The 144,179-nt window shown below is 42.7% G+C and overlaps 1 protein-coding gene across 1 annotated transcript; it reads right to left on the bottom strand.

Moving 5' to 3' along the window:
• Window positions 1-4,209: 4,209 nt before the first annotated feature.
• LOC132830920 (integrin beta-3-like) lies at window positions 4,210-99,084 on the bottom strand. Its single transcript, XM_060848870.1, has 15 exons — window positions 98,961-99,084; window positions 71,005-71,090; window positions 64,889-65,087; window positions 58,620-58,872; window positions 52,357-52,519; window positions 47,145-47,306; window positions 45,073-45,168; window positions 41,931-42,020; window positions 41,179-41,313; window positions 34,408-34,840; window positions 19,689-19,908; window positions 15,073-15,173; window positions 13,897-14,016; window positions 10,705-10,871; window positions 4,210-9,760 (listed from the first exon to the last, which is right to left on the bottom strand). Exons 1-15 carry the CDS (start codon window positions 99,028-99,030, stop codon window positions 9,689-9,691), a joined length of 2,367 nt encoding a protein of 788 aa, XP_060704853.1. The 5' UTR covers window positions 99,031-99,084; the 3' UTR covers window positions 4,210-9,688.
• Between the last annotated feature and the right edge of the window lie 45,095 nt (window positions 99,085-144,179).

Raw genomic sequence — 144,179 nt, forward strand, 5'->3', positions numbered from 1 at the left:
AGCAACATGCAAATGGCTCCACATCAACAGACACACGTGGACTCAGATAGAGTCATAGAGATGTACAGCATGGAAACAAACCCTTCGGTCCAACCCGTCCATGCTGACCAGATATCCCAACCCAATCTAGTCCCACTTCCCACCACCCGGGCCATATCCCCCCAAACCTTTCCTAGCCATATATCCAATCAAATGCCTCTGAAATGTTGCAATTGTACCAGCCTCCACCACATCCTCTGGCAGCTCATTCCATACACGTACCACCCTTTGCGTGAAAAAGTTGCTCCTTAGGTCTCTTTTATGTCATTCCCCTCTCACCCTAAACGTATGCCCTCTAGTTCTGGACTCCCCGACCCCATGGAAAAGACTTTGTCTATTTATCCTATCCATGCCCCTCATAATTTTGTAAAACTCTATAAGGTCACCCCTCAGCCTCCAACACTCCAGGGAAAAATGCCCCAACCTGTTCAGCCTCTCCCTATAGCTCAAATCCTCCAATCCTGGCAACATCCTTGTAAATCTTTTCTTAACCCTTTCACATTTCATAACATCTTCCTGATAGGAAGGAGACCAGAATTGCATGCAATATTCCAACAATGGCCTAACCAATGTCTTGTACAGCCGCAACGTGACCTCCCAACTCCTGTACTCAATACTCTGACCAATAAAGGAAAGCATACCAAACACCTTCTTCACTATCCTATCTACCTGTGACTCCACTTTCAAGGAGCTATGAACCTGCACTCCAAGGTCTCTTTGTTCAGCAACACTCCCTGCGACCTTACCATTAAGTGTATAAGTCCTGCTAAGATTTGCTTTCCCAAAATGCACTCTATCTGCCACTTCTCAGCCCATTGACCCATCTGGTCCAGATCCTGTTTTAATCTGAGGTAACCTTCTTTGCTGTCCACTACACCTTCAATTTTGGTGTCATCTGCAAACTTATGAACTGTACCTCTTATGCTCGCATCCAAATCATTTATGTAAATGACAAAACGTAGAGGGCCCAGCACCAATCTTTGTGGCACTCCACTGGTCACAGGCCTCCAGTCTGAAAAGCAACTCACCACCACCACCCTCTGTCTTCTACCTTTGAGCCAGTTCTGTATCCAAATGGCTAGTTCTCCCTGTATTCCATGAGATCTAACCTTGCTAATCAATCTCCCATGGGGAACCTTGTTGAATGCCTGAGTGAAGTCCATAGCTTAAACAAATACATGTGATTGATTAAATCTATGCTTTATGTGTGAAACTACTTAATGTAAACGATAAATTATTGTGCAGTTCTCTTTCTGAACTTGAAACAATGATTAATTAAATAAAATAAAATGGTTGGGCAGGCAATGCCTTATGGCTGCAGCATGTGGGAGATGCTGGAGGCCTGTGTGATCTATGGTGACTGTTTTTCATTGAAGTTTGCATCACTAATAGACAGGGTGGTTAAAAAGGCTCTTAGCACACTTGTCTTCATTGCTTTGAGTATAGGAGTAAGGAGGTCATGTTGACGTTGACAAGGACATTAGTGAGAGTGGTGCTGGAAAAGCACAGTAGGTCAGGCAGCATCCAAGGAGCAGGAAAATCGACGTTTCGGGCAAAAACCCTTCATCATGAAGTGCTTTTGCTCAAAACGTTGATTTTCCGGGTCCTCGGATGCTGCCTCACCTGCTGTGCTTTTCCAGCACCACTCTGATCTAAACTCTGGTTTCCAGCATCTGCAGTCCTCACTTTTGCCTAAGGACATTGGTGAGGCCTCTTCTGGAGTACTTTGTACAGTTCTATTCGCCCAATTATAGGAAGGACATTATTAAGCTTGACAGGATTCAGATGAGATTTACCAGGATATTGCTGGGCATGGAAGGTTTGAGTTTTAAAGAAAGGCTGGATAGTCTGGGACATTTTTCACTGGAGCATAGGAAGTTGAGAAGTGACCTTATAGAAATTTATAAAGTCATGAGGAGTAGAGATAGAGTTAAAGGTAGTTGTCTCTTCTCTCGGATGTGGAATTTCAAGATGTGGGGAGCACATTTTTAAGGTGAGAGAAGAGACATTTGAAAAAAGACATGGGGGCAGATTTTTTTACACAGAGTATGGTTTGTGTGTGGAATGAACTTCTGAGGAAGTATTGGATTTTGGCACATTTACAACATTTAAAAGAAATTTGGATAGATACATGAATAGGAAAGGTTTGGAGGGAAATGGGCTAGGAGCAGGCAGATGGGACTAGCTTAGTTTGGAATTATGTTTGGCATGGATTGGTTGGATCAAAGGGTGTGTTTCCAAGCTGTATAAGCTGTTATCTTGGTGGAGAATATAATTGAATGATAGAGAGGAAATTAAAATAATAGTGGGATGTTTCATGGAGGAAAGTTTTTTATTTGTGAATGGGATGTGGACATTGCTGATTTCCCTGGAGAAGGTGGTGGTGTGCTCCCTTCTTGAACTGCTACACCTTGGACTGGAACTAGACTCATGAACTGCTAGAATGGGAGTATCAGGATTTTGACCGAGTGATACTGAAGGAACAGCAATATGTTTCCAAGTCAGGATGGTGAGTGCGTTGGAGGGGAGCTTGCAAGTGGTAGTGTTACCAAGTATCTGCTATGCTATCCTTGTTCTTTTAGACGGAAGTGGTTTTAGACTTGGAAGGGTTGCTGTGTTAGGATTTTTGGTGAATTTCTGCAGTGCATCTTGTAAATGGTACACTCTGCTGTTATTGAGTATTGGTGGTGGAGGAAGTGAATGTTCGAGAATGTGATACCAATCAAGGGGGTTGTTTTATCCTGGAAGATGTCAGTCTTCTTGAGTGTTGGAGCTTCATTCATCTAGATAAGGGGGGAATTTTTCTTCACACTCCTGACTTATGGTTTGTAGATGGTGGACAGACTTTGGGAAGTCGGGAAGTGAGTTGCTTCCTGCAGAATTCATAGCTTCTGATCTGCTGTAGTAGCAACAGTATTTATCTGACTAGTCCAGTTCAGTTTCTGGTCAATGGTAATCCTCAGGATGTTGATAGTGGGGGACTCAGTGATAGTGATGCCATTGAATGTTGAGAAAAATGGTTATATTCTCTCTTTATGACAGTGCGTGGCATGAATGTTGCTTGCCACTTGTCAGCCCAAGTCTAAATATTATTTAGGTCTTGAAATATTTGGACAAGGAGTGCTTCAGTACTTGAGGAGTCACAAATGGTGCTGAACATTGTCCAATCATCGGTGAACATCCCATTTCTGACGTTATGATTGAAGGGAGATCGTTAATGAGGAGTCTGAAGATAGTTGGACTGAGAGCATTACCCCGAAGCTGATATGACTGACCTCCAACAATCAAAACCATCTTTCATTATGCCAAGTATGGTTCCAATCAGTGGCGAGATATCCATTTCCTAATTGCCATTGACTCTAATTTTGCTCAGGCTTGTTGATACCGCACTCGGTCAAATACAACCTTGATTTGGAATTTTTTACCCAAAAGAAGGACAAATGAGCAACAAATGGGAACATCTCCATCTGCAGTTTCCCCTTCAAGTCACACATTCTTTTAATCTCAAACTGCATTGCTGTTCTTTCTATTGCTGGATTAAAACCCTGGATCGCAAATCCTTACAATGTTGGGATTGTACCTTAGATGAATTGCAGTGCACACATTCTATGAAATAGTTGGATACTTGATATGCACATTTTTATCCTTTTATGGAATGTTGATATTACTGGAAAAGATAATATATATCATCCTTGAGAAAGTAGTGGTGGGCCTCTGGAATTGCTGCAGTGCTGCCATTATTCTTCGGCCTATTTTCCTTCCTTATATGTATGTTCTCGACAGGAGCAGTCATGGATGAAATGTGTATAGCAGTGGTTAAGTAGTTGTGTAACACAAGAAATGTAATACATTTGGGTTAGGGTTGTCATAATAGTATGTCAGCCTGAATCATGTATAAAGTGGATTGAAATGTTTGAGGAGAGTAGAGATTCTGTCTGATCTACATTAATGACGGGAGGAAGAGCTGTAAATTGTTACTTTTGCTTTATTTCAGTGTCAAAATACTGCTGCATTTTATCATTCAAAACGAAATAGGTTCATTTGTGTAATCTGAGAATCCTACATTAGTGTGGGATGATCACAAGGTCCTGTCACTGAACACACACTGCTTGAGTAGTTTCCGGTTGGTAGAATTGTGTACTTCACATAGCTCACACTTGTGTCGAGATGTTATAAAATTAGTATTTTTATTTCATAAGTCTTAATGTATTAATAATATCTGTTTGAAAGCAGTGGATAATTATACTTCTTATAATTCTTATACTTGACAACACTTTTGTAAAATTCAGAAACCAAAGGCTTTTCAGACACAGGTCTCCTTCCCAGCAGAGAACAAAACTGCCTTAACCATTATCACAGAAAGGCCTCATTCCACAGATCAATAAGAATCTATTTAGAAGAAAAACCCCCATCTCACTCTAACTTCCGGACTGAGACACAGTTAGGAGAGGAAGCACTGACTAGGTTTGACCAGCCATGCTGTAATTCCAATATGAGGGAAAATCCTCTGACTTATTCATTTCTCGACAGGGGGCAGTGGTAGAACGGAAGGTGAGTGATGCTGTGGGGGCTGGATTGGTGTGGAGGTGTGTTGGGGAGAGAGATCAGTGGTAGAGTGGGAGTGGGTTTAGAGGGATGGTGTACGGGGGAGGCTGGGTGGAAAAAGGTAATGGGGTGGGAAGAAAAAGTGAGGAGTACTGATTGGAGAATTGGCGTAGGAAGCAAATTCCCTTTCCTGATATCCCAATCACTTTCCCATTCAGCAGAACTCCTGGAACAGTCTTAATTGTGTTTTTAACCTGTTTGTTTAGTGACAGTATAAGAAATGAGCTCGATGATGACCCTTACCCTATTCCTGGCATTGCTAGCTCTGCTTGGAGGTTACATAGTCTGTATGAATGGAATATGATTGGAGTACCTCAATCCCCAGCAGGTAGGTACAGAGTGTCTGGAATTCACCTTGAACTGTTACTCATTCATTTCCGGTGTCATGATTCAGTATGATGCATGTTTACGTAGGGTTACAATTCTGAAGCAGCAGCGAATGCAAGACAGAGCACTTTTGTGTGTTAAAGGTGACCTGGGAATGATTGATAATCACACTAAACGCCAGACTACACATAGTGTTCTGGACTGGAAACTTGTTAAAGATTTACTGATATTTACAAATGTATAAAAATCTAAAGCACTGATGTTATTGTTTAACCCACGTTTGCCACAAATTTGCTGAGACCAAAAAAAAAACTGCAGATGCTGGAATCCAAAGTAGACAGGCAGGAGGATGCAAGAACACAGTGAGCCAGGCAGCATCAGGAGGTGGAGAAGTCGACGTTTTGGATGTAACCCTTCTCCAGGACTGGGGGTGGGTGTAAGAGGAACTTCAGATAAAGGGGGTGACAGGAGCAGGGTAGTGAAGTGGGGATAGATGAAGACAGGTGGAAAGTATGACCTGGTTGGACAGATTTGCTGAGGGCTAATGCTTAAAGATGGATTAATATTCTGAAATGAAACCTCCTGCAGTAACCAGAGTTGATCAAGAAGTGCTATCAATTCACACAAAGTGAGTTGTGAAATGAGAATCCTGCCCTTCCAGAGGAAGCCAGTGTTCACAGGCTTCTCTCTCATTCTCTCTCCTTTTTTTTAGCCCACACTGTTTGCCCTCTCAGGTGGACAGAGCAGGTTCCATGGCATTGTTTCAGTGGAAGTTTTCTCCAGTCTCCGAGTCAATATCGGTTTTCAACCAACTTTGCAAAAACAGATTCTCTAGGTCATTACCATAGGTCTACTTGTGGGATAATGTTTAACAGACATTGTCTACCCCATTTCCTACATTACAACAGAGACCACACTTTCAAAAAGCACTACTTTGCCTGTAAAAAAACATCTCAGTGGGTGATGAAAGGAGCTGTGGAAGTGGGTTCTCTTCCCTCTATGACACAGAACTCAGTTTTGTGGCCAGCCAGGTGCCTGTTTCTCACTGTGTTAGAGAGTGGCTATCCCACTCCCATAACTTGGCACACGCCACCCAGTGCCAATGGTCAGCCAATGGTCGAGTGTCCTTACTAAGTTACTGGCACCTCAATTGTGGTGCATTGAGGACAAATGGCATGTCACCCAAGGCCCTGGGTAGGCAAATTCTGCTCAGTTGTCTTTCTATCTTTTACTCCATAGTAATCCTTCTTTGTGTCCTTGCAAGAGATGGTCCAATCAGTGACTTTGGTACTTGTGTTTCTGACTTTCATACAGTACTAACTTGAGGGGGACATAGTGTCCTAGCCAGCAGGGCAAACAGGCTACACACCCTAGAATCAGTCTGTCTGGAACTCCAAGAGAGCTGAATGACTGAGTGGGACATCACCCACATTCTGAATCACCAAACCCAAATGTGCTACCTGTTTCCTAATCCACACCTGACTGATATTTTGTTACGCCATCAGCATACAGTTAAATTTATCATTTATTAAATGCAAAATTTCCCCAATTCCAGTCACCACACAACGAAAGCAATAGAAGAAAAAACATGCGTTATAGAATAGAACCCATCTCCAACAAAGAGATAATTAAACAAAGGTTAACCTGTGCCAATTTCAAAATCTTGTGGAGTCAGTTTTCATAGCTGCTCCTAATCCAAGTTTATCTGGAGAAAATCTGAAGCCTTCCTCTTTTGTTTTTCCTAGCTCCTAACCAGAACAAGAATCATCTCAAAACATCTCCCTACTGCTTCCAACCAAATAGATGCTGACTCATAATTGGCTTGATTGTGTTTCAAAGTATCTTGACTTAAGATATCTACAAAAAATGTTAACAAAAAGTTAATTTGTGTGGCTCCCTTCTATCTGGGAATTAGCATACTTCATGGACATTGAATTTTCTCAGTTAATAGAAGGTTATTGGAATTGAGACAATTCAGTTCAATGTCTAGCCTCTTGGTGGTGTATCATACAAAGGTAATGGAAATGTTGACTAAGCTTCACAATTAAATCCTATCAGCATTTTGGCAATAGCCCAGATATTGGGCAAATAAAATCACTGATGATAGACAGTCTTGAGAATTATAGGTCATTGATTCCTCTCAGGTGTATTACAATCCTCCCAACTGTTGTCTCAAATACCCATGCATTCTGTCACAAAATCTGACTTTCTGATGAAGCTCCAGCAAATCTGCATTGGAATAAGTTAACTTCTGTTACTATGGGCAGTCTATTTCATCGACGGACTATTCGCACACTCACTTGTTCATTGAAATGATGGTTGGGATATTACTAGCAAGCCAGGAATCTTGACGTTGAGAGCGACCGTAATCTGACGACTGTGTGGATGTATGGTGGCTATTTTACTGGCACCGGCCAATCCTGTTGCTATATCTCCAGCCAATTAATCATGCTGTCCACTCTTCAGAACTGGCAGCCAATCAAAGTCAGCACTGGGTAATGCTGCTGACAGAGGTGGCCTGGGCAGAGGGAAAAGTCTACCCCTTTGTCATTGTGCCCTGGAAGGGTGGGTCAAAAGGCAAGCTGTCAGGCCCAGGCAGGCAGATACCAGCAACTGGAGGAGCACCTCTCCAGCAATGATATTAGGGCCATGAAAGGCAATCACCAGAGAGTTCCTCCATGGAGCAGCCAGGAGATTCCCAACCCCCAACCCCATCTCATATCTCTATGAAGCTACTAGGAGGATGCTTAGGAGGCCAGAGTTCTCTCCCTCAGCCTCTCCTCCTATAGAGATCCCTGTCAAAAGCCATATCCTTGACTGAATTGTCATTCACCTAAGCCCTCCTACTGTATCACACCATCTTATCTATCATTAGCTCAGTGTCCATATTGTGCGTTTACACTTCAAAGGCCCTACATAAGCCCAACCTGACATTGTAGGTTAGTTGTCAGGGGGTACTTCTGTCAGCAGAGAAGTGTTTAAACTTTGGAATGAATTGTCAGGTTGTGGCTTCTAAGGTTGGGAATGATGATTAGAAGCTATTCTGTATTGTGCTAACAGTCAATAATGTTCATTGTGTGAGGTTAGAAAATAGTCAATAAAATGAACTGGTTTTCCTTCACTATGAGAAGATAAATATATACATATGAGGTACTTCAACAGTATTTAAACTAAAAATTCAATAAACAAGAATGAAAACAACACTACCACAGGATGTATAACTTAATCATATTTCTTTCTGGCTTCAGTCTCAAGCTGTTTGTGCAGCAATCTATACAGATTTAAAGAGCAGAGTGTTCTGCGATGTAAATCAGGACTGGGAACGCTGGTCGATTTCCCCATCTTCTCCCTCCTTTCCCACCTTCATTACTCTGAACTCAGTGAATCAGTTGAACATCACACCATACAGTCTGCAGCGCTCAGTTCCATTGATTTCTGAGCCACTGAAGGTTATAGTTGAGGGTTGGTTAGCTTATTTGGCCGGATTGTAATGCAGAGTAGTCTATGTGCCAACAGAACTATGGCAACTTTATCTTGATGTAAATTGGACAGGGTTTATAGAGTTACTGAGCCACATTCCCAGGATAGAGTTGGGAAGCAGGATCAAGTGACATTGTTGAGTTGCTGTGCAGTATATGTACCCACAGCAGTCAAATGTGCAGCTTCTGTTGTGTCTGTAAGGACATGTTCAATTGAATTGGAGTCAGTTTACAGATTACGCTGCCTCCAAAGATGATTCACCAGTTTCTCCTTTCCTTTCCTCTAACTCTGTATACTTCTATCAACTGATCAAACACACCCAGACAGCATCAATTGAAACCCAATCTTGCCCACTTCCAGCGGGAACAATGGGATTACAGTCAGTATGGGACCTTTCCCCTGTTTCCTAAACTCAGGACTGTTGAGGCCCAATTATGATGCTCCAACCCTGGTCAAAGGTTACAGGAGAAAGTGAGAAAATGGGGTTGAAAAACTCATCAGCCATGATTGAATGGCCCTGCAGACTCAATGGGCCAAATGGCCTAATTTCTGCTCCAATGTCTTATGGTCTTATCTGCAAAGCAGCATTTAAAGCTGGCAGTTTTGGATTGAATTATATAGTACATGAAGCAACCCAATTAGTCCCATAAGACCCGCAAAATTATCCCTTCAAATATTTAACTGATTCACCTTTGAAATTTACTGTTGAATTTACATCTATCAACTTTTAAGCCAGCATGTTTCAAATCATAATAATTGCTCACGTAAAAAAACAATTTTCTTTATCTCTGCCTTGGTCCTTGGACAATGACTTCAAAATTCTGTCCTTTGGTTACAGAACTACCAGTCAGAGAAATTGGTTTGTCTTATTTGCTCTATCAATACCCTTTGTGAAGGTGTACATGCTGCAGTGTACTGACCTATTGTGATCTTCAGAAAGACTGTTCAGATATCAGAAATCTTCACTGTGGCAGGTTCAAACACCTACTGATGAAATACACTAGTGCCACCTAACTGTGTCTCAGTGCCGTTTCTAGGTCGAGTGACCCACTATTGAGGGAAGGTAGGCTTTACAGAGTGAAGTTGTGCCTGTGTCCAGCGCGACATTGGCTAGTGAAAGGAAAGCCATTTCATTCAGAAATAAAACGCTAAGCCCCTTGGTTTTTGTGCCCCATGCAGCCCATTTGAAGCTCTCCTTGCTGTGGGTTGTGTAACCCTCTCCATGCTGATGCTCCCCTCAGTCTGTGTTGCCGGTGTAGGTGAAATTTGTGAAGGTTGTCGTTGGTCCTTGGTACAGTGGGTTGTTGTCCTGAAAGGAAACACAATGTAAACATGGTGAAACTGATCTTGCTCAGTGAGTACATTTACAGAATATGTAGCCCAGTTACACTGTAAGTGCAGTACCTGTCTGAGGGGATCATTGCAGTGAGACAGTGATAGGGGTATACAGCCACATAAAGATCAGTATAATACAGCTTTACACAAAGTAGTCGCACAGCACTAAAACCCATTGATGAACTTCAGAACTATTCAGAACATGTTTTTAAATTTACAAAATACAGTGTCATTTAAATAACATCAACTATGACCATTATTTGCACACTGGCTAATGGGCAAGGTGTATCCTGTTTGACCACATTTATAGAATTCAGTTTCCCAATAGTGCACTGCTACGAGTGAGCAGGTCTCAGGCTAGGCCTTGATGCCTGACAGTGGATGTGGCAACAGTGGCAAGTTTGGTCCTTACAGCACAGGCAGTGGCTACATTGAAAAGGTATGCCCCGTGTGAACTCATGGCAGTGGCGATGCTGGTGGAGGTAAGAGTGGCAACTCCTCCAGTAGCAGCCGCGGCATGGTAAAGTGCAGTTGTAGCAGTGTTGTCGGTTTAGCAGCAGGGAGTCTAGGTGTTAGGTGGAGGAACCTGGATCCAGGCTCAGGGCTGAGCTAAAAGCAAGAGCTATTCCAAAGTCCACCTAACTTTATTTTTATAAGACTGTAAGATGAACTTTAATGTTTTATTTCTATGGCTTTATATTCTGTGTTTTTGTTTGTTTTCTGTTTTAAGATGGTGCCGGACAGTGGTGACACTAAACAACACTTTGCAGTGTATTTGTAATAAATACACTTGACAATAAATTAAAACAAATCAGTGTGCCTTCTCCTATCAGTCTATGAGGGACACGTGTCAAACTACATGTGGTGTGCGGGACTCAATTGTATACGGAGGTGTGTGTGTGTGCGCGTGTGTCTTACCGTATTCCACTTTGCGTTGGCTCTTTCTGCCTCAAACTTAGCAAACTCTCGCTTATCGTGGACGGTGACCAGCAACTTCCACATCAATAGAGCCACCAAACCACACAACAGGATAGCGCCCATCAAACACAGGATAATCAGCAGGATATTCACTGGTGGGGGGCACTCTGCAAGGGTAGAATAGGAAAACATGTTGCATTGATGTAGCAACTTGGAAAGTGGTCTTCCTCCTCCTCAGTATTAGATAAAAGATGAAATGAAGTAGAAAATAGCAAAAGGGAGCAGCAATGGGAGCTGATAAAATTAGCAACATTAAAAACACCCCAAAAACAACAACATTAAGGATTTTAGAAAAAGAGAGAGGATGTATCAAACTGTTTTCACATCAATTCTAAGGGTGAAACTAAACTTGGCAAAAAAAAAATACATGCATTTTCTGGTTTGTTCCCATTGGGACCGAAACTGGAGAAAACGCACTTCAGAAAGAAAACAGCAGGCAAGTAGGGCACACAGTGGTTGGACTTTAGTTGTCATAGAAATGCAGTGGAAACTATTAACCATTCATTTTAATTAACCAACTAAATTCAAACTGGACAAATCTTTCAGACAAAATGCCTTGACTTCATGTCTCTTTCTGACAAATGTTTAAGAAGCTAATATGGGGAGATGAGCTAAAAACACATGGGATTAGGATGAGGTTCAACAGAGACATGGCTCAGTTAAGGTTCAGGATTGAATGCTTAATATCCCTTGTTACCAAATATCCAGGAATGAAAGGCAGATGCAACAGCATCAGTTTACGATATATTTTTAAATGGAAAGGATTTGTGATCTGGTTTTGGGACTGAATCTTGAGTTAAAGAGAGGGGAAATTATTACATTCATTGAATCCCTACTATGTGGAAACAGGCCATTTGGCCCAACAAGTCCACATTGACCCTCCAAAGTGTATCCCACCCAGACCCATTCCCCAACCCTATCACTTCACATTTCCCCTGACTAATGTACCAAACCTACATATCCCTGAACACTATGAGCAATTTAGCATGGCCAAATCACCTAACCGGCACATTTTTGGACTGTGGGAGGAAACTGGAGCACCTGGAGGAAACCCATGCAGACAGGGGGAGAATGTGCAAACTCCACACAGACAATGCCCAAGACTGGAATTAAACCCAAGTCCCTGGCACTGAGGTAGCAGTGTAGACCACTGAGTCACCGCACTACCCAGCAAATTGGGGCCCCTTTTCAGGGACTCCATTTGTGCATGTTAATAAAGCTGGCATGTTGCCACTGCCTGCTGCCACTCAAACACAAAACTAACATCGAGGGCTCGTACAGGATCATTGATGAATTTTAAGAAGTGTCAAAAAATGAGGATTTAAATGAGCAAATGTGACAAACATTCAGATGAGATCTTGATTATACTCATTTGTGGCTGGATTTTATGCAGGCCTCACACCCCCAAAACAAGATATGTTGTTCACAGTGAGATGAGATAATAAAATAGCCCTTCACCATCCCCCTCCAACCCAAGGTCTATAATGTAGTAAATGGGCAGATACTGAAGTCGGCAGGCTCCCTGCTAGTTTTAATTAATAATTAATGGCAGATTGAGCTTGTTACTAAGGCAGTTGATCCAAGTATTATTGGAAAGAAGGTGAGGGGAGGGGAAGCTGGACATGCATTAGGGGCACAACTGGATTACATGTAACCCCTCAAAGATGTTACCCTCAATTTGTTCCTCCCTGCCTAGCTTCCAAAACCAACAACTCACTCTCCCAACCTCCCTCTCAAGACTGCCCATTCCTCCCTGTCCAAGATTCTGGACTTTCCTCACCCCGGAATCTAAATCCCCTTGTTTACTCAGCAGCACTCACTACCGATGCTAGCCAATCAGTGTGGTTAGCATCTCTTGGCAGCAGAACTTCCTCCTATGAGAGGGTAGAAGTGATAATCTTGGCTGAATTATATCACTCGCTGAATTGTATTGCCATGAAATGGTCTTGTTAAGCATCAGTTGGAGCAACATCAACTTGGAAGGGCGATTAAGCAATGTGTTGTTATAATGGGCAAAATGACAGAGCAGATTTTCAAATTGAGGCCTGGTAATAAAACTGCCCAGATTACAGTCCTGTTTATGTCATTGTTGATTTGCAATGTCAGTTTCACAAAGGGATGACAAGTTGAAAATCTGCTCAGATATATAACTACACAGCTAACTTTGCGCACCATTACTTCCAACCCCAACCACTATCCTCATGTCATCTCCATTTCATTTCCCACAAATATGAATCTAAGCCCGGTGGTTACTAACCTCCTCTGAATGGAGGTTTTACCTTCTTTTGAAACCTTTATTTTGAACTATCTACCTTATATTTTGCTTTGTTCATGGGATGTCATCCTAATTTGAAAGGCTAACATTTGTTGTCCATTCTTAATTTCCTTTGTGAAGATGGTGCTGAGCTGAATCTTGGAACTCCATGTGGTGCAAGTACAGCCATAGCACTGTTAAAGTGAAAGATTTTGACCTAGTGACAATGATAGGGCAGCAATCAGGATGATAACTTGGAGGAGAACTTTCAGATGGTTTAGTTTCTATGAATTCATTGTGACACAGGTCCTGGTTTTGGAAGGTGCTGTTAAAGGTAGCTTGGTAAGTTCCTGCAGTGGAAAGAATAAATGTTTAAAGTTGTGGATCAAGTGGATTGTTTTATGATGGATAATGCTGAGTTTCTTGAGGGTTGTTGGAGCAGCACTCATCCAGACATGTGTAGGATATTGTATCACACTCCTGACTTGTGCCTTATAGTTAGTAGACAGGCTTAGGGAGTCAGGAGGGGAGTTACCTGTTGCAGCATTCCTAGCCTCTGACCTGCTCTTGGAACCTTCGTGTTTATGTGGCAAGTCCAGTTCAGTTTCTGGTCATTCGTAACCTCCACTGTGCTGTTTTTGTGGATAGTAATGGCATTGAACATCAAGGGGAGATAGTTAGATTCTCTCTTGTTGGAACTGGTCATTGCCTAGAGCTTGTGTGAAGTGAATGTCGCTCTCCTTAACCTTCACTGATGTAAAATTATGATTTTTACAAGACATTGCATTTGTATTGATTAACATGAAAATTGAAAAAAGAAACAAAATAATCACATACAGAGGAATTGAGCTAATACAAGGAATAACTGTTTGTCAAACCTGGTTCTTCAATAACTGACAGAATCGATTTTCCATTTGACTCTTCATGATAACGGAACCGAACAACACAGCCATTCTCGTCCTTATAGGTACAGATGATACCATCTGTAGTTTCTGTATCTACAGAGAGATGGACAGGACAATAATCAAGTGTGATTGAATGAAATGGAAAGATAACCAAATTCCTAATTGACCATTGCAGCAGCGTATCACAATCACCTTGCAGCCAGGTCTCAGAGTGAATAGAACCCCTGACACTCCTATTTATATCTGTCAGCTAGGGCTCCCTGGCTGACCTCGTTACAATCACTTCACTGCACAATCCCCTAGTAACAACGCCCATAACAAACCAGTTAGACAAAGGAGAGCTAGTGGCCATTGTCTTTTTGGATTTTCTGTAAGCCTTTGACAAAGTGCCTCACAAGAAACTGCTAAGTTAGTGGAGGACACTGTGACTAGGGTGGATTTACTGGGGAATGCTGTGGTTGGGGAAGGGCTTACTAGAGGACACTGACTGGAAAGGATTTACTGAAGGAGACTGTGCCTAAGGAGGGTTATTGGAGGAGAATGTGACTGGGGAGGGCTTTCTGGAAGCAAAAACAAAAATTTCTAGAAAAGCTCTGCAGGTCTGGGAGCAGTGGTGAACATATATCAGAGTTAATGTTTCAGGTCAACATTAACTCTGATTTCTCTTCAGAGGTGCTGCTAGACCTGCTGGGTTTCCCAGCAACTTTTGCTTTTGTTTTTGATTTGCAGCATCTGTCGTTTGTTTGGTTTTTGTTGAGGATTTATTAGAGGACACTATTACTTGGCAAGAGTTTATTGGAGACAGTGAGGTCTGCAGATGCTGGAGATCAGAGTTGAGTGTTTTGCTGGAAAAGTACAGCAGATCAGGCAGCATCCGAGAAGCAGGAAAATCGACGTTTAGGGCCGGAGCCCTTCATCAGGAATTTATTGGAGTTTATTGGAGGAGACTGTGACTGGGAAGGGTTACTGGAGGACACTATGACTGGGGAGGGTCTACTGGAGGACACTGTGATTGGGGAAGGGTTTACTGGGTGACATTATGCCTTTAGGAAAGGTTTATTGGGTGATGTTGTTCCACCAGTGCTCTAGTCTGAGTGTGTAGGCAGGAATGCTAGTCATCTAATCTGACAGGTCACTTTGGAAACTTACCCAACGTCCTCACTCTTCGGATCTCATCCCTGCATACCTTGTCACACGTGCCATTCTCCATCAATTTCCCAGTCTCAAACACTTTACACTCGACACAGCTCCTGCGAAAGAAGGAAGGAACAAGGTGCAAACAAAATTAAGACTTCTATGAAACATTATTTGGTTTTGAAGCAAATTAATCTCAAGTTTTTCTTCTCCTGGTCCTCACTAATGATGGCATTCATTAGATTTGAAATCTGAAAATCAACAGGTTAAAGGACATTGCAAGCAAACCTATTCCTGTTTTGACCCATCAGTGTTCACTTTGAAGTTTGTTTTCTCTTCAAATGAGCTTCTCAGTTAGTTTTTTTGGTTATTTAGTTTTTTTTTGTTCAATCTTCCTTCAAAGGAAGATTTGCATTTCTGAAGTGCCGTTGCAATTTTAGGACATCCCAAAGCAACAAAGTACTCCTGAAATGTCCAAATTGTTGTAATATAAGAAATAAGGCAGCTAGCGTGCTTATGGTAAATTCCCCCAAACAGTAAAGAGATCATAAAAGGTGGAGCAGGAAAAGGCCTCAGAGTCTGCCATCCCAATTCATGAGGTCATAGCTGATCTTTTTATAATCTCCATATTACCTTTCCACCTAGCCTCCCAATAACCTTTCACCTTCTCGCTCATCAAGAATCTATCAACCACTGCCTTAAAATATTTAAGTACTCTACTTCCATCATCTTAAGGAAGAGATTTCCAAAGGTTGGTAATCCAAAATGGAGGAGGTAATCCAAGACAGAGGATGGGAAAAATTTCTGGCTGTAACAGCTGCTCCTTTTTTGAGGTATTTTAGGTGCTGGAGGTGATTTCCTCAAATTCCAGGAGCAACAATTACTGTTTTATATGCTGTTGCACTGTTTTAGAACTTTGGAAAAAAAAGTCAAAACAACAGTAGTTTTAAAAGGGAGAAGAACAGACAAAGGAAGCACATGGTGAGGTCAGTGCAGGAGAGAGAAAGAGAGAGAACCTGCACAGTTACTACCTTTGCTGTTTTGAATTCATGTATCACTGGACATTGGAGTGCATCTGGGAAAATTAACAAACAGTGAAATTCAAAACTAATCTTGGAGGAACCTGTTTGGGTGAAATGAAGTGGTAGAGGGTGGTACAATTGCAACATTTAAGAGGCATTTAGATGGGTATATGATTAGGAAGGGTTTGGAGGGATATGGGTCGGGTGCTGGTAGGTGGGACTAGATTGGGTTGGGATATCTGGTCACCATGGCCGGGTTGAACCGAAGGATCTGTTTCCATGCTGTACATCTCTATGAGTGCTTTAAATAGACAGTCACTTATTTTGAAACTGTGACTCTGTTCTAGATTTCCCTGTGCAACAGAACATACTCTCCACATCCACATGATCAAGACTCCTCCGAATATTGTACATTTTAAACAAGTGACCTTTTACTCTTCTTCATTCTGGATTAGTGGTGCTGGAAGAGCACAGCAGTTCAGGCAGCATCCGAGGAGTAGTAAAATGGACGCTTCGGGCAAAAGCCCTTCATCAGGAATAAAGGCAGAAAACCTGAAGGGTGGATAGATAAGCTAGAGGAGGGTGGGGGTGGGGAGAAAGTAGCATAAAGTACAATAGGTGAATGGGGGAGGGGATGAAGGTGATAGGTCAGGGAGGAGGGTGGAGTGGATAGGTGGAAAAGAAGATAGGCAGGTAGGACAAGTCAAGGGAACAGTGCTGAGCTGGAAGTCTGGAACTGCGGTGAGGTGGGGGAAGGGGAAATGAGGAAACTGTTGAAGTCCGCATTGATGTCCTGGGGTTGAAGTGTTCCGAGGCGGAAGATGAGGCGTTCTTCCTCCAGGCGTCTGGTGGTGAGGGAGCGGCGGTGAAGGATGCCCAGGACCTCCATGTCCTCGGCACAGTGGGAGGGGATGTTGAAATGTTGGGCCACAGGGCGGTGTGGTTGATTGGTGTGGGTGTCCCGGAGATGTTCCCTAAAGCGCTCTGCTAGGAGGTGTCCAGTCTCCCCAATGTAGAGGAGACCGCATTGGGAGCAACAGATACAATAAATGATATTGGTGGCTGTGCAGGTAAAACTTTGATGAATGTGGAAGGCTCCTTTAGGGCCCTCAATGGAGGTGAGGGAGGAGGTGAGGGCGCAGGTTTTGCAATTCCTGCAGTGGCAGGGGAAGGTGCCAGGATGGGAAGGTGGGTTGTAGGGGTGTGTGGACCTGACCAGGTAGTCACGGAGGGAACGGTCTTTGCGGAAGGCAGAAAGGAGTGGGGAGGGAAATATATCCCTGGTGGTGGTGACACTTTTTGGAGATGGCGGAAATGTCGGTGGATGATTTGGTTTATGCGAAGGTTTGTAGGGTGGAAAGTGAGCACCAGGGGCGTCTGTCCTTGTTACGGTTGAAGGGGTAGGGTCTGAGGACGGAGGTGCGGGATGTGGACGAGATGCGTTGGAGGGCATCTTTAACCACGTGGGAAGGGAAATTAAGGTCTCTAAAGAAGGAGACCATCTGGTGTGTTCTGTGGTGGAACTGGTCCTCCTGGGAGCAGATACGGCAGAGGTAGAGGAATTGGGAATGTGGGATGGCATTTTTGCAAGAGGTAGGGTCGGAAGAGGTGTAATCCAGGTAGCTGTAGGAGTTGGTGGGTTTGTAAAAAATGTCAGTGTCAAGTCGGTCGTCATTAATAGAGATGGAGAGGTCCAGGAAGGGGAGGGAGGTGTCAGAGATGGTAAATTTTAGGTCAGGGTGGAATATATTGGTGAAGTTGATGAATTGCTCAACCTCCTTGCGGGAGCACGAGGTGGCACTAATGCAGTCATCAATGTATCGGAGGAAGAGGTGAGGAGTGGTGCCAGTGTAATTACGGAAGATCGACTGTTCTACATAGCTAACAAAGAGACAGGCATAGCTGGGGCCCATATTTGTGCCCATGGTCTGGAGGAAGTGGGAGGATTCGAAGGAGAATTGTGAGGACCAGTTTGGCCAAACGAATGAGTGTGTTGGTGGAAGGGTACTGTTGGGGATGTCGGGAGAGGAAAAAACGGAGGGCTTGGAGGCTCTGGTCATGGCGGATGGAGGTGAAGAAGGATTGGATATCCATGGTGAAGATGAGGCGTTGGGGGCCGGGGAAACGGAAGTCTTGGAGAAGGTGGAGGGTGTGGGTGGTGGCTCGAACATATGTGGGGAGTTCCTGGACTGGGGGGATAGGACAGTGTTGAGGTAGGTAGAGATGAGTTCAGTGGGGTAGGAGCATGCTGAGACAATGAGTCAGCCAGGGTGGTCAGACTTGTGGATCTTGGGAAGGAGGTAGAACCGGGCAGTGCGGGGTTCCCGGACGATGAGGTTGGAAGCTGTGGGTGGGAGATCTCCTGAGGTGATGAGGTTCTGTATGGTCTGGGAGATGATGGTTTGGTGATGGGGGGTGGGGTCATGGTCGAGGGGCGGTAGGAAGAGGTGTCTTTGAGTTGGCATTTGGCTTCAGTGGTGTAGAGGTCAGTGCGCCAGACTACCACTGTGTCCCTTTTATCTGCTGGCTTGATGGTGAGGTTGGGATTGGAGGGCTGCACGTTGTGAGGGTGAGAGGTTGGAGTGGGGGTAGACAGGTTGAGTTGGTTAATGTCCCGGCAGCAGTTGGAAATGAAGAGGTCGAGGCCTGGTAATAGGCCAGCACGTGGTGTCCAGGTGGATGCAGTGTGTTGGAGGTGGGCGAAGGGGTCCTCGGGAGGTTGACGGGAGTCCTGATTGTGTATGTAAGCTTGGAGGCAGTGGAAGAATTCTTCGACGTCACGGCGTGTATTAAATTAATTGATGCGTGGACGGAGAGGGATGAAGATGAGTCCTTTGCTGAGGACTGATCGTTCGTCCTCAGTGAGGGGGATGTCTGGAGGGATGGTGAAAACTCGGCAGGGCTCTTACTCTTCTTCCCCCCATTAGATGTGAGCCTAGCCGATCCAATCTTTCCACATCAGACAGCTCATTGATTCTAGGTATTAGTCTGATAAACTGTTTCTAACATATTTACATTCTTCCTTACATAAGGAGACCAATATTATACATAATACTTTAGATGTGGTCTCTCAGATGCCCTCAACATTAGCCAATTTGATTCAATATAATAATTACATCATTTATTTTAATGTTGTTGACGAGACATAAATATTGGCTCAGGGCATCCAATTCCCCGTATTCTTCTTCAAACTGGTGGCATGAAATCTTTTACAAACACCAAAGAGGGCAAATACAGTTTCAATTTGGAGACAGCCTCCCCTGACAAATGTAGCTCTCTCTCTGTGTTGTGCAGGAAGGTTAGCTGAGATGTTGAGTTCAGGTTTCTGTAATGATATTTAAACTTGTGGGCTCAGAGATGAGTGTTACCACTTAGCCACAGCGAATAGAAGCCTCTGGATCAAATATCAATCTTCCTTCCAATCGCCTCAACCAAGATGGGCAAATTCCCCATTCTCCCCTTCAGGATGAACTCAGAGTGTGAATGGCAGTCAAGCCTGTAATTGGAAAGTGGAATGCAGTGGAATATGGAAAAAACTGCACCAATTTCACTGCCTTTCTTCCAAGCTGCTTGATGAGCTGTGGGAGTAATGGGGAAATCTGGACTCACCTTTTGAAGGAGCAGGCATCTGGGCAGGTGGGGCATTTTTCACACTGGTCTCCGAATGCTCCACCAGTGCAAATACACTTCCCACATTCGCAGTGACCTCGCCCGTTGCAGATCAGCCCAAAAGCGGGCACACAGTCGTCAGTCTTAATGGTGCAGTTGCAGTAACTGTCGGTCCAATCTGGAAAACACTTGCACTCTCCGCACTCACACCTGCCGTTCCCTGTGGTGAATGAAGAATGACAGTGAGGGTCAGAGCCACAGACATTGTAGAAGTAACATAGACTTTCAAAAGGCATGTAACATGGTGGCACACAAAAGGTTCATGCACGGGGAAAGGGCTCATGGATTTTTCAAAATATGTATGCATCGATAGAGGATCGGTGAACACATTGGAAGCACAATGCTGTAGAATCATTGAGAGAGATTGATGATTGCGATTGTTCAGTGACTTAGTTACGTTTGTCCCATGTGGGTACCAGGATGAAAGAAAATGACAGAAGTGGGGTATTGGTCATTTCCCATTTAGCAAATCCCTTTACTCTTTCTTTGATTTTCTCATCCTCTCCTGCAGTCTTGTTATATTCTCTTTTTTCAATTTCCTGAATTCTTTTGATCTTTTGTTTTCTCTCACATTCTCCTATTCTCCCTGGAGTCTTTTTCTTTCTCCCCCCATCTTGTACTTTCTCTTTCAACAAATGGACTGTTATAGACCACTTCCCATATTCTGTTTCCATGTACGCTTGATGGTTTTTCTCCCACATCCTTTATATTATTGAAAGAGAGTGCGGATAAATTGAGCCAATCTCAATCTCCGTATGTGACTTGCCAACTGCTGAAAGGATTGGTGTTGAGGCCTCAGCTACTCATAATTCATGTCAACAACTTCTAAATGTTGAGTTTGATGAATATTCTTACAATCAAGGAACACACAGTGTGCCATATAGGTGCAGCAAACAATTCCTATTGGCCTTCATCTTTTTTTCTATTCAGGTTGAGGGCATCACTGGCTAGGTCAGCATTTATTGCCCATCCCTAATTGCCCAGAGGGCAATTAAGAGTCAACCACATTACTGTGGGTCTGGAGTCACACATAGGGCAGACTAGGAAAGGATTCGAGTTTCCATCCCTAAGGGGCATTAGTGAACCATCATTAGACTCCTGATGCCAGACTTTTATTGAATTCAAATTCCACCATCTGCTGTGATGGGATTCAAACTCAAATCCCAGAACATCACCTGGTTCTCTGAATTAACAATCCAGCGACAATACCACTCGGCCATCATCTCCCCAATGCAATGTGATAATAGCACAAGAGCAAAGCAGTCTTGTTACAATTAAGCTGAGGTTTGGTGAGACCACACCTGGAATACTGTATGCAGTTTTGTGTGGTCTTCATTCTGTATTTAAGGAAGCAGTACAATGAAGGTTCGACAGACTGGTGCCTGGCCTGAGACATTTTCCTATGATGAGAGGCTGAAGAAATTTGACCTATATCTGGAGTTTAGAAGAATGGGAGGTGATCTTATTAAGACATTGAAGATCCAGATGGGCCTTGAAAATGCTCTCCCTGGCTGGGGAATACCGGAACTTGGAGGCATAGTCCCAGTATAAGCATCTGATCAGTTAGGACTGAAATGTGGAGAAATTACTTCACTCTAATGTTTGTGACAATTTGGAATTCTGTACCACTAAAGGATTGTGGTTCTCCTTTGTTAAATATATTTAAAGCTGTCATAGACCAGACTTTTGATTTCACAGGGAATTGAGAGATGTAGGAATGGACACAAATGTGGATTTGAAGCTCAAGGTCAGCCATGTTCGTACTGAGGAGTAGAGCAGGACCAAATTATACACTCCTGCTTCTATTTTTGACATTCCTTTGCTCTTATTGCCTACAAACAATGCTAATCTGGCACTCACCTTCCACATCCCATGGGCCACCACGCTACGCCCTATCCTCTTTCAATAATATAAAGGACATGCTGGAGAAAAAGCACCAAATATATGAGGAAACAGAGCATGGGAAGTGGCATAGAACAGTGCATTAGTTGGAAGAGAAAGAACAAGATGGAGGAAATAATCAGGAACGAAAAGGAAGAGGGAGAAAGAAAGAGACAGCAGGCAGAATGGGAACATCCGAGAAAACAAGGTCAAAAGAATTCTGGAATATGAAAACGAGAGTGAATGAAGGAAAGAGAACAGGGAATTGCTAGATGAGAAATGACCAATACCTACTTCTCTCATTTTTTTTACCATACTGGTAACCACATGGGACAAACATTACAGGGTTACAGATCAATCACAGTCATCAATCTCTATCAATGAGTCTACAACAAACCTAATCATGAGGGAGGAACGTTTAGAACCAGCAGACCAAAGCCACAACACAGTCCTGACAAGACCACCTTACAAATTGTTCATATTCAGTATTGTTAAACTTTACTTTCCAGAATAAATTTATTTAAAGGAAAAGAGTAAAAGGTCGATAGTAGGTCAGACAGCATCCGAGGAGCAGGAAAATCAATGGTTCTCATGAAGGGCTTTTGCCCGAAACATCGATTTTCCTGCTCCTCAGATGCTGCCTGACCAGCTGTGCTTTTCCAACACCACACTCTCGACTCTAATCTCCAGCATCAGCAGTCCTCATTTTCGCCTGAATTATAGAGAGGCCATTCATAGCCATTCTTCAATATCCCATTTAAACTAATATTCTGTTCTAATATACACAGTTAAAAAGGCATCTTATTTCTCTTATTGTTCACTTGCTTGTAGATAGCTATGCAGGGTTGCATATGGGGTCGGTTAGCTCATTTAGCTGGACAGCTTGTGTGAAATGTAAGTAATACCAACTGTGCAGGTTCAATTTTTATACTGGCTAAGGTTAGCATGAAGGACCGTGCTGTATGACTCCCCTTCTCAACCTCTCCCCTAATCTGAGGCATGGTGACCTCAATTTAAACCCCCATCAGTCATCTCTCTCTAATGAGAGAGCAGCTCTATGGTCTGCTGGGACTATGTTGACTATACATGACTTGTGGACAACCCTGTGAACTGTCAACCCACCCTCCTTCCTAATCTAAGAATGTAGTGTGATTTGCAACTATTTAACTTGGGTGTTGCTAACTCTCAACACTTGTCAGACTGTGGTTAAGTTCTCTGGGTTTGGGGAAATGGGCTGTGTCTCCATGGAGAGGAAGTGTACACTCAGTAGTGGGTGAATCATAACCTATTGAGTAAACACAAAGATCGTTTCACTGTGTTATTCAACTGGATTAACCAAACAAGAACAGGAAATTCAATATTAGTTGGTTTTTCTGGCCTACAACCTTTGTTTTTCTTGTCCTTTTATTCTGATCAGTTTCCATAAAACTTACCTTTCCTATCCAGTTCTGATTGCAATCTCTACCCAAAACATTGACTGGCTTCTCAACACCTCCCATCTTTTTCCCAAGCCTTTTTCTTCCTTGCCCCTCATTTGCCCACCTGCTTTTCATTCCTCTCCAGATTCTTGTCTGGCAAACAGCTATTGTTGTTCAGAATATTCTGTTTCAGATTTTTTTGCTGAATTTCTAATTGTCACAGGCACTTATTAATTGGATGGGCACCATCAGACAATGGGCTTGAAACTTCTTGCCACATGCTTTGGGTCTCTTTATGAACAATGTGTGCTCATTAAAATGGCCCTTTAGTACGGTTTGGAGATGCAAGCCAATGGACTCTGGACAGGTACAGGACAGGACTGGACCTGGGTGTCTTCAAATCCCCTAAGTTTTGAGATTTAGGCTGTGAGAGAACAGGCTGGAACTTTTATTTCCATAACTCTCATGACGACAAGCTAGACAGATCTAGACAATGCTCTGCAAGCATCATGAGACGTCATTAATGCATAAAACAATGATGTCATTTCTGAATTAGATTGATGTTTCTGTTGATTTTGTTTGATTAATATCAATGTAAGGTAAATAGTTCTGAGAAAATTATTGTGGTGAATTTATAACATTTCTAAAAATTGAAATAAATGTATTCTCTTGCAGTGTTATTATTTGATATAATTTTTATATATTTGCATGTCCAGTATTGATTAATAATTTACTTACATTTTGTAGCAAATTTTATAAATTGTTAGCATTTAGTGCTGAAAAATCAGTGTAGTATTTACAGTTTCCATAAATTCTGTTAAGAAAGAACTGGTATTAATAATCCAGAGGAGAAAGTGAGAACTGCAGATGCATGAGGGGAGAATGCTGAGGTTTTCCTGATGCTGGGGGTTTTCCTGATGAAGGGCTCTTGCCCAAAATGTCAATTCTCCTGCTCCTCAGATGCTTCCTGACCTGCTGTGCTTTTCCAGCACCACACTCTCGACATTAATACGCCAGAGGCCCAGGTTAATGTTCTGGGGAAAGTGGATCCAAATCCCATGTAGCAGCTGGTAAATTGAAGTCAGTCATCTTGACTTAAAAGTTAGGCTCAGTTATGGTGACAATTATTGTCAATTGTTGTAAAAACCCATTTTGTTTGCTAATGTCCTTTAGTGATGGACATTGCTGCTATCCTCAGAAGTTCTGAAGAGAGTCATATTAGACTCAAAATATTAATTCTATTTCTCTCTCCACAGATACTGCCAGACCTGCTGAGTTTCTCCAGTTATTTTTTTGGTTTTTTGTTTGTTTTGGTATAACTTAAATGTGACTCAAGAGCCACAACGTGGTTGGCTCTTCCCAGTTGTGTTGAACTGTTGAAGTTGACCATATGGTCGGCATTCTGCCATGGACACCGTACTGCTCTCTGAAATGACTAAGGCAAACACTTAGTTCAAGGGCCATTACAGGTTGGTGACAAATGCTGACCTCAACAGTGAGGCCAATATCTCATGAAAAAAATAAAGAGAAAGAGAGGTGCAATAGAGTCACAGAGTCCTACAGCACAGAGGCAGGCCCTTTGGCCCAAGCTGGTACCCCTTAATACTAATGAGTTATTTTGTGGCAGCTCATGTGAATGGGCCAACAGATGGTCTGTACTGGCCTTCTGCCCTGCCTTGTGTGTTTTACGGGCAAAAATGTTTGAGAATCAATATCTTAATTTTAGCATTTAAAATAATTTTTTAAAAATTGAGTAAATCTTGTGGCAGAGTGCAGTACTAGGGGCTACAGTCTTAAAATTATAGCCAATTTACTCAGGAGGGAAAAGAGGACACACGTTTTCACACAAAGGGTTTTGAAAATTTGGAACTCCTCTGCCAAAGAAGGTTGTAGACACGGTGGAGTTAATTGAACTGTTAAAACAGAGATAGACAGATTTCTTTAAGTGATTGGTATTAAGAACAAAGGAGGGCTGAGGTACAGATCAGTTACAGTCTGGCTGAATATTGGAACAGGCCCAAGGGGCAGAATAGCTTTATCTCTTGCTACTATGATGGCATTAAGAAATAGAACAGGAGATAAAGAGAAGGCCATTCAGCCCCTCAAGTCTTTTCTGTCATTGAAACAAATCTTTGACCACTGCACAACCACATTCATTATTGTGTTATTTAACTCTATCTCTTTTAAGACCATTCCAAAGACACAGCACTCTCTAATAAAGAAAATTCTCTTCACATTTGTCTTCAATTGGCAAACTTGTATTTTGAAACTGTAATCCCATACTCCTTCAAGAGGAACCATCCTCTCCACCTCTGTCCTGCCAAAATCACTCAGGATTTTTTATGTTTCAATTAAGTCACTTTTCCTTTTCCAAACTTCAGAAGATACAAGCCCAGCCTGTAGGATATGGCACTTATACAAATACTGAAATCTGGATTCCTAGTAACATGGTGGCTCAGTGGTTAACACTGCTGCCTTGTAGTGCCTTGGACCCAGGTTCAATTCCAGCCTCTATCTGTGAGGTGTTTGTACATTCTCCCAGTTTCTGCATGGGTTTCCTCCCACAATCCAAAGATATGCAGTTTAGGTGAATTGGCCATGCTAAATTTCCCATAGTGTTCAGGGACGTATTAGTTAGAGGTAATAGAGTAGGGGAATGGATTTAGGAGGGATACTCTTCAGAGGGTTGGTGTGGACTTGTTGGGCTGAAGGGCCTGTTTCACACTATAGGGATTTGATTGCACAAGCCCACCTGCCAAATCTGCACTTATTTTAAGTTTTAAAAACTTTTTGCTATCTCCCATTTTGACAATAAATAACATGAGCACCACTGTGGTGCTTGTGCTGTTATTTGCCTGGTCTAGCCTACACGTGGCTCAAGAACCACAATGAGGTTGATTTTTCCTACTCTCGTTGTAATATTGAAGTTGGCCATGTGATCTGCAGTTGAGAGTGTGGTGCTGAAAAAGCACAGCAGGTCAGGCAGCATCCGAAGGGCAGAAGAATTGATGTTTCGGGCAAAAGCCTTTCATCAGGAATGAGGCTTATGAATCAAGGGAGTGGGGAGATAAATGGGAGGGGGTGGGTAGGGCTGGGGAAAAGATAGCTGAGAGTGCGATAGGTGGATGAAGGTGGGGTTAATGGTGATAGGCCAGAGCAGAGGGTGAAGCGGATAGGTGGGAAGGAGGATGGACATGTAGGACAGGTTGTGAGGATGGTGCCAAGTTGGAAGGTTGGATCTGGGATAAGGTGAGGGGAGGGAAAATGAGGAAACTGGTGAAATCGACATTGATCCCATGTGGTTGGAGGGTCCCAAGGTGGAAGATGAGGTGTTCTTCCTCCAGACATTGGTGGTTAGGGTTTGGTGATGGAGGAGGCCCAGCATGGCCTTGGCGAAGAGGAAGGGAGAGTTGAAGTGTTCAGCCACAGGGTGGTGGGGTTGGTTGGTGTGGGTGTTCAGAGATGTTCTCTGAAGCTCTCTGCGAGTAGGCGTCTTGTCTTCCCAATGTACAGGAGACCACATCAGGAGCAATGGATACAGTAAATGACAAGCGTGGAAGTGCAGGTAAAACTCTGGATGTGGAAGGCTCTTTTGGGGCCTTGGATGGAGGTGAGCGGAGAGGTGTGGGCGCAGGTCTTGCAATTCCTGTGGTGGTGGGGAAGGTGCTGGGAAGGGAGGGTGGGTTAGTGGGGGAATGGGGAGGGTGGGGCAGGCATGGACCTGACAAAGGAGTCGCGGAAGGAATGGTCTTTATGGGACGCTGATTGGGGTGGGGAGAGAAATGTATCTGTGGTGATAGGATCCGTTTGTAGGTGGTGGAAATGGCAGAAGATGACATATACGGAAGTTGATGGGGTGGAAGCTGAGGACCAGGAGGATTCTGTCAATGTGATCAACAGCCTGTTCTGGACACTGAACTGTTCTCTGAAATGGTTAAGGCATGCACTCAGTTCAAGGGTGATTACTGGTCAGTGACAAATGCTGACCTTGACAGTGACATTCACATCTCATAAACAAATAGAGAGACAGAGGTACCCATTAATACTAATGAGTTATTTTAGTGGTAGCTCATGTTAGCAGACTAAGAGATGGTTTGTTGTGGCCTTTAGCCCTGCCTGAGTGTTTTACTGCCATAAATGTTTGAGAATCTTCACTTCTTCTCTAGAATTGGAGCTCAATTTGTTTTTTATCTAGAATTTACAGTGCAAACAGGTTCACACCAGTTGCTCTGTGCGGATGTTTATGCTTCTCAAAAATATTTCTCTTCCATTTTTGATCTAGCATCACCATCTGTTATTTTCTCCATCATGAGGTTACTTAACTTCCCTTTATACCAAATGGGTTGATATTCTGTTTCACTCTGTTCTCACACATATGTGTGCTCCTCAATCCTGATAGGGTGGAATGACTAAACAGAGGGGAAAAAGCACACAACTCACAGAGTTTTAAAAAAGAACTCTTAAAAATAGCACTGGCTAAACTTTATTTTGTAAGTCACAATGTGTTAAATGTTGATTCATCTTCCAAGAATTTTAGACTGGAATTGCCTCCAGCCAATAGATATACGGGTTGTGGTATGAGAGGCATGGTTCACTTCAGGGAAATTCTCATTTTTCTAATTCATTTTGATGCCAGACATTTGGCCCTGGATAAACAGAACATCAATGGGTAGACTTTGCAGAGTCTGTGCCAACTGTAGATGAATTAATTCTCAGGCCAGTCTGAGTGCCTGCCCCATTAAAGTTACTTTCCTCCCATATGACATATTGTGGAGAAGGCTGGAGACCTAATTTTATGAATGAGGATGTTACAATGACTATACAAATCTTTTGATCAGTACAGCATCTATCAACATATCAGACTGTACTTAGACATACAGGCTTGTCTCATGCACGTATTTTTGCTATTTACAGATGTCAAAATCCTGGAACTTTAGTCTGGTCCACTGGACTGCAATGGTTCATAAAGTAACTCACCACCAATCTCAAGGGCAACTAGGGATGGGTAACCACGTGTTGACTGAGCCAGCAATGCCAACATCTCGTGGAAGAATAAAGAAAAAAAAATGAAGCACATAATCTCTCCTCAAAGGGGCACATTTAAGTTTTGAAAGGCTTAGCACCCCTGACTTCAAATGTGGTTCTAACAAAATAAAAGCAAAGTATGCTGGACGCTGGAGAGCAGGAACAAACCCAGAAAATGCTGGGGAATTTCAGCTAAGTCTGACAGAATCTGTGGAGAGAGAAATAGAGTTAACCCTTTGAGTTTGAAGAAAAATCATACCAGATTCTGTCAAAGTTGCTGAGCTTCTCCAAACATTCTGGGTCACTTAGATCATGGTAATATCACCTGCTGTTTTCTTGGTCCTATTGTTTAAAAGGAACATCCAGTTGAGATTTACTAGATGATGTCAGGGGTGAAAGGCTATAACTGTGGAAAGAGTTGAGGAAGTTTGATTGTCTCTTGTAAGCAGCAGCATTTAAGGGAAGATTTGATTGGGCCGGTGGTGTTTAAAATCTCGTAGGCTTTAGATAGACTAAATAAAGAGGAATTGGCTGACAGGCCAGTAACTAGAGATCATAGATTAAAGGTAATAGATGAAAGGACCAAGAAGACCATGAGGAAAAGAAAAGGTGTCAATTTGGAACCGGATAGCATGTTGGAAACAGATTCAATCATAACCTTCAAGAGGGAATTGGATATACACTTGAAGGAAAAAAGAAATGCAGGGAGAGGAGGTGGTAGAGTAGGACTAAGTGCTTGCTCTTTGGAAGAGCTGGTACCAATCTGAATGGTCTTTTTTTTTAAATGCACTCCCCAGATGTGGGAAATGTGGCTTGGCATTTGTGGTGGTGGTTAGCTGCCTCCCAAAATCACTACAGCCTATTTGTTGTGGACAGACTTACAATGTTGTTAGGGAGACAGCTCCAGGGTTTTGACCCAGCGACAATGAAATCAGGATGGAATATGGTTTGGAAAGGGACCTGCAAGTGATAGTGTTTGCATGTATCTGCTGTCCTCGTCCTTCTTATCCTTATGCAGTGGTTGTGGGTTTGGAAGGTGCTGTCTCTTGTTGGAGATGGGTTTTGCCTGGCACTTGTGCAGACCAAGTGTTACTTGCCATTTGCCAGCCCAAACCTGGATATTGTACAGATCTTGCTGCATTTGGACATGGACTAATTCAGTAACTGAGTTGTTGCAAACATTGCTGAACATTGTGCAATCATCAAAGAACATTCCCATTTCTGGCTAGTAATGGAGCAGCTGAAGACATTGAGGAACACCTGCAGAGTGGAGATAATTGACCTCCAGCAACCACAGTCATCTTCCTTTGTGCCAGGGTGTGACTCTCTGCTGTACTGTTCTATGATATATCTCTTTGTGAACTAAATTAAGAGATCAATCACAAAATGAGGACTATGTATAGTCCTGGCATAGGATTTCTGAGTCCCAGACTGTAGATGGTGAACGTGGGTTCTGAGCTTCAATAGTCAGGTGTTTCAACTTTGAATTACATTGATCCCAAAGAGACCATACTCACTTCTTTCTGAAGGAGAATGGTACAGAGAGTGATCTGAGTCATCAGTTGTTGTTGAGCTAACCTGCAACATTGGGTTTACCTCAATAGATGGACTGCAGTAGTTCAAGAAAATAACTCACCACTGTATTCTCAATTGAGGATGGGCAATAAATGCTGGTCTAGTTATCAGTGCTCAAATCCCACATAAGAATAAATTTTAACAATATTTTACAGGTGGACATTGGATGAGAATTTTGAATGGAAAGTTGCGCCTGAGAATTTCTTTTCTCTGAGTTTAGATAGTTGGGTTAAATGACAACATCTCAAAAATGAATGAGGGCTCTAACCCAGAAAGTGGGAAACATGGAGCTCAGTCAAGATCTGAATGGGATCTTTGCTAGGAATTTCTTTGGTTTGACCTGGGTTCCGGTATGGTTACTGGCGTTTTTGGGGCAAAGTTGTACCTCCATTTTGATGGGGTCAGAGGAACAAATGGAGGCTGTATACCTGACATCTAAAAACTGGATGCTTCCTGAAAGTATGAGCTTCAAAAGTTAAACCAACATGATTTATTTGCATCATTAAAGATGGGGCACTGTATTTTGCTGAATATTGTGAAACACTACAATAAACGGCGAACTGCAGGATATCAGAAATTTGAAATCTAAACAGAAATTGCTGGAGGAAGTCAGCAGTTTTGAAGAAAGATCATCAGATTCAAAGTTAAATCTGTTTCTGTCTCCACAGATGTTGCCAGACCTGCTGAGATTCTCCACTAATTTCTGTCTCTGATTGTGAAACACTAATTGTTTGTGGTCCATAACTAACGTCATTTGATATGGAAGGTTAAGCTTTCGTGTTGTTCGTGGGATCAAATGGGGCAATATCAATAAATTCCACTGTGAGGTGTGTAACTTGTTTCATTATACTCTGGCCAGATGTAATGTTCCAGCTCAGTAGGAATGACAATTAGAAAGGTGTTTATAGCTCGATCTGATGCTGTATCTTTCTACACACCACATATTTACAAGAGTGTGACTGAAATTGTTTCGAAGTTATATTTCTATAGGAATTGTGTAATATTTCCAAATCAAGGGTAGATTTTTCTTAAAGACCATATGTTTTTGAGCCATTCTACGTTCAGTCTTGATCAGGAATTACAGGCTGAAAAAGTAATTCACCCACGGATGAAATATTGCTAACTTAGCAAAGCATGGTTACATGTGCATTGAGAATCTACTTACTGTACCTGAGATGTTGCAACATTGCAATGGAAGAGGTGTTGACAGGAAAGGATTGCACAAAATATTAGCATTGGGACTACAGTGGTCCATTGCAGTTCGGTGTCAATATATTACAACAGACATACAGCAATGAAAGAGGTCATTTGGTCCAACTAACCTATGCTGGTGTTTATACTCCACCTGAGCCTTTTCATATTTATCCTCGTGTAAATCCACTGTATTAACCTTCCATTCCTTTCTTCAGAGGGTATCTAGATTCCCCTCAAATGTACCTATATTATTCCCTTCAGTGATTCCCCCCCCCCCGGAACCTTTGTACTGTGATGTTCTCTTGGGCAAAGAAGTTTTTTTGAATTCCTCATCAGTGTTTGTTGGGGACAAAAACCAAAGTTGCTGGAAAAGCTCAGTAGGTTTGGCAGCATCTGTGAGGAGAAATCAAAGTTAACGTTTCAGATCTTGAGGATGGGTCACCAAACCCATTTTGACTTCTCTTCACAGAAGCTGCTAGACCTGCTGAGCTTTTCCAGCAATTTCTGTTTTTGTTTGTGATTCACAGCATCCACAGTTCTTTTGGAGTTTGCTGGGGCTTTGTGATGTAGAGTGAGACCAACAGTGTGGATTCAATTCCCACACCAGCTGAGGTTACCATGATCATTCTCAATTTCATTCTCAATCGTTCCCCTCACCTGAGATGTGGTGACCCTCTGGTTAAATCCACCTTTAATCATCTCTCTGTAATGCGTGAGGCCCCTTTTGGAGGACTATCTCATGATAACATTCTCTAATTGTACTTTCCCCACAAGATGAAACACTGGCTCTGGATGCACTCTAAAATGATGTAAGCTTTTGATAAAGACATTTATTAGGTCACCCCTCTGCCTTGTTTTCACAAAAGAGCAGAATTTTAACCTGCCAATCTTTTCCTGATAATGTAAAGTCTTGCAAGTTTTCTCTGTAAAATGCAAGTTGGGATAAGACATTATCTTGTGACAAAGGCAACAGCCATAGTATCCAATACAGGAACTGAACCTATGATCTTGGTAATATTTATCATTGTGCTTAAACCAATTAAGCTAAACAGCTTCCAGCGCAGGAAGAATATTTGGGATAAGTCCATGAGGGACAACAAGATTAGTCAGTTAGGTAGCTCCAGGAAGGAGTGAAGAATGGAAAGCAATTAGCAGATACAGAATTTTGAGCACGTAATTTCCTAGTCTGGTATTTCCTAAGTATTTATAATTTAGATGTGTTAAAGTCTACAACAGCTAGTCATGATGTTAGGCTGGAGCAACAAAAACTGTTTTCTTAACAAATATCACTCTAGCAAGATCTTAGGGAGCTGATTGTACTGAAAAAGTTGTTTAATTGGAAGCGAAACAAGGAACAGAGGGTGTTGAGATGAGCAGAGGGACGTAGGCCTGAATATGGGTGGCTTAGTTAATTTGACAGACAACATTTTCTCTGTCATGTTACGTAAAGGATGTGGCTTGTGTGAAAAATATCTTCTGGGCAAACATTTTGGTTTATTGCTCAATATAAAAACACAGATTGTGATGAGATGAATCATCACATCATGAAGAAACGATAACATGACAAAGTGGAAGACAAGAAGAAAGCAGAGCCAGCCGTCTGCTCAAACATTCAATGATCGGTACCTCAGCTTAACTCAGCTACCTTTGTCCTTTATTTGATAATACCCTTACCTGACCAGAGATCTATAAATCTCAGTCTTCAAAGTTCCAATTATACCATCACTTTTTGAAGGAGAGTTCTGCATTTCCACCACCCTTTGTGCCAACAGGAGCTTTCAGTTATTGGTCCTCTTTGATCTACCTCTACCTTTAAGCTTTTTCTTGATTCCTCAGTTGTTTTTTTCTCTCTCTGATGTAATGCAGCAGTTCATGAAAGCAGCTCATCTCTGCCTTCTTAAGAAGAATTAGGGATGAGCAATAAATGCTGGCCCAGGCAGCGATGCCCATATCCCATGAATTAATACATTTTCAAAAAGGCGCCTTTCTGGCACTGCTTGTGAGTTGATGATCGACAGTGTGCTCTCTCCCTAAATTCCACTCTCAGGTCTTCCTCAAAATCTGACTGGCTGCAGATTAAAAAGATTCAAGTGAAACTCTGTCGTTACACCTAGCAGGTTGTCTGCATTTCCATCTTCCCCCAGCTTTTATAAATATCTGGGGCCTGCCTGATTCATGCCATTGAGCTTGTCTTATGATATGCCCGAATAAAACCAGAATGAAATAAACACAAGGCATGAATGGTGTTTCAACTAAAATTCAGCTATTTGCAATCGTCTCATTTGAAGATGGCTATAGCTGTTAAACCTGTGTAAAATTAATGATCAAACATGTCAGACCAAATAAATAAAATGTAAACAAAAACTGAAATTGCTGGAAAAGCTTAGCAGGTCTGGCAGCATCTGTGGATAGAAATCAGAGTTAATATTTTGGGTGCAGTGATCCTTCCTCAAAAATAAAATGGAATTCATTTATATAGCCCTTTTCATGACCACTGGATCTTCCAAAAGACTTTACAACCAACTAAATACTTGTTAGGGTCTAGAAAGAGGCCATTGAGCCCATTCTGTCAGTGGTGGATCTCTAAATAAACATTTCTCTCTTTATCAGTCTCCTGTGTTCACCCAGTACTTCTGCACACTTTTCCTTTACAGAAAACAATTTAATTCCCTAATGAATATTTTCAACTGAACCTGCCTCCATCACACCCCTTGGTATTCCAAGTCTGGTCACTTGTTTTTGTTCCTTTTGCCAATTACTTTCAATCTGTCATCTCTCATTCTCGGTGTGGTCATGAATAAGGAACAGTTTTTCACTATTTGCTCTACACGGACAGATCTTGAATACCTCTATCAAATCTCTCTTCAGCCTATGTTTCTGTAAGGAGAACCAATCTAACTTCCCCAGTCTTATCTTCATAATGGTTGTAATGGAATAATGTATAAATTGTGGCATGCAATTTGCATGCAGCAAGATGCTTTTAAGATATTACTCATTTAAGCCCTGTTTCGAGAATTTGACTCCAAATCACTAATTTATAATTACTGATAAATGTCCTGAGATGACTTAACTGGATGGACATTGAAAGGATGTTTCCTCTTATGGGTGAATATAGAACTAGGGGTCAAAGGTTAAGAATAAGGTTAAAAACAGAGATAAGGAAAAAAAATCTCAGAGGGTTGTGAATCTTTGGAATTTCCTTCTTCAAAAGGCAGTGGATACTGAATCTTTAAATATTTTTAAGGCAGTGGTATATAGGTTCTTGATTATTCAGAGGATGGGGAAAGATTAATTGGGCTGATTCAGGAATGTAGAGTTGAGGTGATAATCAGATCAGCCACAACCTTATTGAATGACAGAGGAGACTCGAAGGCCAAGCAGCTTACTATTGTACATGTTTGACTTTGTACATGTTTGAGCCAAAGTCTTTGTGAGGATGTATCAAATAAAGGAATACTGTGGGAATCCAGGGGAGGCAGTGACGGGCACCTCTTACTCACTGGTGATGGACAAGTGTTAAGACTATTGATCGACATTTTCAAGTAGTAGTGGATTTTGCAACTCACCTGAGCACAGCTCGCCCTTGAAGCGTCCACAAGAAAAGTCATCGCATTCACAGAACTTGCCGGATATGATCCCAAAGTCGCTGTTGTGGCAGATGCACTGTCCACAGAAGCAATCCCCCCGGTTACTGCAAATGGGCCCGCCTCCCTCTGGGGTGCAGGAGGCCTCTTCAGTCACTGAAAAGTCACTGTCTGTGCACTCACAGGATGGTCCAAGGCGGCCTGGGAGACACTTGCACACTCCACACTCGTAGGTCCCATTGCCATTAGAGCACCGAGTGCTGTTTTCTACAGCGTCTTTCTCACACTCACAGTTACAGTTGAAATCAACTGTCACCTCCAGGGAATCCCGAAACAGAATGGGTTTCACCGTAAAGGTCTTCACTTTTTCACCGACTGGGCACTCCCTGGCTTCCAATTTCACCGTGAAATTAACCTGCGGACAAGGAAAGAATTTCTATTTTTACAAAGCTAAAGATACTTTGAAGTGCTGTACATCTTTCTTAAAACACTGTCACTGCAATAAGAAAGGTAAATTTGGTAATCAACTTATGCCATTATTCCACCAACGACAAGTTGAATGACCAGAATGATCTTTGGTGGAGTGGATTCAAGGAAGAATGTTGGCCAGGTCAGAAGAAGAATACAAGTTTTAAAGTCTATCTGAATTCATTGTGTCATAATTCATAGGCCACTATTACTCCATACGTAATAATTATTGCACTTGGGTTGATAAAGACAGCTAATAAAGGGCTGCTGTCTCAATACAGAGAGATGACTGGCAGCAGTTTAAACTGAGGGTCACTATACCTCAGCTAAGAGGAGAGGTTGACAATAAGTGACTTATATGGAGTTTGAACTTGTGCTGTGGGCATCAGTCTTTGTATTAGCTGTCATTATTTGACTCACACTTTGGGGGAAACACCAATCTGACAAGATCATTTTGACACAATCACAAAGAATGCTGCAGAAACTCAGCAGGTCTGGTAGCATCTGTGGAGAGAAAAGCATTTTGTACCTGGTATGACTCTTCTTCTGAACTTCTGACCTCAGTGCTGAGTTCGTACAAACACCAATTTCACTAGAACAAGGGTCACATCCCACACTGTAGGTGTTACAATTTTTAGAGAAGGCATAAAAGCTCATGAAATGTGGATACGGTTTGTGAAACTGTCAAACTATCATGTTAATTAAATCTGGATAAAAGCAAATTACTGCGGATGCTGGAATCTGAAACCAAAAGAGAAATGCTGGAAAATCTCAGCAGGTCTGGCAGCATCTGTAAGGAGAGAAAAGAGCTGACGTTTCGAGTCTAACTGACCCTTTATCAAAGGGTCTTTCCTCACAGATGCTGCCAGACCTGCTGAGATTTTCCAGCATTTCTCTTTTGGTATGTTATTTAAATCCCTGTCCTTTAAAAATTGAACAACGTGTGCCTGTGTCTACAAATTGAAATAACTGCTTATGGTTTGAGTAAAGGTTTATAATAGAGCCCTGTCATTATAGCACTGCTAATGCTTAACTGTTTCTGCAGTTTATGTGATAACTTATCATTAACGCAGTGAGGGGAATGTCATTGGAGTGGAAAGCAATAAAACTCCTAGCCATGTCACCATCCCTCTGCACTGGTCTCTAGTGCTAGTACACAGTTCCTTGTATTCTTAGAAGAGCGAGGTGCAATTGATTCCCTTCCCTTCCACAACAAGGATAGAGTCCATCTGGTCCTTGATCAAAGGGACCTGGTGCCTGATCAAGAACGTTGATGTCAAGACTGATAGCCAACTCCTGCACTTGCTTCCAAATCCCTTGCACCCTCTCCTCATGATCCCTACCCCTGCAAATCCAACCTCCACAAAAACCACTTCCCTTTCTCCTGGATCCTTGAAATCTGGGTTTTCTCTCTCAGCCTCCTGCCAAGCACAGGTATTACCAGAATCTGATTGGTTAGAAGCTGCTATCAGGAGAGATTTTCACCTCTTGGGACCTAATTCCAGACAATGGTATACTGCTGCCCAACTGGCAGAACATCCAAAGGGTCTTTCTCAGCACACACAGTTGGGTCTATCACTGGGTTTGCAGCTGGTAGGCATGGCATTGCATTACAGGCATGGCATGGTCCATGCCAACAACAACAACAACAATCTCTGATATTCCTTCCCTATCCATCTTCATGTACCATCTTCTTCAGAAGATTTCTGAAATCCTACCTGACCATTCTTTCACTCATGTCTACCATCTCCAGTATAAAAATAGTTCTTGATTCCTTTAAGGGGATTCCTTTAGGAGTGGCACGGTGGTACAGTAGTTAGCACTGCTGCCTCACAAAGCCAGGGACCCGGGCTCTATTCCAGCTTCGGGTGATTGTGTGGAGTTAGCACATCCTCCCTATGTCTGTGCGGGTTTCCTCTGGGTGCTCCGGTTTTGTCCCGCAGTCTAGAGGTGTGCAGGTTAAGTGAATTGACCGTGCTAAATTGCCCATATAGTGTTCAGGGATGTGTAGGTTAGGTGCATTAGTCAGGGATAAATATAAGGTCAGGGGAATGGATTTGGGTGGGTTACTCTTCGGCGTATAAGTGTGGATTTGTTGGGCCGAAGGTCCTGTTTCCACACTGTAGGGATTCTATAAATTCTTGATGAGAGCAAAATGGAGAAAAGGAATAGGATACTGATAGTTTCAAGGAAGCTTGCATTTAGCTTAAATACTGACATGGACATGTTGAGCCCAGTGCTTTGTTTGGAGTACCAGTCATTAGTCCATTAGGTTCAAAAAGAATTTGGAACATGAAGTGTTAAGATATTTTGTTAATCTTGAAGGAATTAAAAAACGTCAGAACTTCCTGTTGCCTTTTAATCAATTTTAATTAATCACTTCGGCTTAGGCCCTGGGATACTTTTTAATTAGACTCGCCTTTGCAGTTTGGGAAGTTCTGTAATTACAATCTGACTAATTCTTTATTACATAAAAGGAATTTAAAACTTAATTGCAATTATTATTGAAGGAATGTGATGTAGTAATTGATGCTGCACATAAGGTAAGATTGAGGGAAGAGCTTCTTCAGAACCAGCTCCTTAGACACATGGTGACTGTGGTTTCCATGGCATCTATTGCTGAGGTCAATCAGTAATATCCACAACAGGCTTCGGTGCTCAAAACCATGTGGGCCCTGATGTTCAGCAGTAAGTTGGTCCCTAGCTGTTCTTATGAACTGTCGCAAATGGGTTAAAATATAAGGTAGATTAGACACTGACAAGGAATTTATGTCACAAGACATTTCTCATTTACACCTTTGGCAATGTGCAGTCTGAAATGCTCACACAGGGACATGTGCCACAAGGGTGATGTGGATGGGGTAAAATCTTTCTCTCTTTAACATGATGATGTAAAACTATTTAATTATGTTCTATCATTGGATAAACATATAGATGATAATGGAATGGTATTGGTTAGATGGGCTTCAGATTGGTATCACAGGTCAGCATAATTTCAAGGGCCAAAGGGCCTGTACTGCGCTGTGATGGTCTATGTTCGAACTGAATTCTGACTGTTGTATCCAGGTTATAGTACTAGCTCTTTAAACCATCATCTTGGAGTACCATTAGATGCTGTCTCATTAGAGAGAGATGATATGTGGCAGTTTAACCCAAGGGTCACCACACCTCAGGCGAAGGGAGATGTTGAGAAGGAAGTATTTCAGGGTAATCTTAGATGGAACAAGAATTGAACCCTTGGTTTTGTTAACACTCAAGAACCGCACCAGTCTCCTCTCCCTTACCATTTTTCACCCTGTTGGCATGTAATTATCTAGTTTTCCATTAATACAATAACTTCAACTGTACTATACTATAGCAAGTTCTGCATTCTCACTACTCGCTAGGTGACAATGCTTCTACTGAATTTCTTATTGGATTATTGTATATTGATGTCCTCTAGGCTTAAACTTCCAAACAAGTGGGAATATCTCTGCTGCTTCTACCTATCAAAACATAGAACATAGAACATTACAGCGTAGTGCAGGCCCTTACTACTCTCTGAGTAAAGAAACTACCTTTGACATCTGTCCTATAGCTATCACCCCTCAATTTAAAGCTATGCCCCCTCATGCTCGCCGTCACCATTCTTGGAAAAAGGCTCTCCCTGTCCACCCTATTTAACCCTCTGATTATTTATATGTCTCTATTAAGTCACCTCTCAACTTTCTTCTCTCTAACGAAAACAACCTCAAGTCCCTCAGCCTTTCCTCATAAGATCTTCCGTCTATACCAGGCAACATCCTAGTAAATCTCCTCTGCCCCCTTTCCAAAGCTTCCACATTCTTCTTATAATGTGGTGACCACAACTGTACACAATACTCCAAGTGTGGCCGTACCAGAGTTTTGGACAGCTGTAGCATAACCTCATGGTTCTGGAACTCGATCCCTCTATTAATAAAAGCTAAAACACTGCATGCCTTCTTAACAACCCTGTCAAAATCTTTCATTCTTTGAGGAGCTTCTAATAATGTCACCTCTCGGACTGAGCAGAGAACACGATGATAGGTGAGGTGAGGTGAGAGAGATGGGAGAAAGAGAAGAGAAGGAGGCGGGAGGGGAAAACTTCAAGGAGAGACAGGAATGAGGAGGAGGTGAGGAGGTCAGGAATGATGGGAAAGCAGGAGATTGGGTTGAGGTGGGAGAAGGAGAAAAAGACAGTAGGGGAACTGTGATGATGCTGTGACTTCAAGAAGTGTATTTTGTCTGGTTTCTTTTGAGAGATTGAATGAGAGGTATCGAGCAGTCTAAGGTAACATAAACAGCATGTGAGGGGTTGGGATTTTTTTAAAAAAGTTGGAACAGTAAAAACAGCATGACTGGGTGTGGCCAGTTCTTGAAAACCAGGATTTCTAGCTTTTTTTAAGCTTTGAAATTGTACAGAAGTTGCTGGAGTTTTGAAGAAGCAGAAGTAGAAGATATTCTTCTCTTCTCTCAGTTACTGCATTAGTCAGGGATAAATATAAGGTCAGGGGAATGGATTTGGGTGGGTTACTCTTCGGCGTATAAGTGTGGATTTGTTGGGCCGAAGGTCCTGTTTCCACACTGTAGGGATTCTATAAATTCTTGATGAGAGCAAAATGGAGAAAGGAATGGGGTTTCTCTTCCTACTGCAGGCGTTGCATGTGGGAAAATCTGATTTCTGAATTTCAAATTTTGTCTTGGGGCCTGTTTATGGAATGTTACCATACTGTAACATTTAATTAGTAATAGTTACTATATCTATTAATCTGTTAAGATTGCTAACAGAGTTAAGTAATTCCAAGTTCCTCTTTCTTTTGTTATATTTTAACTATAGTGTTTGAGTAAATTGTGTTTTGCTTAACATTGAGTAGTTTGACCCGTCAAATTGCTTCTGGAACACAGCATTTTGCAGGTGCCTTTAAAGTAAGAAGAAAGTTAGTGTCTAGACTACCTTCTTAAAATATTTTCAAGGAGTTTTGTCTGGTCCACAACAGGGTGAGATAGGATACGAAGGAGTGTTCAGTATTGAGGAATCGGAATAGGATGACTTAATAGCTGACACACTGATTTTTACTTTATTCAATGTGAAAACCAGAACCAAATTCACTGCTGCAATCCTCATCAACTTGCTGATCTGTACGTAGAAGGCCAAAGGAACACTGCGTACAAGTGTGTCATGCTATGAGCCTGACTGACAATCCTGAATTGATTGACAGCAAAGTTTTCACACATTCAGGATTATTCAGCAGATGTTGTCCATTTTGACGAAACACAAAAATTGTTGAAACTGCACTGTCTATAGCAAAGCTTCTGCCACTCAGGAATTCCTAATGAAGAGTTTATACCCGAACTGTCAACTCTCCTGTTCCTTGGATGCTGCCTGACCAGCTGTGGTTTTCCAATGCCACACTTTTCAATTCGCATCACCAGCATCTGCAGTCCTCACTTTCTCCTAACATTATATTTTGTCAACGTGGCTCCTGAGCTTCACTTGAGGTGATGAGTTACAATGTAAAGGGCAGGAAAATATAGTGGGTAGGGCTGTGTGGTGGTATGAGTTGGCACTAATTTGGCATTGGGGCTACAAAGGGCTGGGATGGCGAGTACTATAGCGTAGGTTAGCATGAGAGTAATGAGATGTCATGTGCATGGGGAAAGGGGCATTAGAGGTAGAGATGCTATTGGGGATGGGTAGAGGAACATGGGTTGACTGAATTGACACAGGTCAGCACAGATGGGATGTGGGCATTGTGTGTGGGGGAGGTGAGGATGTAGAGGTCAAGGGGTGGAGCAATGCTTTGGATTTCACTCTTTTTTTTTCCATTGTGCTGCAGTTTAGTGCCAGCAGGGAGGCATGCCTTGTGGCCAGGTTCATCCATAGCCAGTGGCACCTTCTCACATTCACACTGTCCATCTCCTAGGATGCTCCAACACTGTGAAATAAACATCCAGCTTTCTGGAAAAGCCTTTCCAGGGTTGGGTTTGCAGGATCAGGAAATGTATGGTCTCAGTGGTCCTAACCTGGCACTGAAAATTGGAGTCAAAGCTCACCTCAAAGAGCACAGTTACAAAGGTCTGCAGTGATTGCACAAGAACTAGAACCCCACAGAACAAATCTCAGAATGTTGCTTTGGGATTCTGAGTGTTGCAGTGCCGACAATACAATATTTCTGATCCAAAACTAGCTTTGCTGTGTTGCGATGGGCATTGACTAAGTGCTTGTTACCATGCTACAGGCTGGTGTTTAGCTCTGCTCAGTGGGCTGCCTTTTGCTCTACTTACTGTGTCTCCAATCTTCAGCCCGGAGCAGACTCGCTGTCCTGGGAAAAATCCATTATCCCCACAGTGAGCATCGAAGGTTACTGACAGTTCCTTTGGCAGATCCAAAACTTCCATTTCTACAATGGAGCGGATTCTCTGAAGATAAGGAAGAGCACGGACATTAGCTTAAAGCCTAGTTTTGTTCTTGCTTGTTCTGCTGTCCTGGGCCTATCAATGTCTGATCTGCAGTTCCTTGGACTAATATTCCTTTATCAACGGTTTCCCTCACCTCTCAGTTCCTGACCTGTGGATCTTTAATTTATAATTTCCAGTTATATATGAGCTTGTTCTATTTTCCACTGGTTTATCTCTCTTTCCTCTTTTGAACATGGATGAGACATCCCTCAGCCTGCATTCCTTGGTGGCATTTCCAAACAGTATTGGAGAATTCTACCAGGTATCTCCTTCCCGACCTCCTTTAATAAAGTAAAAAGTGAGGTCTGCAGATGCTGGAGATCAGAGCTGAAAATGTGTTGCTGGTTAAAGCACAGCAGGTTAGGCAGCATCCTTGGATGCTGCCTAACCTGCTGTGCTTTAACCAGCAACACATTTTCAGCTCCGACCTCCTTTAATAATCCAGAATTCATGTCATTTGGGATGGAGCTCCTTGGGAGAAGGAGCAGGAGCATTTGCAGGAGCCTGAATCATTGCTCCTCAGGTAAATGACAATGTTGATTCTAACAATTACCTCTGCAAGCTGTGTTCAACCTTACCTGATAGGCATCAATGATGATTTCTAGGACATTGCTGGAGTCCCTGGAAATAGTCCCAACTGTAGAACCAGGAAGCATTTTAGTATAACTCTGTGGAGTAAGCAAGATTACACAACATAAAGCTTCATTCATCTGAAAGCTTCAAAATATCCCCTCACATTGACAATCAAGTCTGTTATCAATTGATTTCACTGTCAACCCAACCTGTTACTCCATTTCAAGCTCATCCCTTGTATTGATCCATTCCCTAATTCCAGCTTGTTGTCAGTGACTTTGTACAGGCACTAATGTGAACATCACGCACTTCTGAAAGTAAGGATTTTTCCCAGAAATTGTTTGTGACTGAAGTTGAAGTATGGCTTTAACAATTTGTTACCATTGCTGTATGTATCAGCCTCCTCGTTTTGTGGAAACTGACAGACAGAAGCCCAGAAATGAAGTTCAACTGAAGAGGCAACAAATCTATACCGCTTTTACTTAATTAATGCATATTTGTCAAAGTTCATTGTATGCCTAATACTTTTGTTATCCCTAAATTGACTGCTTGTCCTAACTGGGCTTATCCCCATACCTTCTTTTAATGAAGGGTACAATATTCACAATTCTCTGGTCCTCTGGCATCATGACTGTTTTTGAGGAGAATTGAGAAGGTGGTAGTGAGTTGCCTTCTTGGTATGCTATAGTTCCATGTACAGTGGGTCAACCCACAGTGCTGTTATGGAGAGATTTTGAGAGATTTTGACACTGATGATATTTCCAACCAAGATGGTGAGTGGCTTGGACAGAAATTTGCAAATGGGGATGTTTCTGCTGTTGTAGAGTTAGAAGGTGCTTCCCAGGGGTGTTGGTCAATAACTAACATTGTTTTTATTACAGAAACAGAAATTGCTGCAGAAACTCAGCAGTTCTGGCAGCCTCAGTAGGAAGAAAGCAGAGCAATGTTTCAAGTCAAGTGACTCTTCACCTGATGAAGAGCCACCAGACCTGAAACGTTATCTCTTATCACAGATACTGCCAGACCTACAGAGTTTCTCCAGCAATTTCTGTTTTTATTTTAGATATCTGGAATCTATAGTTCTTTGTTTTATTGTATTGTTTCGATACCTGTCACCCAATGCTTCAACTATCTTCTCTTCCACTATGACATTACCAACAAAAAAGATACTGTCATAGAGAGATGTAGAGTGTCCATTTAGTGTCTCAGCTGTGCTCTTTGTACTGACTTCCTTATTAATCCCCATTCCTCATCCCATTTTGGCTAGGCATTATGTTAATTTGCTGCGATTATGACCTTTTTCACTTCCCTTTACTATCTATTTTTATTAAGTCAAATATCTCCAATTTCACAGACAGCACTGTGATACTCATTCGTAATGTGAAGGCAGATGCAAATTGCTCATTCAATAACTTTTAGTCAAAAAATAAACGGGAAGCAAGGGAGTGGGCTGGTGCATGGGAGACCCTACGGAGTGGGCTGGTACTTTGGGAGAGATCAGAGAATAGGCTGGGGAAAGGGAGACCCGGGAGTTGGCTGGTATGTTGGAAGACCCCAAGGAGTGGGCTAGTAGGTGGGGGAGGGGGGTGCAGCAAGTGAATTGGTATGAGAGACTTCAGGGAATAGGCTAGTACATGAAGGAGGGGGGTGCAGCAAGTGAGTTGGTATGAGAGACCCCAGGGGATGGGCTAGTACGTGGGGGAGGGGGTGCAAGGAGTGGACTGGTTCATGGGAGACCCTAGGCAGTGGACTGGTACAGGGGGTAGCCCAAGGAATGGGCGGATAATTCTCGGCTGTGAATAATAGATTGTGAAGGAGCATGAATGAAGTGGAAAATAATAGATTAGATTAGATTCCCTACAGTATGGAAACAGGACCTTCGGCCCAACAAGTCCACACCAACCCTCTGAAGAGGAACCCACCCAGACCCATTCCCCACATTAACCCCTGAGGCAATTTAGCATGGCCAATTCACCTGACCTGCACATCTTTGGACTGTAGGAGGAAATCAGAGCACCTGGAGGAAAGCCACGCAGACACGGGGAGAATGTGCAAATTCCACGCAGACAGTCACCTGAGGCTGGAATCGAACCCAGGTCCCTGGCGCTGTGAGGTAGCTGTGCTAACCACTGAGCCACCGTGCTGCCCAATCTAAAAAGTAATTACTTGGTCTTTTAATCATGGTAGATTGGATGCCACCAATCTTTCTACTGAAGCTCCTTATACTAAGTGGGTAAAGCTGGTAACAAATTATTTCAACCAAGACAAGCTCATTCTTATTTCTGGGTTTCTGGGCTTATTACAACATACATACTAGCTAGTTACACTACATCTAAGATACATGATTGTCTGCCAAAGACATCAGAGTCAATGTAAGAGTACGCTGTTAACATATACTGGACAATCTGCTAACTATACTCTCTGATGAACACATGGAGAAATCTGTGCAACTCTAGTTAAGCCCGCCCAGGTAAGTTCCTTTAGATGGATGAAGATTATCTTGTGATGTCAGTTAATTCTTTCAGGTACCTAGTGCCTTATACAATACGTGGGAATACTCCTATCTGCAAGCTCCTCCCCAAGCTGTATACCATCCTGGCCTGGAAGTATATCATCATTCACTGTCACTCTCTCAAAATCTTGCAACTGCCTTTCTAACAACACCGTGGGTGTACCCACACACTGACTGTGGTAGTTCAGGATGGGGCTCTGTACCACATCCTCAATGGCAATTAGCTCTGGGTAATCAATAGTGGCCAAACAAGTGACATTCCCAGCTCTGAAGCGTCATTCCCTGGATTGATTTCTTGCATGTCTGTGTTACACACAGATCTACACAGAACAATAGAGTTATAGAGAACATAACTAGCCAACAATGATTACATTCTTTGAGAGAATGAAAATGAGCACAGGATAAACCAACAGAAAGAGACTAAACAGGGTTTGTGTTTAGATGAGATGATCAGTTGAGATTTAGAATTCAGTGCAGGAGCGACCTCCAGTTCAGGTTTCCCTGTCTATCCTCTGGGACAGAAAAGGACGCTGTGAACCCATGAGCAGAACTGACAATGTCATTTGGAAGCTGCATCGGCCTTTGGGGTGTCACTTTTTCTTTTCATGAGGATCTTACACTTTTCTAAAGCTTACCCTGTATATCTCAGTGACCGTACCAGTGACTGCAAAGATCAGAAAGATGTTATTCTCCGTGAGTTTTTCAGCCAGCATAGCAAGTGATGGGTAATCCTGAAACATGAAACATATGAAGATGAGTTTTGTTTGCAGATACTTAAAGTAAAACCCCTCTCTTAAGCCCTGGCTCAGTTTTAATATCTGTTGCAGGAGCGTACTGTACCTTTAAGAGAGAGAGAAAGTTGTTTTGCAGTGAAAGCTTGCAGGCACCTGTCATGTGACTGACTAGCAGCCTCAGACTGCACTGGAAAATTGAAAATATGTAATATTTGGCTGGAAAACAAATGCCTGTGTTTTGGTGCTTTGTTTACAACCATTTTAATTTAACTAATCAGTTTAAATTCTGCCTCAGGATACTAAAACTCAATCGATTTTGAATTTACTGTTTTGTCAACATTTGAACCAATGAGATGATCTGATGTTAGGGGTATAAAGAAGCAGACACTTTGAAAGTTAGCCAGTGAGAATACCTGCCATTTAGAGAGAGACTGCCATTCAAAATACTCTCTATCAAAGGTACCTTTTTCATATGAAATATCTTTCCAGTAAAAGCCAGAAGACAACCCAGGGAAATCTTCAGCCAAAAGAAGGAAGACACCGAAGATGACAGCCGCTGTCTGGTTTTGAAATTAAGTTGTTGGAATTTTAATATAGGTGGCTATTGAAACAGTATATTGTTATAGAGTCGGAGGCAGATAACAAGCAGTTAAGAGAAAGGAGGCTTAGAGTTGTAAATAGTTGTTGTTCAATGGTCACTTTTAGAGTTAAGGAATAAATTGATATCTTTTCTTTAAATAGTGGAATTTGAGCTTTTCTGGGTGTTTGCTTTATTTAACAGAGGGATTCACCGCTGTGTTGTAACATATCTCACAGTAGGATCTTAAGAGATTGGAAAGCTGATTGTCACAGTTTATCAGTGAGATGCTATTCACCATGATCCCATTTCTCCCCTCACACTCATGTCATTAATTCTGGGCAGTCCATCCTCATAACTTATGGCATGCCACTCTGACTGGGAAGTGAGAAAATTGTTACCTGATTGTATGATTTGTGACCGTTAAATAAACAGGGTGAAATTTGTTTCTTTTTCAATGTTTGGACACCAGCAAACTCTTCAAAACAGTGCCATACAAAATTATGAAGGGAATAGATAAGATAGAAGCAGGGAGGTTGTTACCACTGGTGGGTGAAGCTAGAACTAGAGGGCAGAGCTTCAAAAATAAGGGAAAGCAGATTTAAGACTGAGTTGGGGAGGAACTTCTTCGCCCAAAAGGTTATGAGCCTGTGAAATTCCCTGCAGTTGAGTAGCAGTTGAGGCTACTTCGCTGAATGTTTTTAAGGCAAATACAGACTTTTGAACAGTAAAGGAATTAAGTGTTATGGTAAACGGGCAGGTAGGTAGAGCTGAGTCCATGAAAAGATCAGCCATAATCTTATCGAATGGCAGAGCAGCTCAATGGGCCAGATAGTTTACTCCTTGTTCTTATGTCTAGCTGGGGCCTCAGTTTAACATTGTGTTTAAGAGGCATTAGCTACAAGAATGCAGCACTCCCTCAACATTGTACCGGCATTTGTTTTAACCACAGCCTTCTGATTCAGAGTAAAACATCCTCCTGAGTCTTGCCTGACGATTGTGTTGTGTCATGAAACTTTTATTACAATTTCATGACAGTTGGTGGAAAGGACAGCTAACACCCTGCAGAATGAACTGGACAATGTTTGGCTATCTGATAGAGTTGGGAGGGTCTCAATAGCAGATGTAGATTGAGAAAGTGAATACTTGATGACTGTAGACCAGTGCTATTGGGAGACTGGTGGCTGTGAGAGTGGGATAGGCTGGAGAGAGTAGTAGACTGGGAGATCTCAAAATGGATGAATGCCCTTCAGAAATCAAGTGCATGTATCTAGAATTTTCAACCAGTGCTTCAGACAGCTGAAATGCAATGCATGGTGGGAAGTTGATGGAGCCAGCAGCCTTTAAACATTCCGCGCCATCACCCCACTAGAACTATATTGCTTTCTGAACGTACCAGGATAGTGGAGGCATTGTACTCATTGTTCAGATTCATGTGGCAATGCCCATCATTAGGCTGGGTGATACCAGCCAGCCTGCCGTCCAGTGCGAAATGTGAGCCAGCATCAGTAACAAAGACCAACATGTGTGTGGCCTCCTGACGCCAACCGATGTCATCCTGAAGCAAACAAAAGATTCATTAGAAGCGTTCACATGCCTCCCAGCAACTAACCCCCCCCCCCCACCCCCCCCCGACACACACACACGCGTAACAAAATATGGCAAACATTCCAAAAAATCACAGAAAAAGTATTACTGCATCCATTGAATCTCTGATGGAACTTGGATGTCTCACACTTAGTGACATTGCTACTGGTTGAAAAATAATTAATAGCAATTATTTAAGGGTAACAGTGTAACCTCATATTGTCAATGCTATCATGCAGTCATGGACTACATTGAAGGCATATCTACTGTCTGTGTAGATGTTAATCCTTTGTCCTTACCTAATTGCAGGGCGGCAGTTAATACTTTTAGTTTGACTACCTGTGCACAATGACATCCTTCTATCCTTTTTTCTATCAAATTAACCACAGCCCACCCTGTCCAGGCCTCACCATCATAATACCTCTGTACTCCACCTATAAACATTAATTTCACATCTGGTCCCTCTGATGGCTCTTCCTTAACTCAACCCTGTCTCTTCTCTTCCAGCTCCATGAAGGGGATACAATCATGTGTTTCTCCTTCCTGATTCACATAGTTTGCTGGGTTCTCTCTCTGATCTTTAACCACTTTCATGTACTTGTCTCCTGACAACAGTGTGGCTTCCCATTTAGCTTGCCGCCTCTCAGTTTGCCAGCTTCCAATAATTGGACTATACTGTGTGGAGAGTGTTTTATCACCGTCCGCAGCTGTGTCAAGGGGAAGGAATCCTTAGCGCACAGGTAGCACACTGAATGGCTCGAACACATGACTGTTATCTCATCATGATGAGATCCATTTTAGCTGAATAATGTCCCACAGGCTGGAACTTGTCTGTGTAACACTACTGCAGACTGATTGCCATTGCTTTCACTACAAAAGAGGTGAAAGGGATTTCTCAGGTCAGGGAGCCCTAGTGCTGGTGCGGTGGCCAGTGTCTGTTTGATTTTTTCACAGGCTATCTCCTTTCAGCTTTCTCTGAGCTAGCCTACCCCACTTTGGTAAGGTTTTGTAAGGGCCTTTTGTAAGTGTAATTTCTACAAAATTCCTGCAGTAAATTAACAGTCCTAAAATTTGTTTTACCCTTCAACAGGAGCTGTTCTTTTTCAATATTGTAGTTTTCCTTTCCCGTGGAATGCTACAGCTGCCTTGTGTTACTATCCATTTCCATTGGCAACTGGCTGGAGATTACTCTGTGTCTGTTAAAATCCTTGTCCTGGCATGCCTTCATGTTAGAACCATAAGTTCTCACATTTCTTAATGGGATGGTTCTTGGCAAAGTGCCCATCTTTATTGCACACAAAACACACTTCCCCCAACTCCCTGTTCATCTGTGTTCCCTGTAACAATTGCTGCTAGCTTCTTAATGTTCCCTTGGTTCACTTCTGCTCAAACTCCTTAATTTGTGATTTTTTATCCTCCAGTTCTCTATCCACAGATTACTTCTCCCAGTAGCAGTAAAATAACATCATACATGGATTAAAATTTCTAAAAATGTATCCATCCATCCATGTCAGGTAGAATGGGTTAATTAGTATTCTACTATGGAAAAAATGGAGAGGGATATAAACTCTTGCATGTAATTACATCTGTTGGTCCTCCTCCTGCAAAATAAGTGTTACATTTTAGGAAAAAGTCCACCTCCTTTGTTAAATTTATCTTTCCTATTTCCTTTATCAGCTTCCTCAGATTTTAGAACATACAACATAGAACAAAGAACCTTACAGCAGTGGAACAGGCCCTTCGGCCCTCCAAGCCTTCACCAATCCAGATCCTTTATCTAAACCTGTCGATATTTTCTAAGTTGAAAATGTGTTGCTGGAAAAGCGCAGCAGGTCAGGCAGCATCCAAGGAACAGGAAATTCGACGTTTCGGGCATAAGCCCTTCATCAGGAAGGCTTATGCCCGAAACGTCGAATTTCCTGTTCCTTGGATGCTGCCTGACCTGCTGCGCTTTTCCAGCAACACATTTTCAGCTCTGATACTACAGCATCTGCGGACCTCACTTTCTCCTCGATATTTTCTAAGTGTCTGTATCCCTTTGCTCCCTGCCCATTCATGTATCTGTCTAGATACATCTTAAATTACGCTATCATGCCCGAGTCTATCACCTCTGCTGGCAAAGCATTGCATGCACCCATCACCCTCTGTGTAAAGAACTTTCCACGTATATCTTCCCTAAACGTTTCTCCCTTACTTTGGACTCATGACCCTCAGTAATTGAGTTTCCCACTCTGGGGAAAAGCTTCTTGCTATCCACCCAGTCTATACCTTTCATGATCTTTTAGACCTCAGTCAAGTCCCCACTCAACCTCCATCTTTGTAATGAAAATAATCCTACTCAACCTCTCTTCATAGCTAGCACCCTCCATACCATCCTGATGAATCTCTTCTGCACCCTGTCCAAAGCATCCGCATCCTTTTGGTAATGTAGCAACCAGAACTGTATGCAGTATTCCAAATATGGCCGAACTAAAGTCTTATACAACTGTAACATGACCTGCCAACTTTTCTACTCAATACCTCGTCCTAAGAAGGAAAGCATGCCATATACCTTCTTGACCACTCTATTGACCTGTGTTGCCGTCTTCAGGAAACAATGGATCTGAACAACCAGATCTCTTTGTACATCCATTTTCCCAGGACTTTTCCATTTACTGTATAGTTCACTCTTGAATTGGATCTTCCAAAATGCATCACCTCACATATGCCTGGATTGAACTCGATCTGCCATTTCTCTGCCCATCTCTCTAATATATCTATATTCTGCTGTGTTCTCTGACAGTCCCCTTCACTATCTGCTACTCCACGAATCTTGGTGTCATCTGCAAACTTGCTAATCAGGCAAATGATACCTTCCTCCAAATCTTTTATATATATCACAAACAACAGTGATCCCAGCATGGATCCCTACGGAACACCACTGGTCACAGGTCTCCATTTTGAGAAACTCCCTTTCACTACTACTGTCTGACCTGTTGCCCAGCCAGTTCTCTATCCATTCAGCTAGTACACCCTGGACCACATGCGATTTCACCTTCTCAATCATCCTACCATGGGGAACCTAATCAAATGCCTTACTGAAGTCCATGTTTACAGCTTTTCAGTAGTACACAGTACAGCAGAGTACAGGCCCTTCTGCTCACCATGTTGTGCCGAGCATTTATCGTAATCTAAGATCAACCATTCCAACACAGTCCTCAATTTACTACCATCTGTGTGCTTGTTCAGCAATCAATTAAATGTGCTTCATGTCTATGACTCTACGGCTGGCACTCCACTGCTGGCAGTGCATTCCACACACCCACCAATCTTGATGTAAAGAACCTATCTCTGACATCTCCCCCACACCTTCCTCCAATCACCTTAAAATTATGACCTCTCATGACAGCCATTTCTGCCCTGGGGAAAAATCTCTGGCTATCTATTCTATCTATGCCTCTCATTACCTTGTACATATATGTCAAGTCACCTCTCTTCCTTCTTCTCTCCAGTGTAAAAAGCCCTAGCTCACTCAACCTCTCTTCATAACACAAGCCCTCCAATCCAGGCAGCATACTGGTAAATCTCCTCTGCACCCTCTCGAAAGAATCTACATCCTTCCTATAATGAGGCGACCTGATAACACAGCATTCTATATGTGGTCTAATCAGTGTTTTATAGAGCTGCAACAAAACCTCGCAGCTCTTAAACTCAATCCCCCTGTTAATGAAAGCCAAAACACCATCTGCCTTCTTAACAACCCTATCAACTTGGGTGGCAACTTTAAGAGATCTATGGATGTGGACCCCAAAATCCCGCTGTTCCTCCACACTACCAAGAATCCTGTCTTTAACCCTGTATTCAGTATTCAAATTGGACTTTCCAAAATGAATCACTTTGCATTTATCCTTCTGGATGGAAGTGGTCATTGGTTTGGAAGGTGCTGTCTAAGGATTTTTGATGAATTTCTGCAGTGCATCTTGTACATACTGAGCATTGACGGATGCTTGTGGATGTGGTGCCAATCAAGTGGACTATTTTGTCTGGATAGTGTCAAGCCTTCAGAGTGCTGTTGGAACTCCACTCAACAAGGAAAATGGGAACTATTCCATTACACTCCTGACTTGTGCCTTATAGATGGTGGACAGTCTTTCAGGAGTCAGCAGGTAAGTTACTCCCTGCAGTATTCCTAGCCTCTGACCTGCTCTTATCATCACTGTGTTTATGTGGTGAGTCCAGTTGAGTTTGTGGTCAATCATAACCCCCAGGATGTTGATCATGGGAAAATCAGTGATGGCAACATCATTGAATGTCAAGGGGTGGTTAGATTGTTGCTTATTGGAGATGGTTATTGCCTGGCCTTTGAGTGGTGCAATTGTTAATTTCCACTCATCAATCCAAGCCTGAATATTGTCCAGATCGTTTTGCATTTGAATGTGAACTGCTTCAGTATCTAAGGAATCACAAATGTGCTGAACATTGTCCAATCATTGGCAAACAACTCCAGTTCTGACCTTATGATGGAGGAAAGGCCATTGATGAAGCATCTGAAGATGATTGGGCCTAGGACACTACACTGAGGAACTCTTGCGCAGAGATGGAGAGGAGAAATGGAATCTGAGAGACTCATGTTGTCCATATAGCTAATATAGTGGCAAAACTTATTGTCTACACTGGTACTGCTGATATTCAGGAATGCGAAAACTCAGGCAGAGGAGGTACATATCGTTTGAGCCAGTGATGGATAAATGACAGCCCAAACTGGTTAGAGTAATGGCCTGCTTTTGCTTTTTAATTTCTTTCTTCTCCACATGGTGATAATCTTCATTAGGAAGCTGAGTGTACCAAGCCAGAGAGGAGTTTGTAAATTGGTTGATGCCCTGGCCATAAAAGTGGCATCCGGATTAGGATAGAGGCTGGTTTATGCAGGGACTGAGAGAAGAAGTATGACTGGGAGTGCTTTGAGGTGCAGGAGCTTCCTTCTGATGACCCACATTAGCTGAAGCTTTGGTGGGTGATGGGCAAGGTCTACCTTTACTCACCGTGCACACTGTAGCCTGGAGTATGGCATCCATCCCCCCTTCTGGTGTGTCGCGATTTCGAGAGACCTGCTGTTTAATTACTTCCTCATTAAACTTCTCCACTTCTTCCGTCAGTTTGAGTGCATTTATAAATCCAAAGACAGGTCTACACGAGGTGCTAAGTCTTAAAAATGAAATCATAAAAATGTCAATGAACATTAGTCTTGTGCTTAGAATCATACTACATAAATGCCAGACAATGTCACCAATAACAGACACTCTAACCACTGCCCCTTGACATTCAACAGTGTTACAATCACTGAATCCCCCACTGTCAACATCCTTGGGGATACCATTGACCAGAAACTCAACTGGACTCACCACACAAACACAGTGGATACAAGACCAGATCAGAGACTAAAGATACTGCGGCGAGTAATTCACCTTCTGACATCACAAAGCCTGTCCACCATCTACAAGACACAAGTCAGGAATGTGATGAAATATTCCCCACGAGCCTGGATGGGTGAGCTCCAACAACACTCAAGAAGCTTGACACCATCCAGAACAAAGCAACTTGTTTGATTGGTACCACATCTACAAACATTCAGTCCCTCCCCCATTGGCGCTCAGTAGCAGCAGTGTGTACTATCCACAAGATGCACTGCAGAAATTCACCAAAGATCGTTAGACAGCATCTTCCAAACCCATAACGACTTCCACCTAGAAGGACAAGCGCAGCAGGTACTTGGGAACACCACCACCTGCAGGTTCCCCTCCAAGCCACTCACCACCCTGACTTGGAAATATACCGCCATTCCTTCACAGTCGTTGGGCCAAAATCCTGGAATTCCTTTCCTAATGGCATTGTGGTTCAACTGACAGCAAGTGCACTGCAGCAATTCAAGAAGGCAGTTCACCACTACCTTCTCAAGGGCAAATAGGGATGTGCTATCAATGCTGGCCAGCCAGCGACACCGAAGTCCCACAAATGAATTTTTAAAAAAAGAGGCGATTCAGCATTTGGGCTGACTCCCTGAAAGAGCCATCTAATTAGTCCCATATCTCCAATCATTTCCTGTCATCCTGTAATGAAATATCTACATCTAATCCTGTTTGGAAGTTACAGTTGAATCAGAAATTCCCACCCTTTCAAGGAAGTACATTCCAGACCAAAGTAACTTGTTGGTTGAAAAAAATCTTCATTTCCTCAGATTCTTCTGACAATCATTTTAACTCTGTGTACTGCTTTTCAATCAAACTATCAGGTTCTTCACTCGCTCCTTCATCAAATAGTCATAATTATGGATTGAATGTATTCTACATGTTAAATCTCCAAATTGCTTTCTCTGTTCCAAGGACAGTGATCCCAGTTTCTTTAATCTCTTGTGAAGTCCCTCTCATGATGGTTCTCATCCGTGCTGAGGCCTATTATGGTGGAGGGCTGACAATTTCTGTTTCAATTTGAATATTCAGATTTCTCATGCCAAATGCAATATGGGCTTCACTTTGGACTATTACATGATGTCTTATTAAGCCTGTCTGATTACTGATCCTTATGCAGTGCTTGGCTGCATGATCTTGTGGGTAGAGCTAATGAGTCAAGAGACTAACTGCCAAGGCTCAGAAAATTCTAGAGAAAATCCTAGCTATGACAACTTGGATGTTGAAAGTTCAAAGTTCCATGATGTTTGAGTCATGTAAATAAACTTCAAACTATTTCTATATATCTTGGAGGTTGATACAGCATCTCAATCAAAACATTTACAGTGAGGCTTGATTTATAGAACACAGAACATAGAAAAGTACAGCACAGAACAGGCCCTTAGGCCCACGATATTGTGCTGAGACTTAACCTAATGTAAAATATAATAACTTAACCTACGCACCCCTCAACTTACTGTTATCCATGTGCATGTCCGGCAGTCGCTTAAATGTCCCCAATGACTTCGTTTCCACCACCACAGCTGGCAATACTTTCCATGCATTCACAATTCTCTGCGTAAAGAACCTACCTCTGATGCCTCCTTTATACCTTCCTCCTAATATCTTCAAACTATGACTTCTCGTACCAGTCAATCCTGCCCTGAGGAATAGTCTCTGGCTATTGACTCTGATCTATTCCTCTCACTATTTTGTACACCTCGATCAGGTTTCCTCTCTTCCTCCTTCTCTCCAGAGGGAAAAGCCCGAGCTTATTCAACCTTTCTTCATAAGGCAAGCCCTCCAGTTCAGGCAGCATCTCCAAAGCCTCTGTATCTTTCCTATAGTAGGACGACCAGAATTGGATACAATATTCCAAGTGTGGTCTCACAGGGACTTGTACAGCTGTAGCAAAACCTCGCAGCTTTTAAACGAAATCCCCTGTTAATGAAAGCCAAAACACCATTTGATTTCTTAACAACCCTATCCACTTGCACGGTACCCAATGAGTCATGGCATAAAAATATAATATACAAACAAATTATTATTGCTGATAGTGAAGAGCCATCGATTAGCAAAAGTTGGGTGGTCATATCATTTAATAAGACTGTCACAATCAATATGAAGCTATTGTGTACAAACCAAAATATTGCAAATGCTGGAAAGTTGAAATAAAAGCAGAAAATGCCAGAAACATAAAGTTCTGATGAAAGATCATTGGCCTGAAGCATTAACTCTGTTTTTCTCACCACAGAGGCTGCTAAATCTGCTGGTTTTCTCCAGCACTTTATTTTTGTTGAAGCTATTGTACATGTTCAGTAATACACTGGAAAAGGACAGTAAAATCCTGTACACTCACTGGTAGTACTAGTTTACTGCTGTATTAGATTAGATTCCCTATATTGTGGAAACAGGCCCTCTGGCCCAACCAGTCCACACTGACCCTCTGAAGAGTAACCCATCAAGATCCAGTTCCCTCTGACTAATGCACCTAACACTATGGACAATTTAGCTAACCTGCACATCTTTGTGTCTGTGGGAGGAAACCCACACAGACAAGGGGAGAATGTGCAAACTCCACACAGACAGTCACCCGAGGCTGGAATCAAACCCGGGACCCTGGTGCTGTGAGGCAGTAGTGCTAACCACTGAGCCACCATGCCACCCCACTATTGAGTAGTCTTCCTGTGAAAGATTATGGATGGATTGGAGAGGGTTCAGACAAAGTGAACAAAAATGGTGCTGGGACCAGTGGCTCAATAATAAAAGAACTTGATCTAAACTTGAGCTTGGGTGCACAAGTAAAATTAAGTCTGCTTTCTAAAATCATAACCTTTATTTTTATTTTGCAATGTAAATTTCCAGAAATAAGGGAAGTCTTGCAATTATAAAAATGTAGACAGAATATGCTGGGGAGAGAAACAGACTTAATGTTTTGAGTCTGTATGACTTCTTTAGAACTATAGGGGGCTGAAAAATCATGGGATGGGAAGAAGTACACATGGAACAAATGGTGAGGGTTACCAGAGTGACAGATAAAGGGAGTGCAAATAGTGGTAAAGGAGTTATTGAGATGTAAAATAGGTATTAATGCTAGGTGTGAAAACAAGCAAATGGGTTAGCTCCACTCAGATAAAAACCACGAAGACACAATGTGACATTGTGGGTGTTTTAATCAAATGGAGGACAATATTCTGAGCTTGTCAAACTCAACACTGAGTCCTAAGTGAAGTGATCCAGCAGAAAATGAAGTGTTTGTGTTGCAGCAGAACCAAATCAGAGTTGTTACTACATGTTCAAGGTGCTTAATTGATGTGGCAAGCAACTGGAAGTTCAGGATCATCGATATGGACACAGTGGAGCTGTTTTGTAAAGTAGTCATTCAGTCTTTGTATGGTCTCCCACATGTAAAGGGGAATGCACTTTGAGCTGCAAATGCAGTAGATAAGATTGAAAGATGTTCAACTAAGTTGCTGTTTCACCGAGAAAATGTACTTGGGGCCTTGGAAACTGAAGAGTGAGAAGGTAAAAGAGAAACTGTTACCTGCCATGGTTGCATGGGAAGGTCCCATGGGAGTTGGTGGTGGGGGAGGTGAGGAAGTGTTAAGAATGATACAAGGGGTGGACCAGGGTGTCATGCAGGGAATGTTCCCTGTACACTGTGAACAGTTTAGGGGAGGGTAAGATAGTTTTGGGGCTGGCAAGCTGATAGAAGTGGCTAGAGATGGCATTACAACCTCAAAGCAACTTTTCAAAGTAGTCACCATTGTAGAACAGGGGACCCAGTTTCTAATTAGTGCAGTGAATGCTTCCACATGCAACAAAATGATCATGATCAGATAACTGTTACTTTTCAGTGTTGTTAATTGAGGGATAATTTTTGGCCAGGATAATGAAGATATTATCTTGGTTCTCTCTGAAGTAGCCCTTAAGATTCTTTTCATCTCACACTTGAAGGAGCCGTGGTTTAAAATGTCATCTAAATAATGGCACCATCAACAATGCAGTCCTCCCAACTCCTGTACTCAATATTCTGACAAATAAAAGAAAGCATACCAAACTCATTCTTCATTATTATCTTATCTCCCTGCTACTCCACTTTCAAGGAGCTATGAACCTGCACTCCAAGGTCGCTTTGTTCAGCAACACTCTCTAGGATCTTACCATTAAGTGTATAAGTCCTGCTAAGATTTGCTTTCCCAAAATGTAGCACTTTGCATTTATCTGAATTAAACTCCATCTGCTATTTCTCAGCCCAGTGGCCTATTTGTTCAAGATCTTGTTGGAATCTGAGGTAACCCTCTTCGCTGTCCGCTACACCTCCAATTTTGGTGTCATCTACAAACTTACTAACTGTACCTCATATACATCTAACTGTACCTCTTATAGGTTTAAGGTGAGAGGGGAAATCTTTAAAAGGGACTTAAAGGGCAATGTTTTTATACAATGGGAGCTGCCAGAGGAAGTGGTGGAGGTGGGCACAGTTACAACATGTGGGTGGCACGGTGGCACAGTAGTTAGCACAGTGGTTCAATTCCCACCTCAGGCGACTGACTGTGTGGAGTTTGCACGTTCTCCCCGTGTCTGCGTGGGGTTCCTCCGGGTGCTCCGGTTTCCTCCCACAGTCCAAAGATGTGCGGGTCAGGTGAATTGGCCATGCTAAATTGCCCGTAGTTTTAGGTAAGGGGTAATGTAGGGTATGGGTGGGTTGCGCTTCGGCGGGTCGGTGTGGACTTGTTGGGCCGAAGGGCCTGTTTCCACACTGTAAGTAATCTAATCTAATCTAAATTTAAAACCATTAGATTCGATTCCCTAAAGTATGGAAACAGGCCATTTGGCCTAACAAATCCACACTGACCCTCCGAACAGTAACCCACTCAGACCCATTTCCCTCTGATACCTAGCACTATGGGCAATTTAGCATGGCCAATTCACCTGACTTGCATATCTTTGGACTGTGGGAGGAAACTAGAGCATCCAGAGAAAACCCATGCAGAAATGGGGAGAATGTGCAAACACCACGCAGACAGTTGCCTGAGGCTGGAATTGAACACAGGTCCCTTGTGCTGCAAGACAGCAGTGCTAACCACTGAGCCACCGTGCTGCCCATAAACACATACCCTGCAAGCTTGAACCTGCAACTTTTAAACCCCAGTGACGAACCTGGTCAGTGTGGGGATTGAGCCCATGACCATGGTGTTATTAGCACCATCTAGATAGGTATGTAAAGTTTTAAAAAATTTATTTGCTGGATGACACTTGCCAGACAGCATTTATTGCTCATTCCTAATTGCACAGAGGGCATTTAAGGGTCAACTGCATTGCTATGTGTCAGAAGTTACATGCCAGCCAGACTAGGTAATGATGGCAATTTCCTTCCCTAAAGGGCATTAATGAACCAAATGGTTTATCCAACAACCGACAATGGATCCATGGTCATCATAAAATTCTCAATTCCAGATATCTATTGAATTCAAATTCTATCAACTGCCATGGCAGGATTCAAACCCAGGTCCCCAGAACGTTATCTGGATCTCTGAATTAATAGCCCAAAGATAATATTACTTGGCCATCAACTCCCCGCATAGGAATAATAAGGGCCAAATGCTGGCAAATGGGACTAGATTAATTTCGAACATCTGGTCAGAATGGACAAGTTGGATGGAAGGGTCTGTTTCTGTGCTATACAACTTTAAGACTCTATTAATTGTTACTATTAGTATTAGCACCAGTCTGCGACACCGTCTACAAGGATTTCTCAAGTGTTGGGAGCATTGAGAACCATTACCTACACACTTTGTGCCATTTTCAATGGTATTAGTGAAGATGATGAATATAAACATGAGTCTTTCTTTGCTTACTGAAGGCAGGGGTTTTCGATTTCTGCTTCTGAGGTCATGTAAATATATGGAGAGACTGGCTTGTCGACAAAAGCTCCAAAGCCCAGCTGCAGGTTGCTGGTGACTTCAGCCATTTCTTTAGCCACCCTTGTGCCAAGTTCCTGAATGGTTTTCAAGTCGTCTTTCATAGAGAATGAGAGATCCATTAAGTAGTAAATGTCCACAGGATAGTCCTCCACTTGACGAACCTGGACTGTGAATGATGTGGATTCTCCTGTGGGAAGTGAGAAAACAGAAACTTATAGAAAACATCCTGAATCCCGGATCAGTGGCAAGAAACATTTCTCTTCTTCAGAATTAGTCACTTACTATGTGGTATTCAAAATTCTACAGGGCTCGACATGATAGGTGTAAGAAGAATTTGGGAGTTGGAGGGAGGTCCAGAATCATGGGATGCAGTCTCAGATTATGATAGACATTCTTACAGAGACTACAAGAAGGACTTGAATGCTAGGCCTCAGTCCTTCATGAGGCTTTGTCTGCAAGTCCATTTCACATCATCAAGGCACTCCTGTGTATTAACACTTTCAGCCCTTTTTGCCCTCCCTCCCCACCATCCCAACCTCCCTTGTTCAGTGGTGCTCATTCCTTTGAGGGCCTTTGTCAGCTGGATATCCCAGCAGCCAACACTGGGAAAGTCTGAGGGATTACTAGCCCTGGGATTCCAGCACCATTAAAGACACCACTGCAAAAGGATAAAGATATTTTGGGTGGCTGGCAAAAATCTGGCAGCCAGCATACACTGACGGAAGGCATAGCATTGTCCATGTTATTGTAAAGGAGATGCAGTATATAGTGTAGAGGACTTACAACAAACACACAAAGCATCGGTGAGACCTCATATTTTCATTTTATAAGGGACTAAGGTGAAGTGGAAGTTGGATTGCGAAATAATAATTACCAGGAGAGTTTTCCAACTTGAAAATTAAGTGCAATTTTTTCTTTGTTATGCCTGACAATGTTGATTTTAGAAACAATGAGAGAGAGAATCAGCGATTGAATGGCACTGAGAGTGTTTTGAGAAAGGAAAGTCTGTTTATTGACAACCCTCTGATGGGTAAAAACAAGGACTGCAGATGCAGGAAACCAGAGTCTAGATTAAAGTGGTGCTGGAAAAGCACAGCAGGTCAGGCAACATCCGAGAAGCAGGAAAATCGATGTTTCAGGCAAAAGCCCTTCATCAGCCCTTCCTTTCAACCTAACCCTCTGATTGGTTGAGCTGCAGATTATTAGAAGTTATTAGAGTTAGGACAGCAGTGAGAGAAACTTCTAGAGTCTACGAACCAAAAGCATCCATCTCTCCTTCTCTCTTGATGAGGAAAAATATGGAAATGCATTAAAGTTTAAAAGAAAGAATTCTAACATGATTTAGGTCTACTTGATTAAATGTTGAATTGAAGGGGAAAAAAATTACAAAAGACTGTGAGAGATAATTTAAACTATTACTGAAATCTGAACGTGAGATCTTTGGAACTTTATCCTGTCAATAGTCTTTCCCATTGGTCTGTGTAAACCTGTTTCTCTTCCATCTTTCTGAATTGTGAACCCACATGTGTATTTGGTTGGGGAGCTTAGAACTTGGGGACACAGATCAAAAAAAGATTAACTTGAGTAGGATTCATTTTCAGAGAGTGGTTATTATGTAGAATTCTCCTTGTCAGAGAGTGGTACTGGATTGATCATTCAAATATATTCAAGGTTGAGTTATACTGATTTTTGTCTGACAAAGGAATCAAGGGTTACAGGAGAGCTGACAGAAAAGTGAAGTTAAAATCCCAAGCAGATCAACTAATCTTCTATTATTGAATATGGACTAGAAACAAGGGACAAATGGTTTTCTCCTATGGAAGTCACATGGGGTCTAGGCTGTACTAGCTAGATGGATAGAGAATTGGCTGGGCAACAGGAGACAGAGTAGTAGTGGAAGAGAGTTTCTCAAAATGGAGACCTGTGATCAGTAGTGTTCCACAGGGATCCAGGATGGGACCACTGCTGTTTATGATATAGATAAATGATTTGAAGGAAGGTATAGGTGGTTTGATTAGCAAGTTTGATGATGACAGTAAGATTGGTGAAGTAGTAGACAGTGAAGGGGAGTTGGGCAGAGAAATGGCAGATGGAGTTAAATTCATGCAAATGAGAGGTGATGCATTTTGGAAGATCAAATTCAAGCGTGAACTATACAGTAGATGGAAAAGTCCAGGGAAAATTGATGTACAGAGAGATCTGGGTGTTCAGGTCCATTGTTCCCTGAAGGTGGCAAAGCAGGTCAACAGAGTGGTCAAGAAGGCACACGGCATGTATTGAATACAAGACTTGGCAGGTCATGTTACACTTGTATAAGGCTTTGGTTTGACTACATTTGGAATTCTGCGTACAGTTCTGGTTGCCACATTACCAAAAGGATGTGGATGCTTTGGAGGAGGTGCAGAGGAAGTTCACCAGTATGTTGAGTGGTATGGTGGGCACTAACTATGAAGAGAGGTTGAGTAGATTAGGATTATTTTCATTAGAAAGACAGGTTGAGGGGGACCTGACTGAGGTCTACAAAATCATGAGCAGTATAGACAGGGTCAATAGCAAGAAGCTTTTTCCCAAGAGTGGGGTCTCAGTTACCAGGGGTCATAAGTTCAAAGTGAGAGGGGAAATGTTTAGGGGAGATGTGTGTGAAGTTCCTTATGCAGAGGGTGGTGGGTAGCCTGCTACGCGTTAACAACAGAGGTGGTAGAGGCGGACATAATAGCGCCATTTAAGATGTATTTATACAGATACATGAATGGCAGGGAGCAAAGTGACACAGATCCTTAGAAAATAGGTGACAGGTTTAGATAGAGGATCTGGATCGGTGCAGGCTTGGAGGGCCTAAGGGCCTGTTCCGGTGCTGTCATTTTCTTTGCTCTTTGTTATGTATTGTACACATTACATTTCGAATGGGCTACAGCATGTCTAGCATTACAAGTGTCTACACTTCAGTAGTACTTATTTTATTATCAAGAACATCAGGATGAACTTTATTCTGGCCTCCAAATTATTTATCTATATCATAAACAACAGTGGTCCCAGCATGAATCCCTGTGGAACACTACTGGTCACAGGTTTCCATTTTGAGAAAATCCCTTCCACTACTACTCTCAGTCTCCTGTTGCCCAATCTGGGCGGCATGGTGGCTCACAGCACCAGAGACCCAGGTTCAGTTCCTGCCTCAGGTGACTGACTGTTTGCACATTCCCCTTGTGTCTGTGTGGGTTTCCTCCCACAATCCAAAGATGAGAAGTGGCCGATGGAGTTTAATTGAGATAACTGCGAAGTGCTGCATTTTGGGAAAGCAAATCTTAGCAGGACTTATACACTTAATGGTAAAGTCCTAGGGAGTGTTGCTGAACAAAGCAACCTTGGAGTGCAGGTTCAGAGCTCCTTGAAAGTGGAGTCGCAGGTAGATAGGATAGTGAAAAAGGCGTTTGGTATGCTTTCCTTTATTGATCAGATTATTGAGTATCGGAGTTGGGAGGTCATGCTGCAGCTGTACAGGACATTGGTTAGGCCACTGTTGGAATATTGTGTGCAATTCTGGTCTCCTTACTATTGGAAAGATGTTGTGAAACTTAAAAGAGTTCAAAAAGGAATTACAAGGATGTTGCTAGGGTTGGAGGACTGGAGCTTTAGGGAGAAGCTGAACAGGCTTGGGCTGTTTTCCCTGGAGTGTCGGAGGCTGAGGGGTGACCTTATAGAGGTTTACAAAATTATGAGGGGCATGGATCGGGTAAATAGGCAAAGTCTTTTCCCTAGGGTTGGGGAGTCCAGAACTAGAGGGCATAGGTTTAGGGTGAGAGGGGAAAGATCTAAAAGAGACCTAAAGGGCAATGTTTTCACACAGAGGGGGTACGTGTATAGAATGAGCTGCCAGAGGAAGTGGTGGAGGCTGGTACAATTGCAACATTTAAGAGGCATTTGGATGGGTATATGAATAGGAAGGGTTTGGAGGGATATGGGCCGGGTGCTGGCAGGTGGGACTAGATTGGGTTGGGATATCTGGTCAGCATGGACGAGTTGAACCGAAGGGTCTGTTTCCATGCTGTACATCTCTATGACTCTATATGCTGGTTAGGTGAATTGACCATGCTAAATTGCCCATAGTGTTCAGTACATTAGTCAGGGGTAAATATAGGGTAGGGGAATAGGTCTGGGTGAGATTACTTTTCACTGGGTCAGTGTGGACTTATTGGGCCAAAGGACCTGTTTCCATATTGTAGGGAATCTAATTTCATTTACAAAGGGAAGCAAATAAAAGAAAGGTAACTAGAATATAGTTAGTTTAATGTCATTATTGAAAAAAAATGTTAGAGCCTATTACAAAAGATGTAATAAAAGACCATTTAGAAATAAATTGCATGATCAAACAAAGTCAATGAAGCTTCATGAAGGGAAATCAAGCCTGACAAATTTATTAGCATTATCTGAGGAGCTAACAAGGCAGATAGATAAAGGGAAAGCAGTAGAAAGCAGTATTTAGATTTTCAGAAGGCACATTAGATGAATTAAGAAGGTAAGTACCCATGGTACGCAGGTAGTATATTAGTGTGGATAGAGGATTGGCTAACTAATAGAAGACAGATTTGGGATAAAGAGGGCATTTTCAGATGGTAACCTGTAACTAGTGTAGTGCCACAGGGGTCAGTGCTGGAACAATAATTATTTACAATATATATCAATGACACTGATGTGGCAAGTGAATGTACTATAGTCAACTCAAAAATATATGGGAAAGCAAGTGTTGTTGATGATGCAAAGAGTCTGCAGAGGGACTTGGACAGGTAAAGCAAGTGCACAAAAACTTGGAAACAGATGAAATTCAATGTGGGGAAATGTGAGGTTTTGCACTTTGGCAGGAAGAATAGAGGAGCTGAATATTATTTAATTTGAGAAAGATTGCTGAAAGGTGTAGTACAGAGGGATTTGGAAGTCTCGTCATAATTTGCAAGTAAAGTGGGTAATAGGGAGAGCAAATAGAAAGTTGGCCTTTATTTTAAAGGGAATGAGAAATAGAAGCAGAGAGGCTTTGCTAAAGCTATTCAAGGCACACAATTGACCACAGCTGGAATACTGTGAACAGTTTTGGGCCTTTATCTAAGGAAAGATATATTGATATTGGAGGCAATCTATAGAAGGTTCATTAGGCTAATATCCAATTTGGAGGGACTGTCTTATGAAGATAGTATGATTAGATTGGGCCTGTTCTCAGTTAAATTTAGAAAAATGAGAAATTACTTTATTAAAACATACAAGATAAATAGGTAGATGTGAAGAGGTTCTTTTCCCTTGGGGAAGAGTCTCGGTCCTGAGGGTATAATTCCAGAATAAGGGGTCACGTATTTAAGACAGAGAGGAGGAGGGATTTCTTCTCTGAGAGAATTGTACATCGATGGAATTATTCATCATAGAATGCTGTAGAGAGTTTGTCATTAAGTATATTAAAAATGGAGATAGACAGATTTTCAATCGCTAAGGGATTCTAGGGTTACAGAGAAAAGACAGGAAAGTGGAATTGAGAATTATCACATCAGCCATGATCACATTGAATGGCAGAGTAGGTTTGTTGGGTAGAATGCTCTTATATCTTATGATTCTGAGGTAGTAAAAGGTACTAAATTAAAACATGTTCTTTCTTCCATAGAAATATAGATAATAGGAGCAGGAGTCGACCGTTCAGCTCCTCATGGCTGATCATAAACCTTGCTACCCTTTCTGACTGTCTTCCCATATCCCTTAATCCCTTTAGCCACAAGAGCTATGTCTACCTCCTTCTTAAAAAACACATGATAGTCTGGCATCAACCACTTTCTGTGGCAATGAATTCCACAGGGTCATCACATTGAGTCTTTCTCCATTTGGGCAGTAAAATGTCACTTCAGCCACTGCCTCAGAGTTTCCATCCAAATTGGTCTGCATTGCTGTAGCTTAAGGGAGAACTCAAACTCGCTCCCACTTTATCCAGGAAGACAAACATTGACTTACCAATGGTAAATTTGATCGCAGGAGTTACTGATTCCATTAGAAATATAAGTTGCAGTGATCAAGCCACTAAGGAAAGTTCAGGGATTGCTTGCGAAGGTGGAGATGCATGACTTAGGGGAGGTTCTCACAACCCTTGCCCACAGAGGGGAGAAATGGACATGAGAATAGAGACAAAAATGTGCAGGAAACATGAGATGTAGCTCTTGTGTGGTCCATACCTCTACGCAGGCTGAGGCTGATCTTTTGAGGAGAAAATTGCACAATCGCCTCCGGATTGTCACTTGACCCTTTGCTGCTGAGGGGCAAGTTCTTCTCAATTCGGAAATAACTCTGGGGATACTCGGTCGCATTCTCTGCGCAACCTTTCTGGATTAAATTCTCTTTGAGGTCACACCGTGAAGAGCTGCTCCCAAAGTCCTGAAATGAGTCAAAAAAAATCCTCTTTGTAAATAAAAATATAACTTATAACAGAGTCTGCAAAAGTAATGTTCATGATAAAGAACACTTGTGAACGAAGACAGGAATAGTACATCCTGCATTGTTGTTCTGAGATGGAAGCAGCTAATCAGACTCATCAAACCCCTTAGATGCTCTCAATGCCAGTTTAAAATAAGTGTTTCTATTTATACCACTAATAATTCCAGTTTAGAATGGGCACATTCATTCAGAGACCTTCAAAATACGGGGCGATTACTCATAATCCTCACAGAGTGACAATCACCCTCAAAAGCATGTTACAATTTTATAAGTTGAAAGGCACTCCAAATATGACTGAGATTGAGCATCATTAAAAATATCCCTTTACAATGGGAACGATTATGAATATCCCTTTACCATTTCCTCAGGTGAGTAAAGGTAATGGATTGGACATTGGTTCACTGGACAGTCTTTATGCCGGATCATGGCTTGCAATTCCCCGGTATTGTTTTATTTTCATCATTTAGCATAACTGTCAGCATCAACCTTTAGTACAGATGTGTGTAATAGGTTTATAAATTCCCTACCATTCCCTTTGTCCCAATGGTTACTAAGCTGAGCTATACCTTTTCAAGGAACTGTGTCATGATCCTAGGTCTACTAGGAGGATCAGATCAAAGTTGGTGGAAAATATCTGATGAACGAGTGTGACAGCACTTAGATAAATTGTTTAAAACAGTCAACTGTACTGTGGTGAATAATTGTTAAATACAGGATCCCCAAAACCAGATCAGTTTCTATTTTAGTAACTGTCATTGCCTGTTCGGTTCATTGAGCAGTAAATTTTTTTAATGTCCAATATATTGGCTTGCCAAAATTTCTGAGATAATTTTACACTCTGTTGAGATAAACAACCAACTCCAAAATCTATAACATGTCAAACCACCTCAATAATTCTTAGCATGACATTTCTAATTCCTTTATTGGTTTGTGATGCATTGTCTCTGCAGTATAAATATATCTTTACAGGATTACACTTCAGTCTGCTCTTTGTAAAACTCAGTTTGTTGGCTGGGGACATTGCTATCTTGGCAGATTCATTACAAGATTGACCAGTGGACAGTTTCACTATAAAAGTTCAATATGTATTATTGGCAAGAACATTCTAGCTGTAGGCTAGACTGTGATGATTGCTGACCACATCTTGATGACTTCCTCATCAACATATTGAAATGTCACTCTTGAAGTGATACCACAATAAGTTCAGATGATGGTAGTATTGGAGACCCCATATTCCATGTCTTGGGATGGAAATGGGATTATATGGATACGTATGGTAGATAGAAAACGTTTCTCTGTGATTCAGGGTGGAAGCCACATGGCATAAGCCTAGGAGCTAATCAGTTGAGGTGCTGAAGCATGGTCAATCATCACATGTCCTGCATTACGGCCTCACTCCTTTGTTGTCCACTGCTTCAGCATTATCCTCCGAGGAAGAGTGATGAATCAGTTCTTCCTCCTCATTCAGATCCAGGCCTCCTGGCTGAGTCATGGAGTCCAGGTTGCTAGGATACGTGCTATATTTTCGATGATGTCAAGCTTCTTCAGGGTTATTGAAGTTGAACTCATCCAGGGAAGTGGAGAGACTTGCATCATGCTCCTGGCTTGTGGTTTGCTGGGCATAAAGAAGCTTTGGGAAGCCAGGAAATGAGCCTTTTACTATAGAGTTCACAACCACCAATAAACTTCAGTCTTGCAACATTCATATGACTGGTCGAGTTCAATTTGATTTGATTTAAATTATTTTGTTATGACATGGGGTAAACCTCTCCTGCTAATTTAAACCACCAACACTGAAAAGATTTATTCCGTGCGGTAAACTGAAAATTCGAGAGGCCAAGAACTAGTTAAAGTAAAAAGTAACAATTTTATTTCTTAAAGTATAACAGAGAATAATTTAACTAACAACTATTTACAACTCCTTCCTCTAACCTATCTTTTACTTTCCCTTCCAGAATACTAATCCGATAAAACCCCGATTAAGATTTACCAAAATTCAAAATTCAAAACCAGCCAGCTGTTGAATCCTCTCTTGGTATATTCCTCTGTAGATTTTCTTCTTAGGGATTTCTGTTTCACAGGTCATGATTTATAAAGGTACCTTTAAGAGAGCTATTTTTGGGCAGTCTGTACATGCTGGTAGCTTGGTAGTTCTCTCTCAACTGTTCAGGTTTTCCGGTCTTATACTCCCAAAGCATCAGATTGTGTCATTGGCTCTTAAGATTGTCAATATACTAAATCCAAACTTGTTTGGAGTTTGGTATTTTGGTGCATAATTTAAACTGATCGACCAAATTTGAATTTGTTTTGTCATCTTCAGGCAACCCGGCTAATCTAGCTGTTGACCAAATGTTACATTGTTACCTTATTCAGAACACTTGGTGTTGTGTCAGGTAGTTCTGCTAGCTTTTAACTCTCTTACAGTACCCCTTACATCTTCATAACAATTTACATTGAAAAATGTTCGTTAGTGTCGCCAATCTTCAGCGCCATCTTAAAACACAGAAAAATAGCCCAAAACATAGAATATAAAATCAGAAAAATAAAGAAATAAAGAAAAAGTGTTCAACTTTATAGGTCTTCTTGTTAAGTGCTCAGCCATGGGCTATGGGCCTGGTGACCCTTAGTCACGCCACCGCTGGAATGAAAGTTGCCGGTCTTCAGCGCCATCTCACCTCCACCAATGCCTTTGCCATTATGAGTCCTCAATGAACCTCACCAATGCAGATATCTCCAATGCCACTAGGTACCGCAGCAGCTTAAACTTGACTCTACTGCTGCCATGAGTCCACTTCAGGTCAACTGCACTGATGCAACCACTGCAGATGTCACTGGGTCTTGTACTGAGCCAAAACCTACTTCCGCCACAGCAGTAATGTGTCGGCACTAGGACTGCCTTGTTAATGCAGAAGCCACAGGGAACCCAAACACACCTCTGACACTGTCACCACGAGTTCGCACAGGGCTCACTAGCTGCAACCAGTGCTGTTGCTGCAACCGAGCTCTTCAACAAGAGGTAAATAATATAAAAGAGAAAGAAAAAACAAAAAAAGAAAGAAACGAAAAGAAAAGCAGTTGTAGCAAATGAGCCCAGGGCTCAGAAGGCCTACTCCAGCACCAGTTGTTCCCCTTAGTGATGTCCTAGAATATTGATGCGTACAACTCAATATTAATGTCATTGAATATCAAAAGCAAGTGGTTCATCACTCTCCTGAAGGAAGGAAATTCCTGACGTTTATTTATTACACATTTTACTTGCCACTGCGTTAAATTTCCAAGGGTAGTATTTGACCCTGAAAATAAAGCATGTGCCTATTTTATATGCATATAATACTACAAATTATACAAATTACTTGACTCTACATTGCCAATGTAAAGCAAACAAGTTTATAACACAGAAAACAAAGAACTGAAAAAAGGCCGCATATTAAGCTGAAATTTATCATGTCTCAAAAACACAAATAAATCATTTCCTGAATTACCTTCCTGTACTGCTGAATAAAATTAAATTTGAAATGTTAAGACAATATCGGACATGTCGTCTGTTCTAAGTAAATGTGGGGAACTGAAGGACCGGTCTTTAGCTGCAATTCAAAGAAACTCTCCCAATGAAATCTGCATAATTTGGACTGAAAATTGCAGGTGATGGTGCTTTCATTACTTCCTGCCTTTGTCCTTGTGAGTGCTAGAAATTGTATATTTGGGAACACAGTTGAGTGTGTTTCATTCTGGTGAAGCACGCAGCCTGCAGCTAGGGATTGGGTTTAGCTCAGTTGGTTGGATGGTTTGTGATATACAGGGATAGTAATGATATAAGTTCAATTCCTGCACTGGCTGAGGTTATCTTCTAGATCCCACCTTCTCAACCTCCTGAGTGTAGCGTAGTGACCCTCAGATTAAACCACCACTGGTTGCTTCTACTAATGATGTGGGGGTGCTGATGTTGGATTGGAGTGCACAAAGTTAAAAATCACACAACAGGTTAGAGGAAGCTTGTATTTCCAAATAAACCTGTTGGACTATAACCTAGTATTGTGTGATTTTTAGCTTCCATGAATGAAAACACAGTCTTATGTTCTACTAAGACGACAGTTACTTTAAACACTGAAACCTTGCTGGTGTAGGGATGGAGCGTTTCGGCTATTTAAAATTGGGAAGGACCAAAAAGTTCAGAAAACAACATTGTTTTGTTTTTCTACTAGTGAGAATATAATCTAAGGCAAATAACCTAATTACTGTTAGTATGATTTGAGGTGACTGTTACTAATTACTGTTAATATGATTTGAAGTTGAAGTATTGCCCATTGCGTTATGAAGTGTAATTCATGCACAACTCAAAGTGTTGTATCATTGCTGCCTGCTAGGCCATCATGAAGTATATGGGTGAGGATGGGTTATGTTAAGGCCACGAAGAAGATCATTGACACTGCATGACACATTGAAGCACAGTTGAGGCTTTGAACAATAAAGGAACTAAGGGTTACAGTGAGAAGGCGGGTAAGTTGAGCTGAGTCCATGAGAAGATCAGCTAGGATCTTAGCGAATAGCAGAGCAGGCTCGAAGGGCCCAATGGCCTCCTCCTGCTCTTAGTTTTTATGTTCTAACTTCAAATACTGATGATCTTGCTTTGCACATCTCTTGGGCAGTGTAACCTGTTTGCCTTGCTCTGTCTAAAACCCTTTAATCTCTATGTCCTTGTTTACGATGATCTGCCTGTTCTGCTTCCAAAACAAATCTTTTCACTGTGCCTAGGTACATGTGACTACAATAAATCAAATCAAATTCTTCTTTACATTTACACTGAATCACCCAACCCAATTCGAGTTGAAATCATGCAGAACCACTAAAAGTTCACGAGATCATTTTTCTTTCATTTTATTCTATCATGAGTTAGAAGCATTCTGGTTGGGCCAGCATGTAGCACTCATCCCTAGTCACCTTCAACAAGGTAGTGCTGAGTTACCTTCTTGACCTGGTGCAGTCATCTGGTGTGGACACACCCACTGTGCTATTACGAAGGCAGTTAAAGTTCCGGGATTTTGATACAGTGAGCGTGGAGGCAAAGCAATATATTTCCAAGTCAGGATAGTCTATGACTTGAAGGGGAACTTGCAAGTGGTGCTGTCCCCATGAATTTGGTACTCTTGTCCTTCTGCGTATTTGGAAGAGGTTGTCAAAAGAGCTATGGTGAGTTCTGCAGTAGATGTTATAGAATGGACAAATATCAGCCATTGTACATTGGTGGTGAAGGCAGTGAGTGCTGAAGGTGGTGGATGGGGTATTGATCAAGCAGGCTGCTTTGTTCTGAATGGTTTCAAACTTCTTGTGGATTGGAAAGATATTATTAAGCTAGAGAGGGTTCGGAAGAGATTTGCAAGGATGTGGCTGGTTATGGAAGGCTTGAGTAATAAAGAAAGGATAGAGTTTTTCTCATTGAAGTGTAGGAAGCTGAGAGGTTGGGGGCACAGTTACAATGTTTAAAAGCTACTTAGATAAGTCTGAATAGGAAAGATTTGAAGGGATACGGGCCGGAGCAGCCAGGTGGGACTAGTTTAGTTTGGAGTTATGTTCAACATGGACTAGGTGGATCAAAGGGTCCATTTCTGTGCTGCATGACTCTATGACTCTATAGTGGAACTGCACCAATCCAGGCAAGTGGAGAGTATTGCATTACACTTCCGACCTATGTTTTGTGAACAGACTTTAGGGAGTCAGGATTGCAGGATTCTTAACCTCTGACCTGCTGTTGTAGCTGTACAATACTTGTATGGCTGACCCAGTTTAATTTCTGGGTCCACAGTAACACCAAGGATGATGATGGTGATTCAGCAACAGTACCTGCATTCCTCCCTCTTACCTCTTGTGAACACCAGGCACAATATGGTTCAATTTGTAAACATTCTGCACACGTTGCTGCTCCTCTTGATACACAGAGATTATCACCTAAGAAAAAGATAACAACAATTACTGAAAAAGTGTACACCTATATATAATATGAACTTAGAACCCCTACAGTGTGGAAACAGGCCCTTCAGCCCAACAAGTCCACACTAACCCTCCGAAGAGTAAACTACCCAGATCCAATTCCTTATTTCTCTACATTTTCCCTGACTAATGCACCTAACACTATGGGCAATTTAGCACGGCCAATCCACCTAACCTGCGCATCTTTGGATTGTGGGAGGAAACCAGAGCACCTGGAGAAAACCCACGCAGACACAGGGAGAATGTGCAAACTCTACACAGACAGTCGCCCAAGGTTGGGATTGAAGCCAGGTCTCTGGTGCTGTGAGGCAGCAGTGCTAATCACCGAGCCCCCCCAAACGCTGAAAGAGAATGGGTTCTAAGGATGTGGATAAGCCATGAATCTCATAAAGTTAGTGTGTTGGTACATCAAGTGATTACGAAGGACTACTTTTGCTCACTGTAAGTGAAATGGAATATAAAATTAGTGATAAAAACAGAAATTGCTGAAGAAACTCAGCAAGTCTGGCAGCATCTGTGGAGAGCTAGAGAAGAGTAAATGCTTCAAGTCCAATATGACAATTGTTCAGATTTAAGAGAAGCATCCTCACTGCCCAGCATATCTTCTACCCTACCATTATCATTCAGCCAGAGGAACAACCCTGGTTCAGTGGAGACTACAGGAGGGAATGTCAAGAGCAACAACAGGCAAACATAAAAATGAGGTTTCAACCTGTTGAAGATACCAAATGGGACTAGCTGCAAACCAAACTGCAAAATCTGTCTAACAGATCAGCTCTGCAATTCTGCCACCTCAGTCATGAATGCTGGTGGACAATTAAATGACTCACTGGAGGAATAGGCTCTACAAATACCCTCATCCTCAATAACAGAGCCATAGTCATGGAGTCATGGAGATGTACAACACAGAACCAGATCCATGGTCCAACTCGTCCATACTGACCAGATATCCTAAATTAATCTAGTCCCATTGCTGCCCCATTCCCCTTCAGTTGAAGCAAAATGCTCAGAGATCTAGTGTAGTTTTACCTCCTTCATCCTTATTCAGGGCCCTGGAGAGAGAGAGAGAGAACGATCACTCATGTGCACAGAGACATGAGTTCACGGTCTTCTCTGGAAGAGTAGTTTCTCAATGAAGTATATAGTCACTTTACAGGAGCAGCATCCAGATAAGGCAACATACATATTAATTGGGTGATCGTTACAGTCAACAAATATCAATAGCAGAGACCAAGCCCATTACTGTTATACAGTGAATGTTCTTAACCTTGTTAACTGGATTTATACAATGGATACTTTTCCCCTTGTTAGCTGACCTTGCGTACTGAATGCTTCCAATATTGTTAAACGGTTTTACAGTGACTGCTTTTCCATCTTGTTAACCCATTACCCATGTCTCCAGCACCCCATTGTTAACTGTAAGTTCTTATCTGATCTGAGTCATGCTCAGCTGAACCTCTTGTTTCACACAACTCAGAACTCTTTCCCTGCCTGCTTATTCCCTATACTTAAAAGGACTTTCTGAACCAGTGTTTTAACAAACCAAAATTTTTAATCATCAAAAACTTGCCGCATGGCACAATTTACATTGAAACTTTCCTTTTTCTACCCAAGTATTAGTAAAACCTTAATTTCAGTATTTCTCTTTTTTTGCATCCTCTCACTGAAATTACACTGATAAAAAGAAAAAAACCCTCGCAGCTCACCATTTGCTCAGCACTTAGCCCATATCTCTCTAAACCCTTCTTATTCATGTACCCAGCAGGATACCTTTTAAATGTTATAATTGTACCAGCCACCACCGGTTCCTCTGGCTGCTCATTCCATCCATGCACCACCCTTTGCATGAAAAGGTTGCCTCTTAGGTCCCTTTTAATCTTTCTCCTCTCCCCCAAACCATGGAAAAGACCTTCTCTATTTACCCTATCAATGCCCCACATGATTTTGTAAACCTCTATAAGGTCATCCTTCAGCCTCTAATGCTCCAGGGAAAACAGCTCTGATCTCTTGCCTCTTCCTATAGTCAAACCCTCCAACCCTGGCAATATCTTTGTAAATTTTTTCTGACTCTTTCAAGCTTCACAACTTCCTTCCTAAAGGAAGGAATTGCACACAATATTCCAAACGTGGCCGAACCAATGTGCTGTATAGCCACAACATGATCTCCCAACACCTATATTCAATGCTCTGACCAATAAAGGAAAACATATCAAATGTCTTCTTCACTATATTATCTACCTGAGACTCTACTTTCAAGGAACTATGAACCTCCACTTCAACGCTTTTTGTTCAGCAACACTCCCCAGGACTTTACCAATAAGTTTATAAGTCCTGCCCTGATTTACCTTTCCGAAATGCAGCATCTCGCATTTACCTAAATTAAACTCCATCTGCCACTCCTGGCCCATTGGCCCATCTGACCAAGATCCTATTGTATTCTGAGGTAAACTGCTTTGCTGTTCACTACACCTCTAATTTTGAGGTCATCTGCAAACTTACTAACTATACCCCCAATGATCACATTCAAAGCATTTATATTAATGACAAAAAGCAGTGGACCTAGCATCGATCCTTGCGGCACACCACTGGTCACAGACCTCCAGTCTGAAAAGCAACCCTCCACCACCAGCCTCTCTCTGATAGGGGAGTATACATTACTGTACATAATAAGGCTGAAGCAGTTGCGGCAATCTTCAGCTAGAAGTGTCAAATGAATGATCCATATTGGCCTCCTCCAATGGTCCTTACAATTACAGTATGAGTCCTCAGCCAACTTGATTCACTTTTATGCTCTAAACTTCAACTCTCCTGCACCTTGGATGCTGCCTGACCCTCTATGCTTTTCCAGTGCCACACATTTTGACTCCGATACTCCAGCATCTGTAGTCCTCACTTTCTCTCACTCCATGTGATATCAAGATATGGTTGGAGACACTGGATGCTGCAAAGATGATGGGCCCTAATAACATTGTGAGAATAGTATTGAAGACTTCCGCTCCGGAACATAACACAAATTAGCCAAGCTGTTTAAGTATATTTACTTAATAATGTGGAAAATTGCCCAAGTATGCCCTATATGCAAAAAGCAGAACAAATCCGACCCAACAAGTTACTATCCGTTCAGTCTACTCTCGATCGTTAGTAAAGTGATGGAAGGTGTCATCAACAGTGCTATCAAGCAGCACCTGCTCAGCAATAACCTGCTCAGTGACACCCAGTTTGGTTCCACCAGGGTCACTCAGCTCCTGATCTCATTATAGCCTTAGCTCAAACATGGACAAAAGAGCTGAATTCTAGAGGGGATGTGAGAGTCTCAGCTCTTGTTACAAGGGCTGCATTAAACCGAACGTGGCATCAAGAAACCGTAGCAAAACTGGAATCTCTGCAGGTTGGAGTCAGACCTGGCTCATATTTAAAAACATTAGAATTTAGAAGAATAAGAGCTTAGCTCTTTGAAACTTACAGGCTTCTTAAAGGGTAAATGCTGAGAGGACGTTTCCCCTCATGGAGAGTCGAAGACTAAAGGGCTTAGCCTCAGAACAAAAAGGGCACCAATTTATTATAAGGAAGAATTTCTTCTCTTAGAGAGCTGTGAGTCTTTTGAACTCCTTGCTACAAAGAGCTGCGGGGCAAAATTCTTGTGTATATTTAATGCTGAGATAAATTCTTGATCAGTTGGGAATCAAGGGTAATGAAGAAAGGGCAGGAATGTGCATGTAAGGAGTATTGGGTGAGCCTTGACTCTACTCAATTCTGGAGAAAGCTCAGGAGGTCAAAAGGCATGTATTAATTTTTCAGATCAAGTGAGCTTTCTTCAAAACAGATTGAGGCTGTTAAAAGATTGGTTGATATGCTGAAGATGGGTGGCAAAAAAGGTGAAGATAGAGCCTTGAGAAAGAAAAATAGTTGGGCGGACAAAGGAAATGGCAAAGGTCAGCCTGAGAGAATCAATAGCTGCTAATGGGGACTATTAGTGGCTGACAATGGGTTGGCTGTGATAGCATTCAATGTTGTTTTGTATTCATGGTGGCACAGTAGTTGAGTGGTTAGCACTATTGCCTCACAGCACCAGGGACCCAGGTTTGATTTCCACCTCAGGTGACTGTCTGTGTGGAGTTTGCACTTTTTCTCTCAGCGTTTGTGTGGGTTTCCTCACATAATCCAAAGATGTGGTTAGCACTGCTGCCTCACAGTGCCTGAGACCTGGGTTCAGTTCCTCAGCCGACTGACTGTGTGGAGCTTGCACATTCTCCCCGTGTCTGCGTGGGTTTCCTCCGGGTGCTCCGGTTTCCTCCCACAGCCCTATGTGCAGGTCCGGTGAATTGGCTGAGCCAAATTGTTAGGTAACCCCATAGTGTTAGGAGAAGGGGTAAATGTAGGAGAATGGGGTCTGGGTGGGTTGTGCTTTGTTGGGTCAGTGTGGACTTATTGGGCCGAAGGACTTGTTTCCACACTGTAATTAATCTAATCTAATGTGCTAGCCAGTTGAATTGGCCAAGGTAGGATTTGTCCTGCTTTTGGTGGACAGAACATACATTGTCAGGTAGATGCCAGTGTTGTAACTGTATTGGAACAGCTCGGCTCAGAGTGGCAAGTTCTGGAGCACACGTCTTTTGATTAGACTTACAGTGTGGAAACAGGCCCTTCGGCCCAACAAGTCCACACCGACCCGCCGAAGCGCAACCCACCCATACCCCTACATTTACCCCTTACTAACACTACGGGCAATTTAGCATGGCCAATTCACCTGACCCGCACATCTTTGGACTGTGGGAGGAAACCGGAGCACCCGGAGGAAACCCACGCAGACACGGGGAGAATGTGCAAACTCCACACAGTCAGTCGCCTGAGTACTGAGTCTTCAGTACTATTGCCGGAATGTTATCAGGCCCCGCTGCCTTTGCAATATCCAGTGCCTTCAGCGGTTTCATGATATCACATGGAGTGAATAGAATTGGCTGAAAACTGGTATCTGTGATGCTGGGGACCACTGGAGGAGCCTGAGATGGATTATCCACTCGGCACTTCTAACTGAAGATGGTTGTGCCTTATCTGTTGCACTGATGTGCTGGGCTCCTCCATCATTGAGGATGGGGATATTTATGGAGCTTCTTCCTCCAGTGAGTTGTTTAATTGTCCACCACCATTTATGACTGGATCTGGAAGGACTGAAGAGCTTAGATCTGATCTGTTGGTTGCGGAATCGCTTAGCTCTGTCTATCACTTGCTGTTTATGCCATGCTGCTCCTGGCTTGCCCTCTGACACTGTCCTACATTGAACCAGGTTGATGCCCTGGCTTGATGATAATGGTTAAATGGGGTATATGCCAGGCCATGAGGTTGCAGATTATGCTGGAGTATAGTTCTGCTGCTGTTAATGGCCCACAGTGCCTCATGAATGCCCAGTCTTGAACTGCTAGATCAGTTTGAAGTCTGTCCCATTTAGCAAGGTGATAGTGCCACACAACACGATGGAGGTCATTCTCAGTGTGAAGGAGGGACTTCATCTCCACAAGGACAGTGAGGTGGTTGCTTTTACCTATACTGCCATGGACAGATGCCAGCAGATTAGTAAGGATGAGGTCAAGTACGTTTTCTCCTCTTTAGGTTCCTTCACCACCTGCCCCTGACCCAGTCTAGCATGGGATATCATAGCAATTACGGAAACATGGCTCAGGGATGGGCAGGACTGGCAGCTTAGTGTTCCAGGAAACAAATGCTACAGGAAGGATAGAAAGGGAGGCAAGAGAGAAGGGAGGAGTGGCATTTTTGATAAGGGATAGCATTACAGCTGTGCTGAGGGAAGATATTCCTGTAATTTCATCCAGGGAAGTTATTTGGGTGGAACTAAGAAATAAGAAAGGGATGATCACCTTATTGGGATTGTATTTTGAGTGCGATCAGCAGCGGAGGTAAGACGAACCTGGAAGATTGCAGCTAAGGTAAAGCAGTTTGTTTAAAATTACTTATCGGTAGCGGACAGCGGTGTTTTCCCTTTCACAGAAGGAGCGGGAGCAGCGGGGAAAGTGATGAGGACCAGAGGGGCAGCGGGAAGGAAAGCAGTGACCATGTATATCAGCAAGGCGGCTAAACCCGAGTCAACTGTAGAGTCTCCCTCCCGCCCTCCTCCTCTAACCTAGTTAATAAGGTAAGGTTCATTCTAAACTTCCTCTATTGAATATAAGTTTGTTATTGATTTTATAGCAACTTGAACTAAGCTTTCTACTTTAGTTCTGAGTGTGTGTTCAGATAAGTCGGGTATGGATGTTAGGGCAGTTGCTCGCTACTCCTGCAGAATGTGGCAGGTGGGATTCATGGCACATGTCTCCGCTGGCTACATCTGCAGGAAGTGCACCCAACTCCGGCTCCTTGAAAACTGTGTTAGGGAATTGGAGCTGGAGCTGGATGAACTACAGATCATTTGGGAGGCTGAGGGGATAATTGAGAGGAGTTACCGGGAGTTGGTCACTCCTAAGGCTCAGGACAAGGATAAATGGGTTACAGTTAGGGGGAGGAAAGGGGAGAGTCAGACAGTGCAGAGATCCCCTGTGGACATTCCCCTCAGCAATAAGCATACCGTTTTGGATACTGCTGGGGGGGGGGATGACCTACCAGAGGAAAGCCATAGCAGTCAGTTCTCTGGCACTGAACCTGACACTGTGGCAAAGAAGGGAAGGGGGCAGAATTGGAAAGTACTTGTGGTAGGGGACTCGATACTTAGGGGAATCGACAGGAGACTTTGTGGTCAGGATCGGGATTCCCGGAAGGTATGTTGCTTCCCTGGTGCCAGGGTCTGGGATGTCTCCGATCGGCTGTATAAGGTTCTAAAAGGGGAGGGCGAACAGCCAGAAATCTTGTTACATATTGGCACTAATGATATAGCCAGGAAAAGGATCGAAGATATAAAAAGTGATTTCAGGGAGTTAGGATGCAAGTTGCAAAGCTGGACGACCAGGGAGGTGTTCTCTAGTTTACTACCGGTGCCACGAGATAGTAAGGCGAGGAACAGGGAGCGGGCACAGCTAATACGTGGCTGCGCAGCTGGTGTAGGAGGGAGGGCTTCAGAATTGGGATGCCTTCTGGGGAAGGTGGGATCTGTTCAAGAAGAATGGGTTGCATCTGAACTGGAAGGGGACCAATGTCCTGGGTGGAAGGTTTGCTCGAGTAGTTCGAGAGGGTTTAAACTAATATGGCAGGGGTGTGGGAACCTGAGCTGTATACCGGAGGTGAGAGTTGATGAAAATGAGGCAATAGCAAGAAGTAGACCAGCTAGTGGGAAGGATTTTCCTGGCAAGGAACCAAGGAATCAGTTAAAGTGTGTTTGCTTTAACGCAAGGAGTATAAGGAATAAAAGTGATGAACTTAGAGCATGGATCAGTACCTGGTGCTATGATATTGTGGCCATAACAGATACATGGGTTTCTCAGGGGCAGGAATGGTTGCTGGATGTTCCATGGTTTAGAGCATTTAAAAAAAATAGGGAGGGGGGCAAAAGAGGAGGGGGTGTAGCACTACTAATCAGAGAGGGTATCACAGCTACAGACGCTTCCATTGTCGAGGAAGATCTGCCTACCGAGTCAGTAGGGGTGGAAATTAGGAACAGCAAGGGAGCAGTCACCTCTTTAGGGATTTACTACAGGCCCCCCCAATAGCAGCAGGGAGAGGAAAGAAAGCATAGGTTGGCAGATTTTGGAAAAGTGTGGAAGTAGTAGGGTTGTTGCAATGGGTGTCTTTAACTTTCCCAATACTGATTGGAACCTCCTTCGAGGAGAAGACTTGAATGGAGCTGTTTTTGAAAGGTGTGTTCAGGAAGATTTCCTAACTCAGTACGTTGACAGGCCAACGAGGGCAGAGGCCATTCTAGACTTGGTGCTCAGAAATGAGCCGGGGCAGGTATCAGATCTTGTGGTGGGAGAGCATTTTGGTGATAGTGACCACAACTGCCTCACATTCTGCATAGCTATGGAGAAGGAGAGAATTAGGCAAAATGGGAGGATATTTAATTGGGGAAGAGGAAACTACGATGCGATTAGACATGAGTTATGAAGCATGGATTGGGAGCAATTGTTCCATGGTGAAGGCACTATAGACATGTGGAGACTGTTTAAGGAACAGTTGTTGCAAGTGATGAATAAATATGTCCCTCTGAGACAGGCAAGAAGTGGTAAGATAAAGGAACCTTGGATGACGAGAGCGGTAGAGCTTCTTGTCAAAAGGAAGAAAGTAGCTTACATAAGGTGGAGGAACCTACTGCGAATCCTCTTGCAAGGATGCCTTCCTTGAAGAAGCTCTCTTCCTCCCGATTCCTGAAGAAGGGCTCATGCCTGAAACGTCAACTCTCCTGCTCCTTGGATGCTGCCTGACCTGCTGCGCTTTTCTAGCAACACATTTTCAGCTCTGATCTCCTGCATCTGCAGACCTCACTTTCTCCTGGAGGAAGCTAGGGTCAAGCTCAGCTCTACCGGATTACCGGCAGGCGAGGAAGGAGCTTAAAAATGGTCTGAGGAGAGCCAGGAGGGGGCATGAGAAAAGCTTGGCAGAATGGATTAGGGAGAACACAAAGGCATTTTACACTTATGTGAGGAATAAGAGAATGGTCAAAAAAAGAGTAGGGCCGATCAGGAATAGCATAGGGAATTTGTGTGGAGTCTGAGGATGTAGGGGAAGCCCTAAATGAGTTTTTTGCTTCTGTCTTTGCAAAAGAAACAAACTTTGTAGTGAATGAAACCTTTGAAGAGCAGGTGTGTATGCTGAAATGGACAGAGATAGAGGTAGCTGATGTGCTGAAAATTTTGTCAAACATTAAGATTGACAAGTCGCCAGGCCGGGACCAGATTTGTCCTCGGCTGCTTTGGGAAACGAGAAATGTAATGGCTTCGCCACTTGCAAAGCTCTTTTCATCCTCCCTCTCAACTGGAGTCGTACTTGAGGACTGGAGAGAGGCAAATGTAACTCCTCTCTTCAAGAAAGGAAATAGGGAAATCCCTAGCAATTACAGACCAGTGAGTCTCACGTCTGTCATCTGCAAGGTGACGAAAGGATTCTGAGGGATAGGATTTATGACCATCTGGAAGAACATGGCTTGATTAAATGCAGTCAGCACGGCTTTTTGAGGGGCAGGTCATGCCTCACAAACCTTATCGAGTTCTTTGAGGATGTGACTAGAAAGGTTGATGAGGGTCAAGCTGTGGATGTGGTGTATATGGACTTCAGCAAGGCATTTGATAAGGTTCCCCATGGTAGGCTCATTCAGAAGGTCAGGAGGAATGGGTTTCAGGGGAACATAGCTGTTTGGTTACAGAATTAGCTGGCCAACAGAAGAGAGCGAGTGGTAGTAGAAGGAAAATATTCTACCTGGAAGTCTGTGGTGAGTGGTGTTCCACAGGGCTCTGTCCTTGGGCCTCTATTGTTTGTAATTTTTATTAATGACTTGGATGAGGGGATTAAAGGATAGGTCGGCACGTTTGCAGATGACACAAAGGTTGGAAGTGTCGTTGACAGTATAGAGGGCTGTTGCAGGCTGCAGCGGGACATTGACAGGATGCAGAGATGGGCTGAGAGGTGGCAGATGGAGTTCAACCTGGATAAATGTGAGGTGATGCATTTTGGAAGGTTGAATTTGAAAGCTGAGTACAGGATTAAGGATAGGATTCTTGGTGGTGTGGAGGAACAGAGGGATCTTGGGGTGCAGGGACATAGATCCCTTAAAATGGCCACCCAAGTGGACAGGGTTGTTAAGAAAGCATACGGTGGTTTGGCTTTCATTAACAGGGGGATTGAGTTTAAGAGAAGTGAGATCTTGTTGCAGCTCTATAAAACTTTGGTTAGACCGCACTTGGAATACTGCGTCCAGTTCTGGTCGCCCTATTGTAAGAAAGATGTGGATGCTTTGGAGAGGGTTCAGAGGAGTTTTACCAGGATGCTGCCTGGACTAGAGGGCTTATCTTATGAGGAGAGGTTGACTGAGCTCAGACTTTTTTCATTGGAGAAAAGAAGGAGAAGAGGGGACCTAATTGAGGTATACAAGATAATGAGAGGCATAGATAGAGTCGATAGCCAGAGACTATTTTCCAGGGCAGAAATGACCAACACGGGGGGTCATAGTTTTAAGCTGGTTGGAGGAAAGTACAGAGGGAATGTCAGAGGCGGGTTCTTTACACAGAGAGTTGTGAGAGCATGGAATGTGTTGCCAGCAGCAGTTGTGGAGGCAGGGTCATTGGGGACATTTAAGAGACTCCTGGACATGCATATGGTCACAGAAATTTGAGGATGCATACATGAGGATCGGTAGTCGGCACAACATCGTGGGCTGAAGGGCGTATTCTGTGCTGTACTGTTCTATGTTCTATGTATTATAGACCACTCCAATAGTCAGAGGGAAATTGAGAAACAAACTTGCAAGGATATCTCAGCTATCTGTAAGAATAATAGGGTAGTTATGGTAGGGGATTTTAACTTTCTAAACATAGACTGGGACTGCCATAGTGTTAAAGGTTTAGATGGAGAGGAATTTGTTCAGTGTGTACAAGACAATTTTCTGATTCAGTATGTGGATGTACCTACGAGAGTAGGTGCAAAACTAGACCTACTCTTGGGAAATAAGGCAGGGCAGGTGACTGAGGTGTCAGTGGGGAAGCACTTTGGGGCCAGCGACCATAATTCTATTCGTTTTAAAATAGTGATGGAAAAGGATAGACCAGATCTAAAAGTTGAAGTTCTAAATTGGAGAAAGGCCAATTATGACGGTATTAGGCAAGAACTTTCTAAAGCTGATTGGGGACTGATGTTCGCAGGTAAAGGAACAACTGGAAAATGGAAAGCCTTCAGAAATAATAAGAATCCAGAGAAAGTATACTCCTGTCATGGTGAAAGGGAAGGCTGGTAGGTATAGGAAATGCTGGAATCTAAAGAAATTGACGGTTTGGTTAAGAAAAAGGAGGAAGCATATGTCAGGTAGTGAATCCCTAGAAGAGTATAAAGAAAGTAGGAGTGTACTTAAGAGGGAAATCAGGAGGTCAAAACGGGGACATGAGATAGCTCTGGCAAATAGAATTAAGGAGAATCCAAAGGGTTTTTAAAAATATATTAAGGACAAAAGGGTGACTATGGAGAGAATAGGGCCCCTCAAAGATCAGCAAGGCGGCCTTTGTGTGGAGCCACAGAAAATGGGGGAGATACTAAATGAATATTTTGCATCAGTATTTACTGTGGAAAAGGATATGGAAGATATAGGCTGTAGGGAAATAGATGGTGACATCTTGCAAAATGTCCAGATTATAGAGGAGGAAGTGCTGGATGTCTTGAAACAGTTAAAAGTGGATAAATCCCCAGGACCTGATCAGGAGTACCTGAGAACTCTGTGGGAAGCTAGAGAAGTGATTGCTGGGCCTCTTGCTGCGATATTTGTATCATCGATAGTTACAGGTGAGGTGCTGGAAGACTGGAGGTTGGCAAACGTGGTGCCACTGTTTAAGAAGGGCGGTAAAGACAAGCCAGGGAACTATAGACCGGTGAGCCTGACCTCAGTGGTGGGCAAGTTGTTGGAAGGAATCATGAGGGACAGAATGTACATGTATTTGGAAAGGCAAGGACTGATTCGGGATAGTCTACATGGCTTTGTGCATGGGAAATCATGTCTCACAAACTTGATTGAGTTTTTTGAAGAAGTAACAAAGACGATTGATGAGGGCAGAGCAGTAGCTGTGATATATATGGACTTCAGTAAGGCGTTCAACAAGGTTCCCCATGGGAGACAGATTAGCAAGGTTAGATCTCATGGAATACAGGGAGAACTAGCCATTGGATACAGAACTGGCTCAAAGGTAGAAGACAGAGGGTAGTGGTGGAGGGTTGTTTTTCAGACTGGAGGCCTGTGCCCAGTGGAGTGCCACAAGGAGCGGTGCTGAGCCCTCTACTTTTTGTCATTTACATAAATGATTTGGATGCGAGCATAAGAGGTACAATTAGTAAGTTTGCAGATGACACAAAAATTGGAGGTGTAGTGGACAGCCTCAGATTATCTCCGATTACAACAGGATCTGGACTAGATGGCCAATGGGCTGAGAAGTGGTTGATGGAGTTTAATTCAGATAAATGCAAAGTGCTGCATTTTGGGAAAGCAAATCTTAGCAGGACTTATACACTTAATGGTAAGGTCCTAGGGAGTGTTGCAGAACAAAGAGACCTTGGAGTGCAGATTCATAGCTCTTTGAAAGTGGAGTCGCGGGTAGATAGGATAGTGAAGGCGGCATTTGGTATGCTTTCCTTTATTGGTCAGAGTATTGAATAGAGGAGTTGGGAGGTCATGTTGCGACTTTACAGGACATTGGTTAGGCCACTGTTAGAATATTGCGTGCAATTCTGGTCTCCTTCCTATCGGAAAGATGTTGTGAAACTTGAAGGGGTTCAGAAAAGATTTACAAGGATGTTGCCAGGGTTGGAGGATCTGAGCTACAGGGAGAGGCTGAACAGGCTGGGGCTGTTTTCCCTGGAGCGTCGGAGGCTGAGGGGTGACCTTGAGAGGTTTACAAAATTACGAGGGGCATGGATAGGATAAATAGACAAAGTCTTTTCCCTGGGGTCGGGGAGTCCAGAACTAGAGGGCATAGTTTTAGGGTGAGAGGAGAAAGATATAAAAGGGACCTAAGAGGCAATGTTTTCATGCAGAGGGTGGTGCATGTATGGAATGAGCTGCCAGAGAATGTGGTGGAGGCTGGTACAATTGCAACATTTAAGAGGCATTTGGATGGGTATATGAATAGGAAGGGTTTGGAGGGAGGTATCATATCTTCTATAGCTGCAAAGAAACTATAATGGTAGAGGAATCACCAAGGTGTCTATCTTGATAGACAGCAGAGATTACCACTCATCTGATGATGGGGTGTTTGGGGGCGGGGTGGTGTGGCAGGATGCATGTGGGATTTGTAAACCACCAGTGTCAAAATAAACAGCAAAATGCCCAAGGCACAGAATGATCCTTGAGTTCCAAATGCAGTATCCAGCAAATCCCAGCTCTGAAACCGTGGAATTAGTGACAGGGAAAAGCACTTTGCAAAACCAGGAACCACATGGACCGGGGGAAAAGCCAGAACAAGTGGAGACCATTTGATTTCTCCAACTCACTGCATGTGGCCAATATCATCCCTACAGTATTCCTCGAGTTACCAGAGATATCCAGAAAGAGATATCTCTTCTGGGAGCAGCACAGCTGACTGCATTGATTTGATTTTCAATCATATATGTTTATTTTTTAAAAAATGTGTTTAAAGGGAGAGTGCATGAATCACTAGGTGATAAACTTCAGCAAAGCCAATGCTGATTTGCAGTCACTGCTGGAGTGTAGAAGACCATTCCTCAGCGCTGAAAGGCACTGCTCACATGGTTCTGGATTAGTGGTGCTGGCAGAGCACAGCAGTTCAGGCAGCATCCAAGGAGCAGCGAAAAAGTCACATGGTGTCCATTGGAGAGTCTTTGATCAGGTCAGGAGGAATTAATTCCTGTTTCTCAGCCCATTTTGTCCGCTGCAGGGACCCATCTTCACCATCTTCTAAGTTAAGGAGGTATTAGGCAGCCATTTCTTTGTATACACACAATCTACAAAAATCCACCAGTCTGGTCAACCAAAGTGTGCATCCCAACATTATAGAATGAGTAACTGGCTACTTTCCAATTGCTCCTCTCACAGCTAATGAAGTCAGGGTAATAGTGATGATGACAAGAACCTTATTATTGCAGCTAGAAGATCCTGCTGGCTGAAGGTCCTGGAAATGTGGAAATTAGAGGTGAAATTGCTGATCCAAGAAAACATCGAGGATGTTAAAAGGATTACAAAAATAGGAGAATGGTGAAACAGTGGATCTATTGAGGTGATGGGAAGCAATCATCGAGAGGTTTTTCATAAAAAGAAAGAACAAAGAAATTACAGCAGAGGAACAGGCCTTTAGGCCCTCTAAGCCTGCACCAATCCAGATCCTCTATTTAAGCCTGTCACCTATTATCTAAGGGTTGGGATTCCTTTGCTTCCTGCCCATTCATGTATCTGTCTAGATGCATCTTAAGTGATGCTATCGTGCCCGTCCCTATCAGCTCCGCTAGCAATGCATTCCAGGCTTCCACCACCCTCTACATAAAGAACTTTCCACACATATCTCCCCTAAACTTTTCCAGTCTCACTTTGAACTTGTGACCCCTGGTAATTGAGCCCCCACTTTAGGAAAAAGCTTCTTGCTATCTACCCTGTCTTTACTGCTCATGATTTTTTTAGACCCCAATCAGGACCTTCCCTTAAACTCTGTCTTTCTAATGAAAATAATCCTAATCTATTCAACCTCTCTTCATAGCTAGCACCGTTCATACCAGGCAAAATACTGGTGAACCACCTCTGCACTCTCTCCAAAGCATCCACATCCTCTTGGTAATGTGGTGACCAGAACTGTATGCAGTGTTGCAAATGTGGTCGAACCAAAGTCCTATACAACTGTAACATGATCTGCCAACTCTTGTACTCAATACCCCATCCAATGAAGGAAAGCATGTCATATGCCTTCTTGACCACTTTACTGACCTGCATTGACACCTTCAGGGAACAATGGACCTGAACATCCAGATCTCTCAGTACATCAATTTTCCCTAGGACTTTTCCATTTATTGTATAGCTCGTTCTGGGATTGGATTTTCCAAAATGCATCACCTCGTATTTTCCTGCATTGAACTCCATCTGCCATTTCTCTGCCCATCTCTCCAATCTACCTATATTCTGCTGTATTCTCTGACAGACTCCTTCACTATCTGCTATTCCACCAATCTTGGTGTCATCTGCAAACTTACTAATTAGGCAACCGATACCTTTCTCCAAATCATTTATATATAAATCACAAACAACAGTGCTCCCAGCACGGATCCCTGTGGAACATCATTGTTCACAGGTCACCATTTTAATAAACTCCCTTCCACTACTACTCTCTGTCTCCTGTTGCTCAGTCAGTTCTCTATCCGGCTAGCTAGAAGACTCTGGACCCCATACAACTTCACTTTCTCCATCAGCCTACCATGGGGAACCTTATCAAATGCCTTATTAAAGTCCACGTATACGATGATCTACAGCCCTTCGCCCATCAATCAACTTTGTCACCTCCTCAAAGAATTCTGTTAAGTTTGTAAGACATGACCTTCCCTGCACAAAACCATGCTGCCCATTACTGATAAGCCCATTTTCTTCCAAATGGGAATAGATCCTATCCCTCAATATCTTCTCCAGTAGCTCCCCGACCACTGACATCAGGCTCATCAGTCTATAGTTACCTGGAGTATTCCTGTTATTCTTCTTAAACAGGGAGACAATATTAGCAATTCTCCAGTTCAAAGTTTGTGAGGATTCTCCAGTCCTCCGGGACCTCATCTAAGTTCAAGGATGCTGTAAAGATATCTGTTAAAGCCCCAGCTATTTCCTCTCTCACTTCCCTGAGTAACCTGGGGTAGATCCCATCCGGACCTAGGGACTTTTCTACTTAAATGCCTTTTAGAATACCCAACACTTCCTCCCTTCTTATGCCGACTTGACTAGAATACGTAAAGATCTATCCCTAACCTTAACATCTGCCACGTCCCTCTCCTCAGTGAATATCAATGCAAAGTACTCGTTAAGAATCTCACCCATTTTCTCTGACTCCAAGCATATCTTTCCTCCTTTGTCCTTGAGTGGGCCAACCGTATCCCGAGTTACCCTCTTTCTCCTTATAGATGAAAAAAAGCTTTGGGATTTTCCTTAACCCTGTTCGCTAAGGATATCTTATGACCCTTTTTAGCCCTCTTAATTCCTTGTTTCAGATCGGTCCTACATTCCGATATTCTTCCAAAGCTTTGTCTGCCTTCAGTTGCCTAGATCTTATGTATGCTTCCTTTTTCCTCTTAGCTAGTCTCACAATTTCATCTGTCATCCATGGTTCCCTAACCTTGCTATTTCTATCTCTCTGAAACTCTAATCAACCTCTCTTTAAAAGCCCCCGAATATGGATTTCCCTTCAAACAGCTGCTCCCAATCTACATTCCCCAGCTCCTGCCAAATATTGGTATAGTTGGCCTTTCCCCAATTTAGCACACTTCCTTTAGGACCACTCTTGTGTTTGTCTATGAATATTCTAAAACTTATGTAATTGTGATCACTATTCCCAAAGTATTCCCCTACTGAAACTTCAACCACCTGGCCGTGCTGATTTCCCAACACCAGATCCAGTACGGCCCCTTCCCAAGTTGGACTATTTACATCCTGCTCTAGAAAACCCTTACAAATTCTGCTCTATCTAGACCTCTATCAGTAAATGAATCCCAGTCAACGTTGGGAAAATCTCCCATCACCACTATTCTGTTGCTCCGGCATCTTTCCATGTTCTGTTTATATATTTACACCTCTATCTCATGTTTGCTGTTGCAAGAACAGTCGTACAGCCCAAAATTGTTATCGCATCCTTCCTATTTCTGAGCTCTGCCCATATTGCCTCACTGCTCAAGTCTTCCATAGTGCCCTCCTTCACCACAGCATTGATATTTTTTCTGACCACTAATGCAACTCCTCCACCCCTTTTACCTCCATCTCTATCCTGCCTGAAGCATCAATATCCTGGGATGTTTAGCTGCCAATCATTCTCTTCCCTCAACCAAGTCTCAGTATTAGCAATAACATCATACTTCCAGCTACTAATCCAAGCCTAAGTTCATCCGCCTTACCTACTACATTTCTTGCCTCAGACCACCAGTCCCTTTGCGTTCATCGTCTGCTTCCTGCCTCCTCTTCCCCTTAGTCATATTGACTTCATTATCTACTTCCTTCCAGGCTTTAGTTACTGCTTCCTTACTGTCCACTAACCTCTTCATTTGGTTCACATCCCCCTGCCACATTAGTTTAAACCCACCCCAACAGCATTAGCAAAAGCGCCCCCAAGGATATTGGTTCCAGTCCGGCCCAAGTGGAGAACATCAAATTTGTAATAGTCTCACCTCCCCCAGAAGCAGTCCCAATGTCCCACAAATTTGAATCCCTCCCCCCTGCACCATCTCTCAAGCCATACATTCATCTTGCTTATTCTATCATTCCTACACTGACTAGCGTGTGGCACTGGTAGTAATCCTGAGATTACTAACTCTGTGGTCCTACTTTTTAAACTTGGCTCCTAACTCCCTAAATTCTGCTTATAGGACCTCATCCTGTTTATTACCTATATCGTTAGTGCCTATATGCACCATGACAGCTGGCTGTTCACCCTCCCCCTTGAGAATGTTCTGCAGCCAATCTGAGACATCCCTGAGCCGTGCACTTGGGAAGCAACATATCATTCAGGAGTATCATTTTCGACCACAGAACCGCCCTACATACTCCCCTTACAATTGAATCCCCTATGACTGTAGCCCTTCCACTCATTTTTCCACCCTTCTGTACAGCAGAGCCAGCCATGGTGCCATGAACCTGGCTGCTGCTGCCTTCCCCTGGTGAGTCATCTCCCCCAAGAGTATCCAAAATGGTATACCGGTTTTGTAGGGAGATGACCACAGGGGACATCTGCACATCCTTACTGCTCTTTCTCTGCCTTTTGGTCACCCATTCCCTTTTTTTCTCAGCAATCTTAACGTGCCGTATGACCAATTCACTAAACGTGCTATCCATGACTCCCTCAGCATCGCGTATGCTCCAAAGTGAGTCCATCTGCAGCTCCAGAGCTGTTATGTGTTCTAGCAACAGCTGCAGCTGGACATACTTCCTGCATGTGAAGGAGCCAGGGACATCAGCTCTGTCCCTGAGCTCCCACAAGGGCTTGTGATCTCCTGTCATTTTTAACCTTAAATTTAACTTTAGTTTTAGCTTAGGTAAATGAAAAAGGAAAGTTTTCATCAAATCACTCGATAAAACAATAAAAAAAGGAAATAGAAAAACTGTACCTGATCAACTCACCATAGAGTCGCTTTTTTTTCATCTTTAAAAATGTTTGGAAAACAAAAGGAGATACAGAAGAAAATGTCTAGAAAAGCCTAGAGATTCTGCTTGGATTTCCTTGGTTAGATTTGCTGCCACTGACCTTTTACTCATACTAGGATAAAGTGAGGACTGCAGATGCTGGAGATCAGAGCTGAAAATTTGTTGCTGGAAAAGCGCAGCAGGTCAGGCAGCATCCAAGGAGCAGGAGAATTGACGTTTCAGGCATGAGTCGTTCTTCAGGATTACTGAAAAAGGGCTCATGCCCGAAACGTCGATTCTCCTGCTCCTTGGATGCCGCCTGACCTGCTGCGCTTTTCCAGCAACACGTTTTCAGTTCTACTCATACCAGTCTAACAGGGTGTACTGGTCTTAAGTAATTAACTGCGAATAAGTCTGGGACAGAACAGTAACATACTGGTGTACCAAGAAGTAATTTAATACAGGTTACATTGACTTCAGCATGTTTGACTACTGTCACATTAGATAAGACATTATTATTTCCTAAAAATTATCCCAAACGTACACGTGGAGAGCAGCTTGAAGCAAGAAGACAGCTCAATACCATCATTGTAGCCTGATGGCTAAGATTGCTAAATTCTTTTATGGCAAACTGCATAATGAGGAGCTGAAAATGTGTTGCTGGTTAAAGCACAGCAGGCTAGGCAGCATCCAAGGAACAGGAAATTCGACGTTTCAGGCCAGAGCCCTTCATCAGGAATGAGGAGAGGGTGCCAGGCAGGCTAAGATAAAAGGTAGGGAGGAGGGACTTGGGGGAGGGGCGATGGAGATGTGATAGGTGGAAGGAGGTCAAGGTGAGGGTGATAGGCCGGAGTGGGGTGGGGGTGGAGAGGTCAGGAAGAGGATTGCAGGTTAGGAGGGCGGTGCTGAGTTCAAGGGAATCGACTGAGACAAGGTGGGGGAAGGGGAAATGAGGAAACTGGAGAAATCTGAGTTCATCCCTTGTGGCTGGAGGGTTCCCAGGCATAAGATGAAGCATTCTTCCTCCAACCGTCATGTTGTTATGTTCTGGCGATGGAGGAGTCCAAGGACCTGCATGTCTTCGGTGGAGTGGGAGGGAGAGTTAAAGTGTTGAGCCACGGGGTGGTTGGGTTGGTTGGGTTGGTTCGGGCGTCCCAGAGGTGTTCCCTGAAGCGTTCTGCATGTAGGCGGCCTGTCTCCCCAATATAGAGGAGGCCACATCGGGTGCAGCGGATGCAATAGATGATGTGTGTGGAGGTGCAGGTGAATTTGTGGCGGATATGGAAGGATCCCTTGGGGCCTTGGAGGGAAGTAAGGGGGGAGGTATGGGTGCAAGTTTTGCATTTCCTGCGGTTGCAGGGGAAGGTGCCGGGAGTGGAGGTTGGGTTGGTGGGGGTGTGGACCTGACGAGGGAGTCACGAAGGGAGTGGTCTTTGCGGAACGCTGATAGGGGAGGGGAGGGAAATATATCCCTGGTGGTGGGGTCCGTTTGGAGTTGGCGGAAATGACGGCGGATGATACGCTGTATACGGAGGTTGGTGGGGTGGTAGGTGAGAACCAGTGGGGTTCTGTCTTGGTGGCGGTTGGAGGGGTGGGGCTCAAGGGCGAAGGAGCGGGAAGTGGAGGAGATGCGGTGGAGGGCATCGTCGATCACATCTGGGTAGAATCTGCGGTCCTTGAAGAAGGAGGCCATCTGGGCTGTATGGTATTGGAACTGGTCCTCTTGGGAGCAGATGCGGCGGAGACGAAGGAATTGGGAATATGGGATGGAGTTTTTACAGGGGACAGGGTGGGAGGAGGTGTAGTCCAGGTAGCTGTGGGAGTCAGTCAGTTTATAGTAGATGGCTGTGTTGAGTCGGTCGCCCGAAGTAGAAATGGAAAGGTTTAGGAAGGGGAGGGAGGAGTCTGAGACAGTCCAGGTGAATTTGAGGTCGGGATGGAAGGTGTTGGTAAAGTTGATGAACTGTTCAACCTCCTCGTGGGAGCACGAGGCAGCGCCGATACAGTCATCGATGTAGCGGAGGAAAAGGTGGGGGGTGGTGCCAGTGTAGTTGCGGAAGATGCTACATATCCTACAAAGAGACAGGCATAGCTGGGGCCCATGCGGGTGCCCATGGCAACTCCTTTAGTTTGGAGGAAGTGGGAGGATTGGAAAGAGAAGTTATTCAGGGTGAGGACCAGTTCAGTCAGTCGAAGGAGGGTGTCAGTGGAAGGGTACTGCATAATGAGGAGCCCACAGATAACAGAATCCCTAGTGTGGAAGCAGGCCATTCAACCCATCAAATCCACATTGACTTGCCTAAAACAGTCCCACCCAGATCCACCCCGCATTTCCCATAGTTAATCCACCTGGCCTGCACATCCCTGGACATTATGGGCAATTTAGCATGATCAGTCCACCTAACCTCCACATCTTTGGACTGTGGGAGGAAACTGGAGCATTTGGCGGAATCCCACACAGACATAGGGACAACATTCAAACTCCACACAGATATCAGTCACGTGAGGAATTAAATGCTGGTTCCTGGAGCTGTGAGGCAGCAGTACTAACCACTGTGCCACTCAGTTCTTCCTGTTTTCTATTCCAGAGACTGCAAATGACAACAAGTGTGATAACCATGTAAACCACCAACTTTGGACAAGCTGACAAAGGCTGTCAGGTCTTTTGAGAAGAAACATATTCCTGGAAGTGACAGCCTGTGATAACCATATTAGAAATAGGAGGAATAGATCGTATGGTTCACTGAGCCTGTTCCACCATTCAATACACTACAATCATTGGATCAAAAGCTTTAATTCCATTTCTCCATTGGTTTCCCAATTCCCTTGAATCTCAGAGGCTAACAAATCTGTCAATGCCAGCACAAACAATCAATGATGAAGTGCCAATAACCCTGTGGAATTGAGAAATCCAAAACTCCACAAGTTTCCTCTCCTTTCAGTGCAAATTGATGACCCCTTATCATGAGACTTATCTTCAGAACGTCACCCCATGTTTTGGATTCCCCAGACAGAAGAAGTGACCTCTCAGTACCTACCCTGTCAAAATGATTCTGAATCTTGAAGGTTTCAGTGAGGTCACCTCTCATTCTCATAGGCTTTAGAAAATATAACCCAATTTACTCAGCCCCTCATTACAGGAAAACCCTCTCATTGGGCGGGAGCCAATCCCAATAAATGTTCATCCTATCACCTCCAAGTGATACTTTATATAGGGAGACTAAATCTGTGCACATATTTTGTCTAATTATAAAATGATTTAAGTAATTGATAAACTACCTTAATATTGTTGCAGTATTTCCCAGATCACAAATATTAGGTTAACTGGCCTGTAGCTCCCTATACTGTTTCCCCTTCCTTTGTTGAAGAGTGGTGTTGCATTTGCTGACTTTCAATCCAATGAAAGTGATTTGAATTTGGGAAAATTATTGGCAGTACATGCATAGTTTCAAAAATAATGGTTATAGAGACAATCTGAGTAACAGATCCTGGTAAAATGTTAGACTTTATTCTCTTAAAATTTTCTTATCCCTTTTCTTTAGATTATGTAAATTGTCTTCACCTGGAGAATGGTGAGGGTGAGGATTTCTCTGCCACAGAAAGCAGTTGAGGACAAATGTTTTTGAGAAGGAGTTAGGTTTAGTTCTTAGGGCCAAAGGGTCAAAAATAATGAGGAGAAAGCAGGAACAGGGTTTCATCCAATATGGCTGAGTTGGATGATTAGCCATGATCATATTGAATGGGGGAGCAGGCTTGAAGGGCTGAATGGCCTACTCCTGCTCCTTTTTTTTTGTTTCTATGTTTTTCAAGTTCTTCTTAATAGCCCTTAGTTCACCCTGTATCTCTGGTACATATTTTAGTCTTGTATAGGGAAAATAGGTCAGAATATTTATTCAATGTCTTTGCCATTTATTCATATGATAACGTCTCCTGTTTCTGCTTTAAGGGACCAACATTTACTTCAGCTACTCTCTTCCTTTTTATTTATGTGTAAAATTCTATTGTCTCTCTTTTTGTCATCTTTTTGGTGGTCCTTTCATGGTTTCCAAAACACTCCTAATCCCCAGATTTATGAATATTCTTTGCAAAATCTCTTTTTTAAAATCCAGTACTGAACTTGACCTCCTTAGTAAATCATGGATAATGTTTTTGCTGAAGTTTTGTTCTTAAATTGAATTATTTTTTGTTGAACATTTTGAATTATTTCTTTAAATGTTTCCCACTGTTTATTTATCTACTGAACTTTTAATTTATCTACTTAATGAACCATTACCGGCTTTCCCCTCATTCCAATGTATTTGGCTATTTTTAGGTTTAAGATTCATATTTGTAAAGTACATTATTTCGCACTTCATTTGTATTGTGATCGTTATTTCCCAGAAACTGAGTTGATTTAGATATTGTGGGATGGGATCAGCCCAGACCTTCTTGAAGTGTACAAAGGCTCAATGGAGAAATGCCACAGTTTAAGGCTTTTCTGCTAATGTATACTGAGGACCAGGGACCTGTTGAAAAGCCTGATGTACAAGGTAATGATTCTGAAAGAGTTCATGTTTAAGCTATACTGAGCTCTGCCCAGTTGGATGACATCACATGGCTGTTGAATGGCCCAGTCCTCTGCTGAAGGCACATGTGTCTTCTTTCCCACATGCTGTTAATGTAACCCACGTTCTGCTAAACTACTTCTTTGTTACACAAGACAAGAGGGTCTTCTGCTGACAACTATTTGTGGCCGATCCTCCACCATAGAATGTTGAACAGCTCCTCACACTGGCATTGTTGGTAACACTCTAGCCCAACCACAATCAGGTGGTTGGTATCCAGGCAGTCCACCTCATGGTATCAGCAAGGTATTGCATAATAACACAATCTAACCTCCCCCCCCCCCCCAAAATGAAATATCTAGTGTAATGTAAATGCCAGGTCTTCTGGTGCAGTGAGTAGTGTCCCTGACCAGAGGCTCCAGGTTCAAGTCCCATTCCAAGATTGATGTATCCCTAAGAATGGTGTAACACATTGAGAATAAACCAATGGCAGATGGTAAGAATCATATGGATTTCTGGTCAGCAATGTGATGGAAAGAAGTTGGAGCCTCTTAAGATCATTTTCCATAGCTCCAGGATATAACATGTTTGTAAATGTTGATATAGCAACTCAGACATTTTGGAGAGGGGGAGGGGGAAACAATTGGTATGGATAGATTGGTGTCAACAGCATGGAGTTCAATTCCAGCCTAGGTGGATTTGGAACTTGCCTGTTTGTTAAACTGCAGTGGAGACTGCAGTGTCCTGAACAGATGAAGGATATAAATGTAGACATAATCTGCATTCTAAGTGGGATTAGGCGCACAAAAACATTTAATGTAAATGAGCCAAATTGCACTTTGTGAATTACAACATTTAGAGTGCATTGCAATATTCCCTTACAAATTTTATGAATAAAAGTAGTTTAAATTAAAAAATCCAGTGCTTTTAACAGTTCAAAACTCCCTACGTTAGCTGGTGAGTTTCAATGATATTAGGGAGAGAGAATACTATTAAATTAATCAGAGTTGGTGAATCAAACACTCTGGACAGGCTTTCATAGAAAAATGCCAGAACTCAATTCAACTTGTCTATTCATAGACAAATACCAACAATTCTACAGTGATGTGGTCATGATTGTTCATACTCCAGTCTTTAACCATTGTGTGTTAAAGAAACAAAACACACTCACAGTTGACACCTATGAACTAAAATATGGGGAATTGGATGATACAACATAGCAACAATATTACTAATAGCAGACAAAAGGGTGTAAGTTTAAGGATGCATTGTAGATTGTGGTGTTGACCTTCACACATTTCTCCACTATTGTCATCACCCAGAACAAGCCTTTAGTTCACAACTTCAACAAATCAGAAAATCTGAAGGTACCTCAGAGCATCATGAACCAAACTAACAATTGTCATGAAGATACTGGCAAATAGATGGGTTTTAAAGATGTGCAGCTGGTCTTGGAAAGAAGAAAGGTTCACTAAAACTGAGGAAGCTAATTCTAGGGCATGGAACCAGACATTTTGACAGCCATCATTGGAGGAGTAAAGGATGAAAACAGATGTACAAGGATTAAAAGAACAGAAGGTGATACACAGAATCCCTACTGTGTGGAAACAGGCCATTCAGCCCAAAAACATCCACACCAACTACCTGTTAAGAGCATCCCACCCAGACCCATGCCCCTACCTCATTCCTGTAACCCTGCATTTCCTATAGCCAATTCACCTAAGGACAATAGGCAATTTAGCATGGCCAATCCACCTAACCTGCACTTTTTTGGACTGTGGGAGGAAACCAGAGGAAACTCACATAGACATGGGGAGAATGTGCAAACTTCACACATAGTTGACTGAGGGTGGAACTGAACCTAGATCCCTGGCATTGTGAGGCAGCACTGCTAACCATTGAGCCACTGTGCCACCTACAACATTAAAGATGGAGTTGTGAGGACAAAAAGGGACTTAAACATAAGGATGATCATTTTAAATCTAAAGCTTTAGGGAATCAAGAGTTTGCTAGGTCATGATGACAGAGTCAATGGGGTCAATGATAGGATACTGGCAGAAAAGCTTCACTCTTGTAATCTGTCGCACTGTTGCTACCTCATAATTATGATTTACTATCTTCCACCTTATCCAAGATGTGCAAAACATCCCACATATTTTCACAGAAGTGTTACAAATGTTGCTTCTGCAACCATTTAAAGGAAGGCTAATTGCAACAGAAAGGCTAGCCTGGAATGGGAGTTTAAACTTTGCTGATACATTTGGAAACAAGCTGTACTGATGAGATAATGGCTCCACTTCCGTATCTGGTTTGTCCTACAATTAAAAGCGGTTCACAAATGCAAGTTGGAGGTCTAAAAAGACATGTTCAAAGCTTCTTTACGTTCAACTTTCGTTTACAAATGAATCATTTTTATTCAGTAAATGGCAGAACCTTAGTAGCATTAACGTACAGATTGATCAAGGTGTACAAGTCTACAGTTCCCTGAAAGTGGCAACACAAGTGGATAAGGTGATCAAGAAGGCATAATGTGGAGGAGCCGATGTCAGACTGGGGTGGATAAAGTTAAAAATCACACAACACCAGGTTATAGTCCAAATAAACCTGTTGGATTATAACCTGGTGTTGTATGATTTTTAACTTTAAGAAGGCATAAGGCATGCTTTCTTTCATCAGTCGGGTCACAGAGTATAAAAATTAGCAAGTCATGTTGTGGCTGTATGGAATTTTAATGAGGTCACATTTGGAATATTACATACAGTTCTGGTTGCCACACTATCAGAAGGATGTGGAGGCTTTCGAAAGGATACAAAAATGGTTTACCAGGATGTTGCCTGGTTTGGAGAGTATTAGCTACGAGGAGAGATTGAACAAACTTGGTTTGTTTTCACTTGAACATTGAAGGATGAGGACAACCTGATGCAAGTTTACAAAATTATGAGAGACGTGAATAGAATGGAGAGTCAGAGTCTTCTTCCCAGCATAGAAAAGTAAATTACTTGGGGAAATAGGTTTTAAGTAACAGGGGGAAAGTTTAAATGAGATGTCAGAGGCAATTTCATTTTTACAAAGAGGGACGTGGTGGAGGCAGCATTTAAGAGGCATCTTGACAGATATATGTATAGGCAGGAAATAGAAGATTACTGAGCATGGAGAGGCAAAATGTTTTGCATTTCAGAAGGCATCTTGTGTTGGCACAGTCTCGGTGGGCTGAAGGGTCATACTATTCTTTGTACTTTGATGTTGCTTGGTTGAAATCAGCCTAAATTCATACATTGTAACCCAGTGAAGACAGAATTATAGTGATTGTCTCCAATCTTACAACAGAGAAAATCACCATTTTATCCCAACCCCATGCCCAACATATTTGCAATTACAGAATCTTACAATCATAGAACTGTACCAGCATGTAAAGATCATTCAGCCTATCGGGTTCATGCTGCCTGTTTGAGAGTAATCCACCTAGGCCCACTCACTGGCCTTTTCCATCAGTCCTGTCAATAACTTCTCCTTCAAAAATCAATGTAAGGTTGCTATTGAATCTGTACCCACCATCTTATCAGGCAGTGCATTCCAAATCCTAACCACTCCTTACATTAAAAAAAATTCCTTGTATCTCCTCTGAATTCCTTTCTCTAAAAAAACCCCTTCAATTTATGGTGTCTCATTACTAACCCTTCAGCCACTGAAAACAGTTTCTTACTTTGAAACCCTTCAACCAGATCTCCTTTTAGCCTTCTCTGCTCCAAGGAGAACAATCTCAACTTCTCTTATCCATTGGCCCTACACTCTCTGTATCCCATATTTTACATTCATTCTAGCAAATCTCTTCTACACCCTCTCTAAAGCTTTCACATTCTTAACACTATTATATACAGGTTTTACCTTTCATATGGTTTGCCTCTATTTAGAATGCTCAATGATTTCTGTGAAAAAAAAGTTTAATCTTCTTTGATGCTTTCTATAATTTTCGAGGAGAAAGTGAGGTCTGCAGAGTATCAGAGATGATAATGTGTTGCTGGAAAAGCGCAGCAGGTCAGGCAGCATCCAAGGAGCAGGAGAATCGACGTTTCGGGCATAAGCCAGGTTTCCTGATGAAGGGCTTATGCCCGAAACGTCGATTCTCCTGCTCCTTGGATGCTGCCTGACCTGCTGCGCTTTTCCAGCAACACATTTTCAGTGCTGTTTATAATTGCACTGTTCAGTTGACACTCACAAAAATCCCACAGCGTGGAAGCAGACCATTTGGTCCTTCGAGTCCACACTGACCCTCTCAAGAGCATCTCACCCAGACACACCTGCTACATGTAAACATTGCATCTTCGCATGGCTAAGCCACCATGCATACTCATCTTGGATACTACAGGACAATTTAGCATGGCCAATCCATCCTAACATGCACATCTTTGGTTTGTGGGAGGAAACCTCAGCACCCAAAGGAAACACACACAGATGCGAGAAGAATGTGCAAACTCCACATAGACAGCTGCCCAATGGTGGAGTCAAACCCAGGTCCCTGGCACTGTAGGGGCAACAGTGCTGGCCACTGAGCTACTCTGCCACCCCAATTGGTATTGTGTGCCCTGATTCTTCCTAATGAAATATACCACATCACACTCTTCTTGTGTTGAACTTGACTTGCTGTGTCCACCCAATCTGTCTACACCCTCCTGCAATCTGTTACAGAGTGTGTGGCACTCCCTCTGAGCCAGGATGATCAACCATGTCTTTTAATGTGAGTATGGGGTTGAGTTGCAGCTCTCACATGGTTGTGACTGAGCAGGAAGCTCAGCCACACTATTCACCAGAAGAAGCATCAGAAAGATTTACGGATTAATAACGATACCTTCCGTGGCCATGAAGTGCCGGGGTGGGACTTGAACCCAGAGTTTCTGGCCTAGAAGAATCATCATCCATTGCATCTCAACACTTCTCTAGCCTTTTTCTCGATATATTTACAGATTACATGTCCCATACAATTTTTTTTTTAAAAAATGTGCCCACAATGATTTAAATGTACAGTTGTTGATCCATGTTCATTTAATTTGGCAATAGGTACATTTCTAATATATTTCACTCTGGACGTCAAAAATAGTTAGATCTTCATTTCACAAATAAAAACGAAACTTTAAAATCTAGCTGCCAGTATTTAAACAGGGGTGGCAGCAATCTGGCTATTATTGATCAGACATTGGTCTCAGTGGTCAGGAGCAAGTCCCCTGTAGAAATATCTCATTTCTCCATTAGAATCCTCATCCATTCACCGCATCCTCCCACTGCCGCTGGATCGTTCACATGAACTAATCCCAAAAATAGTTTCCTGTACCCCGCTGCACTTACCCCAGACGGTGGTCATGCACAGGGCAGCGAGCAGTGTGATGCAACCAGCTCCCAGGCGGAGTGTTCCCATTGCTGAGGCTCAGACACTGTGCTGTGGGACTGAAACAAGCAGCCGCCGGCTCGACAATCTTTACAACACTGAGCAGCGAGGCAGGTAGAGAGAGAAAATAAAACTTTCCCAACTTATAACCCCGCCCGGACTTTTAATATCAGATCATGGAGCGCCGCCTGGGGACCAGAGACACACGCACTTACATCAATATATTCAGAGAGTGAGGAAACGCTCATCGGCAGAGAGTATGCATATATACAGAGGGAGTTGATATTAATATACAGAGGCTATGGACAGATACATAAAACAGTACAACACAGGAACAGACCCTTCAGCCCGCGATGTGTGCCGAACATGTCGCCAAGTTAAACATATCCCTTCTGCCTGCTCGTGGCCCATATCCCTCCATTCTATACATATTTATATGCTTATCTAAAAGACCTTTAAACCACCCCATTGTGTCTGCCTCTACCGCCACCCCGGCAGCGTGTTCCAGACTGTCTAAAAAACTTGCCTCTCATATCTCCTTTGAACATGCCCCTCTCACCTTAAATGCATGCCCCCTAGTATATAACACTTCAATTATCGGGAAAAAGATTCTGACCATCAACCCTATCAATGCATCTTATAACTTTATACACTTCTATCAAGTCTCCCCTCACCCTCTGTCACTTCAGAGAAAACAACCTGAAATGTTCTAGCGTCTGGCTGCTTCCTGGTCAACCTGCATCTCTCCAAATCCTCTACATCTTTCCTTAATGTTTGGACCAGAATTAAATGTAATACTCTTAAGCGTGGCCTAACCGAAGTTTTATAAAACTGCAACATGACATCTTGATTCTTGTTTTCAGTTCCCTGACCAATAAAGGCAAACATACCACACACTTTCTGAAATAGATACATATACAGAAAGGATGTGACATTAATATACACTGGCAGGGGGCATACAAACAGAAGGACTGGACATTGTACTCAGTGTAAACACACATACAAAGATAGCATATTATTGCACACGTACACAGGGCGAATGTACAGACATATGTGGTAACATCATGTATAGGTTGTTGATAGAATTTAGTCTATTTCATCATCAGTGAACAATAATCAAATATACTGGAGTGAGTAACAGGGGATATCAATGAACTCAGTTCCGACTTCCATGAGATCTGATGCCACCATGGTACAGTGTCCCTCAGTAAAATAATTTCTTGTTAACCCTTTATTCCACAAAATACACACAAAATGAGTGTGAACACATGTACATAGCATGTGCATCCATCTGCATGTAGACATGGACGCATACTGAAGGACTCCTCCAAATCAATGCGAAGACCTTGGAGTACATGATCAGTGTGACTTTTTTTATCAGGTGTCTTATGTTTGTACAATAGTCATTGTAGCATTATTGAGCTTCATTTGTTGGGTTTCAGGCAAATATCATGAATGAAGTTTTGAATGGATGTCTCATGTCACTTAGCAACCATGCCTTAAGTCTGTTTCTGCGTGTGAAGATATTGAGGATGGTGGATTTATTATAAACTTGATGCATATTGGCCAGTAAAAGCTTTGGAAGGTGGTAACTATCTGAGTGACTGGGGTAAGGTCGATTTTACTTCTGCCTCTGGCAAGCAATCCATCAGCCATCTCTTTGTTTTTATGGAATTTCATTTTGGAGAGCTTAGTTATGTCTCCAGAAGAGTTCCAGAAGGATTCACAGATTCAAATGCTGATGGTGCTGGTGAATTTGACTGTCAACCAATCCACTAGGCAGCAGATCTGGTGCTAGTGAGTGGCCATCACCTGACACAACAACCTGCTCCAAGATTCCAAGTGAACTCATTCTTTACCTGGACTCTGTTAAAGTAATACCTGTTGTGAGCTGCATCCCCTCTGCTGCTGCCCTCATTGCCACTCCCCACTCCCCCATTACTCCCTTCAGTATCATCCTCCTCACAAAACTCGGTTGTTGAGGTTGAATTTAAGTATATACAAAACTGAGATAGATAGACTTTTTATAATCATTTAGGGACTTAAGAATTATAAGCAAAAGGCAGGAAAATGGAGTTGAGGTTTGTCAGATCAGCCTTGATCTCATCGAATGGTGGAACAGATTCATTAGGCTGACTGGTGTTTTACTGCTATGGTCTCATTAAATGGTGAAGATGCTATCCCTTCTGAGTCGATAAACAAACTATTTTATAGTTCCTGTCTCTTCAGTCACAACTTCTGTGTGACAAATTTCACAAATTCTTCGCTTTTCATTGTTCCAATTTTAATCCTGAGCTCTTAGTGCTGGTGCTGGGAATTTAATTATTCACTTGTTCTCTCAATTCCTGTGTAGAGTTATTCATTCTATCATAAAATTATGCTCAACACCTATATGAGCTCTCGAAAGGAAGGCTCTATTACACGTCTAAACAAACCTTTCACAGCAGAAACCTTCTGAGTGTCAGCTGGGTTAGCAATATTTCCATTGTGCACATTTCATTCCTTCACAAAGCAAAGCTGTCCCCATCTTCTCCATAGCTGCATTCACTTCCAAAATGAACAGTTAAAAACTCTGAGTGGGATCAGCTCGATTTCTGCTAATGAATCTGGGTGTGCAACCTCCAACCTCAAACATCCCAGATTTGTAGATATCCAGTAGTCTGATCTTGCTGTGAACTGTTATTTTGTTGCTCATTCAGACCTCACTTCGGTGAAAGTATTGGACAGAAAACTTCAGTCAGGTTCCAATGACAGAATGAGTTTGGATGTAAAACCTGATTTCCATGTGATCAAACGACAGCAAATATTGGTCACCTTTGTCAACCCGCTAGACAAGGAGCTGGGAAATCTATCGAAGATATTAAGACAGGCCGTGGATCAGGTGTCATACAGGGCCTCACTCCATAATGAGCCAGGACAATTTCTCTCACTTAATTGTGTGCTTTCAATTTGACTGCAGTGTGAGTTAAACACTGAATCACACAGGGCAGATTTAAGCTTCATACTTAAAATCCAAGCCATCAGGCCTTCACTCATGGCAAGGTAAGAGCAGCAGGAGGCAGCGTTGGTGACTCCCATTCCTGTGCAGATGTCATAAAGCAGGAATGGGTTCTCCCTGGGCCTTTAAGAGTCCTCATGCTCCAGTCCATCCAGAAAAAGAGGGAAATACTGTATCCCATTGATGGCATGAAGTTTTGAGTTTTGACGACTTGGGCAGCCTTGGTTGAATTCACAGTTTGAGAGAGATGAAGGTCTACTAGTATTATCATTAGACTATTAATCCAGGGAGCCAGGTAATGTCCTAAAGACCTGCCAATTCTAAATTTTGCTTAGTTTGGCCAATTGGTTATAACTGAAAATATCAGAATTAATTCATAAATTGCACCTTTCTCAGGAAACATAAGGGGTCTCAGAGACTGTTAATCTTTGCTGCATTTCCATGGCAATACTCTGACCAATCAGAGTCCATCTTCCAGGCCTAACAACTGAGAAAGAAGGATTGCAGGCAGACCTAACTGCAAGTTGCGACTGAATGGCATTGTAACAAATACCAGAGGAGTCTGACTGCCCTCTGAGTACTGTGTGCTCCAGTGTGTGAGACCCTGGCTACCCCAATGGAAAGAGGAGCAGTCACCTTGGAAACCCAGGCCAATCAGAATGCTCAGTAGCTGTCAGCTATGTACACTCTACTGCTCCTGTCACAGGTGCTCAACATCAAAGGCAAGGTGTGAAGGGGGTGAGGCCAATGAAGCATGTTCCCTGATGATCACTCCTGGTACCTTGTGATATTTGCACCTCTGACAGTATGTCAGTGAGGGTAGTTTGCACTAGTTTCATGCCACCAATTCTTCTTTCTCTTGGATCCACCTAGTGATTACTGGGGGATGATACACCACCATGGACTATTATCACAGAAGAGGTGCTGTTTTTAGATAACGAAAAGGTATATTGCGCAATAGCAATAAATGCAACTACATTTGATTAGGTATCATTTCTAGGACCTTAGGGAGCTGATACAGTTATGTCTGTTTCCTCTGAAAGTGAGGATAGAACTCTTTGTCTCCACTCACAGACTATGTATGACATCAGTGGATTGGTTGGAGCCTGTTTATCATGAAGGTTAACCCTTACAGAGTTTTATCTCTAGGTAACACCCTTTACTTATGGCAAGGGAAGGAGCAGCTTAAATAAATCTTGGAAGGGTACAGAGAGTAAAATCTACACTAAGGCCATCAGATGGTGGTAAACCTCACCACCCAGATTTGACACTTTGCCCATTGATACCAGATGGGATAACTGAAGCTCAGGTCATCAGATGAAACCATTAGGCAGCGATGCTCCTTCCAATGATTTGACCACTGAACTGTAGAGACAATTTCAAAGAAACAGTTTCCACAGAGACCTTCAGATTGTTCCATTTTGCTCTGGTCCCATTAATGGTGACAGAGACAGATCCAAGGGGGTTCTGAGGCTATGAGGGAAATGATGAGAAAATGTAGTTCTTAAAAAAATGCCGTGTTCTTTGAGATAAATGATTTAGTAAGGAACAAAAGCAATGATTAAGTTCAGTCTTCGAGCAGGTGAAGTGCCTGCTGTCTATGCCCAACATCTTTCTGTCTGAGAATCTGCTGAACTGTTCTCCACCCTGTGAAAGAATGAGAAAGCAGATCTCTGAAGGCAGGTTGATTATGAAGAAGAGCTGTAAAACTTCCTCTGACTCTCAGACACATTCATTCCAGACTTTGTATTTATCTGCTGTATCTCCTGGGTGGGGGTTTGCTCCTGTGAATCTCAGACAACCACTCTTCACACATTAATCTGGACAATAAACAGCAATGGACCAGTTGTGATATACACACACAACAGCAGCAATACAGAACTAGGAGGAGACCATTCAACCCAGATCTATTCGACCGTTCAGTTGAATTAAATCTGAATTGTGTCAGAGTTTCGTTCACCTCCTATAGCTCTTATTTAAAAAACACAACCAATGACAGCTTTCATTCTTCTAATTTACATTTAGCCTCATTGCCTTGTTGTGGGAAAATATTCCAGATTTCTAAAAGCCTGTGTATGAAGAAATTTTTTTTTAATTATTTGTGGGACGTGGGCATCGTTAGATGGCCTCCATTTGTTTCCCATCTCTAACATTACCCTTCTGACATCACCCAGAATGGTGTAGCTCTACATTTATGCCACTTGTTTTGAACTTACCTAGCAGAGGAAACAGTCCATCTCTATCTAAGCTGACAACTCCTTTAAACATGTTCTTACTCTTCAATGTAATCCAAGCCTACAGCAGGGATTTTTAGGGGTAGGCTGTGGCTTGTATTTGTGTCATACTGCTGCAGAACCGAATATAGAGTCGACATTTCAGATTTTGCAAAATTACATGAAACTTTGCCAAGGTGTTGGATAAAAGTGTAAGGATCTGAAAGGCTTAATACAGAGAAATGATAATGGCATCACATGGACTTGTGGGCAGAACAGATTTTGATCTCAGAGGAGTGTTGTTCACACCATGAGTTACCACATTAATAATCAGGCGAAAGTGAGGACTGCAGATACTGGAAATCAGAGCCGTGAGTGTGGTGCTGGAAAAGCACAGTAGGTCAGGCAGCATCTGAGGAGCAGTAGAATCAATGTTTCAGGCAAATGTCCTTCATTAGGACTGAGGTTGGGAGCTCAGGGTGGAGGGAGGTGGGGCTGGGGTGAAGGTAGCTGAGAGTGGGATAGATGGAGGCAGGCACTGAGGAAGGAGGTGTAGCTGTGGTAATGAGTCTGTTTCAGCACATGGCTGAAGAACTTCAGGGCAGAGGAGATGGCCTGGGGGTTGCAGTGAGAAAGAGAGAGACTCACTGAGATCCTTGTAGAGAGAGAGGAGGAGAACTTCTTCAAGGTGGGCATCCTTGGAAGAGGATTCGCAGTGAGGTTAAAATCAGCTAGATGCCTACTGAACAAGTCTGCCTCATTGCACAACACTAAATCCAGTATTGCCTGTTCCGTCGTGGGCTCCACCACAAGCTGCTCCAAAAAGCCATCTTGTAGACATTCCACAAATTATTTTTCTTGTAGTCCACTACCAACCTAATTTTTCCAGTCCACCTGCATATTGCAATCCCCCATGATCACTGTAACTTTGCCTTTCTTACACATCTTTCCTGTCTCCTGGTGTATCTTGTCCCTCAGCTCCTGACTACTATTTGGAGGTCTGTACATAACTTCAACTATTTTTGTTTACTTTTGCAGTTCCTAATTCCCCCCAAAAAACAGTTTAAGATAAGAGAGGAAATAATAATTGGGAACATGAGGGGCAACGTTTTTACACAGATGGTGGTAGGCATTTGGAATGAGCTTCCAGCAGAAGTGGTTGAGGGGTTACATTAAGAACATTAAAAAACATTTGGACAAATATATGGATAGGAAAGGTTTAGAAGGATATGGTCCAAGTGCAGGGAAACAGGGTTCGCGTGGCTCAACATTTTGATCGGCATGGACCAGTTTGGGACAAAGAGCCTATCACTTTGCTGTGACGAATACAACGCCACCTCCCTCCACTTTTCACTATATTTCATTTAGCTACTCTCCCTTGATTCCACTGGTAAAAAATGCCACTGTCACAGAAGTACAGCTGACCTTAATTCAGAAATGTCTCAGTACACCCCAGGAGAGCTTACCCTTATCTCATTTCAACATTTGGCAAAGCCAGGGTACTGGCTGACCACAACTTACTGTGCTATTGTATTCTACCACATGTGGATATACGGCCAATCTCCAACCTCAAAGGGAGGATTGAAAGATAGGAGAGGAGGGAAGGTGAGGATGGAAAAGTAAGTAAGCAGGTTAAGTGTGAAGCAATGTTTGTTTTTATGTTGGCTTCTTTGTGGGTTTATCCCTTAGCAGCAAACTGAAATTAAGGTCTGTCCTTTTTGGATCAATGTTAGAATTATTTATGTTGTGAGGATGTGCAAATCTGAGTGAATTTTCCAGTTGTAAATTTAAATCAGTCTCAAAACCTCTTGTGAGTTATAATTGTTTCTGTGTGCACATTGGTGGTGGAAATGACAGGACATGATTGTTTGAATGTGAAAATTCGTGGGGTGGAAAATATGAACCTTATTGTTGTTCTAACAGGGAGGGCAAAGAGTGCAGCAAGAAGTGTGACAGATGGGTTAGACATAATTGAAGACCCTGTAAACTGTGTTGTTGGGAAAAAAGAAAGGACATATCAGAGGCACCCCAATAGAAAGTGTCATCTTCAGTACAGATGGAGAGACTGGGAGAATGGAATGGGTTCCTTGCAAGCAGGGTGTCAGGAAGACTAGTCAGTGGATATTGGTGGACAGTCTATTCCCAGAATTCCCAGAAAATGAAGTCAAAGAAGGGAAGGGAAGGGAAGTGTCAGAGCTGGGCCAGGTGAAGGTGAGAGAAAGTTGGAAATAGGAAGCAAAATCTTTGAAATTTTCCAATTCCAGACAAGAACAGGGAGTAGCACTGAAGACATCATTGATAGTTTGGAGAAAGAGTTGTGAAGTGTGGACCTGGGAAAGCACTGGAACAGGGAATTAGATTACTTAGAGTGTGAAAACAGGCCCTTCGGCCCAACAAGTCCACACCAACCCTCCAAAGAGCAACCCACCCAGATCCATTTCCCTAACACTACGGGCAATTTAGCATGGCTAATTCACCTACCCTGCACATTTTTGGACTGTGGGAGGAAACCGGAGCACCTGGAGGAAACCCACACAGACACGGGGAGAATGTGCAAACTCCACACAGACAGTTGCCTGAGGCAGGAATTGAACCCGGGTCTCTGGCACTGTGAGGCAGCAGTGCTCACCATTGTGCCGCCCACAAATGCTGGTGAGCCTGCTGAAGTTTTCTAGCACTTTCCATTATTATTTCAGATTTCAAGCATCTGCAGTATTTTGCTTTGATTGAAGGGCAAGAGGTTGCTTTAACAAATGGATTCTCTAAGAATTATTCCTGAGTGCCTGTGGCCTAACCTGAACAATGTTTAACACAGGACGTCTTTCTACTGAATTCCTAACATTAGGAAAAGCCTAAAGAGATCCAACCAAAATGTTCCTGCCCCTCTGATTGGACCTCTGACAATGCCACACCCTCTTAACACTGCTAATGTATGAACATGAAAGACATGTAAAGATCCATTAGTCTATTATGCCTGTCCCACACAGCCATGGCTGGTGAGCAGCATGATATAGATACTCACCAACTAACCAAGAAACATTCCACCCTCTGTGACAGACCATGATTAATGTGAGAAGTGTCTCTCTGTATTGATAATAACAGGTTTAGGAGATCCTATTGCCCCGATTTACATAGTGAGGCACCCACCTCTTATACAACCCGCTTCCACCTTACGGAGAAACAGATTGAGTTCTACACTTGATGCGTCACTCCAGGATTCATGCTCAAGTCTTGAGAATGGGGCTGGAGCCCCAACCTTGTGACTCAGAAATATGAGACTGACAACTTTTTGCCTTACAATCAGTTTAGTGTGGCAGCACTGGCACGCATAACTCACACTGAGCAAGGCCGCTATGAATAGTTGTCAGAGCTCCTTAGTTACTCAACTCCCTCTAGTGGCCTCATGTCTGAACAGTAGGACACATATTGTATTTTTGTGTGTGAAAGTCAACACTTTTATGGGGTCAACCTTTACATGGATACTATTTTTGAGGAGTTGAAATTCATGCTACAGTCTGAAATAATATATCATTTGCAGAATATTTAAAGAAAAAAATACAATGAGTTACGGTAATTATTGGATAAAGACAATAGAAACAAAAATGAATTAGTAAGCTTTCATTTATACGTACAAAAAAATCAAGTAGAAATATAAGAGGCCTTAGGCTAGTAGAAATATAATAGGTCTTTAAATCACAATTACATGATACATCTTAAATTAAACATGTCAAATACAAAAGTTCATTAAAAATCTGCTAAATCAAACTGTTCAACATCTTAGGAACCAAATAAAGGTTCATAAGCATGAGGATGAATGACATCATTATATGGATCCTCTTCATCTTCGCTGTTCATAGTTAGATGTAGCACATCGTCCACTTCTTCTTCATCCATGTCATCCCATGGATAATTGTCCTCTGTACCATCTAATGATTTTGAAATTTATTTCCTTCTATGAATCAACGATCCATTCACAGATCAGTGGCAGTGATGGAGCCTGCACACTGCCTCCTTTCATTTATGTTTTTTTCTCCATCATGCATCTAGTTAGTCCACTTCATTCTCTTCATGTCTTTAAATGGCTTATTGATATCAACATCTGTTGGTTGAAAAACACTTGTAAGTCTGCCAGAAATTACAGCTACGTCTGTGTTATATGTTCAGATGTTATTAACAACATTCTTTACTAGATGTGATCTAAACTGATCCCAGACAAGCAAACTCTTTATTTTCCTTAGTCCACCAGGTCGTAAATTCCAAGCTTCCTTTCTCCATTTTTATACACTCACCTTCGCCTTGTGGATGCATATGGACAACAATTCCTTTTGGAAATGTCTCCTTTGGCAAAGTTTTTCTCTTAAAAATTGCCTTTGGTTTTAACTTAGTGCCATCAGCCGTACAAGAAAGAACTAAAGTAAACCTTTTCTCATGGCAAGTGGTTTTTACCATTACTGTTTTTTCTCCTTTTTGGTTCACAGTTTGATTCTTCAGAATATCGAGAGTACTATGTGTGTCGTCCATGTTTCCAATGCATGATAACTTGTAGCCTTCCTTCCACTGAATTCTGATTACAAACTGGTGAAACTGTAATATCTTATCTTCTCGTTCAGCAGGCAGCTTTTGTGCAGTCTGAGTTCTCTGCTGAAGTACTAGCCCATGCCTTCCCATGAACCTTGCACACCATCCAGCAATTACCTTAAAATCCGAAATTCCATCCTTCTTTGATTCATTGTGTGTATGAATTCGGATGGCTTCACAACTAACACATTTTCCATTTTGACAATTTTCAAGTACCCCCTCAGCAACTGTTTTCTCCAACTGTGGCCATTTGCTAGGCTTTGCTCTGTTGGCACATTTTTGTTTTAGCATTGTCTGGAGTTGGTTTGATATCTTTCTCCAGTCTCTCTGAAACACAGAATTCTCTTGCTGCTACACAGTTACTTGTCTTAGAACCATAAAATCCCTACAGCATGGAAGCAGGACATTTGGCCCATCAAATCCTCACTGAGCCTTCAAACAGCAGCCCACTAAGACCCATTCCGTTACCCTATCCCTGCAATCCTTCATTCCCCATGGCTAATCCACCTAACCTACACATCCCTAGACACTATGGGCAACTTTCCATGGCTAATCCACTTAACCTGCACATCTTTGGACTGAGGGAGTAAACTAGAGTACCTGGAGGAAACCAATGCAGACATGAAGAGACTGTGCAAACTCCACACAGACAAATCGACCGTGGGTCCCTGAAACTGTGAGGCAGCAGTGCTAACCACTGTGTTCTCTGCAACTTAAATAACTTTCAGTTTAAATACTGCTATGTATTTTTTGTTATTTTTTTCTGGAGGGCATTTTTATACAAAATGATGAAGAGTATGACTGTATATGACTGTATTCCACAAGGTTGGTAGTCACCTGACTCTTTTCCGCCAACTTGGTGTAAAATGTATATCAAATCACATAAGGTAAGCACTCAAATTTGAATTCTTCTGCTAATTAAATCAAACACCCAGAAAAGCTCACGTCGCCTCGTAATCTGTTAAAATATGAGTGACAGAGAATTCCAAAATTCCACTATTTAAAGAAAAAAAATCAATTTATTCTTTACCTCTAAAAGTGAACATTAAACAACAACAATTTACAACTCCAAGCCCCCTTTCTCTTAACTGCTTATTATCTGCCTCCAACTCTATAACAATATACGGTTCCAATAAAAAAATTACATCAATTTAATTTCAAAACCAGACAGTGGCTGTCGTCTCTGGTGACCTTCGTCTTTTGGCTGAAGATCCTCCTGGGTTGACTTCTGTCTTTTACTAGAAAGATGGTTCATGTGAAAAAGGTACATTTGGTAGAGAGTGTTTTGAATTGCAATCTCTCTCGATTGCAGTTAACTCTCTGTCTGACTTTCAAAATATCTTCTTCTTTATACCTCAAATATTGGATTGCCTCATTGGTTTGAGGTTAGCAAACCCAAACCTCGATTGGGTTTTAGTATCCTGTAGCATAGTTTAAATTGATTGGATAGATTTGAATTGTTGTCGAAACAACTCAGATATCTATTTCACAGCCAAATATTGCATATTTTCAATTTTCTAGTAGACTGAGACTGCTATGACAGGTGCTTGTAAACTCTCAGTACAAAACAGCATTCACTCTCTCTTAAAGGTACAGTACATGCCTTCAACTTCATAACACCCTTCCCTTAAGAAAAAATGAACTATTATAATGAAAAGTTGGCTTCATTTTATTTTCCTAATTATTAACCCCATTACAATGAAATACATTGGACATTAGTCTAAGTTCATATTAATTTCTGCACACACACACACACACAACACACACACATATATATAAAACATTGGTATCTGTTCAATCTTATCTATACTTTATCTGTTAAATCCGCAATAATGCATCTGCTATCACATTCTTATGACCCCAACACATACAATTTGTAAATGAAAAGTCTGTAATATAAGACTCCAATGATATAGTCTCATATTCTTCTCTTTAAATCCTTCCAAGGATGTAAGAGGATTGTGATCTCTGTACACAACTGTCTCCGACACATTTTTTGTCACATAAACAATAAAATGTAGTAACTCAATAACTCCTTTTCAATGGTAGAGTATTTTCTCTGGTGCATGCTGAGTGTCTTTGAAAAGTAGCCAATTGGTCATTCAATTCCCATCATCATCTTCCTGTAGCAGTACAGCACCAACTCCAATATTGCGAGCATTGATTGCAACTTTGAAGGGTTTCAAAAAATTTGGTGTAGCTAAAACTGGTGGGGTGGTTGATACTGCTTTTAAATTGTCAAATGCCTCTGAGTTTTGTTCTATCCACCAAACGTTTTGTGTTCTCCTTCAGTAAAGCTGTTAGTGGTGCCATCATGCTGCTGATGTTTGGAACAGACTTCAGGTAGAATCCGCTTAGTCCCAAAAATTGAAGCACCTCTTTCTACAAGGTTGGTCATGGAAATTCCCCGAAGGCCTTCGTCTTTGCATTCTGTGGGGTTAGCCTTTCATGACCAATGTTATGTCCCAATAACATCACCTCTGCCTTCATGAATTCTGATTTCTTTAGATTTATTAGCAGTTTTGCTTCTCTTAATCATTCAAAGAGTGCTGCCAACTGTACCATGTGATCTTGTCATGACTGACTAAAGATCACTACATCATCCAGAGAGACTGCATAGTTTGTTAACCCAGCCTGTTATGAACTAGACCAGACCACTCAAAACATTCTTATGCAGGTAGCCTAGACCATAACTTTGCGATTTGTTTCAGTAAGTGTACAGTGAACGTTACCTGGAGTAAGTTAGCTAGGTTGACTACCAGGTTTTAAAACAGAAAAAAATTTATACACAAATTACACAATAAAACACAAAGAACAGAATAAAAAAAACCCCTACCAAACTCAGTTTATACAAATTAGACGTAATTATGCTGTTCTGAATATACACAACAGTCCCAGTAAACAAACCCCTTAAAGACAGAAAGAATAAAACAATGGCTTAAAGGTTGAAGTTAGAAGGGCAAAAGGAGAGAGAGTTTAGCAGCCTTTCTTCACACAGTTCACTGCTGAACTCCCTAACTAGTTCTGGACTGAGCTGCTCAGCTAGAGAGCTGGCCACACTCCCTTGACTTATACAGATCATTTCTAAAACCTCAGAAACTTTGGTCTAAAGATTGTTTCCATATAAACAAAAGGCCTTTCATCTCGGTACCAAACCCAGCCATTTCAGAGCCCGGCCTGTTTATGACCCCTCTGAGAAAAACACTAAGGACACTGTATCCTTGAAAAAAGGAACAGTTTTTTTTAGAAAAAAAGGACCAGCTTTCTAACACCACCCCTTTAAAAAAAAAGCCATCAATATCAAAAGATGGCTTCACTTTTAAAACCCTTCAAAAACAAACTGGTTAGTAGTCTAAACACACATACACAGTCTACTAACTATACACATGCAAACATGCACAACCATATGTGAATTCAGGCCTTGGCACACCCAGCACTGAATGCCTCCATATCTCATTATCTATCATGTGTTCACAACCTGCCACGTGCACAATTGTCAAATTGAATGGCTGCAACAACAAGCTTCATCTAAAGAGCCTAGCATTTTTGTTCTTAAATTTTTCCACAAATGTCAATAGGTTATGATCAGTGTATATGATTGTCTCAGATGGATTGCTGGTAATATAAACCCTGAAATGTTGTAATGCCATCACCAAACTCAAAGTCTCTTTCTCCACTGTTGAATATTTCTGTTGATGAACGTTCAACATCTTGGAAAAATACCCGATGGGTCTTTCCATTCTCTTGTCATCCTCCTGCAGGAGTATCACATCCACACCCACATCACTGGCATCGATAGCCACATTGAAAGGCTTGGTGTAATCTGGTGTGGCTAATGCTGGGGCAGTAGTTACCACACGTTTTACGTTGTCAATGCCTTTCAACAGTTTACTGTCCACTGAAACTTCTTACCTTTTTTTAACAATTTGGTGAGTGGAGCAGCCACGCTGCTAAAATTCAGCACAAACTTTCAGTAAAATCCACTCAATCCCACAAAGTGTAGTACTGCTTTTATCATTAATGGTGTGGGAAATTCCCCAATTACTTTCATTTTTGCATCCGGTGGGGCCATTTGTCTGTGTCCAGTAACACGGGCTGGGAAGGTGACTTGGGATTTGGCAAACTCACTTTTAACTGGGTTTACCACCAAGCCTGCCTTCTGAAGTCAATTGAACAAGTCCAATAAATGCTGTAAATCTGCCTTCCATGGATGACTAAAAATCACCAGGTCATCAATGTAAACAACACAGTTGGGTAACCTGGCAATGACGTTTTTAGTTAATCTCTGAAATGTGACGAGAGCGTTCTTCATAACAAATGGCATGACTTTAAACTGACATATTGCATTGAGTGTAACGAAAGCCGAAATCGCCTTTGCTGTTTCTAACAGAGATACTTGCCAGTAGCCTCTGAGCAAATCCAACTTATTAATGTAAGCTGCTTGTCCCACTTTCTCAACACAGTCCTCCAACCACAGAATTGGAACAGCATTGACTTTGCGACAGTCCATACATAATCATTGGGTACCATCTGGCTTTGGCGCCATGACTATGGGTGATCTCCAGTCACTGTAACTCACTTCGATTATGCCATCTTAGAATATGTGGTCTATCTCCTTCTGAATCTGTGCCTATAAGGATGTTGCTTAATCAGAACAGCATCTCCTTTATCTACATAATGCACAATTAGATTAATACTTCCCAGTTTATTTCCTCATTTCTCCCCATGTGATAGTAATAACCCTTTAAGATCATTTCAATTTTCTTGTGGAAGGTAACTCAACAATTCAGAGCTGAAAATGTGTTGCTGAAAAAGTGCAGCAGGTCAGGCAGCATCCAAGGAGCAGGAGAATCGACATTTCGGGCATGAGCACTTCTTCAGGAATGAGGAAAGTGTGTCCAGCAGGCTAAGATAAAATGTAGGGAGGAAGGACTTGGGGGAGGGGCGTTGGAAATGCAATAAGTGGAAGGAGGTCAAGGTGAGGGTGATAGGCCGGAGTGGGGTGGGGGTGGAGAGGTCAGGAAGAAGACTGCAGGTTAGGAAGGCAGTGCTGAGTTCGAGGGATTTGACTGAGACAAGGTGAGGGGAGGGGAAATGAGGAAACTGGAGAAATCTGAGTTCATCCCTTGTGGTTGGAGGGTTCCTAGGCGGAAGATGAGGTGCCCTTCCTCCAGCCGTCGTGTTGCTATTATCTGGCGATGGAGGAGTCCAAGGACCTGCATGTTCTTGGTGGAATGGGAGAGGGAATTGAAGTGTTGAGCCATGGGATGGTTGGGTTGGTTGGTCCGGGTGTCCCAGAGGTGTTCTCTGAAACGTTCCGCAAGTAGGCGGCCTGTTGCCCCAATGTATTCGAGGCCACATCGGGTGCAGCAGATGCAGTAAATGATGTGTGTGGAGGTGCAGGTGAATTTGTGACAGATATGGAAGGATCCCTTGGGTCTTGGAGGGAAGTAAGGGGGGAGGTGTGGGCGCAAGTTTTGCATTTCTTGCAGTTTCAGGGGAAGGTGCCGGGAGTGGAGGTTGGGTTGTCGCAAGAAATGCAAAACTTGTGCCCACACCTCCCCCCTTACTTCCCTTCAAGGCCCCAAGGGATCCTTCCATATCCACCACAAATTCATCTGCACCTCCACACACATCATTTACTGCATCCGTTGCATCCGATGTGGCCTCCTCTATATTGGGGAGACAGGCTGCCTACTTGCAGAACGTTTCAGAGAACACCACTGGGACACCCGGACCAACCAACCCGAACACCCCGTGGTTCAACACTTCAACTCCAACTCCACCAAGGACATGCAGGTCCTTGGACTCCTCCATCGCCAGACCATAGCAACACGACGGCTGGAGGAAGAGCGCTTCATCTTCCGCCTAGGAACCCTCCAACCACAAGGGATGAACTCAGATTTCTCCAGTTTCCTCATTTCCCCTCCCATCACCTCATCTCAGTCAAATCCCTTGAACTCAGCACCGCCTTTCTAACCTGCAATCTTCTTCCTGACCTCTCCGCCCCCACCTCCACTCCGGCCTATCACCCTCACCTTGACCTCCTTCCACCAATTGCATTTCCAACGCCCCTCCCCCAAGTCCTTCCTCCCTACCTTTTATCTTAGCTTGCTGGACACACTTTCCTCATTCCTGAAGAAGGGCTCATGCCCGAAACGTCGATTCTCCTGCTCCTTGGATGCTGCCTGACCTGCTGCACTTTTTCAGCAACACATTTTTCAGCTCTGATCTGCAGCATCTGCAGTCCTCACTTTCTCCTCGAAGATTCTCACTCAATAATTCATCCCAATTTTTTACAACCTCCTCATTGTCCAATTTAATTTGAGGAATGGCCAATTCAGAATCCTCTGAACTAGGTCCTTCCCTCTATGCTGTAATCATTAACACCTTCTCCTCTTGCTCTCCTTCCCTATCAAAATGCCTTTTGAGCATATTCACATGACACACTCTGTGAGATTTCTTCCTGTCTGGAGTCCTTATCAAGTAGTTCACCTCACTCAATTTCCTCTCGTTTTGATAAGGTCCCCTAAACCTTGCTTTTAAAGGTTTACCTATTACTGGAAGTAACACCAATACCTTATCCCCAATTGTGAATTTGTAATTTCTTATCCGCTTCCTGTTTCATTGTGTGCTGTGATACTTTTAAATGCTATCTAACCAACTCCCCAGTTCTACTTAGTTATTCTCTAAAATTTGACACATAGTCCAAATGGGTGATTTCTGAATTCTGACTCATTAATTTCTCCTTAATCAATTTTAATGGTCCTCTTACTTCGTGCCCAAGAATTAAATCAAATGGACTGAATTTGGTCGATTCGTTTGGTGCATCTCTGATCACAAAAAGTACAAACACAAAATGTCTCTTTTCCCAATCCTGACCCCATAAGCCTTCAGCGTGGTCTTTAACATTTGATGCCACCTCTCTACCACTCCCTGTGATTCTGGATGGAATGCAGTAGATCTGATTTGCTTTATTCCCAAGTTATCCAAAACCCCCTTGAATAGTTTGGATGTGAAGTTTGATCCTTAATCTGGCTGGATCTCTGCTGGTAGTCCATATCCAGGAAAACATTTGGTTAATTCTTCTACAACCCTTTTAGCTGAGATGTTATGTAAAGGGATTGCCTCTGCAAATCTAGTCGACGCATCCATTATTGTTAATAAGTACCTATTCCCCCTTTTTGTTTGAGGGAGGGGACCTATGCAATCAATTAAGACTCTTTGTGAAAGGTTCCTCAAATGCTGAAGTAGGTATTAAAGGTGCAGCTTTCATTACTGCCGGTGGTTTTCCAATTAGGTGACGTGTGTGACATGTCTGGCAAAATTAAACTACATCCTTATGTTGTCGAGGCCAGCAAAAATGTTTTTGTATTTTAGCTATGTTTTCTTCACCCCTAAATGACCTCCAAGTGGTAACTCATGCGCCACCCGCAGCATCTCCTTTCCATAGCCTACTGGTAAAACAATCTGATGAACGTCTGCCCATTTCTCATCTGCTTGAATGTGTGATGGTCTCCATTTCCTCATTAAGTCATCATTTGTTAAGTAATAATACACAGGGATTCATTCACTCTCTGTATATGCCTTTTGATACAACTGTTTTAAGTTCTCATCTTTCTGCTGTAACTCAATAAGCTTACAAAGCTGAAGATGCTTGCATGTTAACCCATTTGCTCCTGCTCTGTCCCACTTATCTGATCAAAACAAGTCTTGATAAAGCTATTTCAGCTTTCTTCTCTGTGCTTTTTAATCTCTCCTGCTTCAGCTTGTCCCTCTGTGAACTTGTGACCACACAATCTAGGAAGATCCCTGGATAAATGCCCTGCATTTCTTCAATTGCTTGAGTCTCCACTGGCTTTTCACCTAGAGTAGGCAGCACGCCTACCGGTGAATCAGCTATACCATTTGCAAGGACAAATTGTATTCCTGGAGCTGAGAGTGTGTCCAGTACTTGCACCACAGATTTTCCATTCTTCTCTGGACCCTCTCGCCTCACTTTACATAATGGAGCACTTTTTGTCTCACCATGAATTCCTGTTACCAGTACCTTTTCTGGCAATAGTCTCTCAGGTGTACATATCTCCTCACCCTTCAGTACCACAGACTGAGAGGATCCTGTGTCTCTTAATATCAAAACCTCTTTACCTGCTACTCTTGGTCTACATGAATAAACTTTACCCTTGCATGTATACTTTTTAAGCGCATATGGCACTTTCTCTTTAAGCAACCTCTGATCATCCTATACACTCTGAGGCAGTTGTCTAACTTCTCTTGCGTTTTTTTTGTACTAGTCCAGCAAAACTCCCAGGCTTGTCCGGTTTTCCTACATCTGGCTTTCTCTGAGCCCACCAACACTGTGATTTTGTGGGGCCCACTTTATTACTATGAAAGCACTGAAGCTTTTTATCTTCTTTGTCCCCCTCAAAGGTTTCTTTTTTACCCTGTGGTAAGTTATCCTTATGATCTTCACTGAGATCTATCTTTCCGTTTCCACATGAGGATTTCTCTTTGCCCCAATTTCTATCCCTCATGGACTGAAATTGATTCTGGAAGCCAAACCGTATTTTATGGACCAGCTCATAACCATTAGCCACTTCAGCTACTAACCTTGCTGTTTTAACTCTCTGCTTTTCCACATGAGTTCGCACTACTTCAGGCAGTGAATTTTTGAATTCCTCCAAAATAATTACTTCTCTAAGGGCATCATAGGTTTGCTTGATTTTTAAAATTCTTATCCATCTATCAAAATTACTCTGTTTGATCATTTTGAAGCTCAGCATTAGTTTGACAAGGGTCTCTCCTTAGATTCCTGAAACGTTGTCTATGGGCTTCTGGTACAAGCTTACATGCACTTCACCTCCTCATTCTCCCCAGATACCTTGTCTGATAGTGATGCAAAGACCTCACTAGCTCTACTTACAGGTTTTGTTTGGATCATCAAAACCCACATGGTCACTGGCCACTGCATTTGTTTAGCCACTTTTTCAAATGAGATGAAAAAGGCTTCCACATCCTTCTCATCAAATCTAGGCAATGCTTGAATACTAGGCTTCTGACTACTAGAGGCTTGCTCCTCCTCACTCTCTTCCTCACTAAGCCTACCTTCAGCCTTTATCTCCAGCCGTTTAAGCTGACTTTCCTTTTTAAGCATCGGTTTTTGAAGTTGAAAAGCTCTCTCGTGTTTTCCCTCTTCTGCTGCTTTCTCTTTTCTCATCTTTTCTGCTGCTTTTGCTTTTTCTCTCCTGCTTTTAATCGTAACTCAAACTGTTTCAGTTCTGCTGCTGTTTCCTTATCTCTCACCTCTAACTCAAGCAGCTTCTTTTGTAATTGAATTCTTGAAATCTATATAGATCCTGATGGTATTTCCAAATTTAAATGCTGAGCTACTGCTGTAATTATCTCTCCTTTCCTCACAGAAGCAGATGGGTTCAGTCCCAGCTTGTCTGCTTACTCCTGCAGCTTGTTCTTATTCACCTTTTGCAAAACTTGCAAACTCACCGCATTCACTTCTAGAAAACATCTGGCAACTGGAAGAGCCATTACTATCCAACCAAACCAACACCCAAAATAAATACACTAGCACCAACTACTCGCTGTTTAAAATCCCGGATGAGCCCCCAATCTGTTATGGACTAGGCCAGACCTCTCAAAACATTTTTAAGCAGGTAGCCCAGACCATAACTTTGCAATTTGTTTCAATAAGTGTATAGTGAAAGTTACCCGGAAGAAGTTAGCTAGGTTGACTACCAGATTTTAAAACAGAAAAACATTTATTCACAAAATACACAAAGAACAGAATAAAAAAACCCACCCAAACTCAGTCTATCCAAACTAGACATAATTATGCTGTTCTGAATATATACAACAGTCCCAATAAGCAAACCCCTTAAAGACAGTGACAATGAAACAACTGCTTAAAGGTTGAAGTTAGAAGGGCAAAAGGAGAGAGATTTAGCAGCCTTTCTTCACACAGTCCACTGCTGAACTCCCTAACTGCTCTGGACTGAACTGCTCAGCTAGAAGCTGGCCATGCTCCCTTGACTTATACAGTATACTTCTAAAAACATAAAAATTTTGCCCTAAAGACTCATCTGTTTCCATACAAACACAAGGCCTTTCATCTCTGTATCAAACCCAGCCGTTTTGGAGCCTGGCCCGTTTATGACCTCTCTGAAAGAAACACGAAGGACACAGTATCCTTATGAAAAGGAACAGCTTTTAAGAAAAAGGACCAGCTGTGTGACAAGCCACAACACTGTTCATGAATCTTTGGAATGTGGCTGATGCGTTCTTCATTCCAAAAGGCATCACTTTGTGTTGATGTAGCCAGTTTGGGGTTACAAATGCAGAAAAGTCTTTTGCTCCCTCTGGTAAAGGTACCTGCCAATAACTAAAGTCTCCAATATTGATATTGGGTATGAGCTGGATTTTGTTACAGCATTAGCCTTCCAGTAGTGCACACCAAATCGTTGAGTTCCGTATGATTTAGGAACTAACATGATCAGCAAACTCGACTCACTCTGACTCGATTTGATGATACCTTTGTTGAGCATCACATCCACATCCTTCTGGACCTGTGTGGCTTTGAAAGGGGTGTTGTTTTATCAGAACAGCATTCCCTACTTCTACCACATGCACCTAGCATTAGTCCTCCCCATCTTATTCTTGCATTTGTCCTCATATTGCTACTCAAACCTTTCAATTGATATCTTTGCTCCTTTGACAGATACAAATTCCTGAAGAAGGGCTCATGCCCAAAATGTTGATTCTCCTGCTTTTTGGATGCTGCCTGACCTGCTGCGCTTTTCCAGCAACACATTTTTAAGCTCGGATCTCCTGAGACAGATAGTTCATTAACCTAAGCCACTCGTCAAAGACTTCCTCATTGTTTAATGTATTTTGAGGCATATTAAACTTCACGACATCTCGATTTGATTCCTCACTCTGTGGGACAGTAACTAGTTTCTCTAGTTCCCTCTCTCTATTATAATAAAGTTTCAACATATTCACATGACATTCCCAATACAGTTTTTTTTTCTATCTGGCATCTTTACCAGATGGTTTACCTGATTCAACATTTTCTCAAGTTGATAGGGACCACTAAACCTGGCTTTGAAGGGATATCCTACCACTGGTAACAAACAGACACGTCATCCCCATGGGAAAATGTGGGAATTTTTATTTGCCACCTGCTTCATTCTATGCAGTGTCCTGTTAAGGTGTTGTTTAGGTAATTCACTTACCCAATCTAATCTCTCCCTCACCTGTGATACATAATCCAAGTGTGAGATCTCCGATTTCGGTCCTGTCAATTTCTCTTTAATTAATTTCAAAGACCCTCTCACTTCATGTCAGCATTTTAACTTGAAGGGAGTAAAATGAGTAGATTCATTTGAGGCATCTCTAATGGCAAACAATACAAATGGGATACTTTTATCCAAATCATTCGCATAACTTTGACGGTATGCTCTTAACATGTCCTTCAGGGTCAGATGCCACTTTTCCAAAGCTCCCTGGGATTCAGGATGGGACACACTGGATTTAAAGTCCTGTATGCCTAAGCTATCCATGACTTCATTAAACACCCTTGCAGTAAAATTAGACCCTTGGTCTGATTGAATCTCTTGGGGTAGCCCATACAGCATGTAGAAAGCTACTAGCTCCTCTCCACCCTTTCTTCCTTAATACTCCATGTAGAACTGCCTCTGGAAATCTGATAGACACATCCATTATTGTTAGCAAGTACTGGTTTCCACTTTTAGTTTTCGAGAGGGGACCTACACAGTCAATCATAACCCATGTGAAAGGTTCTTCAAATGCAGGAATTGGCAACAAAGATGCTGTTTTTTTTTACTGCCTATGGCTTACCTACCATTTGGCATGTATGACACGTATGGCAAAAGTTAACCACATCCCTGTGCATTCCACCTCAGTGACCTGCACTGGTAATTCATGTGCTACCTGTAACACTTCGTGTCTGTATGTTAGTGGCAACACAATCTGCTGCACTTCTGCCCATTTCTCCTCTGCATTGACCTGCTGTGATCTCCATTTTCGTCTTCAGATTCTATCTTTAAGATAATAACCCTTAGGAATATATTCTGACTCCTTTTCTGAGTATGCATCTATATATTATATATCTTTTATTGTCTCATCTTTCTATTGTAAGTCCATTAGCCTTTCAGGACTAAACACTTCTGCCTGATCTTCTGCCTGTTCAAGTTTTTCCTGCATCAATGCTTCATTTAGGATGTCTGCTAACTGAACATCAAGTCCTTCATCTTTCTCTTTAGTTTTTACTTTGTGGTATGACTTATGATCATGGGATTTTGTTATCACACAGTCTGGAAACATTTCTCTTTTAACTCCTCAGTTCCCTGGTCTTCCTTGGCTTCTCCGTAACAAGGGGTGTCACTCTTATCTTGGATCCCGCTAATTCATTCCCAAGAAGAAACTGTACTCCTGGAACTGTCACTCTGTCAATCAGTCCCAGTGTTAACTCCCCAGTCTTGAGTTGGCACTCCAACCTGATCTTACATAAGGAATTCTAAATTTCTGTCCATCTATCCCACAAATTACCACAGGTAACAAGTCAGAAAGAGTGCAAAAACATTCATCTCTTACTATTAGAGAATGGCTAGATCCTGTATCTCTCAAAATTATAACTTCATTCCTTTCTCTCCCTGTTCTTTCTGAGTAAACTTTACTCACAGAGGCAAATTCTTTATAGAATGCCTAGGCTGTGTGCTCTCCTGCAACTCCTTGATTTTCCTTGGAGTTTCCTTTACTACTTTCACTAATGCCACTAGCTTAGCCTCTTTTACCACATCTTTTCCCACAGTGCCTTTCATTAAAGACCAGCATTGGGACTTTACGTGTCCCACTTTAGTACAGTGGAAACACCTGAGGCCTTTCACCTCCTTTTCACCCTCTTTGGCCACTTTTTTTAACCTGTGATAAACTATTACCAGTGTGTCTTACTCTTGGTTTAGTGTGGGATCTCTCATTCTCCAAATTTCTATCCCTCACAGGATGAAATTCTTGCCGGAAGCTAAACTTTGCATAATGCACTGATGCATATTTATCTGCCATCTCTGCAGCTGTTCTCACTTCTTGAATTTTCTGTTCATCCCCATGAATTCTTATATCTATTTGAGCCTCATTGGTCTGATCTATTTTTAAGGCCTGCACCCATCTATCAAAATTACTATGTTTAATTTTATTGAACTTAACGTAAGTCTGACCTGGTTCCTTCTTTATGTTTCTGAATCGCTGTCTGCATGCTTCTGGTACCAATTCATAAGCACTCAAAATAGCCTGTTTGAATTCTTCATAATCTCGTGACCCCTCACCTTATAGTGCTGCAGATACTTCACTAGCCCTGCCTACCAGCTTATTCTGAGCTAGCATTACCCACAAGTTTCTGACCACTCCAACTACCTAGCCAATTTTTCAAATGAAATAAAGAAGACTTCAACATCTTTCTCATCAAAATGTTTTAACATATTTGTATACATCACTACCTTCTGATTTCATCTCCATCCTGTTAACTTGACTTTCCTGAATAATTTGCAACTTCTGAAACTCAAATTAGCTCTCCCTTTCTCTTTTTTCTTTCTCTCTTTCTCTATCTTGTCTCTCTCTTTCTCTTTTCTCTATGCTCAGCTAAGAATCTCTTTCTCATTCATTTTCCTTTCTCTTTTTTCTCTCTCTTTCTTTATCTTCTAACTCCATTTTCCTCAATTGTAATTTAAGTTTTTCTAACTCTACTGCACTTGTCTGTTTCTCAGACACATCTAAGTGCTTGACTAACTCCCTTATAATTTCAGCTTTACTTTTGTCCCTGGTTAGACCCCATTCTATGCTCTATGCTAATTCTAAAATTGTGGCCTTCTTCTGACTTTCTAAACTTTCTTGGCAATTTTGGGAATCATGTTCAAACCCCAGAACCTCTTTTGCAATGTTAAGAGCCATTTCTCCCACTGTTAATTTAAGCAACTACAAGTAACCAAAATTAAACAAATTATCTCACCTACATTTTATTTAAAGATCTGGGACACTAACCTGCAAGTGCTTAAATCTGCTTGGATCTTTCATAACCCAAATCTATTCAAATCTGTCCAAATCTCAGACTGGATCTGTCTAAATCTGTCCAAATCATAGACCTGATCCCCAAACTGTTACGACACAGTGGTGAACCCTTCTGTTAATTAAATCAAACGTCCAGAAAAGCTCACCTTGCCTCGTAATCTGTTAAAATATGAGTGATAGAGAACTCCCAGATTCTGCTATTTAAAGAGAAAATATCAATTTATTCTTTAACTCTAAAAGTGAACATTAAACAACAACTATTTACAACTCTGAGCTCCCTTTCTCTTAACTGCTTATTATCTGCCTCCAACTCTATGACAATACACGGTTCCAATAAAAAAAATTAAACAACTTAATTTCAAATCAAGACAGCGGCTGTCATCTCCAGCATCTTTCTTATTTTGGCTGAAGGTCTCCCTGGGTCGTCTTCTGTCTTTTACTGGAAAGATGGTTCATATGAAAAAAGATACCTTTGATAGAGAGTGTTTTTAATGACAGTCTCTCTTGATGGCAGTTTACTCTCTATCTGACTTTCAAACTATCTACTTCTTTATACCCCAAACATCAGATTGTCTCATTGGTTCGAGGTTGGCAAAAACAATAAATTCAAACTTGATCAGTTTCTAGTATCCTGGAGCAGAATTTAAACTGATTGGTTAGATTTGAATTTGTCAAAACAGCTCAGGTATCTATTTCACAGCCAAATGTTACATATTTTTAATTTTCCGGTACTCTGAGACTGCAAGCTCACCATATGACAGGTGTTTGATAGGTCTCAGTGTGAAACAGCTTTCATCCTTTCTTAAAGGTACAGTACATGCCTTCAACTTCATAACACATGAAAAAAGAATTCACCTTCTCATTGTAACATTTATGTACAGTCATAATACCTTGCTTTACAAATGTTGATATGTTTTCTGTGAAGAACTAGGATCGACTTTCACATAAGACAAATGGCAAATCCCAGATTTTGTGGCCAAAAATAGAAGCTCAACTTTTACATGGCTTTTTAGTCAAGTATATACGCTAAATTGTAGAGAGCAGCTTATCACAATTACTGCAGGAGATGGCAGCTAATATCATGCATATTACCGGAGGAGGCAGTTTTGATGTTATTTGATTTATGACTTGCAATCTATTCCAACCTGTGCCCATCAATGACTCTTAAAAGACCAGTAGAGAGCACATATTTTAGTCTAAACTCCTTTTCCATGCTATATTCGAATATATCAGACTAGAGTTTCAATTGCTGGGAAGGTTAAAATTGGGTCAGGAGTTTGAATATGTGAAAATGTCAATTCTAGGGTGATTCTGTTCACCGAGCTGGGAATTTGTGTTGCAAATGTGTTGTCCCCTGTCTAGGTGACATCCTCAGTGCTTGGGAGCCTCATGTGAAGCGCTTCTGTGATGTTTCCTCCGGCATTTATAGTGGTTTGTCTCTGCCACCTCTGGTTGTCAGTTTCAGCTGTCCGCTGCAGTGGCCGGTATATTGGGTCCAGGTCGATGTGTTTGTTGATAGAATCTGTGGATGAGTGCCATGCCTCTAGGAATTCCCTGGCTGTTCTCTGTTTGGCTTGCCCTATAATAGTCATGTTGCCAGTATTGTTCTTTCCGTGTCTGTGAGCTGTCTGTGGGAGAGATTTTTAACCCAGATGTGTGTTGTGGTGTCCTCTTTGTTGTGTGTTAGTTTGGCCATTTTTTCTTTTAGTGCCGTTTTTTTGCTGTGTGTGGTCCTGTTCTGTCCTATGGTGACGGCCTGCTATTGTACTACTAGAACATTACTTTTATAGGGCAAGCCAAACAGAGAATAGCCAGGGAATTCCTAGGTGCATGGCACTCTTCCACTGATTCAATCAACAAACACATCGACCTGGACCCAATATACCAGCCACTGCAGCAGACAGCTGGAACTGACAACCGGAAGCGGCAGAGACAAACCACTATAAATGCTGGAGGAAACATCACAGAAGCGCTTCACAGGAGGCTCCCAAGCACTGAGGATGTCACCTAGACAAGGGACAAAACGTTTGCAACACAAATTCCAAGCTTGGCGAACAGAACCACAACAACGAGCATCCGAGCTACAAATCTTCTCCCAAACTTTGAACACCTACAGGCGAGAGACGCTAAGACAAGCCAGGAAATGGGAATCCTGTGCCAACATCCTAAGCGCCACATACGAACAACTCCGGTTCCTGCATGAATACCGAAAGAATCAAATCCTTCCACTATGTGTCCGATACAGACCACCAGTCAACAATCCACAAGCCAGGGACACAGCCAGACAGAACGGATTCAGGATGATCCAGGTAATGATTATAGACGCTCACAACAGACTTCACAAATACAGACAAGAAATTGCGCACCAAAAATTGTTAATTTTAAAAACCACCAATCAGTAATGGACCCGGACCATAGAACAGGCCGTCACTATAGGACAGAACAGGACCACACACCGCAAAAAAACGGCACTAAAAGAAAAAATGGCCAAACTAACACACAACAAAAGAGGACACCACAACACACACCTGGGTTAAAAATCTCTCCCACAGACAGCTCACAGACACGGAAAGAATAATACTGGCAACACAACTATTATAGGGCAAGCCAAACAGAGAACAGCCAGGGAATTCCTAGAGGCATGGCACTTATCCACAGATTCTATCAACAAACACATCGACCTGGACCCAATATACCGGCCACTGCAGCAGATAGCTGGAACTGACAACCGGAAGCGGCAGAGACAAACCACTATAAATGCCGGAGGAAACATCACAGAAGCGCTTCACAGGAGGCTCCCAAGCACTGAGGATGTCACCTAGACAGGGGACGAAACGTTTGCAACACAAATTCCCAGCTTGGTGAATAGAACCACAACAACGAGCATCCGAGCTACAAATCTTCTCCCAAACTTTGAATCCTAGGGTGATTCTGAATCTCAAAGCCTCTGCAAGACACTCTTGTTTTCAAAGGGAGGTCAGAGAGGAAGGGAATTGGGAACAATCTCAACCCTAGTGAATGGCCTGTTGAACTCTGTTTTGTTTATTCATTCATGGGATGTGGGCATCACCAGCTGGAGTGGTACTTGTTGTCCAGAGGGCGGTTAAGAGTCAACCACATTACTCTGGGTCTGGAATCACATGTAGGCCAAACCAGGTAAGGATGGCAGTTTCCTTACTTAAAGGACATCAATGAACAAGTGGGATTATATGACAATTGGCAACAGTTTCATGGTCATCATTTGCCTCTTAATTGTAGCTTTATTTTTACAGAATTCAAACTCTATCATCTACAATCAGAGACTCCACAGCAGAGAAGTACGTTGAAGTTTGAGAGAGTGAGAATGGTATTTCACTTCTGAAAATCAATGAAAATCTGGTACACGAAGGGTACGTTAGTTTGATCTTAGAGTAAGATAAAAGGTCAGGACACGTCAAGGGCCGATGGGCTTGTACTGTGCTGTACTGCTCTATGTTGTATGTTTATAGACAGCTGTCAAGATCAATGTGTGAATGAGATGTTATAATTGTACGACCTCCCTTTGAAAACAAGAGTGTCTTGCAGAGGCTTTGAGATTCAGAATCACCCTAGGATTCAAAGTTTGGGAGAAGATTTGTAGCTCGGATGCTCGTTGTTGTGGTTCTATTCACCAAGCTGGGAATTTGTGTTGCAAACGTTTCGTCCCCTGTCTAGGTGACATCCTCAGTGCTTGGGAGCCTCCTGTGAAGCGCTTCTGTGATGTTTCCTCCGGCATTTATAGTGGTTTGTCTCTGCCGCTTCCGGTTGTCAGTTCCAGCTATCTGCTGCAGTGGCCGGTATATTGGGTCCAGGTCGATGTGTTTGTATATATCCTTTGGCAGATCATTGCATACACATACCATCCTATGCATGAAATAGTTGCCCCTTAGGTCCCTTTTAATTTTTTTCCCTCTCACCTTAAACTAATGCACCCTACTTTTGGAGTCCTCTACCCTGGAGAAAATACCTTGGCTATTCACTCTATCCATGCCCCTCAAATTTTATAAACCTTTGTAAGTTCACCACTTAACCTTTGACTCTCCAGGGAAAGTAGTCCCAGCTCATTCAGCATCTCCCTATACGTCACACCCTCCAATCCTGACAAAATCCTTATAAATATTTTCTGAACCCTTTCAAGTTTAACAAAATCTTTCCTATAGCAGGGAGACCAGATTGAATGCAGTATTCCAAAAGTGGCCTAACCAATGTCCTGTACAGCAGCAACATGACCTGCTAACTCCTATCCTCAATGCACCGATCAATAAAGGCAAGTGTACTAAATGCCTTCTTCACATTCCTGTCTAACTGTGACTCCACTTTCAATGAAGTATGAATCTGTACCCCAAAGTCTCTTTGTTTGGCAACACTCCCCAGGACTCGACCATTAAATGTATAAGTCAGGCCCTGAGTTGCCTTTCCAAAATGTAGCACCTCACATTTATCTAAATTAAACTCAAATTATTTCCAAATCAATTTTATCCCTAAGTTATTAACCCTCAAACTGAATACGAAATTGCACACATTATGAGCGCACTTACCGGGACAATCCTTTAAGTTGAGTTAGTTAGTTTATCCTGTCTTTATACTGACTGCAAAGTGTGAAATGACCAGTTCTTGGTTGGTTTGAGATTATGTTGTTCTAAGAAATTATCCCAAATACACTTTATGAACTACTTACCTTGGTCAATTTGATTCATTTAACTGGAGCTGCAATTGCAGGAGTCTCTGAGGATAATTTGGGAGGGACGGCAAGAATTCATCCCAAGGATGAAAAAATAGCCTAAGGGAGACAAAGAAATGGATGAAGAATGGAATAAATACTTCACATCAGTCTATACTGCGGAAGACACGAATAATATGCCAAAAATAGGGAGAGAGTCGAAGGTGAAGAGATAAGTACAGTGGCCATCCACGAGGACAAGGTGTTATAAAAATCGACAGTTCTGAAAGTGGATAAATCGCGTGGACTAGGTAGGCTACATCCTAGAGTTCTGAAGGAGATAACTGAAGAGATAGTGGAGGCTTTAGTAGTGATCTTTCAGGTATCACTGGAGTCAGGGAGGGTCCCAGAGGCCTGGAAAATCACTAATGTAAGCCCCCTGATTGAGAAAGGAGTAAGGCAAAAGATGGGAAAATATAAGCAAATTAGCCTGATCTCAATTGTTGGTAATGTTTTGGAGTCCATTGTGAAGGGTGAGATTTCTGAATACTTGGAAGTGCATGGTAAAATACGACAAGGTCGACATGATTTCATCAAGGGAAGGTCATGCCTGACAAATCTGTTAGACTTCTTTGAGGAGGTAATGAGCAGGTTAGACCAAGGAGAGCCAATGGATGTTAGGGAAGGTCGTGCCTGACAAATCTGTTAGAATTCTTTGAGGAGGTGACAAGCAGATTAGACCGAGGAGAGCCAATTGATGTTTTCTATCTGGGCTTTCAGAAGGCAAGGAGGCACAGGAGGTTGCTGAGTATGATATGGTGTTGGGGACAAGGTACTAGCATGGATAGAAGAGTGGCAGTCTGGCAGAAAGCAGAGAGTGGGATAAAAGGGTCCTTCTCCAGTAGGATCATAGACTCGTAGTTAAAAATCACACAACACAACGTTATAGTCCAACAAGTTTAATTGGAAGCACACTAGCTTTCGGAGCGACGCTCCTTCATCAGGTGATTATGGAGGGCTCAATCGTAACACAGAATTTATTGCAAAAATTTGCAGTGTGATGTAACTGAAATTATACATTGAAAAATTGATTGTCTGTTAAGCCTTTCATCTGTTAGAATACAGTGATAGTTTCACTTCTTTCATGTGTAAATCACAAAACCCTTCTTTTTAAAGTTGCATTCTTGGGTTAGCTGTTAACAATGGTGATAGCTAGACAATATGTTGAAGGTGTTAGCCCCCTGTGTCCTCTGTCTATGACCTGATGTTTAGATTGATTCTAATCTAATAAGTGAGATAACAGTGTTTTACATAAATTCCTGCAGTTTTTGAGCTCAGAGTTCTACATGAATGCATGCAGTTTTTGAGCAGAGTGCAATGTAACTCTGCAATACAAATTCACCACACAAAATATATGTGTGCATGTGGGTCTTCGTCTGTCTGTGTGTGTCTGTCTGTCTGGAGTGGGAGTTGTGAGTGTGAGAAAGTGTGTGTGTGTGTGTGTGTTTAGTGGGTGCAGAGTGTCTTAAGTCTGTGAGGGGGTGCATGTGTGAGCGTGGGAGTGTGTGTATCTATAAGGGTGTGTGTGGGTGTCTGTGTGCATGTCTGTGTGTACCTGTGTCCGTGTGTATGTGAGAGTGTGTGTGTGTAGGAATATCTGTGTGTGTGTGTGTGTAGTGCAATAGTGATCACCTGTAATGTGACATGAACCCAAGGTCCCGGTTGAGGCCCTCCCTAAGGGTACCGAACTTAGCTATCAGCCTCTGCTCGGTCACTTTCCTCTGCTGCCTGTCCTGAAGTCCACCTTGGAGGATGGTCACCTGAAGGTCCAAGGCTGAATGTCCTGGACCACTGAAGTGTTCCCCAACTGGGAGGGAACCCTCCTGTCTGTTGATTGTTGTGCGATGCCCATTCATCCGTTGTCGTAGCCTTTGCTCGGTTTCCCCAATGTACCATGCCTCCGGGCATCCTTGCCTACAATGTATAAGATAGACAACGTTGGCTGAGTCACATGAGCACCTGCCATGTACAAGGTGGGAGGTGTTCCCACATGTAATAGTGGTATCTATGTCCACAATCTGACACGTCTTGCAGCATCCACCGTGACAGGGCTGTATGGAGTTGTCCTGAGAGCTGGCAGTTTGCTACGAACAATGATCTGTTTGAGGTTTGGCGCTTGTTTAAAGGCAAGTAGTGGAGGTGTGGGGAAGGTCTTGGTGAGATATTCATCCTCATTGATAATGTGTTGCAGGTCATGAAGAAAATGACGTAATTTTTCAACCCCTGGGAAGTACTGAACAACGAAGGGTACCCTGTCAGTTGCAGCACGTGTCTGTCTCCTGAGGTGGTCTTTACGGTTCCTTGCTGGTGGAACTGGCGGTCGATGAGTTGAGCATCGTACCCCGTTCTTGTGAGGGCATCCTTGAGTACTGCCAGGAGTCCGTCACGTTCCTCCTCATCTGAGCAGATCCAGTGTATGCGTAGGGCTTGTCCATAGGGAATGGCTGTTGTACCAAAATATATTAAAACATGTTCCCTTGCTCTGAGTGCTATCTTACTCTGAATGTTCACTTGCTCTCTGAATGTTCCCTTGCTCTGAGTGTTCCCTTGCTCTGAGTGCTCCCTTGCTCTGAGTGTTCCCTTGCTCTGAATATTCCCTTGCTGAGTGTTCCCTTGCTCTGAGTGTTCCCTTGCTCTGAGTGCTCCCTTGCTCTGAATGCTCCCTTGCTCTGAGTGTTCCCTTGCTCTGAGTGCTCCCTTGCTCTGAGTGCTCCCTTGCTCTGAATGCTCCCTTGCTCTGAGTGTTCCCTTGCTCTGAGTGCTCCCTTGCTCTGAATGCTCCCTTGCTCTGAGTGTTCCCTTGCTCTGAGTGCTCCCTTGCTCTGAGTGTTCCCTTGCTCTGAGTGTTCCCTTGCTCTGAATGTTCCCTTGCTCTGAATGCTCCCTTGCTCTGAGTGCTCCCTTGCTCTGAGTGTTCCCTTGCTCTGAATATTCCCTTGCTGAGTGTTCCCTTGCTCTGAGTGCTCCCTTGCTCTGAATGCTCCCTTGCTCTGAGTGTTCCCTTGCTCTGAGTGCTCCCTTGCTCTGAGTGTTCCCTTGCTCTGAGTGTTCCCTTGCTCTGAATGTTCCCTTGCTCTGAGTGCTCCCTTGCTCTGAGTGTTCCCTTGCTCTGAATATTCCCTTGCTGAGTGTTCCCTTGCTCTGAGTGCTCCCTTGCTCTGAATGCTCCCTTGCTCTGAGTGTTCCCTTGCTCTGAGTGCTCCCTTGCTCTGAGTGCTGTCTTGCTCTGAGTGCTCCCTTGCTCTGAGTGTTCCCTTGTTCTGAGTGCTCCCTTGCTCTGAGTGCTCTCTTGCTCTGAGTGCTCTGAGTTAGCCACCATTTGAAGGGAAACGTAGCAAAAGGATTTCAACGGAACTACAGAACCAAGAATGCTGATATCGGCTGTTAACTATCAATTATCTACTCTTTACCTTTTACGAATCACCTATAGAGACTCTTGCATTTCATTTTGTAACCTTTTTAACATTTTTTAGACTCACTTCTCATCTGTCATCTGTGCTCTATGTGCATTGTGTTGCTATAGCATAGGACAGTTAGTAACCAGTAAACTCACTCGTTAACCTCAGAAAGTCTGGTTAAAGTGGTTTCTTTAAAAACATAAATTAATTTAGTCAAGGAGAAAGGTATTCACATGGGCAGAATCTTTCTTCAAAAGATTTACAAGGATGTTGCTAGAGTTGGACGATTTGAGCTATATGGAGAGGTTGAACAGGCTGGGGTTGTTTTCCTTGTGCGTCGGAGGCTGAGGTTTATAGAGGTTTACAAAACCTTATAGTGGTTTATAAAATCATGAGGGGCATGGATAGGAGAAATAGACAAAGTATTTTCCCTGGGGTGGGGGTGTTCAGAATGAGAGGGCATAGGTTTAGGGTGTGAGGGGAAAGATATAAAAGAGACCGAAGGGGCAACTTTTTCACTCAGAAGGTGGTACGTGTATGGAATGAGCTGCCAGAGGATGTGGTGGAGGCTGGTACAATTGCAATATTTAAAAGGCATTTGGATGGGTATATGAATAGGAAGGGTTTGGAGGGATATGGGCCTGGTGCTGGCATGTGTGACTACATTGTGTTGGGATATCTGGTCGGCATGGACGGGTTGGACCAAATGGTCTGGTTCCGTGCTGTATATCTCTGTGATTCTATGACTCTAAATTAGCCATATTGTGACCAACTGAAGAGGCAGGTGAATAAAGAAGGGGAGCACGTTCATTCCTCTTGATATGGAACCTTAATGATTTGGGGTATGACATCTGGACCCAGAGGAACTTGAGCATCCTCACCTAGGGTCTGGTCGAAACAAAAATAACATCCCCAAGTGCTTCACAGGACAGATATGGAGTTAAACCTCCTACCAAGGCATAATGGAGATAATAAGGTCACAGTTGCACTGAGTTGAATGCTTGGACTATACAATTGCTTCAGATGCTTTTGCAATCAATACAGACAATATTATACAATCACAAAAGATGTTTGAGAGACTCAGCAGATCTGGCAGCATCTGTGGAGAGAAAGAGTTGGCATTGATTCCAATTTGGCTTTTGTTCAGATCTGAAGGAATAGGGCCAAACATTAGGGGTCAGTTTTAAGGTGGAGAGAGAAGTCAAGAGGTTTAGGGAGAGAAGTGCTGAGATTAGGTCATTCACAGCTTGTGGTACCAATAATGGATTGATTAAAATTGGGGATGTCTGAAAGGCCAGAGATAGAGAAGCTTGTGGAGGATCTGAGAATTAACGGATATTACAAAGATAGGCAGTGGAGGGAGGTGTAAACAAGGATGAGAATTTTAACACTAAGGTTAACTCCACTCCAGACTCCTCAAAACTCCCCATTTTCTCCTCTCCATCACTTCCAGTTTCTGATGCCTCCATCCTTTAAACTCAAATCTCTTGGATTACATCTGGACTTCTTCTGAATCTGGTTTGCTTTACCAACATGTCCCTGAATCTCTCGAGTGGATTGAACTCAAACTGTCCCTATGCATGAGGTGTCATCGGTGAGGCACAGTTGATCTCTCAGTGTCCTGCCTGTCAGGTTCCGGTACTGCCTCAGAGCCCTCATTGGTCATTACTGAAGAATTTGTGCAAGACATTGCATCTAATCACCTGTCACCTGGAGAAGGGAAGGGAAGACCCAGTGGAGATGGATTTTTCCTCAACATCCTGTCACACTGCCCTTAGATAGCCGGCTACTTTTCTGCAAAGAAACAGATATCCTGGGCTGACACATTTTGTTGGTTAATGATTTTCCTTCAGTTTAATTTGTTCAGTATTACAAGCTGCATTTACTCTCTTCCAGTCAAATCTTAGCCAAGGTTCTAAAAATGGTATAATTTAATAATCTGACAAAACTGTCTCAGGCTGATTGGCACAAGGAATATTCCAAGATTGTAAATGCCTGTTAAAATGAGCAGACTGCCCAGGAATTGAAGCAGGAAGCAGTTTCAGTGAGGCCACATGCCAGCGCTGTTACACTACATTTACATTCTGCTGTCACTTAGACTTCCAGAAATTCAGTAAGTCACAGGAGGCATATAAAAATAGCTCTGAGAGAGAAATAGTTATTAAAACAACCAGCTACCAGAGCTGTGATCTGTAATCACTGATTTGCTAGTGGGGTTAGGGTGATTGCAGCAAAACCGACTGGATCGTGCTGCAGGGTAGTTGAATTAAGACAGTGAGGGTTTCCAATTTATAGTGAAAGGTGTTGCAGAAGCACATTGCTACCTGGAATGAGATAGTCCCAATTTTGTTTTCTTATTTTGCATTAATTATTTCATGAGATGTAGACATTCCTGCAAAGCCAGCAGTCATAGAGTCAGAGAGTCATAGAGATGTACAGCATGGAAACAGCCCCTTCAGTCCAACTCATCCATGCTGACCAGCTATTCTAACCTAATCTAGTCCCATTGCCCAAATCCCTCTATGCCCTTCCTATTTATATAACCATCCAAATGCCTTTTAAATGTTATAATTGTACCAGCCTCCACCATTTCCTCTGGCAGCTCATTCCATACATGCACTACCCTTCGTGTGAAAAAGTTGCCCCTTAGGTCCCTTATAAATCTTTCCTCTCTCACACTAAACCTATGTCCTATAGTTCAGTACTCCCCACCCCAGGGAAAAGACTTTGTCTATTTATCCTCTACATGCCCTTCAGATTTTATAAACCTCTATGAGGTCACCCCTCAGCTTCTGAAGCTCCAGGGAAAGCAGCCCCAGCCTATTCAGCCTCTCCCTGTAGCTCAAATCCTCCAACCCTCATAACATTCTTGTAAATCTTTTCTGAACCCTTTCAAGCTTGACAATATCCTTCCTATAGGAGGGAGACCAGAATTGCACACAATATTCCAAAAGAGGCCAAGCCAATGTCCTGTACAGCCGCAATATGGCCTTGCAACTCTTATACTCAATGTGCTGACCAATAAAGGAAAGCATACCAAATGCTTTCTACACTATCCTATCTGCCTGTATCTCCACTTTCAAGGAGCTATAAACTTGTACCCCAAGGTCTCTTTGTTCAGCAACACTCCCTAGGACCTTACCATTGTGTATCAGTCCTTTCCTGATATGTCTTTCCAAAGTGTGCATCTCACATTTATCTAAATCAAACTCCATCTGCCAGTCCTTGGCCCAGCTGATCAAAATTCCGCTGTATTCTGAGGTAACCTTCTTCGCTGTCCACTACACCTCCAACTTTGGTACCATCTGCAAATTTAATAAGTATTCCTCCGATGTTCACATCCAAATCACTTATATAAATGATGAAAAGCAGTGGACCCAGCACCAATCTTTGTAGCACACCACTGGTCATAGACCTCCCGTCTGAAAAGCCACCCTTCACCATCATCCTCTGTCTTCTACCTTTGAGCTAGTTCTGTATCCAAATGGCTAGTTGTTCCTGTATTCCATGTGATCTAACCTTGCTAACCAGTCTACCATGAGGAATCTTGTTGAATACCTTACTGAAGTCTACATAGATCATGTCCACCGCTCTGCCTTCATCAATCCTCTTTGTTAGTTCCTCAAAAAACTCAATCAAGTCAGTGAGACATAAGTTCCCATGTGCAAAGCCATTTGACCATCTCTAGTCATTCCTTGTGTATCCAAATACATGTAAATCCTGTCTTTCAGGATTCCCTCCAACAACTTGCTCACCACTGATGTGGGGTTCACTGGTCTGTAATTCACTGGCTTTTTCTTACCATCTTTCTTAAAATGTAGCACCATGTTAGCCAACCTGCAGACTTCTAGCACCTCACCAGTGACCTGATGATCCAAATATCTCAGCAAGGGGCCCAGTAAACACTTCCCTAGCTTCCCACAGAGTTCTGGGCACACCTGAATCAGGTCCTGGGAATTTATCCATCTTCACGCATTTTAAGACATCCAGCACCTCTTCCTCTACAATATGGACATTTTTCAAGATGTCACCATCTATTTCTCCACATTCTATATCTTCCATGTCCTCCTCCCACAGAAAACACTGATGCAAAATATTCCTTTAGTATCTCCCTTATCTCCTACAGTTCTATACATAAGCTGTCTTGCTGATCTTTGAGAGGTCCTATTCTCTTCCTAGTTACTCTTTTGTCCTTAATATATTTATAAAATCCCTTTGGATTCTGCTTAATCCCATTTGCAAATGCTATCTCATGTCTCCTTTTGCCCTCATGACTTCCATTTTAAATATACTCCTACTGCCTTAGTACTCTTCTAAGGATTCACTCGTTCCCTGCTGTGTATACCTGACATATGCTTCCTTCTTATTCTTTCCCAAGACCTCAATTTCTATAATCACCTAACATTCCCTACTCCTACCAACCTTGCCTTTCACCCTAACAGGAATATACTGTCTCTGGACTCTTGTTATCTCACTTTTGAAGGCTATTCATTTTCCAGCTATCCCTTTACCTGTGAACATCCAATCAACTTTTGAAAGTTCTTACCTAATACCATTAAAAATGGTCTCCCCCTAATTTGGAACTTTAACTTTTAGATCTGGCTTATCCTTTTCCATCACTATTTTAAGACTAGTAGAAATATGGTCGCTGGCCCCAAAGTGCTCTCCCACTGACACCTCAGTAACTTGCCCTGTCTTATTTCCCAAGACTAGGTCAACTTTTGTACCTTCTCTAGTAGATACATCCACATACTGAATCAGAAAATGTTCTTGTACACACTTAACAAATTCCCCTCCATTCCTCTCCTGGACCTGCTGTGCTTTTCCAGCAACACATTTTCACCTCTCCATTTAAACCCTTACCACTATGTCATTCCCAGTCTATGACTGGAAAGTTAAAGTCCCCTTCCATTACTTCCCAATTATTCTTCCTTGTCCATCCTTAATTGCATTGGCAGACCTATGAATCAGAGATAATGGTGTAGTGGCATACAACAAACAATCCAGAGACCAAGGTCCATGTTCTGGTAATGTAAGTTCAAATCCCTCCTTGAAAATTTAATTGAACAAAATCTGGAATGAAACCCTTGTCTGATGATGACCATGTAAGTCTTGTTTACTAATGCCCTTCAAGAAGGAAATCTGCTGTCTTTACCCGGTATGGCCTTTGTGTGACTCCAGACTCCAAGCAACATGATCAACTCTTAACTGCTAGTAAAAAATGAGGTCTGCAGATGCTGGAGATCACAGCTGAAAATCTCTATTCCTGAGATGCTGCCTGGCCTGCTGTGCTTTGACCAGCAACACATTTTCAACTCTTGACTGCTGCAATGTCTGGCCCAGTAAGTGAGACAATACAAGGGCAATTAGGGATGATGCATGATAAATCATAAATGATCACATCTCATCTTAAAGAAGCTCCTGCCCAGCTCCAATGTGGCACTGGGCATTGTGTGGAGCTTGGAGCCCATCCTTTCCACTGAGGAAGTAATGCATCGCAATGGCAGCACCATGATTGACCCATGATGGGATGTCTGCTGCACACTTCCCAACGCACAGACAGAGGCTTTCAGATGTATCAGTGTTGCAATGGAGGCTGGCACCATGACAGTGAGGTCCCTGGTATTGCCACATGGACCTTGGTGTTCAGTGGGCCATGCAGACATTCTCAGCTGCTCAACCATCTGCACACCAGCGGAGTACTCGGGTTGTGAAAGCTCTGCCTTGTGTGTGCATGGAGCCAGAAACCTGTATTCCAGCCACTGCCACTGCCCATCAGAGTCAAGAGGTCATGCAGCATCCAGGAAGCAGGAGAATCGATGTTTTGGGCATAAGAAATGTTGATAAAGGGCTTATGCCTGAAACGTTGATTCTCCTGCTCCTCGGATGCTGTCTGACTTGGGTGCTTTTCCAGCACCAAACTTTCTACTCTGATCTGCAGCATCTGCAGCCTTCACTTTCTCCTTATTGCCCTTTAGTCAATCCAGCCGGCTGTCATCCGTGACAAGGTTGGGCAGTCATTCTCTCCCTAGTAAAGTGGACAATCATGTAAAACTGCTCCTGCATCATCCCAACCTAGGATTTAAGATCCTGGAAGACCCTCATGCGGTTTAGAGCTTAGACAAGTTGGACTCTTGGGGCATGGAACTACTTACCCTCTGCAAGGCCAGTCATTTGGAGGTTTTCCACCAGCTGTTCTGGATTGATGAGGCATTGGGTCAGGAAAAATCATCTCCATTGAAACGCAAAGGAGATGAATAAGGAATGATGTTCTGTTGACAATTGTATAAAAGTTTTGTTGATGACGTTTATTAAATAATGTTACTCAAAGGGATTTTGTGATGGAAGTTTGTTATTGATGCACAGTTGGTGATTCAATGTTGGGCTGGGAATGTCCCCTTTAAGTAAAAGAGATGGGTCCCTTTCACTCTCCAGTTACACCTAGGTACAAAATGTTTCCTCCATTTCCTAGCTCTTCATTCTCATTCTCCCACAGCTCCTGTTCCCAATTGAAGAAGATAGCGACCAGGCCATCATTGTTTCAAGGTTACAGGGGATGCAACACATCACCACAAATATAGAAACCCTGTCAGACAAACAAAGTGAAGTCTCCTTTGCTTTATAAGCTTGGTGCGTTTTCTCCACAGAGTTATGTGTTGAAATGGCCACTTGGGGTGAAATGGTGGAATAGCGTCATGAACTCTGAATGGTACAGAGTACCCCTTGCCTCTGAATTGCCATCTGTGTATCTTGGAGAGCCAGGCATACTGGAAATTGTTAGCTGGCCTAAAATACCAACTTGGTGGATGCTGCCAGGATAAGGGGAATTCACTGCGATGAGTTTATGTGGATAGTTGCACAACAACTGAATGGCTGCCTGTGCGATTGCCATCCATTAATGTGGGTGACCTACAGAGCTACATGGTTGCAGTTCCTGGCACCCAGTACCATCAGGAAACCTGTTACCGTGGTGGTCACCCATGCCTACTCATCCTGGCTCTTCCTTCTCAAGGAGAAGGAGGTAGACTTCCTCCTCTTCCAGTAGATTGCCTGTGTCACCTTCCAGATAGCTCTATAGATGATAAACTGGGACGTGTCACCAATGTCGCCTGAAGTTAATCTGTTATGAGGAGCAAAATGGTGACAGTGATCATCTCAGCCACTGGAAGGATCATCCTCACTCTGGTTTGAGCTCTCCTTCAGAAAGAAATGCCACTATTCTGTCATTCTCTCCCTGGTAAAATGGAGCAGCATGCAACACTGCTCCTGCATCATCCAAATGTAGGATTTAAGATCCTGGAAGACCCTCATGGGGGTAAGGGTGTGTAAGGAATGTAGTCCTACTTGCCAGTTCTCACAAAGAATCCCCTCACTGCCTCCTCACCTGCCTGCCCTGCTCATGTTGCAGAGCAGGTGGCACCACAGTCATTGCCCCAATAGTTCCACAAGGCAATTCCATTCCCTCAGCCTTTTAGTGGTCAGTCAATACCTTCAATCTCCTCTGGTAACTCACCACAGCACTCCCACCAACTTTGAGTAGAAAAAAAGTTAAAATTGCCAGTGGTTATAGAGTCATATAACACGAAATCAGGCCTTTCTGCCCAACTTGTCCATGCTGACCAGGTTTCCTGAACTGAACCTGATTGAAATGCCTGCATTTGGCCCATATCCCTCTAAACATTTCGGAGCCATGGACCTGTCCAAATGCCTTTTAAATGTTGTGTTTCTATTTGCCTTTACTAGTTCCTCTGGCAGCTTGTTCCACACACGTACCACCCTCTGTGTGAAATAATTGCCCCAAGGTCCCTTTTAAATTTTTCCCCTCTCAGCTTAAACCTATGCCCTCTAGTTTTGAACTCCCCTATGCTGGGGAATAGATCTTAGCTATTCACCCTGTCTATGCCCCTCATGATTTTATGAACCTTTGTAAGGTCACCCCTCAGTCTCCTACTTAAATATGCCCAGAGTAGGGGTCCACCTGACCTTCCTAACACTTGTTACTTCTGGGTTAAAGAAGGAAGGTGGTCCCTGCATAGCTTTTGGCTAGTCTTTGTTATTTAGCTGTTAAATCAGCTCATCAGTGATCTCACTTTTTCAGTATCTTCAGGTGCACACAGGGGATATAACAACCAAATCGAGTCAGTGATACCTCGCAAACTGCTATACAAATAAAGTTTGCATCCTCAGCATTAGAGAAAAGAAGCATGTTAGCAGATTGAGAATGTGAGAACAGTCCGAACTTTAAACTTCTAAAAATGGCCAATAAGAATTGAGGAGTAACATTGGTTGTGGTAAAAACAATGACTGCAGATGCTGGAAACCAGATTCTGGATTAGTGGTGCTGGAAGAACACAGCAGTTCAGGCAGCATCCAAAGCTCTTCCAGCACCACTGATCCAGAATCAGACCCATTGTGCTGTTACATGATAGTTAATCCGTAGCACTACTCCATTTACTCATGTTTATTCCATCTCCTTTCATAAGCGGATCCAGTAAAAATCAACTGACCTAGGTTGTGCAAGCACAAATTGTCATTTTGATCCATTTTTTAAACGGAATACACCATCAAGAATGTTGGGCTTCCAAATAATAAATATTCCCCACTCTTTCTGAGCTGCACTTACTCAAAATATAGTCTTCTTGTCCTACTGAGCAACATATTCTGCTATTAGTGGCAGAGATGCGGATCCACTCAAGTGGTAGAGCTGGAATATTCACTCTTACCTTGTGTGTTAATGTCAATAATTACACGGGCACAAGCACTTTATTGCACTGACTTCTGAGCATGCTATGGTTTTATCCCTCCAAACCTTGTTGTTATGGGACAGCACCATCCTACAATGAGTTAACCAATCAGCTTCTTATGGGTTATGTTGGTTTGAATGTTGGCCTTCTCTCAGGATTTCCCCATCTCCTCAGTTTAACATTTCATCCAAAAGATGGCACCTCTGTCAATGCAACACTCCCGAATACCATTAATAAAGAAAGAATATGCACACTTTTGGTCACATACATGATCTTAAGATGTCTCAAATTCTTTTACAGACAATTTGCAGAATCACAGAAAACTTATGGCATGGAAAGAAGCCAAGCCACTCAGCCATCATGTGTGCACCACCTCTCCAAGAGAGTATTACCTACTGCCAATTTCATTCTTTCTCCCACAATCTTGCATGTTATTTCTGTCTAAATAATCAACCAATACCCTCTTGAGTGCCTCAGTTGAACCTGCCTCCATCACACTTGCAGGTAGTGCATTCTGCTATCTAATTATGCACTTTGTGAAAACACTTTTTGCTCAATGAAGTACTTCTATAGTGTCATCGCTGGTATAACATATGACACAAGACAGACAATTTGCAAAGAGGAATGAGTAATGATTAGGCTGGAATTAAGGTTTCACAATGCAGTTCCATGAATAGCTCCCTGTATCTTTCCATTAAGATCTGGATACAAATCCCACCTCAATGTTGAAATTTCAATATGTAATCCAGGTGACATTTGCAGTGCAAGTACCATATTGTCAGAGGTGCATCTTGTAGAAGTGGCTGCCTGGATACTATAAGATTTCTTGGCATTGATTCAAAGAGCAGGGGTATTAGAATTGTAAAAAGGCTGTGGCACAGCAAGAGGCCATTCAATCTATCATATCTGCACTAGCTGATAAACCAGCCACCCATTCTCATCGCATTTTCTCCTCCTGTTCCATAGTCATAGAGTCACACAGCACAGAAACAGACCCTTTGGTTCAACCAGTCTATGCTAAACATAATCCCAAACTAAACTAGTCCCACCTGCCAGCTCCTAGTCCATATCCCTCCAAACCTTTCCTATTCATGTACTCATCCAAATGTCCTTTAAATGTTGTAATTGTATCCATGTCCATCACTTTCTCATTTTGCAGCTTGCAACACTTCAGGTGCAGATCCAGATTTCTATTATGTGAGATGTGTGTTTTCCCTAGTCTGTTGTACAATGCAATGGTTCTGAAAGGATTAATACTGAGGACTGTGTTAAAACCCACCAAATGTGGTGGTGTCATAAGTGTTTTGGTGAGAAAAGGCAGAATATCTTCAAATCTTGAAGAGGTCTTCCAAATAGTCCCAATGTCTATATTGTTCATGTAAGGTTTTTATTTCAAAAATGCTTTATTCATAAAACACAGCTTTATATAGATAGTCACAAAGTCAGGTCAGTTCCATATGTAGCATATGAAGGAATAAACAGACATTGGAGTTTGACTCTATCTGAAAAAAAGACATTGCTTTGTGTATAACTGTATTTATATGCATTTGAAGCTCCAGGGAGGTCTGATATTGAATGGACCCCCATTTAACTTTAACTTAGACAGTGATCTTTTCCCACAGCACCAAGCTTAAGAACACCCCTCAGCACATAGTCTTGGACCATTGCTCATGTTAGCTGTACAGTGCTTGATTGACTTGATGCAATAAAGCAGGAACCTCCTTGTCAGACTATCTAACCTTTACAGCGAGTTAGACCCAGTCAGAAAGGGAGTGGTTGCAGCAAATTTATCCCAATCACATGTTGGCATTGCCTGTTGATATATGGAGCCAGGTATGGTTCTCTGAAGATTAAGTCGAACTGTACCAAGTAGTATCAACATTTATCCCTCGATCAACAGATTACCTGAGTTCGATTTCCACAGTGTTGTTTGTGGCATACCCCGCCATTATAACTGGAAGAAAATACTCCATTTGGTTCCCATTTGGAGATGGCAGTGTTGGACTGGGGTGTACAAAGTTAAAAATCACACAACACCAGGTTATAGTCCAACAGGTTTAACTGGAAGCACACTAGCAATTGGTTCCAAGTGAGTGCTCTGGCGATGTCGAAAGACGCTACAGAAATCATTCCCAGAAACCCTGGGTAAGGGACGGGATCCCCAGTCTGAACAAAATTCACAGTGCGGCACTGAGCTGCCAAGTTCAGATGTGTTCATGTTGAGCGGGTTTGAGCAAGGTCAGTGTGTGACGGGGCGGTAGCCGTGCGACTGTGTAAAGACATCCCCAACAAAGGGCTCCAACCATATGTGTGTGTGTGAGAGACAGAGGGAGAGTGTGTGCTTCAGCGCCGACTGCAGTCTCAGGAGCAGGGTGTGCTCACAGAGAGACAGGGAGGGAGCTGCTCCAGACGAACACACGCACACATCGGAATTACAGCGATCTCCTCGCTCCAGTACCGGAATGCTGCACATTCCCCCAGCGGTTTGCCAACATTATTTGAAGTCTTCAATTCTTACGCATGGGGTACATTTAAAGCGCGGCACTTTGATAGATACGATGTTGTCTGTCTACATTTAAAATCCAGCCCTTTTTCTGTAACAATTGAGGTGGATGCGGGGCAGCGAGAGGGTGGAGACAGAGAGAAAGTGTGGAGAAAAGGAGAGAGATTAGGGAGAGAGTGAGGAAGAAAAAGAGGTTGGGAAGGGGTAGAGAGAGGAAGAGAAGAGAAGAGAGCAACGAGAGAGGGTGGGGACAGAGTGAGTGGAGGCAGAGAGGGAGAGGAAGGAGAGAGAGAGTGGGGGCAGAGAGAGGTGAGGTTCAGAGAGATAGAGGGTGGGGACAGAGTGGGGACAGGGAGCGTGGAAAAGAGAGTGTGGGGAGAGGGATTGGGGACAGAGAGAGTGGGGGCAGAGAGAGGTTAGGTTCAGAGATAGAGGGTGGATACAGAGAGAGAGTGGGGACAGAGGATAGAGTGGGGACAGAGAGTGTGGAAAAGAGAGTGTGGGGAGAGGGCTTGGGGACAGAGAGAGAATTGGGGACAGAGTGATAGAGTGGGGACAGAGAGGGAGAGTGTGTGGGCAGAGAGAGTGGAGAAGAAAGAGAGAGTGTGGAGAGAGGGTGGGGACAGAGAGAGGCGGAGGTTAGGCACACAGAGAGAAGAATGAAGTGTAGACTGTGTAGCTGCCGTTTCTAATGACTCTCCCTCCCAAAGTCAGACTAGTTTTCGCCGTTGGCAATAGGCGAGACAAGTGGGCAGTCCCTCAGTCGGGTTGAGCGACATAAATAGGCGAACAAACGTGGTAGAAACGACTGGGAGCGAGAAAAGTTTGCAGATTACTCCTAGCAGTGAGCGGGAAATGGTTGGATCTATTATTCTAAAGGTTGAGACTGGAGAAGTTTGTCTTGCTTTCTGTCAAGCTCTGTGACCACCTCCTGTACTCTCTCTCTCTCTCTCCCCCTGTCTCGGTGTAGTGAGTCTCCACCCTCTAGGTTCCTGCTGGTTGGTTCCGGGCGCCTTTATAAACCTCCCGTAACTGCCAGGCTGATGGAGCAGCTTTGTCTGTGAGAAGGAACTGGGCTCGGGAGACATCACAGCTCCTTTCCTGACAAACAAAACCCACATCAAACAAGCCTGTCCCCCAACACCGTTGTTGCTGTTGGCGCCAGTTCGAGTCCAACGGATGTCAGTTGAGGAAAAATCTACCTGAAGACCCAGGGAGATCTCCAATCCCTCAGAAGCGAGGACAGAAGCTGAATTTAAGATGCAGACTCGCGCCAGGCAGCAGTAACCAGCTCCCTGCTGTTACCCCCTTCACATTCCTCTATCTCAGACAAACAAAAGGAGGCTGTTTCTGGAGATCCAAAGATGAATTCTACTTTCTTCAATCAGACTTTGACGGAGGAAGGGTTTTATGCCAGTAAGGCAGTTCTGGGATGTTGTAACCAAAGCGCTGTGACTACTGACGGCTCTTTGAGCTTAAATCAGGAGGAACAGAAACTCTTCATCATGAGGGTGGTACAGATTGCTGTCCTCTGCGTTCTGTCATTAACTGTCATCTTCGGTATTTTCTTTCTGGGCTGCAACCTAATGATTAAATCCGAGAGCATGATCAATTTCTTGGTGAAGGACAGGCGACCCTCGAAGGATGTGGAAGCGGTGATAGTTGGCTTGTATTAGTAGCGAGCTGACCTCACCCCTGTTTTTATTAATGTAAGCAGTGGGCCTATTCCACCCTGCCTCTACAGAGTGAGTCTGTCCTCAGCCAGGGGAGGGTCCCGGGGCGGTTAAAGTGGTGCAGGTAAAGCACGGTTAGACGGCTTTCAAAGATAGAGTGGACGCGAAAGGAAATATTTTATTCTCTGGTTGGGAGGGTGGGGGGTGAGTGAAAGGACAGAGTTTATGGAAGAAATGTTG

Source organism: Hemiscyllium ocellatum, chromosome 32 (assembly GCF_020745735.1).
Source record: "Hemiscyllium ocellatum isolate sHemOce1 chromosome 32, sHemOce1.pat.X.cur, whole genome shotgun sequence".
NCBI classification, from domain to species: Eukaryota; Metazoa; Chordata; class Chondrichthyes; order Orectolobiformes; family Hemiscylliidae; genus Hemiscyllium; species Hemiscyllium ocellatum.

Bases quoted from the DNA above. Each gene is read 5' to 3' on its own strand.
- LOC132830920 (XM_060848870.1), bottom strand. From the start codon at position 99,030: ATGGGAACACTCCGCCTGGGAGCTGGTTGCATCACACTGCTCGCTGCC. The intron at 58,873-64,888 runs GTATGGACCACA...CACTTCCCACAG, and splicing joins CAGCCTCAGCCTGCGTAGAG to GAGAATCCACATCATTCACA. The intron at 15,174-19,688 runs GTGAGTCCAGAT...CTTCTTTCGCAG, and splicing joins GATGCCTGCTCCTTCAAAAG to GAGCTGTGTCGAGTGTAAAG.